The sequence below is a fragment of the Suncus etruscus genome, chromosome 14, assembly GCF_024139225.1.
Source record: "Suncus etruscus isolate mSunEtr1 chromosome 14, mSunEtr1.pri.cur, whole genome shotgun sequence".
In the NCBI taxonomy this organism is placed as follows: Eukaryota; Metazoa; Chordata; class Mammalia; order Eulipotyphla; family Soricidae; genus Suncus; species Suncus etruscus.
The window spans coordinates 32,751,140-32,895,318 of NC_064861.1; the positions used below are offsets into that span (position 1 = coordinate 32,751,140).

The 144,179-nt window shown below is 41.1% G+C and overlaps 3 protein-coding genes, 1 non-coding gene and 2 pseudogenes across 4 annotated transcripts; 1 reads left to right on the forward strand and 5 right to left on the reverse strand.

Annotated features, from left to right (window-relative positions):
- Positions 1-231: 231 nt before the first annotated feature.
- On the forward strand, positions 232-66,342 carry KIF3A (kinesin family member 3A). The gene is given in 21 exon segments (XM_049787372.1): positions 232-445; positions 534-621; positions 2,096-2,385; positions 18,480-18,496; positions 18,498-18,625; positions 19,571-19,616; positions 19,619-19,657; positions 28,125-28,230; positions 38,712-38,851; positions 39,553-39,750; positions 41,004-41,178; positions 44,408-44,506; positions 46,557-46,628; positions 53,500-53,656; positions 55,072-55,252; positions 55,719-55,829; positions 58,211-58,336; positions 60,822-60,875; positions 61,164-61,232; positions 62,298-62,422; positions 66,028-66,342. Coding segments are annotated over 21 exon segments (2,484 nt in total). The 3' UTR covers positions 66,077-66,342.
- A 4,921-nt stretch (positions 66,343-71,263) lies between these two features.
- Positions 71,264-72,718, reverse strand: LOC126028367 (intraflagellar transport protein 81 homolog; annotated as a pseudogene).
- Positions 71,584-71,690, reverse strand: LOC126029025 (U6 spliceosomal RNA). The gene has a single exon (XR_007502686.1). It is a non-coding gene; the product is annotated as a U6 spliceosomal RNA (small nuclear RNA).
- Positions 72,719-87,267: 14,549 nt separating the features above from the next.
- IL4 (interleukin 4) lies at positions 87,268-95,041 on the reverse strand. Its single transcript, XM_049787373.1, has 4 exons — positions 94,904-95,041; positions 94,611-94,658; positions 89,654-89,770; positions 87,268-87,363 (listed from the first exon to the last, which is right to left on the reverse strand). The coding sequence occupies exons 1-4, from the start codon at positions 95,039-95,041 to the stop codon at positions 87,268-87,270; spliced, it is 399 nt and encodes a 132-aa protein (XP_049643330.1).
- A 9,661-nt stretch (positions 95,042-104,702) lies between these two features.
- On the reverse strand, positions 104,703-105,677 carry LOC126027770 (ribosome biogenesis protein NSA2 homolog; annotated as a pseudogene).
- Positions 105,678-115,403: 9,726 nt separating this feature from the next.
- IL13 (interleukin 13) lies at positions 115,404-117,255 on the reverse strand. The gene is made up of 4 exons (XM_049787374.1): positions 117,109-117,255; positions 116,015-116,083; positions 115,731-115,835; positions 115,404-115,502 (listed from the first exon to the last, which is right to left on the reverse strand). The coding sequence occupies exons 1-4, from the start codon at positions 117,253-117,255 to the stop codon at positions 115,404-115,406; spliced, it is 420 nt and encodes a 139-aa protein (XP_049643331.1).
- Positions 117,256-144,179: the final 26,924 nt, after the last annotated feature.

Sequence of the window (144,179 nt, forward strand, 5' to 3'; positions counted from 1 at the left end):
TGCGCATTGCGCGCTCTCGCCGAAGGACCCGCAGTCCCGGGAGCGTCTCGGCGGAGTGTGCGTTGCTGCCGGCCAACCTCTCCCGCGAACCCGGCGTCGTCGTTGGACTGCGCGCAGATCGGGGACGTGCGCCGGGCCCGGGAGGGAGCGAAGATGCCGGTGAGAAGAGGCGCTCAGCTTCAGGCGTGGCCTCCTCATCCCAGCGGCCTGGCTGGGGGCGCGGCCGTTGCCATGGAGGCGCGGGGCGGCATGGGGCCGGCGGGTGGTTCCCGGGCCCGGCCGCCTGGGTCCTTGCTGCATGCAGCCCGCCGGGCCTGCACCGCCTGCAAAAAGGCGCCGTGCGGGGAGGATGCGCTCGCTCTCTCTCCCTTGCAGCCCTGCCCACCGGTGGGAGGGACGTCGGGCGTGCACGCGAGGGGCCCCTGCGGATGTCCCGCACCCCGGGGTGGGCTGGGCTGGGTTGGGGTGTCCGCGCCTTCTGGCCTAGTTTAGCCCCAAGGGCGGCCGAATTGGGGGTCTGCTTGTGCCTCCAGTGCCCGGGCTCGAGCTGTCATTCCTCTCGTGGCCTCCCGAGCAGTCACCCCCGGAGGTGTCTTTGTGTGCCAACGCCCTGGGGAGTGGGTGGGTGCATGCGGGCAGGATGTGGCTGGCAGGTTTGCGCCTCAGGGGCACCCCAAGTTCGATCTGGGCTCCTGCAAAGCCCCTCCGAGCTGCAGCCAGTTCTTCTTTGCTGCTTGGGAGGCCTCTGGCAAACTAATCTGTCTGGGATATGTCCATTTAAGCTTCCACCATCTCTCCCTTACCCCCCTCGCCCCCATCCATGGGGCGGTTATTGGGATGAAGATAGATAATGTACGGGAGATTAGAGGGACAGTGCTTGAAATGGAGCAGTAGATTGTCACCATTTGTTCCTTGTTGCCTTTGGAGTGTTTATCAGTTCACTCACCCAGCAGTGGACGTCAGCAACACGTTAGGCCCTGGAGACATGTTTTGAGTCGAAGAGGCCAGGCACATTGCCTGGCTGGGAAAGGAGAACTTTGCCTTTTGAGGAAGGCAACCGCAGAGGAACACCCCCCCCCCCCCCATTTAGAGACAAGATAGGATGACAATGAAGGAGGTGCATGGATGGCATGTAACTGATAGATGTAGACAGTAGTGAATCGAAAAGCTTTGCTGGAAAAGAATGCCAGCCTCTGGATGTCACACCGTCTAAAGGATCTAGAAATGTGTGTAAATTTTCTCAGTCAAGAACTTTAGCAGGGGGCTGGAGAGATAGCATGGAGGTCAGGCGTTTGCCTCTCATGCAGAAGGTCAGTGGTTCAAATCCCGGCATCCCATATGGTCCCCTGAGCCTGCCAGGAGCGATTTCTGAGCATAAAGCCAGGAGTAACTCCTGAGCGCTGCTAGGTGTGACCCAAAAACCAAAACCAAAACAAAACAAAACAAGAACGTTAGCAAATAAGGGCAGGAGAGATATTACATGAGTAAGTCAACTTGCCTTGCATGCAGTCAACCTATGCGCCGAACCACATGTGGTCCCCCGAACGCCTCTAGGATCATCCTTTAGCACCCAGTCAGGAGTAAGCCTTGAGCATCTCTTGGTGTAGTCAAAAAAAAAAAAAATGGGGCCAAAAGGCAAGTCCCCTCCCTACTGTGCTATTGCTTTGGCCTCCTCTACTATTCTTGTTTTTTTTTTTTTTTTTTTTTTGTTTTGGGTTTTGGGTTACACCCGGCAGTGCTCAGGGGTTACCCCTGGCTCTATGCTCAGAAATCACTCCTGGCAGACTCAGGGGATCATATGGGATGCGGGATTTGAACCACCAACCTTCTGCATGAAAGGCAAATGCCTTACCTCCATGCTATCTCTCCAGCCCCAATCCTCTACTATTCTTTATCAAAGTTCTTTTTGTTTGTTTTTGGACCACACCAGGCAGTGTACAGGGCTTACTCCTGTCTCTGTACTCAGAGATCATTCTTGGTGGGGCAGTGGGGAACCATATGGGGTATCAATGACTGAACCTTGGTCAGCTGTTTTGCAAGCTAAGCATCTTACCTTATGTTGGAAGTAGAAAGAAATAATTTTTATGTATTAAAAATATTTTCTCCACCAGATCAACAAATCAGAGAAACCAGAAAGCTGTGATAATGTGAAGGTGGTTGTTAGATGTCGGCCCCTCAATGAGAGAGAGAAATCAATGTGCTATAGACAGGCTGTCAGTGTGGATGAAATGAGGGGAACTATCACTGTTCATAAGACTGACTCTTCCAACGAACCTCCAAAGACATTTACCTTTGATACTGTGTTTGGACCAGAGAGTAATCAACTTGATGTTTATAACTTAACTGCAAGACCCATAATTGATTCTGTCCTTGAAGGCTACAATGGTGAGTATTTTACATAATTTACTTGCGAAATATATCAAGATGTTATTAAACCCATTTGCCCATTGTACTTCTTTAGTTTGTTTGATGAGCTGTGGGAATAACCCAGTTTTATCATGCGTACGATTCTTTACACATTTACAGTCCTGTCACCAGGTTACTTACCGTCCATTCATCTGCTTTCTGTCTATAGTTTTACTTTCCTCAAAATTTCTTTTTTTTTTTTTTGGGGCCACACCGGCGGTGCTCAGGGGTTACTCCTGGCTGTCTGCTCAGAAATAGCTTCTGGCAGGCATGGGGGACCATATGGGACACCGGGATTCGAACCAACCACCTTTGGTCCTGGATCAGCTGCTTGCAAGACAAACGCCGCTGTGCTATCTCTCCGGGCCCTCCTCAAAATTTCTTATAAATCCTATTATATGCTATCTTGTCTTTCTTGTCTGTTTTGCCATGTTTTTAATTTCTTAGCCTAGTCCTTTATATCATACATATCTTTTATATATCTTGTATATCAGCAGTTTTTACTTTTTGATATTTTATATATGTGAATATACCTTTTTTGTGATACTTGATGAAAAAAGTTTCTTTGCTATTATACATTCTGCTTTTAACACTTGTATAAACATGTTTTAAAGTTTCTCTTGGAAAGATACCAACAGTAAAATTACTAGGTCATACATTGAATAAAATTACATCTTATAGAGGAACTATCAAATTGTTTTCCAAAGCGGTGTATAGTATTACTTTTTCCCTCTATCTGCATGGCATGAGAAATTCAGTTTCTTTATATTCTTGCACAGTTTAGATGATCAGTCTTTTTAGTTATAGACATTCTAGAGAATCTTATTGCATTGTCATTTGTTTGTTTTTTTTTCCCTAATTACCAAGAGTATTATCTATGGATGTATTAAACATTTGTGTCTTGGGGCCAGAGAGATAAATACAGCTGGTAGGGCATTTTCCTTGCATGTGGCTGATCAAGGTTCTATCCCTGGCATCCCGTATGGTCCCCCAGCTTGCCGGGGACAATTTCTGAGTGCAGAGCCAGGAGGACCCTTGAGTTCCGCTGGGTGTGGCCCAGAAACCAATCAATGAATCTCAGTCATTAAATAAAATTAAAAAAAAATCAATCCAACAACAACAAAAAATCACTTCTTTTTTTGGGGGGGGCACACCCAGTGACACTCAGGAGTTATTCCTGGCTATGCACTCAAAAATCGCTCCTGGCTTGGGCTACCATATGGGACAACCAGGATCGAACTCAGGTCTGTCCTGGGTCAGCTGCGTGCAAGGCAAACACCCTACCACTGCGCTGTTGCTCTAGCTCTATCTTATTTTTGATTGGATATCTCTTTTTTTTTTTTTTTTTTGGTTTTTGGGCCACACCCGTTTGACGCTCAGGGGTTACTCCTGGCTATGCACTCAGAAATCACCCCTGACTTGGGGGGACCATATGGGACGCCGGGGGATCGAACCGCGGTCCTACGCTAGCGCTTGCAAGGTAGACACCTTACCTCTAGCGCCACCTTCCCAGCCCCTGGATATCTCTTAAATATTTTATGCATTTTAAAATCTGCTGTCTTCATAATGTTCTATTCAAGTTACTGATCAGTTAATTAATTTTAAAACATTTTCTCCTAGTTTGTGTCTTGTTTTTTTCTTTTTCTTTGAGCGCCGAGGTTCCAGGGTTTGTTCATAATACTGTTCTTTTTTCACAGATAAAGTTTTCATGATTGAGTTACAGTCATACAATATACAACAACCTTCACCTCTGCACATTTTCTGCCACCACTGTCCCCAGTTTTTCTCTCACCCTCCCTGTGCCCTCTCCACTTCCTCTCTCCGCGGCATACATTTGTCCCTTCTCTCTCTCTCTCTCTCTCTCTCTCTCTCTCTCTCTCTCTCTCTCTCTCTCTCTCTCCCTCTCCCTCTCTCCCTCTCTCCCTCCCTCCCTCCCTCTCTTTTTTGGACAAAAGTGCAGCACAGTGCACTTTTCCTGCCACTATTGTCCTCACCCCCACCCTCCACCACCTACTTCTGGTTTAAGTATTTTGCTTCTCTTTTATGACACTGGTTTGCCCTATTGTTAATTGAAGAAGTGTCATGCATGTCACTTTATTCCCTTTCAGCGTCCATTCTTGTCTTTATTTTCTTAATAGTGTATTTTGAAAAGAAAAATTTATGGTTAAATTCTGTTTATCAAATTTTCTTTTTTTTTTTTTTTTAAAAAAAATAAGAACTATTAGGGGCTGGAGATATAGCACGAAGTAGGGCATTTGCCTTGCATGCAGAAGGACGGTGGTTTGATTCCTGGTATCTCATATGATCCCCTGAGCCTGCCAGGAGCGATTTCTGAGTGTAGAGCCAGGAGGAACCCCTGAGCACAGCCAGGTGTGACCCAAAGACCAAAAAAAAAAAAAAAAAAAATTATTAGGTAGTTGAACCAGTATTAAGGTTTATGCTATCAATATACAAAATTACTATATACCGTTAAAATTAAAATTTTTTTATCATCATACTATCTGCGACAAAGCTAAAATATTTTTGCTAAGAGTAAAGATCACAAAGATTCCTCTTCATAGAAATAAGAGAACTTATAAGTGTTGTAAATATTTTATGTCAACTTTAGATCTGTGATAATTTTGAGTTAATTTTTTGTGTGGTATAAGGTTAGAATTAATATCTTTTTTTGGTGGTGTTGTTTTGGGTCATTAGCCACCAGTGTTCATACCTACCAATTACTCCTGACTGCATTCAGGAATTACTCCTGGTGGTGCTTTGGGGACCATATGGGATGCTGTGAATTGAACCTGGTTAACTGCATGTAAGGCAATCACCCTACCTGCTGTATTATTGATCTGGCCTCAACGCAAGTTATTTAATTTTGGTTTTTGGGTCACACCCGGTGACGCTCAGGAGTTTCTCCTATCTATGCACTCAGAAATCACTTCTGGCTTAGGGTACCATATGGAACACCAGGGGTTGAACTCAGGTCCATCCTAGGTCAGCCATGTGCAAGGCAAATGCCCTACCGCTTTACTATCCTTCTGGCCCAGAGCAAGTTTTTTGTTTTGTTTTGTTTTAAGCCTTAAAATTTAAGGTCTCACCTGGCAGTGCTCAGACTTCCCAGGAAGACTCTGCTCAGGGATAACTTCTGGTGGGGATTGAGGACCAAATGGGCTTCTGTGAATTAAACCCAGGCTGACTACAAAAGCAAGGCATGGGTCATGCTAGCTATACTCTCTCTGACCCCCTTGCAAGTTGTTTTTTTTTTTTTGTTGTTTTTTTTGTTTTTTGTTTTTTGGGCCACACCCTGTGACGCTCAGGGGTTACTCCTGGCTATGCGCTCAGAAGTTGCTCCTGGCTTCTTGGGGGACCATATGGGACGCCGGGGGATCGAACCGCGGTCCGTCCTAGGCTAGCGCAGGCAAGGCAGGCACCTTACCTCCAGCGCCACTGCCCGGCCCCGCAAGTTGTTTTTAATATGTTCATACTGTTGTGCAATTATCACCATTTTCCATTTGCAGAACATTCCATCACCCAAAAAGAAATTTAGTGCCTATAAACTTTATTTCCAATGCTTCTACTTCTTACCGTGGCAATTTATTTTCTTGTGTATGGATTTGCCTGTTTGAGACTTTTATCAAAACACAAAATTATAGAATGGAAAAGTTACTGAGTAATTATACAGACTTAGAAGGTGTAGCTCACCATACTTAGGGGTCTATTGGGACTACCATAGATAGTCTCTACTATTAAGCACATGATCACCATATTTTGTTTATCCATTCATCAGTTGATGAACATATGAACTACTCTGCATCACTTTTTTTCCCCTTTGTTTTATGGGCCACACCAAATGATGATACTCTTGGCTCTTCACTTAGCAATTATGCCTGGTGGTGCTTGAGGACCATATGGGATCCCAAGCTTACCTGGGTTGGCTGCGTGCAAGGCAGGTGCCTTATCTGCTGGTCTATCTCTCCAGTCTTATCTGTTCACTTTTATAAATAATGTTGTGGTAAACATTCTTGTAAAAGACTTTGTGTGGATGTATGTCTTTAGTTCACTTGAGTGATTTTTTGTATACATATGTAATTGATTTAAAATATTAACTGCCTGAACATAAACAGTAATAAATCTTTTCAAATGACAAAAAAAAAAAAGAAATCTATTTTGCTGAGTGAAATAAGTCAGAGAGAGAGAGAGAGAAAGAGAGAGGAAGATGCAGAATGGTCTCACTCATCTATGGGTTTTAAGAAAACTGAAAGACATTCTTGCAGTAATAACTTTCAGACACAAAAGAGAAAAGAGCTGGAAGTTACAGCTCAGCTCATGAAGCTCACCACAAATAGCAATGAGTTTAGTTAGAGAAATAACCACGTTTTGAACTATCCTAATAATGAGAATGTACGAGGGATATAGAAAGCCTGTCTAGAGTACAGGCGGGGATTGTTTGGGGAGGAGGGAGATTTGAGACATTGGTGATGGGAATGTTGCACTGGTGATGGGTGGTGTTCTTTACATGACTGAAACCCAAACACAATCATGTATGTAATAAAGTTTTTAAAAAAAAAATATTAACTGCCAAACTTTTCAACATTGACTGCATACTTTTTACAATGGTAGTGCTGGGGGGACCATTTTGGATGCTAGGGATAGAACCTGGGATGGCAACATGCAAAGCAAGCACCCTATCCAGTGTACTACCTCTCCCACCTTTATCTACTTTTTTGAGTATGGCCTTCTTTGTAGTGTCTCATTGTGTTTTGCAGATAGACCTTGAATCATACTACACTGCAGCATATTATTCTCAGTAGACTTTTGGGTTTTGTTAATTTCCTAAAATTTTCTACATTCCAGAGGATGATGGTGTTAAGAAGAAGTAGTACGCTGCCATTTCTTTATTTTTGGTCTTTTTGTTACCTTAATTGTACTGTGATATTTTTAATTTTTTTTTTTGGGGGGGGAATCTTTTCTTTTATTGCACTTTGCAGGTGCCCCAAGCACCCCTGGTTTCTCAGAATGTCAAACCCGAAGAATTTCACTAGAATTGGGGTTCTAGATCTTCTTGTTTTATTCTTTTCTTCCCTCCCCAAGGCCCCAGGACCCCCACCCCACTTTCCAAGTGCACCATTTGTACGTAAATCAGGAGCTGGAAGGAAACGAGAGAAACTTCGGATCTAGAAAGACTAACGGGTATCTAGAGAATACTTCGGGAGACTAGAGCCTGGCGTCACCCCCAAAACCTCAGATCCTTGCGATCGGGTTGTGTGCAGTTGCCAGGGACACTTACGTGACATTGACAGGCTACGGACAACCCCGGGGTCGATATTTTTAATTTTTTTTTTTTTTGATTTTTGGGCCACACCCAGTAATGCTCAGGGGTTACTCCTGGCTATGTGCTCAGAAGTTGCTCCTGGCTTGGGGGACCATATGGGACACCGGGGGATCGAACCGCGGTCCGTCCAAGGCTAGCGCAGGCAAGGCAGGCACCTTACCTTTAGCGCCACCGCCCGGCCCCAATATTTTTAATTTTTTATTTATTAACTTTAATTTTTTTTTTTTTTTGGCTTTTTGGGTCATACCTGTCAGTGCTTAGACTTTGCTACTGGTTCTGCACTGAGAGATCACTCTTGGCAGACCATATGGGGTGTTGGAAATAGAACTCAAGTCAACTACATATAAAGTGTTCTGTTTTAATTTTGGTTTACTTTATTTTTTGACCACTCCCAGTGTTGCTTGAGGCACCATAGCAGTGCTGGGGATAAAACCTGGGTATGCTGTGTTCAAACCAGGTGCCTTACCCATTGTACTGTCTTTTGATCCTGTATTCTAATTTATTAATTTCTTTTCTGAATTTTGGGGGCTAGAATTCTAGTACATTGTTTGCTAAAAGGGCGAGTGATCATTTTTTTTGGTCTTGTTTCTAATCTTAGGAAGAAAGCATTTATTCTTTCACGAGTAAGTATGATATCTGTTGATTTTTCATAGATGTCATTTACAGAATGAGGACATTCCCATGTATGTTTATTTACTGAAAAGTTGTTTTTTTTTTATTTGGGAGCCACACCTGGTTGTGTCCAGAGGATCATATAGAGTGCCCAGGATTGAACCCAGTCTGCTAGATGCAGGGCAAATACCCTACCTGCTGTATTACCATTCCACCAAGCATCTCCCTATTTAGATTTTGGGGCACACTCAGTGGTACTCAGAGCTTATCTTGACTTTGTACTCAGGGATCACTCCTGGTGGGACTCTGGTGACTGGCCACATGGGGTGTCCTAGAGATTGAAAACAGGTTGGCCACATGCAAGATAAATGCGTTCCTTGCTACCCTATCTCTTGGGACCTTGTTTGCTGAAAACATTGCATTTTTGAACTATATATTCGATTTTGTCAAGTGCAGTTTTTTTGTTTTTTGTTTTTTTTTGGTTTTTGGGCCACACCCCGGCGGTGCTCAGGGGTTCCTCCTGGCTGTCTGCTTCAGAAATAGCTCCTGGCAGGCACGGGGGGACCATATGGGACACCGGGATTCGAACCAACCACCTTAGGTCCTGGGTCGGCTGCTTGCAAGGCAAACACCGCTGTGCTATCTCTCCGGGCCCCGTCAAGTGCAGTTTTAATGATCCCCTTCCCTAATTTATTTAATTTTGTGGTGGTGGTAACTGGGGATTAGTTCAGCTGTTTTCAGTGTGTCAGAGATACCATAGTTCCTCGTCTACTGGGGGTCACAGACAGTATGTGTGGTGGTGGGGATCAAACTTTCAGTCTCAGTCAGGCATTTTATACTGAGCTACATTCTTGAAATTCTTAAAGCTAAATTCTTAAAGTTTTATTAGTATGATCACTTACATTGTTGGGTTTTTAAATGTGAAACCAATCTTATACACCATTGTGGTATATTGATAAGCAACTAATATTTTGTTTAAATTACTTGCATCTATCTTTGAGAAAAATAAGTATGTGGTTTTCTTATAATATCTATCAGGTTTTATTTTTGGTTATAGCATAAAGGATAACACAAGTTTCATAGAATGAGTTTTTTATTAGATGTTTTGCATATACATGAAAAGGATGTATATTTTACTATTGTTAGAGATAGTGTTCTAGATATATCCATTAGGGCAATTTGTTTCATTAATGGTTTTCCAATCACCTATATACTTACTTTGTACTTGTTCCATTTTTTATTGGAGAGGATTACTGAATCCCCACCCACCCACCACCCAACCAGAAGTGCTCAGGACTTATTTGTGACTCTGCGTTTAGTGTTCACTCCTGGAAGTGCTTGGGGACCATGTTAATGCTGGGGATAAAACCCAGATAATCTGCAAGGCAAATGCATTACCCACTGTACTATTACTTTGTTCCCTCAATTCTTTTTTTTTTTTAAGGTAATGTTGATTTACAATTTTGTGTGCTTTAGTCTAGTTTCACACCTTTTCAAATGTTTGTTACCATACAAAAACCACCAGAGTACAACTATTCATTTCTATAGTCCATCTTTTCATCCTCCTCCGCCCTCACCCTCTAGCAAATTAGTTTTATGGTCAGAATCCAAGGGTTTAATGTGGTTCAGCCCTGTTTATTCCCTTTCTTTGTCTTTGTAATCCCATATATGAGGGAGATAATCCATTATTTTTCTTTCTCCTTTTTCCTTCTGACATGACACCTTTCAGCTCCATTCATAGAGTTAGAAAAGTCAAGATTTAATCCTTTCTCAAGCTGAATATTCTTTCTTTATGTATATATCAGGCAATTGGATTATTTTCATATCTTGTCTATTATAAACAGCTACATGAACACAGGAGCGCATGTATTCCTTTTGATTAGAGTTTTCCAAATAACTACCTAGTGGTGAAATTGCCAGGTCATCTGTAGTAGGCCTTTTTGTTGGCTTCTGGGCCATACCTGCTGTACTCAGGGCTTATTACCAATTTGTGCTCATAGATCAGTCTTGGTTGTGCTCCAGAAACCATATGTATTGTAGGGGACTGACCAGAGTAGAATATTGAACATGTATTTAACATGTTGAGAGGTCTTCATATTCTCTTTTAGACAGGTTAGATCAGTTTGTGTTTCTACCAACATATGAGGGTCCCTTTTTTCTTCATACCCTCAGGAACATTTGTTTCTGGTTTCATTTGTTTATTTATTTATTTATTTTTTTTTGTTACGAACCACTGATACTCTGGGGTTATTCCTGGGTTTGCAACTCAGAAATCACTCCTGATAATATTCAGGGTACAGTATGGGATGCTGGGGATTGAACCTGGGTCTGCCTCATTCAAGGTCAGTGCCCTACCCACACTGTACCATTTCTCTGGCCCCTGTTTCTGGTCTTAAATTTTTTTTTCTGCTTCCTCTGAACACCAAACATAGATATATGTGGTGTTGGGGGTCAGAGCAATGTGCCAGAGCATGGCCTTTTTAACTAGGGCCACCACCGCCTTGCTAGAATACAGAAACAGAAGTAGCAGGGTAAACATACTAATAATAATCTTATAGGCACCATATCTAGCAGTTTAATGCTTATTCTTATTGGTATTTGGGAACCACCAGGGCAACATGTGGCAGTGTTTGGCATGTTATGCTGTGCTGGGGTTTACATCAGTGTCTTGCATATGCTGGACATGTGTGCTGCCATTTGAGCTCTCTTCCTGTTGGCCTCTCTGGTCTTTTTTAACAAAGCCATGCTCTCAGATGTGATGTGGCAGCTCATTGTTTTTGAATTTGCATCTCACATAGTATTATTGGTAATAATTTTCTTCTTTTGACCTCATCACATTTTCTTTGGAGAAGTACTGTCCAGATCTTCTGCTTATTTTTGTGTGTATGCTTTTGAATTTTGGATTACACAACCATCTGTGCTTCTTTTTTCTTTTCTTTGTTTTTGGGGCACACCTAGTGACGCTCAGGGGTTCTGGCTATGCAGTCAGAAATGCTCCTGGTTTGGGGAACCACATGGGACTCGGGAGGCGGAACCACAATCCGTCCTAGGCTAGTGCACGCAAGGCAAACACCTCATGACTTGTGCCACTGCTCTGGCCCCAGGGCTTACTTCTAGTTCTGTTCTAAGGCTCTGTACTCCTAGTAGGCTCAGAGGACCATATGGGATGTCTGGTATTGAACCCAGTAGGTCATGTGCAAGGCAGGCATCCTTCATCTGTACTATTGCTCTGACCCTCTTATCTGTATATATCTTATTTTAATTTTTTTTTGTTTTGGGCCTCCTACTGGCAGGCTTTAGGGGATCATATGGAATGCTGGGAATCAAACCCAGGTCCCTCCTGGGTTAGCCGTGTACAAGGCAAATGCCTTACCTCAGTGCTATCTCTACAGCCCTCTTATTTTAATTTTTTTTTTTTTTTTTTGCTTTTTACTGCTTGCACCACCTCTCTGGCTCCTCTTACTTTAATCATTAATACAAATTTTGTTTGTTTTTGGACCACATATGGCTGTGTTCAGGGTTAACTCCTGGCTCAGTGCTTAGGGATCACTCCAGGGAACCCTTAAGGGGAGCTGGAGATTCAATCCAGATCAACTGTGTGCAAGTCAAGTGTCCTTTCCACTATGCTATCTCTTCAGGCCTCCTGTCCATTTTTAAAAGATTTTTCCGTGAGTTCTTTATATATTTTAGATATTAACCTGTTGTCATATGTAACATGAATTTTTTTTCTCCCATCAGCAATTTATCTGTTCTTTCTTTTTTTTTGGTTTTTGGGTCACACCCAGCAGCGCTCAGGGATTACTCCTGGCTCTATGCTCAGAAATCACTCCTGGCAGGCTCGGGGGGACCATATGGGATGCCAGATTCGAAACCGATGACCTTCTGCATGAAAGGCAAACGCCTTACCTCCATGCTATCTCTCCGGCCCACCTATCTTTTCATTTTAATGATAGTTTTCTTGCTATGCAGAAGCTTTCTAATTTTATATTTTTATATATTATTTTTTTCATTATTTTTGCTTTTATTTCCCTTGCCATTAGAGTTGAATCCCTGATGGCAACAATAAATGAAAATGGGGAGGGATGACCTACCAAATATTAAATGATCAGTAAATGATATAGTTATTGTATATTTCTACCCTCTAGGGCTCAGGATCATGTGCTCTACTTCTGAAGTAGAGAGCATATGCTTTTCATGTGTGATGTCCTGGATTCAGTTCCCAAAACCCCCACACCAAATTTAGTGCAGTGTAAAAATTCCTGATATTTCCCACTCCCTTGTGTAATAAATTGCATTTATAATATTGTTGACAATGTTATTTCACCTTACAAATAAAAAAATTCCTCTTCCTTTTTGTTGTTAATGCAATGGCCAGGGGTCATACACCTGACTTATGATATAACCTGAGATACTCTGTGGTACCAGGAGTCCAGAGAGCAGAGCTGCTGTACAGCACTTGGTACATTTGGATAGAACTGAAGGATTCACTTGTAAGGAAAGTGCCTTTTTGTCACTGAGCCATCCTTAGGTTCCTTAATAAATTATATTCTCAGTGACAGAGATTAAAATAATGAGTTTTTAAAAGCTTGAATTTTTTTTATCTCCACATATAAAAATTATTTTCCATTGTAATTAATCTATTTTCACAAAAATTCTGAAAATGATATGCCACTTGAAATTCATTGAATTAGGCTTTTAGGAGTTAAAGCTCAATATGCTCCTAAAATTGAGGCTAGAGTGGTAGCAGAGTGGTAGGGCATTTGCCTTGCACGCAGTTGACGCAGGTTGGACCTGGGTTTGATCCCTGGCATCCCATATGGTCCCCAAGCCTTCCAAGAATGATTTCTGAGTGCAGAATCAGGAATAATCCCTGAATGCCACCGGGTGTGGCCCCAAAAAATAATAATAAGGCTCAATATGCTCCTAAAATAGTGATCTTATCTTTTAAACTCTTTGTATTTCACCATCTCAACACATGGCATAACAATATGCTTCTTGTTGAAATAAATCATTTGAAATCCTTTGATTCTTCCTTTTTCTTCTCCCCTTACTGCATATTATTGCACAGATATTATTGATTACATCATCTTAATATCTCTGGAATTCCACCTTTCTCACTTTTATTATTGTCAACATCATCTTTCACTCAGGCCTTTGGATTCTTCACATCTCCTGTTTTTTTGGACACTTGATATAATCTAACTCCTTTGAATGATTGGCTTTTAGGGTAAGCTTTAAAAGCCTTAGCTGGATCTTCAGTGTCAATGTAATCAGAGCCTCTGCTGTATTCTCTATCTCTGTATGCATTTGCTTGCCTTTTCTATCTCTGATTTCTCCCATTCTGGTCTCATTGTTTGTTCCAGTCTCTCTTTTCTTGCTTCTTGTCCATTCAGTTTCTAATTCTAACTAGTATTTCAGATCATGCCTTCACCCTTAGCCTTTTCTGATGATTTTCCTCTATTCTCTTTCTTCCAACAACTTCAGTTCTGTTTAGATGATACCCTTTATTTCTATCTAGAACCTTATTTCCCATTCCTAGCTTTCACCCTACTTATAATTATTTGATGAATATCTCTTCCTTAAGATGACACATTCCATGGGGCCGGAGAGATAGCATGGAGGTAAGGCGTTTGCCTTTCATGCAGAAGGTCATCGGTTCAAATCCCGGCATCCCATATGGTCCCCCGTGCCTGCCAGGAGCAATTTCTGAGCATGGAGCCAGGAGTAACCCCTGAGCACTGCCGGGTGTGACCCAAAAACCAAAAAAAAAAAAAAAAAAAAAAAAAAAAAGATGACACATTCCATAAAGTTAAGATTCTATTTGTTTAATTTATCATTATTCCTGGTACCTAGAGCAATCCCAAATTAGCACTTGCTACTTAACACTTGGGTGTTATGCTTTTGTTGAATGAGTGACTTTATTAAAAAGTTTATATTTTGGGCCAGAGATATAGCATGGGGGTAAGGTGTTTGCCTTTCATGCAGAAGATCAGTGGTTTGAATCCCGGCATCCCATATGGTCCCCCGAGCCTGCCAGGAGCGATTTCTGAGCATAGAACCAGGAGTAACCCTGAGTGCTGCCAGGTGTGACCCCCCAAAAGAAAGTTTATATTTTTGTTTTGGGGTTATGTCTAACGTTGCTCAGAGGTTACTCCTGGCTCTGTGTTCAGGAATTATTCCTAGCAGTGTTTGGGGACCAAACGGGATGGTGGATATCGAATTCAGGTCATCTGCATGCAAGGCAAATGTCCTACTCACTGTACTATTGTTCTTGCTCCTCAAAAGTTTAAATTATATGTTTAATACTCATTTTGTTGTAACAAGAAATATAAAATAAGTTATTATTTTTTTTTTTTTGCCTGATAAGGGGACAGAATTTGGGGTGGGAGGGTGAGAAACTGGTGACAGTGGTGTAGGGAAGGTCACCGAGATGGTAGGATTGGTGTTAGAATAGGCAATGCCCAGAATGACTGTATTATTAACAACTTTGTAAATCATGTTTAAAGAAAATTAGAAAAAATATATGTATAATTACCTGTAATAATTATCACATCAAAAAATAAACTTCCCCTCCCCGGGTACCCCAGGTTGTGTGGCAGTCAAGATCACTTAGGTGCATTGGAGGCACTGGTGATTAGATCCCAAACTCACATTTATGGTTGACACTTTCTGAGTCACTAAGCCATCTATAAACGCTTTCTCCTAAGGGATTCCTAACAGAAGTTTTGTGCTTGCCAGGTAAGGGCCTTAAACCAATTAAGTTTTTTTTTTTTTTTTTTTTTTTTATCTTTCCTTTGGGTGTTTGGACCACACCCAGTGGCACTCAGGGGTTGCTCCTGGCTCTGCACTCAGAAATCACTCCTGTGAGGCTTGGGGGACCAAATGGGATGCAAACCAACTAAATTTTCCTTGAGGTCCTTCTCTTCAGGGATCATAAAAATCAGGGTTGTCATGACCACTTCAATGCAAGGGATAGCACTGGGATTTGAATTTATTACCATTTTGTGCTTGCCAGCAAGTGCATTTAGCCTTTTTGTTTTGTTTTTGGGCCACACCTGGCAGTGCTCAGGGGTTACTCCTGGCTCTAGGCTCAGAAATTGTTCCTGGCAGGCTCGGGACCATATGGGATGCCAGGGATCGAACCTGAATCTGTCCTGGTTGGCCGCATGCAAGGCTAACACTCTACCACTGTGCTCTCATTCTGGCCCCAGAATTTAGCCATTTTGACATCTTCTGGATGCCTTTCCTTTTTGAGTTAGCTCCCTGTAACTTGAGAGACGGAGGGAAGGGAGAAAGAGGGAGGAAAAGAGAGGAGAGAGATAAGAACTAGCGGGCATATCTAGCATCATGAGACTCTTAAATTCCATCCTCTGTATACCAGATGGCCCTCTGAAGTCCCCTATGTAAACCATTAGGCTCAGATGTCAGGTCAGGTTTTGCTAGTAGCATTTCTCAGGCTCTCCTTTAGCACCACCAGTGGTGAAGCCTCTTTCACCACCACCATCTCCCATGCCTGGAAGCAAAACAAAGTAAGATCAAGGATATGGCATAGAGCACATGCTGACGTAAATGATCTCTGGGTTTAATCCCCTGCACCTTATGTTTTCCTAACCATGACCTTGGTAGCTCCTGAGCACTGGACCGTTGTGCCTGCATAAGGAGACTGGTGGTACATTGCTGGTAAATGTTCTCAGACACTCCAAGTACTGTTATGGGTAGTCCCTATATTTTTAAAAATAACACATTGTAGGGTCCCATAGCAATAGCACAGTGGGTAGGGTACTGCTTTGCACACAGCTGACCTAGATTTGATCTCTGCATCCCTGAGCTTGCCAGGAGTGATTTCTGAGCACAGAGCCAGAAATAACTTTTGAGTGCTGCTGGTTGTGCCCCTCCCCAAATAAAATCACATTGTAGGATTAGGGAAAAAAAAAATTAACATTTAGGGTGATTTCTTGAAGTAAATTGTTTCCCTTGGTTCTTATCATGTAGAGTGTTTTTTTTTGTGGGGGGGGAGGTTGGGTTTTTGGGTCACACCTGGTAGCACTCAGGGGTTACTCCTGGCTCTATGCTCAGAAATTGCTCCTGGCAGGCTCAGGGGACCATATGGGATGCTGGGATTCGAACCACCATCCTTCATGCAAGGCAAACACCCTACCTCCATGCTGTCTCTCCAGCCCCTTTTTTATTTTTTATTTTTTTGGTTTTTGAGAGTGGTTATTTCTATCCCCCGTCAGGGTCTGGGTAGATCTTACCATACATTAAATGACTAAAAGTGGCAGATAAGAACATTCACATGGATATTTTCACACAGGACCTGTGTGTATATCTGTGTATTTGCTGTAACCATACTATCTTTTTCAATTTAATACATATACTTAGATATTAAGTAGCTTTTGAGGGGGCCATATCTAGCAGTGCTTGGGAGCTCTACATGTATTAGTGTCTTAATGTCTAGGGGGATTAAGCAATGCTAGTAATTGAACTTGAGACTTCTTTTTGGTAAGCATAGACTCCAGCCCTTTGAGCTGTCTCTTTGGCTCCAATAAGAAGTAATTAGCATATGAAACTCTTATAGTTAGAAATGAATTATAATGTAATGTTTTTTATTTATTTAAAGAAAATATATCACATAGTTGAAACATTTGTTTCAGGAAGAACAAAGGCAAAGTTATTAAAAAATAGAAAGAAAAACTAAAGAGATGAAAGAGAAAAGAAAGAAAAGCTCAGTAGCAAGTATATTTTTGAAGATTATTGAATCATCAATGAACTCATTAAAGCCCTATTTGAAGGTTTAGTAAGCTCTTTTTTTTTTTTTAAGGATAACAATGAAAGAAATACAGTAAAAATGATGTTAGAGTGGTAATTGTTTGCATAGGCCCAGCAATATATGGGGGAAATGGAAAGGAAAAGCCTTGGTCTAAATACAAGGAGAAGTTTCCCCTGAAGTTTTCTGGCATAAGACCAGCTGTGGGCTCCAGGCACATACTAGGTTGTCCAAGACGAGTCATTCTCTGTGGTTCCATTAAAAAAAAAATTTTTTTTTTGCACAATCGCTGTTGTTGGCGTCATGTTTCTGTAGTTAAAGATCCTGGATTCTGTGCATATTCTACATTGAAGTCAGGATGATGTGGAGTGTCCTCTAGTTTCACCTCACAATTAGAAGTGAACCCTGAAAGCAGGTTCTTGTTGCTGTTAAGTCTTCTGGGTGTTAAGGGAACCCTCTTCAGAGTAAGTTGATGCCAGGGGAGCGGTACAGTCTTCCCTGGTAAAGGATTGCTTGCAGGTGATGTTATAGACAGCTGTGGTTGTTTCGTAGATGGTATGCAGGGGTGAATGGACAATGCCCGTTCTTCTGAGGCCTGAGCCAGGTTAATAATGTAATATTTTTAATTTATGATTTGGGGTATATTTTCTTACTAGGAGATGTGAGTCACTTTTTTGGGGGGGAGGGGGACTTGGGCCACACCCGGCATTGCTCAGGGTTTACCTGGCTTTGTACTCAGAAGTTGCTCCTGGCAGGCTTGGGAGACCATATGGGATACTGGGGTTCAACCAGGTTCCGTCCTGTGTTGGCCATGTGCAAGGCAAACGCCTTACTGCTGGTCTATCGCTCCAGCCTCAATGTGAGTCACTTTTATTTTATGGGTTACTTCCAGTAGTGGTTAGGAGATTGGATTGAACTTGCATGCAAAGCAGACAGCAGGCCTTTCAGCCATTCACTTGACTAGGGATACTTTTATTAACATGAATATTTATTGACTAGTTATTTTGGTTTTGGGCCACACCCATTGATGCTCAGGGATTACTCCTGGCTATGTGCTCAGAAATCGCTCCTGGCCTAGGGGAGGGACCATATGGGACGCTGAGGGATCGAACCTCGGTCTGTTCTAGGCTCACGCCTTACCTGTAGCGCCACCTATTGACTAGTTATTTAAAATCGGTAAAATGTGGTGAATTAGTAAAATGTGGTGCAGAATTATAATATTGTAATTGCTGATGTTAAAGGTGAAATTTGTGCTAGAATTCTTGTCAGTCCAGAAAATCAGTTGTATCATAGGGTCCAAATAATTAAATTTTCAGAGCTGTTTATTTATAGTATTAGATCTAAAAGGTTACTCTTTTTTTTAATCTTTTTCAGGGACTATTTTTGCATATGGGACAAACTGGAACAGGCAAAACTTTCACAATGGAAGGTGTTCGAGCTGTTCCTGAACTTAGAGGAATCATTCCAAATTCGTTTGCTCACATATTTGGTCACATTGCAAAAGCAGAGGGTGATACAAGGTAAAGTAATTTTGATATTATTAATATTGAGAAGGACAAAATTAGGAAAACCATATAGGTAAAAATTTATATACATAGTTAGAATTGATTGTAGAAATATTTCACTGTTGCCCAAGAACAGACAACTAGATAAACTATGAGACATATATGTAGTGGAATACTACACAGCTAAGGTGAAGTTGGGGCCGGAGCGTGGTGCAGCGGTAGGGTATTTGCTTTGTATGCGGCTGACCCAGGATTTAGCTGGGTATGTTCCCCGGCATCCCATATGGTTTCCCCCCCAAGCCAGAGCCATAGCCAGGAGTGGCTCCTGAGCGTCACTGGGTGTGGCCCAAAAAACAAACAAAAAAAACAAAAAAGAAAAGAGAAAGTCAGGAAATACGCTGACACATAGATGGATCTGGAGAATATCATGCTTAGAGAAATAGTTAGTGGGAAGAGGGATAGACACAAAATGATCACTCACATTTGTGGATATAAAGAAACATAGAAGAATAACCCAAAGACCATAGAAACAAAGGTCAGGAGAATTTTCCTTCTCTTACTATGGTAGGAAGCTTGGCAGAATGGAGGTAGGATAGACTGTGACAGTGATAGGGGGAAGTGATCATCCTGGGATGAGAACTGGGAGCTGAAAGAAGGTAAAGTGATACGAATGAGGCACTATAGGTAACAGACTGCAAACTACAGTGCCTAAAAGGAAAAAAGAAAGAGGAAAAGTGTCTGCCATAAGGCAGTCTGTAGGATGGGAGGGAAACTGGGACCACTAATGAAAGGGAGGTAGACACTGGGTGAATGGAGGGGATTAGTGTTTAAATATTGTATTCCTGAAACTCAATTATAATCACGTTGTAATTTCACAATTCACAGTGAATCAATAATAAAAAGAATAACAGTAAAGAAATATTTCACTCTTACATTTTATAAATGAAATTTTATTTATAGATTTTTGGTTCGTGTGTCTTATTTGGAAATATATAATGAAGAAGTTTTCGTGATCTTTTGGGCAAGGATCAAACACAGAGATTAGAGGTAAGATTAATTAAAAGTGATGCTTTTAATCACTTTTTAAAATTTTAAAATGCTTAAAAATAGTGAAATGCTTTGCAAAGTAATATAGTGTTTACAATACTAAGGTTCTTTTAATAAAATTTTTAAAATGTTTGACAGTGTAATTAATATCTTTTTTTGTAACCAGGAATATGACCAAACAGACAGCTCAGAAAAAAAAAAAACATGAACATTTTTGGGTTGATGTCTTTTTCCTTCCCCATTTGCCCCACCCTACTTTACATCCTTTTAGTGTTCTTTTATGTAAACACAAATATGTCTTAAAAAATAAAAACTGCCATCTATATTAAAAAATTTTTTTTGTGAGTTAATTATAAATTCATTTGCAGTTTCAAGAAATAATATAGAGAAATCACCTTTTACACATGTATATCCTACCCTAGTTTCCCCAATGACAGCATTTTATAAGTTTCTTGTAGTAGAGTATTACAGCCAGGGTATTCATTGTTGATTCATCCACAGATCTTGTTCAGCTTTGATTTTTTGTTTGTTTGTTTGTTTGGTTTTGGGCCATACCAGTGGCATTTAGAGGTTACTCCTGGCTCTGTGCTCAAATATTGCCCCTGGCAGACTCGGGGGACCATATGGGATGTCAGGAATTGAACCTGGGTCAGGGTTGGCTGTGTGCAAGGGCAAATGTCCTAAATGCTATGCTATCACTCTGGCCCCAGTTTTTTGGTTTTTGTTTTTGGGTCACACCATGGCAGTGCTCTGGGGTTACTCCTGGCTTTACACTCAGAAATCGCCCCTTGCAGGCACAGGGACGATATGGAATGCCGGGATTAGAATCGCCATCTTTTAGCATGAAAGGCAAACGCCTTACCTCATGCTATCCTCTCCGGCCCCTCTGGCCCCAGTTTTTACATTTTTTTTATATTCATTTTTTTTCTGTAGCTTTTTTCTTGGGATGGGGACTGAGATTTGGGTCACATCTGCTGGTGCTCAGGTCTTACTCAGAGCTCAGCAGTACTGAATGGTGTTGTAAACTGTATGGTGGTATATGTCAAATATGGTAGATTAGCACTTACCTACTAAAGGCTATTGTGGACTGTTTTATAATTTTGAGCTGTTACAAATAAGCAACTATGAACATTCATTTGCTGATTTTGTTAAGTTTCATTCTATGTTATAAATGCTTTAAACTCTAGATTTTTTTTGGTGGGGGGGTGTTTGGGCCACACCCAGTGTCGCTCCAGGGTTTACTCCTGGCTATGTGCTCAGAAATCTGCCCTGGCTTGGGGGACCGTATGGGACTTCTGGGATTGAACCAAGGTCCGTCCTGGATCATCTGCGTGAAAGCAAACTCCCTATCGCTGCACTATAGCTCCGGCGGCCCCTCTAGAATTTATTTTAAACCAAAAATTTACTTTAATTTTTGTATTTTTGGGCCATAAGTGGCAGTGCTCAGGGGATCCCTCCTGGTTGTCTTGGAGGATCATATAGGGTGCTAGGTATTGAACCCTAATCTATGTTCCGTGTGCAAGGCAAGTACCCTACTTGCCTGTACTATGTATCGCTTTAGCCTTCATGAAATTATGCTTTATAAAATGTGAAAGCCAACTATACTTGTCAGATGAAAAGCCTCATGTACCAATTTATAAATTTTATTTATTTATTTATTTGCTGAATCTGAGCCTGTTTATTCAAAGTTTCCCTTCCTGTTTTTGGGTCATACCCAGTGGCACTCGGGTTATTACTGGCTCTGCACTCAGAGAATCGCTCCTGGCATGCTTGGGAACCATATGGGGTGTTGGGGACTGAACTTGGGTCTGTCTCAGATCAGCAGCATGCAGCATGCATGCAAAGCAAATGCCCTACTGCCCTCTCACTCTGCCCCCATGGTACAAATTTTTGAATAAGTCTGGTTTTAAAAAATATGTAATTGGGGCCGGAGAGATAGCACGGAGGTAAGGTGTTTGCCTTTCACGTAGAAGGTCATTGGTTTGAATCCTGGTAGGAGTGATTTCTTTTTTTTTTTTTTTTGTTTTTGGGCCACACCCGTTTGACGCTCAGGGGTTACTCCTGGCTATGCGCTCAGAAATTGCCCCTGGCTTGGGGGGACCATATGGGACGCCGGGGGATCGAACCGCGGTCCTTCCTTGGCTAGCGCTTGCAAGGCAGACACCTTACCTCCAGCGCCACCTACCCGGCCCCAGGAGTGATTTCTGAGTGTGGAGCCAGGAGTAACCCCTGAGCGCTGCCAGGTATGACCCTCCCCCCAAAATGTAATTGTTTTCTGTGTTTTCTGCCTTTTGATACTCTGAGTATTGGAGCTCATACAGAGGTATGATTGTGGTGCTCACACCTGTAGTTGTGATGATTCTTGGAGCTCATGCTTTGCTGCAGTGCTTACCAGAGGTCACATTCCCTGGAGGTCACACTTCTTTTGATATTTGTCTGTCAAAGGTACTTATTTGTTTGATTAGGAAGGTGTGTACTCTACATATGAGTCACTGCCCAGATAATATTTTGTAAAAGCTTTCTCCCACCTGTAGATAGTTGGGTTATTTTTCCTGATGATATCTCTGAAGTACATGTTTGATTTATCTATATTTATCTTTATTTCTTGTGGGTTTTTTTGGGTTACGTCAAAAACTATTTTCTTTTCTTTTTTTTTTTTTGTGTGATTTTTTTGGGGTCACACCCACGGCAGTGCTCAGGGGTTATTTCTGGCTCCAGGCTCAGAAATTGCTCCTGGAAGGCACAGGGGGACCATATTGGGGCGCCGGGATTCGAACCAATGACTCCTGCATGAAAGGCAAACGACTTACCTCCATGCTATCTCTCCGGCCCCCCAAAAACTATTTTCTTTAAGGTTATGAAAATACAACTTTTATTTTACCATGATTTTTTTTTTTTTTTTTGATTTTGGGCCACACTCAGCTGTGCTCAGGGTTACTCCTGGCTGTCTGCTCATAAATAGCTCCTGGCAGGCACGGGGACCATATGGGACACCGGGATTTGAAACCAACCACCTTTGGTCCTGGATCGGCTGCTTGCAAGGCAAACGCCACTGTGCTATCTCTCCGGGCCCTTTACCATGATTTTTAATAGTTCTTGGGTTTTTGTTTTGCTTTTTGGTGGGGCCACACCCAGTGGTACTCTTGACTCTGCACTCACTACTTACTCCTGGCTTTGTGCTTTCGGATCATATCTTATGAGGCACAGAGGACTATGTACAGTCCTGGGAATCAAACCCTGGGTTGGCTCTGTGCAAGGCAAGCATTTTATCTGTTGCTCTTTTTCTCCAGCTTCTTTTTTTTTTTTTTTTTTTTGTGGTTTTTGGGTCACACCCGGCAGTGCTCAGGGGTTATTCCTGGCTCCAGGCTCAGAAATTGCTCCTGGCAGGCACGGGGGACCATATGGGCGCCAGGATTCGAACCGATGACCTCCTGCATGAAAGGCAAATGCCTTACCTCCATGCTATCTCTCCGGCCCCCTTCTCTAGCTTCTTGGTTTCACTTTTTTAGTTACTGGTAATTTTCACATACAGTGTGAGGCAAACCTAGAACTTTATTCTTTTGCATATGAAAATCCTATCATCTATTGATCTGTTGAAAATTGTTTTGGAATTACTTTTCAGCCCTCATTACACTTTATTTTCCTTATTGAGCAACATATTGTTCATATTTCCATATTAGTGCAAAAATAAATTACTCTTGGGGGGTAGGTTGCACCATACCAATTGGTGCTTAGGGGCTATTCCTGGCAGTACTTAGGAACTGTAGAGTGCCAGGACTGAATCAGGGCTGGCCACATGTAAGACAAGCACCTTACTCTTTATTTTGTTTTGTTTTTGTTATTTATTTAAGCTAGATTTCTGTTGTTGAATACTTAGGTTTTATTTATTTATTTTTGCTGTTAAAAATGATTCTGCAATAGTCTTGTACTTGTATCAGGTTACATATGCAGTTATGTTCAGGCATATCTGATGGTTAATTTCCCAAAACAACTATGGAGCCAGATGCTAAGTGTTTACTAAACTTGGTACAGAAAACTTATTGTAATCAATTTGTACTTTAACTGAGAGTGCCACTTCGATGGTGAAATACGTTCATATTTCATTTATACATTTAGAGGACAATTATAAACTGTGCAGGTTTGATCAAAATACAAAAGTTGTATCTCTCTGAAGTGATTAGTATGTACAGAAATGCAGGCATGTTTTTGGAAGGATCTCAAGACTTGGAAGAGAAAAAGGTAAAGGGGAACATTCTGTTTCAGTTTCTGTCCTGAGGGCTGAACAGATTTCGTCACAGAGAGTGGTTAAAACTTGAGATGAAAACTTTTGAGTGTATTGTTTTGTTTTGGGGCCATGACTGCCTATGCTAAAGGCTTCTTCCTGTTCTGTGCTCAGTGATCACTCCTGGCAGGTCTTGGGGCAATGTGGGGGATTGAACTTGAGTTGGCTGTGTTTAAGGCAAGTGCCCTACTTGCTGTACCATTTCTCCAACCAGGTGGTGACAGAGTACAATGTCCAGAGCTGGCAGAGGAGCACAAAGAGGTACTGGAACCTCATTGCTAACTGGCAATGTGTTGGAAGGTCTCCAAGTACTCTCTCTTCTCTTTAGGGGTATGATTTGCTTGCTAGTGGTTTGATGTGGACTGGTTGGGTTTCAGGTCCAGTGGTAATCAGAAACAATCTTTTTTTTTTTTTTTTTTTTTTTTTGGTTTTTGGGCCACACCCGGTGACGCTCAGGGGTTACTCCTGGCTATGCGCTCAGAAGTCGCTCCTGGCTTGGGGGGACCATATGGGACGCCGGGGGATCGAACTGCGGTCCTTCTCCTAGGCTAGCGCAGGTAAGGCAGGCACCTTACCTCGAGCGCCACCGCCCGGCCCCAGAAACAATCTTTTTAAATGATTCTGAATTCCCAGGTAGCACAGCTCTTTGCTAGGGGTGAGTAGAGTTTGCCTCAAGAATTTGCCTGTAGGGTCTGTTACTATGACGAGTGAGGTCTAATATGGTGTCTGTCCACCAGGAAGGTTATAAGCATTTGCCGAGATAGTGCTTTCAAGTTTCTCTGAACCTTGTTTATACTTTATATTTTCTTTTTCTTTGGTGATGTTTTTGGGGACATACCCAGTGGTGTTCAAGGTTTACTCCTAGCCCTGTGTTCAGGGATTACTCCTGATAGCTTGAGGGACCATTTGGGGTGACAGCGATTGAATCTGCGTCAGTCATGTACAAGGCAAGAACCCTACCCACTGTACAAGTGCCCCCAACCCTATATCCTGTATTTTATTACCTCTTGTTATAGATTTGTAAGTGTAGGATTGTATTCTTGTATCTGGCACAACCTCATCTTCTTGTCAGGGAATAAATATAGTTACAAATCTTGAAATGCCTTCATGATTGCATGTTATCTTACAGAGGGTTGTTTGGCTTGGGCCTTTCTTTTTTTTTTTTTTTTTTCAGTTTTGGGGCCACACCCGGCATTGCTCAGGGATCACTCCTGGCTGTCTGCTCAGAAATAGCTCCTGGCAGGCACGGGGGACCATATGGGACACCGGGATTTGAACCAACCACCTTTGGTCCTGGATCGGCTGCTTGCAAGGCAAATGCCTCTGTGCTATCTCTCCGGGCCCGGCTTGGGCATTTCTTTACCTCCAGTATGGGTATTCATCCCATGCCCACCCACCACTTTTGTTGAAAGCTTTGTTCATCAGAGTTTCAGTCAGTTTTTGAATGGATTAATTCAGGGTGAAAGGAAGAAGTAAAATTCTTGCCCTGTTCTGTGTAGAGACAAAACTAAATTTCCTCCTTTCCCCTTTCCCTCTCCCCCTCTCTTTTCTTTCCACTTCCTTCCACATCTGGAAGACTTTAGAAGGTACTCCTGGCTCAGGGATTGAGAATTGCTCAGGCAGTCATGCAGGATTAGCATGGAAATCAGGCTTTCTGCTATGAAAAGCATGTGCTTTATCCAGAGAATGCCATCTCTGGCCCCTAAGTTTTTGTTTGTTCATTTGTTTACTCATCATTCTCTTTAGTTTTTATGGATACTTTGTTAATTCTGTTTTTATTTTTTTGGTTGTTGGACCACACCTGGGGACACTCAGGGGTTACTCCTGGCTCTGCACTCAGAAATTGTTCCTGGCAGGCATGGGGGACATACGGGATGCTAGGGCTTGAACCCGGGCCTGTCCCAGGTCAGCTGTGTGCAAGTCAAATGCCCTACCTCTGTGCTGTTATTCCGGCTCCTAATTCTGTATTTTTCTCTTTTAAAATTTAGTTGTCTTATTGTACATAAAAATATCTTAGAGGGAATATAATCATTTTTGTACAATTACGAATCAGATTTATTTTCAAATATATAAGATCCATTGTCCCTATATGGAATCACATATCTTATTTTGTCTCTTGGACTATCCTTCAATAAGATTTATAAATGATAAATCTGTCTAATACATTTTTTATTTATTTGATTTTGGGGCCATACCCAGTAATACTCAAGGGTAATGGCTGGCTCTGCACTCAGGAATTACTCCTGGCAGTGCTTGGGGGACCATCTGGGGTGATGGAATAAAACCCTGTTTGTGTGCAAGACAAGTGATCTACCTACCCTCTGTACTATCTTTCTGGCCCCATATGTCTTTTTCTTTTCTTGAATCACCGTTATATACAGAGTTAAGAAGTTATTGATTGTTGAGATTAATACATTGTTCTAACACCCACCCTTCATCAGTGTTGAATTTTCTACCACCAGTGTTCCCAATTTCCCTCCACACTTTCAGCCAACCTCTGTGGCAGACATTTTTCTTTACTTGCTCTCTCTCTCTCTCTCTTTCTCTCTCTCTTTCTCTCATCCCCTTTTTTCCTTTTAGACTCCATTGTTTGCTGAGATACCCTTTCAGAAAACTATTACTAAGACTGTATCATGCATATCATTTTACCTCCTTTCAGCATCCAGTTCCTGTTTAGAGTCCTTGCCACAAGGACTAGTCCTCCTGGCCTTTATTTCTGTTGTCTTTGTGTATTAGTCTCATTATGGTGAATTTTTACAAAAATAATCCTGCAAATGAGTATGATTATTCTATGTATGTCTCTCACCCTTTGACTCATTTTACTCAGCTTATTTCTCTCCATTTCTGTGCATGTTTGTCTTTCCTATTCGATATGTTATCTGCTTTTAATAAATCTTAAATTTATATCATGTTGTGTTTTGAAATGGTCTTAGACTTTGCCAAGTAATGCCAGATTGAAGACCTCTTTGTTTTTAAGATAAACATAGAAAGTGAGAGTAGGGACTGGAGAGATAGTAAATCAGGTAACTCACTTGCCTTGCATGTTACCAAGTAGGGTTCAATCCCTGGCATCTCATATGGTATTGCCAGGAGTGATTCCTGAATGCAGAGCTGGGATTAATCTCGGAACATTTCTGGATGTGACAAAAAAGGAAAAAAAAAAAGTGAGAGTAGATGTTTAAAATGAGGCAGAGTTGGAGTGACAGTATAGTAGTTAGGGACTTGCCTTGTGCACGACTGACCCAGACTTGATCCTTAGCACCCTCGTAGGATCCCTTGAGCCTGCCAAGAGGGATTCCCTAAGTACAGAGCGAAGAGTAAGCTCTGAGCACTGTCTAAATATATAAAAGTATTAGAATCTAGAGGGATAGTACAACAGGTAAGGTGTTTACTTTGCACACAGCTGACCTGGGTTTGATCCCCAGCACTACATGTGGTTCTCCAAGCACCCCTGGAAATAACCTTTAGCGCTGAGCCAGGTGTAAGCCCTGATGTAGCTCATAAATCAAATAATAAAATAGAATGTTAGAGAAATTGATATAGCCCTGGCACCCAACATGATTTTTCTGTTTTTGTTTTTGTTTTTGGGTCACACCCAGCAGCACTCAGGGGTTACTCCTGGCTCCACACACAGAAATCGCTCCTGGCAGGCTCGGGGGACCATATAGGATGCTGGGATTCGAACCAATGACCTTCTGCATGAAAGGCAAACGCCTTACCTCCATGCTATCTCTTCGGCCCCATTACCATATTATCTTAAAACCAGTAAATTTTAAATCATTTTAAAAATTAAAAAAAAAATTTTGAACCACACCTGGCAGTTCTCAGGACTTCTCTGGTTTTATGCTCAGGGATCACTCCTAGAAAAGGTTTGGGGACCACATAGGGTAGTGGGGATTGAACCTGGGGCAGCCACATGCAAGGCAAGCACTATGCCCACTGTACTATCTGGTCCTGCTAACTCTCCTATATTCTTAGATTATTTTCTTTTTTATTTTTAGGTCATTTCACAATCAAAATAATTTTTCATCTGTATGTTCTTCCTGTCAGTTTTGACTTTAGGATCTTAGGGATTCTATCTAATTCATCACCATATTCTTAGCAGTAAGGATACATAATATAAGTGAAAATTGGAATAATTATGTATATGTATATAAGACAATTTCTTGGTTTTTTCTTTTTTAGGTTAAAGAAAGACCTGATGTAGGAGTTTATATCAAAGATTTATCAGCTTATGTGGTAAACAACGCTGACGATATGGATAGAATTATGACACTAGGCCACAAAAATCGTAAGTGTGGTAATTGGGATTAAATATCTATGTTAAATAGACTTAGAAGTAACTGATATGACACTTTACCTCATACAAATCTTCACTTTTATTTATTGTTTTTAGGCCTCACCCAGTGGGGCCTGGGCTTACTACTGGCTATGCATTCAGGAAATCACTCCTGGTGGTGCTTGGGGGACCATTTGGGATGCCAGGAATTGAATCCAGGTTGGCTGTTTGCAAGATAAGAAACCTACTTACTATACTATTTCTTGAGCCCTGGATCTTCATTTTTGATTTCTTGAAAACTTTTTGAAAAAAAAAATTTTTTTTGTTTTTGTTTTTTGGGCCACACCTGGTGACACTCAGGGGTTACCCCTGGCTATGCACTCAGAAATCGCTGCTGGCTTGGGGGATCATATGGGAAGCCGGGAATCGAACTGAGGTCTGTCAACCTTGTGCAAGGCACACACCCTTTTGCTGTGCTATTGGTCCGACCCCTCTTTGAAAATTTTTATGTGGAGAAAGTATTATGAATGAAAGATATCAGAGAGTCTGTTTGATGCTGACCAAATTTTGTTTCTTAGTAATAGTAAGATCTTTGTAACCTTATAATTGTCTCGATTAGCTATAATAATATTGGTATCAGAGTAGTAGCACAGTGGGTAGGATGTTTGCTTTGCATGCGACCGACCCAGGTCCTGTCCCTGGCATTCCATATGATCCCCGAGCCTGCCAGGAGTAATTTCTGAGTGCAGAGCTAGGAGTTAACCACTGAGCACAGATGAGTGTGGACCCCTCCACCAAATATATATAGGTGACATTTATTGGGTTATTATTCTCTGGTAAGTCCTTTGTAACTTTATCTCTGTTTTGGGTGGTTGGGTCTACCCCAACCAATTCTCAGGAGTTACTCCTGGCTTCACACTCAGGAATCATTCTTGGAGGGGTTGTGAGGACCATATGGGTTGCTGGGTATTCAACACCAGGTTGCAAGTCAAGTGTCCTCCTTATTTGCTATACTACTGCTCAGACCATTGTAATCTCTTTTGATCTTCACAATGAACTAGGATGTTATTAAATTTTTATTTTATGTGTGAGAAAACTAAGCTTAGTTTTACTTTTCCAATGTTATATACACTCCTCAATAAGGAGCTGAGAGTGTTTGAATTAGTAAGCATTAATGAAGAGTGTGTTTTTAAGTGTCTATTGACCATCTATATGTCTCCTTTGAGAAAGTGGTCAGCTTTTCTCTTCACTGCTTGATGAGGTTGTTTTTGTGTTAGTTTGTTTGAGTGTTGAAAAGACCATACCTTGACAGGAAAATGAGCAAACAGTATATATGAATAATTATTCACAGAAGAACTATACACAGCAGCAAGCAGATAAAAGGATGTTCAAATACACCAAGTAATCAGGAAGAATACTTTTATGGCTTGGGGTCCACATCCAGCAGTGCTCAGGGGTTATACCTGGCTCTGCTCAGGAATCACTACTGGCAGACTTGGGGACCATATGGGATGCAGGGGATTGAACCTGGGTCTATCACATGCAAGGCAAATACCCCACCCTCTGTGCTATCAGACTGACTCCACAGAATGTATTTTAAAACGATTATAGATAATTTTACTCATTTTGGGAGGTAAAAAGAAGAAGTGGACACTATGATGGGAATGTTTAGTGCTACATTGTTTTTTGGTGAAACAAGAAATTTTTGTTTGTTTGTTTGTTTTTTGTTTTTGGGCCACACCCGGTGGTGCTCAGGGGTTACTCCTGGCTGTCTGCTCAGAAATAGCTCCTGGCAGGCACGGGGGACCATATGGGACACTGGGATTCGAACCAACCACCTTTGGTCCTGGATCGGCTGCTTGCAAGGCAAACGCCGCTGTGCTATCTCTCCGGGCCCGAAACAAGAACTTTTTAATGGAAACTTACTTAGAAAATTGTAGAAGAGAAAGAAGTATGTGTTTAAGAGAGAATACTGAGGAATTAGAGAGGTAGTACAGAGGGTTTATTGTTTGCCTTGCATATGACCTACTTGTGGATTCAATCCCCAGCATCTCATATGGTTTCTGAGCCTTGTTGGGAGTTATTCCTGAGCTCAGAGCCAGAAGTAACTTCTGAGCATTTCTGGTGTGGTCTCCTAGCGCCCCCCCCCCCCAATAAAACAAGAAAAGGGAAAGAAAAAAAGAGAAGACACTGGGAGGTGGGTGGTCAGAGATAATAAGGCAGGGAGGGCACTTGCCTTGCCAGTGACCCAGGTTCAATCCCTGGTACCCTATATAGGTCCCCTGAACCTGCCAGGAATCATTCCCTGAGTGTAAAACCATGAGTAAGCCCTAAACACTCCTGGCTGTGGTTCCACCACTCCCCAAAATAGAACACAGTTTTCTCTAGAGTTGAAGAAAGGTAAACAAAGAAATAAACAAGTAAGCATGATGCCTATTCAAGGAAGCATGTAGGTTTGAAGAGCAAGCCACTGCAACCTTTTGAAGAGACATGTAATAATATTTGTTGAAAATGTTTTTAAAATGCATTCTTTTTGATTCAGTCATTCTAATTCTGCATATAGATTCTAGAATGAAGTTTTACATATAAACAAAAAAGGACTCAACGTTGACATTATTTGTAATAGCAAATATGTGGTAAAATTTAATTATTATGACACTGGTTATATAATTATGGTATAAAAATACCATGCATTGTAACAAAGCTGTTGAAAACAGTTAATTTTATATGTAGAGACATTTAAAGACTTTCAAGATAAATGATTAAATTACTACATAAGCAAATTGCTAAACAGTATGCGCTGTATTATCCTAATTATATATGTTAAAAGCTACAGGTTAAACAAGGTATTTTGATATTTGTATTAAACAGTATATTTTTGGTATTTTTGTGTATATTTGTCTAGGTGAAGTGCAGAATGAGAGAACTTTTGATTTGCTTATCTTTGGGGAAATGTAGGAAGTATTTACTTTCTATATTTCTATTTTTAAAATTTTATATAAACATGTTTATATATTGCTTAATTAAGCAATTTACTACTTTCAGTTGATTTAAGACTGGTTTATAGTATTTAGTAAGTTTTATGAGTGCAGTCTCTTTTTCTGTGTATGTTCTTCACTACCACTAAAGCTCTAAAGCTGTTACTGTTACAAGATTCATTATTTCCTGCTCTTCCTTCCCATTCCCCTTGCAACTCTTGTTTTCCACAAAGCCTAGTTATTTTTGTTACTACTATTTTTTTTTTTTTTTTTTTTTGGTTTTTGGGCCACACCCGTTTGACGCTCAGGGGTTACTTCTGGCTATGCGCTCAGAAATTGCCCCTGGCTTGGGGGAACCATATGGGACACCGGGGGATCGAACCGCGGTCCGTCCTAGGCTAGCGCTTGCAAGGCAGACACCTTACCTCTAGCGCCACCTTCCCGGCCCCACTACTATTTTTTAAGTTAGACATTTGCATAGTGGAGGATGTTGGTCTGCACCTGACAGTATAAGAGAAATAAAATTCTCTTAATAGAGTTAAGAATATTTCCTCAATTGGGGCCGGAGAGATAGCATGGAGGTAAGGCATTTGCCTTGCATGCAGGTGGTCAGTGGTTTGAATCCCAGCATCCCATATGGTCCCCCGAGTCTGCCAGGAGTGATTTCTGAGCATAGTGCCAGGAGTAACCCCTGAGCGCTGCTGGTGTGAGCCCCCCAAAAAACAAAACAGAACAAAACAAAACAAAAAAGGAATATTTCCACAATAGGGGATGGAACAATAGTACAGTAGTAGGGCATTTGCTTTGCACGTAGCTGATCCAGGACAGACCCAGGTTCAATCCCTATCATCCCATCTAGTTCCCGAGCCTGCCAAGAGTGATTTCTCAATGCAGAGCAGGAGTAACCCTTGAGTGGTGTTGGGTATGGCACCCCCACATAAAAGAATATTTCCATAATAGAAGGGCTTCAATATAGAGCTAAAATGTTATCATGTTCAAATTTAGTAAATTTCAAGAACAAAACAGTACAGCATTGGTGGGGGAACAGAAGGATGGCACAGCAGGCTACGGTAATACTTTGTAGAAGCCCAGTAGCAGCCTTCGTTTGATCCCTGTCATGACATGATCCTGAGCATCCCCCATTTCCACCCTCTCAGCATCACCAGGCTTGGGAGGAGGATAAATCACTAAGAGCTACTGCTTTAAATGAAAACATGGGACTAGAAATGTAGCTAGTGATAATGCACATGCTTTACTTGTATGAGACCCTGACTTTGATCCGCAGCAACACAACAACAGGTTTTTGTTGTTGTTGTTTGAACTACAACTGGCTGTTGAGGGTTTACTCCTGGTTTTGCACTCAGGAATTACTTCTGGTGGTGCACAGGGGACAATGTGGCATGTTGGGATCAAACCCAGGCTGGTTGTGTGCAGGGCAAGTGCCCTATTACCAACTGTGCTATCACTTCAGCCCACTTGTCTTTTTTTAAACTTTATTTATTAATTGATTGATTGATTTTGGGCTACATCCGGCAGCGCCCAGGGGCCACTCAGAAATCACCCTGACAGACTGTGGGGGACCACATGGGATGCCAGGAATCGAACCAGGTTCCTCCCGGGTCAGCCGCATGCAAGGCAAAAGCCCAACCGCTGTACTATCTCTCTACCCCATCAAGAGTGTATTTTTGGGGCCGGAGAGATAGCACAGCAGTAGGGCATTTGCCTTGCAAGCAGCCGATTCAGGACAGATTGTAGTTTGAATCCTAGCATCCCATATGGTCCCCCTTGCCTGCCAGGGCTGGTTTCTGAGCGCATAGCCAGGAGTAACTCCTGAGCATTGCCAGGTGTGACCCAAAAATAAAAAATAAAAATAAAAAGACTATTTTTGTTTTGTTTTGTTTATGGGCCACACCCATGATGCTCAGTGGTTACTCCTGGCTATGCGCTCAGAAACTTCTCTGGCTTGGAGGACCATATGGGACGCCAGGGGATATAACCCAAGGTCCATTCTGGGTCAGCTGTATGCAAGGCAAATGCCATATCGTTGTGCCATACCGTTGTGCTATTGCTCTGGCCCCAAGACTGTATTTTTAAGGCAAAAAAATTTTATAGAAATAGGGGCCTGAATCAGTGGGTAGGAATCAATCCAGAAAACTACATATATACACACACACATATATATATATATATATACACACACACATATATATAATTGATACACAGTTTGTAAGTTTTTTCATAATTTAGAAATGATTAACATTTTGTTTTTGTTTTGGGGTCTAATCTGGTGATGCTCAATGGTAAGCTCCTGAGTCTGTACACAAAAATTATTTCTGCTGGTGCTCAGGGGACCATATGGGGTTTTAAGGATCCAACCTGACCTCATGCAAAGCAAGCTTTTTACTAGGGGTACTATCTGATTTGTTTGTTTGTTTGTTTGTTTTGTTTTGTTTTGTTTTGGGGCAATAACAGACAATGCTCTGGGGTTACACCTGGCTCTGTGTTCAGAAATTGCTCAGGGACCATATGGGATGCTGGGGATCGAACCTGGGTTCTTTCCGGGTTGGCCACATGCAAGGCAAACACCCTACTGCTGTGCTATCTACCACTCTGGCCCTTGGAAAAGTATATTTGAGGGAAATTATGTTAAAAAGAGAAAATAGGGGCCAGAGAGATAGCATGGAGGTAAAGCGTTTGCCTTTCATGCAGAAGGTCATTGATTCAAATCCCGGCATCCCATATGGTCTCCTGTGCCTGCCAGGAGCAATTTCTGAGCATGGAGCCAGGAATAACCCCTGAGCACTGCTGGGTGTGACCCAAAAACCACACACACCAAAAAGAGAGAAATCTCAAATTATTCTCAGTAAAGGTATAGTAAAATCAATTTCCGTAAAAAATTTTTAAGTGTTTTGTCTGGGGCCATACCATGTAATGTACAGGAGTTATCTTCTGGCTTTACTTTAAGGAATTACTCTTGGTGGTAGTCAGGGACCATATAGGGATGTCAGGGATCAAACCTGGGTTGGCTGTATGCAAGACAAATACATGCCCTATCCTCTGTACTATTATTACTTCAGCCTTTTAAGTTTGTTTTTTTTTTTTTTTAAGTTGTTGGGCTACAACCAGTGATGCTCCTGATTCTGCAGTCAGGAATCACTCCTAGCAGTGCTTGGGACCATATGGGATGCTGTGGATTGAGCATGGGTCAGCCCAGTGCAGGCAAGCAGTGCCTTACTTACTGTCCATCACTCCAACCCCAAACACTTCTTTTTTGGGGGAGTAGGCATAGCACCTGGTAATGATTAGGGTTTACTCCTGGCTCAGGAATTACTTCTGATGGGGCTTGTTGGACCTTATGGACTACTGAAAATTGAATTTTGGTTGGCAAGGCAAATACCCTACCTGGTGTACCTGGCCCCCCAATTTATTTTTACATGGAAAAATATGTATAGAAAAGAATGTTAAGTGGAAAAACATGTAAATATGGATCACATATCACTACTAATACTGGAAATATAGTATTGCTATATTTTGCTATATTAATTGATTACTGCCAAGTTTAGTGGCTTTTTAATATTTCTGGAAGCATTCATATAACCATAATTTGATTTTAAGGAGAATAGGGCCAGGAATATAGTTTAATAATAGAGTACTTACTTGCCTTGCATGTATGAGATCCTAGGTTTACTTTACAGAAATGTGAAAATTTATATATACATTTATCATATATACATATATACAAGAATAGGAAAGTAAAGTATGGACTCAATCATTTAAAAAAAAATTTTTTTTTTTTTTGGTTTTTGGGCCACACTCGGCGGTGCTCAGGGGTTACTCCTGGCTGTCTGCTCAGAAATAGCTCCTGGCAGGCACAGGGGACCATATGGGACACCGGGATTCGAACCAACCACCTTTGGCCCTGGATCGGCTGCTTGCAAGGCAAACGCCGCTGTGCTATCTCTCCGGGCCCCATTTTAAAATTTTTTCAGTAAATTTTTATTTACCTCCTTTTAATGGCTTCTAGTGAAGCCGTATGCCAAGAAAAGATATTTTGTTATTAAATTATGAAAGCATGCTTACTGGAAAAGTGGCTTTCTTGTTTATTTTGGTTTGGTTTTTGGGTCACACCCAAAAACCAGCACTCAGGAGTTACTCCTGGCTCTATGCTCAGAAATCATTGCTCCTGGCAGGTTTGGGGGACCAAATGGGATGCAGGGATTGAACCACCATTCTGCATGCAAGGCAAACGCCCTACCTCTATGCTATCTCTCTGGCCCCTAGAAAAGTGGCTTTATGAAAAATAGTAGGAATATAATTATTCCATTGGTAAAATAATGTTTTTAAAATACTTGGGCTTGAAGGGCCAGAGAGATAGCATAACAGGTTTGGGGTGCTTGCTTTGCATGCATCTGACTGGTTCAATCCTGGTATCCTAAGCCAGCCAGAAATGATCCTGGAGCACAGAGTCAGGAGTAGGCCCTGAGGCCTACTCAAGTTATTCAAGGCCTTGAATAACCCCCAAATAAAATTTTTTTTATATTTAAAAAGATCAAAGTTGTGTCTTTTATATTAAAAAGAAACACACCCTTTTTAAATTTTTTTCTGTTTTGTTTTGGTTTTTCGGCCACACCCGTTTGATACTCAGGGGTTACTCCTGGCTATGCGCTCAGAAGTCGCTCCTGGCTTGGGGGGACCATATGGGATGCCAGGGGATCGAACCACGGTCCGTCCTACGCTAGCGCTTGCAAGGCAGACACCCTACCTCTAGCGCCACCTTCCCGGCCCCCCCCTTTTTAAATTTTTTAAAAATCTTTAAGCACCATGATTACAAACATGATTATAATTGGGTTTCAGTCATAAAAAGAACCTTCCCTTCACCAGTGCAACATTCCCACTACCAATGTCCCCAATCCCCCTCACCCTCCGCCTGTGTTCAAGACAGGCATTCTACTTCTCTCACTCATTAATACTGTCATGATAGTTGTCACTGTAATTATTTCTTTACCTGCACTTACCACATTTGTGGTGAACTTTATATAGTGAACCAGTCCTTTCAGCCTTCATCTCTATGGTTTCTGGGCATTATTACAATAATTTTTTTTTTTTTGGATCACACCTGGCAGTGTTCAGGTGTTACTCCTGGCTCCATGTTCAGAAATCTCTCCTGGCAGACTCAGGGATCATATGGGATGCCAGGATTTGAACTACTGACCTTACCTTCTGCATGCAAGGCAAATGCACTACCTCCATGCTGTCTCTCCGGCCCCATACAATAATATATATATATTTTTTGTTTTGTTTTGGTTTTTGGGCCACACCCGGCGGTGCTCAGGGGTTACTCCTGGCTGTCTGCTCAGAAATAGCTCCCGGCAGGCACGGGGGACCATATGTGACACTGGGATTCGAACCAACCACCTTTGGTCCTGGATCAGCTGCTTGCAAGGCAAACGCCGTTGTGCTATCTCTCCGGGCCCACAATAATATTTTTTATTTTTCTTAAAACCCATAGATGAGTGAGACTATTCTGCATCTATCTCTCTCCCTCTGACTTATTTTACTCAGCATAATAGTTTCTATGTCCATTCATGTATAGGGAAATTTCATGACTTCATCTCTCCTGATGGCTGTATAATATTCCACTGTGTATATGTACCAGTTTCTGTAGCCATTCATCTGTTGAAGGGCATCTTGGTTTCCAGATTCTGACTATTGTAAATAGTGCTGCAATGAATATAGGTGTGAGGAAGGCATTTTTGTATTTTTATGTATGTTTTTTATATATGTTTTTGTGTTCTTAGAGTATATCTCTAGGAGTGGTAGAGCTGGATCATATGGGAGCTCAATTTCCAGTCTTTTAAGGAATCTCCATTTGTTTTCCATAAAGGCTGAACAAGACTACATTCCCACCAGCAGTGAGAGTTTCTTTCTCTCCACATCCCTGCCAGCACTGATTGTTCTTGTACTTTGTGATGTGTGCCAGTCTCTGTGGTATGAAATAGTACCTCATTGTTGTTTTTATTTGCATAATGCTTTAATTTGCATAATTAGTGATGTGGAGCATTTTTTTTTATGTACCTTTTGGCCATTTGTAAAAGAACACACTGTGTGTGTGTGTGTGAGCATTTTTTTTATGTACCTTTTGGCCATTTGTAAAAGAACACACTCTGTGTGTGTGTGTGCGCGTGCGCGCACGCACACGTGCCACACTGGTGATGCTCAGAGTTTACTCCTGGCTCTGCATTCAGGGATCACTTCTCGTGGCAGTTGATAGACCATATGGGATGCCTGGGATTGAACCTGAGTAGGTCATGTGCAAAGCAAAATGCTCTATCTGCTGCACTATGTATCACTTTGGCCTTTGTGGCCCTGAAACACACTTTATACAGTATATTCATAGTAAATACTGCATATCTGACATATTTGAATGGATGCCTTTGTTTTTATAAAAACAGGATCTTACTATATTTATCTTCTGTTTTCAGTTCCTGTTATGAGCAGAGCATCTTTCTAAGTTATAAACATGTGTCTTATTTTGTTTAATTTTATGACTATTCTAATAGATAAATCACTGTCCTCTTGTTTCTGATCTCTTTGGTCTCTGTTGTGAACAGCGTTGCCTTGAATATCTTTGTGAAAATACTTTTGTAGTTTATTCTTAGGTTATAATACCTTTGGGAGACACTTGAATATACAAAGTCTGTTTGTTATGTGAGTGGTGTGGGTGGCAGTGGGAGTTCTGGGATTAAACCCAGGGCCTCATACATGTAAAAGATGTGCTCTACTTGGGTCCCAACACACCTTTCAAATTATTTATTGTATTGTAATATAAACTAGTTATTTGATTTTAACCTAAAATACCTGGAATTTTTTTTTGTTTTTTGTTTGTTTGTTTGTTTGTTTGTTTTTGGGCCACACCCAGCGGTGCTCAGGGGTTACTCCTGGCTATCTGCTCAGAAAAGAAATCGCTCCTGGCAGGCACAGGGGACCATATGGGACGCCAGGATTCGAACCAACCATCTTAGGTCCTGGGTCGGCTGCTTGCAAGGCAAACGCCGCTGTGCTCTCTCTCCGGCCCCAATACCTGGAATTGAATCATTTTAAAACTGTCTCTTTAGGAGGCTAGAGCATAGTACAGTAAGAAGGGCATTTGCTTTGCACAGGACCAACCCAGGTTTGATCTCTGCCACTCCATATGGTCTGTCAAGTCCAACAGGAGTGATCTTTGAGCACAGAGCCAGTACCTCTGAGTGTGCTCCCCCCCAAAAAAAATAGCCCCCAAAATTGCTTTCTTAATGTGAAAAACCTAGGTGTTTTTGCTGTCATTGTAACTGTAAGATAAATACTAATATTGCCTAAATATACAAACATTTATAATTTAGTTATGCTTTTTACTGTAATGAAATGAAATACTTTGTATTGTTACTTATATGCAGATATATTAAATATTTCTGGATAGTTTATTTTTTAAAGATATTCAGTGATACTATACTTAACATTTTTTCCCATTTATTTAAGGTTCTGTTGGTGCAACTAATATGAATGAACACAGTTCTCGCTCTCATGCTATCTTTACAATTACTATTGAATGCAGTGAGAAAGGTGTTGATGGCAACATGCATGTCAGGATGGGGAAGCTCCATCTTGTAGATCTTGCTGTAAGTAACAATACTACTTAATAGCATGTGACTTTTTGGGGGGCCCACAACTGGCGATGCTCAGTGGTACTCCTGGCTCTGCACTCAGGAATTAATCCCGTCAGTGCGTAGGGAACCTTATGATGCCAGGGATTGAACTCAGGTCTGTCTAATTCAAGACAAGCACCCTACCTCCTGTGCTATCCCTTAGCCCAACATGTAACTTGTTTTTTATTTTATGTGTGAGCAAAAATCACATGAAGTTATGATTTCTGTGTGTTTTTTAAGATTTTCTTTGTGGTTGTGTTTAACTTGCACTTATTATAGAATTTTTCTATATAAAAAGCAGATGGCACTGTATAATGATCTTCCACGTACCCATCCACCCAACATAAACAAAATTTGTAGGAGTCCTGTTTTATCTCTACACTTAGTCCCTTCTTTTTATCTATTATTTTGATTTTTGTTGTTGTTGTTGTTGTTGTTTGGCCACACTGGTGATGCTCAGGGAATACTCCTGGCTATACACTCAGAAATTGCTCCTGGCTTGGGGGACCATCTGGGACACTGGGGATCAAACTCTCTGCCCCGGATCAGCTGCATGCAAGGCAAACTCCCTACTACTGTGCTATTGCTCTGACCCCTGAATTTTTTTTTTTAACTTTGAGAAGAGTATGCTATATGTATGTAAATTTAAATTTCATTTCTTTCTCTATTGCTAGGGTTCAGAAAGACAAGCAAAAACTGGAGCTACTGGACAGCGCCTAAAAGAAGCTACTAAAATCAATCTTTCACTTTCTACCCTTGGTAATGTAATCTCTGCCTTGGTTGACGGAAAAAGCACTCATGTGCCTTATCGTAACTCTAAATTGACACGTCTTCTTCAGGATTCCTTGGGAGGAAACTCAAAAACCATGATGGTAAGATTTAATTAGTATAGCTATCAGGGAAATAGAACATTAATCTGTATGCTGATAATTGATATGTCTTTTGGTTGGGGCACCTCGTAGGAGGTGTTAAGGAGGCCCAGGGATTCCCCTTTCTGATGCAAGGCTAGCTGGGTGGCAGATTAATGGAAGGCCAGAGAATTCTGTGCTTTTTAGGGACTGGGAATCATTTATTAGACCATCACCAGGTATACTGCTGTACACAAAGAATATGCCTTAACCTCTGATTCCCCAACCCGTTATTGTAGTACATTTTATTAAAAACAATTAAGATTTTTATTATAACACAGTTATTTACCAAATTATTCATAGTATAGTCATTTCAGGTATTAAATGTTCAAACATCAATCCCACCACCAGTGTGACTAGTGTCCCCAATTTCCTACTCACCACCTTAGCCCTTATAGGCACCAATCAGTTACAACACGGGCAACTGGAATTATCAAAATTTAGATCCACAAGGGTCGATTTGAAATGATGTTATATCTCTCATGATATTACTGAAGTCAGAGTCTAAGGATTTACTAGATTCTGGTTGGTGCTAGTTGATCCTTCTGTTACTGTTTGAGCTCACTGAGTTTGGTAGATTTCTGTGTAACTTTCCCATCAGATTTTCTGTGCTATTATGGGGCTGACGAAATTTTGAGGTGTTCAGGATCTCTAAGTGTGTAATACATTTGGTGGCTTGGCAATTTGATAAGGTTCAGTTGTGGAGCTGGGCTGTTTCTGTTGGAGGGATGTCAGATGTGGTATAGGTCGGCTGTGGCTTCAGGCCGAAAGGGGAACCTGCCCCTAGCCATTCTTGAATGCTCTAGAACTATCAGCTTGTAGTAGATAGCTTGCCTTGCACGCACAATCCAGGTTCAACCCCTGGCATTCTATATGGTCCCCTGCACCACCAGAAGTGATGTGTGAGTGCAGAGCCAGGAGTCTCTGAACATTGCTGAGAGTGCCCCAAACATAAACAATTTGTTTTATGGGTACTTGGAAGATAGATAAAAGGGCTGGCATGCATGCTATCCTAAGAACTCCCTGAGCATATCCAGGTGTGACCTTGGTGGCTATCAACACTGCTAGGCCCAGGTAGTACTGCGTCAGTGACTAGAATATTGAACTATTAGGCCTGCTCTTACAGGCCATGTATTGCTTGAGGAGGTCCTCCAGCAAAAAGATTCTTTTAGTTATTTTACTGGTGTCAAGCAATGCTTTGTTTTCTAATTTAACAGTGTGCAAATATTGGACCAGCGGACTATAATTATGATGAAACTATCAGTACATTACGATATGCCAACCGTGCTAAGAATATTAAAAATAAAGCTAGAATTAATGAAGATCCAAAGGATGCTTTGCTTCGTCAATTTCAGAAAGAAATAGAAGAACTGAAAAAAAAACTTGAAGAAGGTAATTTGTTCTAAAATTATTAATCTCTAAGTTGCTTAAACTAGTAAATGTTCTAATAAAAACCACCTATTGGGCCCTTGCTTTGCACACAACCAATCATTTGATTCCTCCTTTCCTTCATATGATTTCCTACTAGCTCCTAAACCAAAACAAACCTATGAAAAAAATAGGATTAAAAACTCTTTGAGAGGGGCTGGAGCGATAGCGCAGCAGTAGGGCATTTGCCTTTCATGCGGTTGATCCTGGATGGACCTGTTTGATCCCCAGTGTCCCATATGGTCCCCCAAGCCGGGAGTGATTTCTGAGCACATAGCCAGGAGTAACCTCTGAGCGTGACTGGGTGTGGCCCAAAACCAAATCCAAAAAACAAAAAAAACAAATCCAACCAAACAACAAAAACCTCTTTGAGAGGTTGGAGAAGATAGTCCAGCAGGTAATCTGCTTCTCTGCACATGGCTGACCTGGGTTTGAGCTCCAGCACCAGATTTGATTCCTGAACACCATTCTCAAGCATAGAGCTAGTGGTCAACCCTGATCATAGCCAGGTATGGCCTCAAACAAAACAAATTGATATTTCAAGAAATATTTCTGCAAGGAACAAAATTTATAATTTTTGTTTTAAGCTCAAGTAAAAGACTATAATATTTGCTATATGACTTAGAATGATTTAATTTAAGTATTCATATCAATCTCCATGATTTTTTACGGGGAGGAGCCCATCTTGTGGTGGTCTGGGTTTATTCCCAGTTAGTAATTGCTCCAGGTAGGCTCAGGGACCATATGGGATGCTGAGGATTAAACCCAGGTTGACTGCCTGCAGGTCAAGCATTCTATCCACTGTACTATTGCTCTAGCCCCAGTTTTTTATGATTTTTAGGACTATTAAATGATGATTATTTGTGTAAAAATAAGTTCTGATATTATGTATTTAGGTGAAAATGACCAGTTCTCTTTTGTACATAATAGATGAACAGAGACCTTAAAATGGCCTCTTTATTTGTCTAAGGGAAAACTGGTTAGATAATGTAAAATCCAAATATGACATTATTTCAGACATTAGGAGAAGTTGCTGGTTCAATAGACTTGAATAGATTATTGAAGAAAAGCATTGATTGAGCTACCTGATAGATAATGTCGTTTGATATTTTAAATGTGACCACTAGGTGGTACTTACTTAAAATTTCTTAGGTAAGTTCATGTTGAGTTTGTACTTTTATTTTGCTGACTTTATTTTAAAAAAAAATTGACAGCAATACATAAAACTACCACTGAGACCATTTTGAATCACAGTAATTAAATACATACCTATTTTCTGCAAGCATCATCACCAGCCATTTCTAGAACTTATTTGGCAGGGGAGAGTTGGGGCCACACTAGTACTTAGGAATTGTTCGTAGCAGTGTTCAGGATCAAACGCGCTGGATGCAATGTAATTTTCTTAGCCCTTGTATTAGCCAGCTCTCCTCTCCATAGAAAAAAATTAGAATGATGGTCATCAGGTGCTGAGGAAGAAAGCAGTTTCTTACCTCCTGGCAATCGTTATTCTACCTTTTATTGCTGTACATATAGAGATGTACACAGGTACTATGTACATGTGAATACATGTACACACACAAAATGAAATTGCTAAATGATCATGCTGATGCAGGCTAACACATTAATGCTCTTAGAACATTTGTTTAATTAGTTAACAAAAGCCTAGTTAATGGTGTTAATTGTGTAAACAATTTAGGATAATTTTAAATATCTTAATTTTGTTTATTTGTTTAATGGGACTTTCCAAGCGCTGCTGAAGGGATCTCTGGGTCACTCATAGTGTTTCTTGGTCTGGCTGTGCCAGTATGACAGTTCATGCTCACTGTGGAGAGGCAGTATTGGGATTGCACCTGGTAATGCTCATTTGGTTACAGCAGGTGCAGCAGGTACCAACTTAGGTTGGCTATTGTAAATAGTTCTGCAGTGAACATATATGAATACTGTTTATATTTTGAATTTGTTCCTTTCCTGTTTCTCTCTTTCTTTTTCTCTCTCACCCCTCTCCCTTTCCCACCCCTCCCTCTCCACACCTTATCCCTTTCCCTCCTCCTCCTCTCTCTCCCTCCTATTCTTTTTGGGCTACCTGAGTTAGATCTCCAGGTGTTGTCCCCTTGCTCCCGGAAGACCATAAAGATCCAGGGACTCAAACCTAGGGCTTCAGCATGCAGAGCATTTGCTATGGCCCTTTGTGTTACCTCCGATGCCCTTCAGCAACGGATATATACCTGTAGTGTAGCAAGCAGATGGCAGGGGTGTGTGAAGGGCAAGATACACATGCTGTGGATTGAATTTAAGGCCTTGTATGTGCTAGAGATGTGCTTTGCTACCCGAATTTTATTTCTGCCCCCCACCCTCGATTTTTCTTCTATTTATTAACCAGAAGTGAATTACTGGATCATAAGGTTAATCCTTACTTAATTTTTTGTGTGGTTCTGAGGATTAAATTCAGTGCCTCACATATGCAAAGCAACCTATAGCACTGAGCTACATCTCTGTCCCTTGATAATTCTGTTTTTAGTCAGTATTATTTTAAATTGCTCAAATTAAGATTCTTTAGAAAAAAGCAGCAAGGTAAAATATACATGTTAAATGAAAATATTTTTTGTTTTGTTTTTGGACCACATGTGGCAATACTCAGGGTTACTCCTGGCTCTATGCTCAGGGATCACTCCTGGCAGACCATGTGGGATGCTGGGGATTGAATTCGGGTCAACCACATGCAAGGCAAGCACCCTACCTGCTGTACTATCATTCCAACCCTTCATATGTTCTTAGAATTATACTTTTAACTTCTTAATGGATCAGAATTTGACTTTTGATTAAAAACTAGAGATAAAGTTTCTGGAGCATGGGGGATGTGATGCAAAGTGGTAGAGCATATTTCTTGCCTACGAGACCCTGGGATGCTGCCCTCCCTCCACAGGACTACCTGAAACAACCATCTTGTAGTTCCCTGAGCATCGCTTGGTATGACTTGGCCCCTAAGCACAACCAAATATGGTGCCGGAAGCAACTTACAAAAAATGGTTTCTGTGTACATCATTTCTCTTCTGAATTTGGCATACCTAATGTACTATATAGGAATATCAAAGTTTATTTCCTGCAACAGCAACTTAAAATATGGAGACTAATATAGGCATTTCCTAAATACCAATGATTTGGTTCAGAATATTGTATCAAATTTCTATTCAAGGGGAAGAAATATCAGGCTCTGATATCAGTGGTTCAGAAGAAGATGATGAAGAAGAAGGTGAGATTGGAGAAGATGGAGAGAAAAGGAAAAAAAGACGGGGTAAGTTTTTACTCTAGAAATTAATGGGCATTTCTACCTAGTAATGTTTAAAACATTCTTTAGGCAGTTTAATGCATATTTTTTATTTTTTAGTTGTGAAAACAATTTGAATAGAAATAAAAGCTATATATAATTAACTTTGCACTATATTTTTCTCCTTTACTGATCTCCTACTTATTTGTAATTGAATAGAATGCCATGTTTTTCAAATTTTAGAATTATAAAAAGCTATGTTAGTTAACACACTATTTAAAAAATGTCAAGTAATGATTTTATTTTCTATAAAAATTTTATCTGTGGTTTAAACCAAAATATTTTTAGGAAATTGGTAATGCAAGTTTCCCTAAGTATACTTAGGCTTTAAAAGTCATTGATTTGGAACCAGAGAGCTGGCCCTCAGGATCCCCCCATACCCCAAGCAAAACCATGAATAATCCCTTAGCATTGCTGCTGGGTATGACCTAAAAATCAAACAAGTCAATGGCTTTTTAATAGGTTGTGTGAGTTTTTCTTTAACTTTTCCTTGTTCTCAGTATTTGGGGGCAGTTGTTGCCAAATATGAATTATAACTGTATTTATCATTATAAATATACAGATCACATGCAAAAGAGAAACCTAATGGCTTATATTTCAGACCTCTTTTATTGATATCAGAACTCTCTTCCATTAACTTAGATCATTCTTTCAAATTCATAGTTTGTGTAACCTGTTAAAATGATCTTGCAGAAAATAAGTTTATCACTGATCAGATGTCCCAAATATAAAAACTATAAATTATAGGTTCTGTAACATCAGGAAAATCAAGATTGAATCAAGATTAGACAAATGCAGTATGCTGATCAAATTCAGTCCATCACCTGGTTTTGTAAATCCCATTTTCTTTAGTAACCATGCCTGCTTCTTCACAAAGTCTATGGCTTTCACATGATTCTGCATAACTAAAGCACTGATTTTCTAATTTCTTACAGAAAATGTTTGCTGATCCTATACTGGTTTTATGTCCATATCTTTTTATATACTATTTTTATGCTGAACTAAAAAAAATAACATTTAGGAGACTGAAAGAATTGTGTGTATACTGCATGGGGCACTTGCTCTGCGTATAGCCAACTGTCTTCATTCTCTGTCCCCAGAGCCCCAACAGAAGTGGTTCATGAGCCCAGAGCCAGGAATAAGCACTGAGCACTTCAGGGTGTGGCCCCAAACGAAACAAGTTTAAATTAAAAAATGCCTTGGTATTTGAAATATTAAATACCAAAATACTTCCAGACTTAGAACTTAAAATAATTTTCATTGAGTCTTTCAAAGTTTTGCCATGAAACTTTACCTGTTGAATTATGTTTGATTGATGTTTTGGAGGAAAAAGAATGGAATTGGAAACAAGCCAATCTGTTTAATGAAGGACAATTATTCATTCCTATAGTTTTAATTGTGCATGATTTAAATTTTAAAATTCAGTTCCTTTAACCTGTCAACTTACATAGTTTAAATATATCAGGGCCAGAGTGATAGCACTGCGGTAGAGCATTTGCCTTGCAAACGGCTGACCTGGGTTCGATTCCAGGTGTCTCATATGGTCCTCCAAGCCAGGAGTGATTTTGGAGTGCAGAGCCAGGAGTAACCCCTGAGCGTCATCGGGTGTGGCCCAAAAACCAAACATATATATTTATATATCACATCCCGGAGTTCAGGGGCCACTCCTGGTTTTGCACTCAGAAGTCGCTCCTGGCAGGCTCAGGGGACCATATGGGATGCCGGATTCGAACCATTGTCAGTCCTGGATTGGCTGCATGCAAGGCAAATGCCTTGCAAATGCTGTGCTGTCTCTCTGGCCCTAAAGAAATAATTTCTAATTCCTCTCTATGGCTTTATAAAGTTGAATGTTGTATAGATTACCAAGGCTGGCTTTTAGGGAAAGCAAGCTTTTGGTTTTTAATACAAAATTTATCCTTTAAAATTTCTCTGGAATTGAATTTTTCTCTGTGTATGTGTTCATTTTCTTGTCTCCTCTTTCTTTGGTTCCTGTTGGGCTCATTTCTTTGTCTTCCAGGCAGTAGCAGCAGCAGTAGTTCAGAATCTACATGTTCTGTCATAGAGAAACCTCTGGATAAGTTCTTGCCTAGTGAGTGGTAGCTCTTAAATTCTCTAACAGAGCTTTGGCTTTTCCATAATCCATGAGCTTCATTTAAGAATTGCTGCACCACTCCCTGTCATTATTTAAAGAATACATGTTGAACTTTTAAGTAGAATGCAGCATGTGATAATTTCTTCTACCTCCTTCATTGCTTTCAGTTAACCATAATTATTAAAACATGTGCTAGGCTTTTGTTTGAGACAATGGAAGAGAGATTCATGCTTTTGCAATAGAGGTAACAAAGAGAGCAAATATAAACAAACGAATATTATTTTTTTTATTTCCTGATAAATTTCTAATCATTGTGAGCATTAGGAACATGTAATAATCCTGAATTTATAAAAAAAAATATATTATAATTTTTAAGTACACCACTGCCCATTATAACATGTCTTTAAATGTAAAAATTTAAATTTGGTGGCTGGCCCATGGCAGTGGTTTATCAGAACTTATTAACGTTAGTTAGTATCACAAAAGTTAGTATATAACCCCCCACTGCTCAATTTGACTGACTTTAGGAAAAAAAAAATTTACATTTGGTTTCTTATTCTTTTTGTTTTTTTTTTTGGTTTCTTATTTGTAAGGGTAATTTAGAATTAAAGGCTCCCAAATAAAAACAGGAGAAAAATTTGAAGCCAGTAAAGATAAGTTATTTAATAATCAAGTTGTTCTTTATCACTAGCTTTAAACTACCTAATTGATTTTAGCAAAGTTGTACGGTTATATTAAAGAATTCAGATTTATAAGAAGTTTATATGCGAATTGATCTAATAATTACATTGTAAGTATTAGTAATTTTTGTTTTGAAGCCAACTTGGTGGTGTGAAGGACTACTTGTGGCTTGGTACTCAGGGCTCACTCTTGGCAGTGCTGGGGGGGCGACCACTGTGGGTGCTGGGATTGAACCCAGGGCTCCACATACAAAGCATGAGCTCCAGACCTTTGATTTCTTTTCCTACCACAAAGTATTGTATTTTAAGAAGAAAGAAATTGAAATTCTCTTGTATTAACTTGCATCTTACTAATTGTTAAACATTGTCTATAGACATAACTTTTTTTTTTTTGTTTTTTTTGTTTTGTTTTTTTTTTGTTTGTTTGTTTTTGGGTCACACCTGGCAGTGCTCAGGGGTTACTCCTGGCTGTCTGCTCAGAAATAGCTCCTGGCAGGCACAGGGGACCATATAGGACACCGGGATTTGAACCAACCACCTTTGGTCCTGGATCGGCTGCTTGCAAGGCAAACGCCGCTGTGCTATCTCTCCGGGACATAACTTTTTTTAAAACTAATGACAAACATAAACTGCTGGAGAAGAGAACTCAGTGGACTGAGTATGCATTTCATGCAGATGGCGCCTTACACTTTCATGATCTCCTCAACACCAAACCAAGAATAACCTGTTCCAAGTACAACAGGATATAGGCCCCAAACAAAACCAAACCCCAAAGCTCCTAAAGCTGTTGGCTATTATTTTTAAGCTTTTAGCTTTTTCAAGGAAGAATTCAAAGAAATTATTTTCTCTATTACCATTTATTAACTGTTGTCAAAACATTGATTTCAGAGAATAACTTAAAACTTGTGAAATGATTTTAGAAGCCATATAGAGGTATTATTTTGTATTACAAACTGAATATGAAGAAATATTTATATGCAGGGAGCAATAAAATTTAGTTTTCTGTCTTAAAACTTTTTTTAAATCTTAGAATAATTATATGGAAGTATATTGTGGAATTACTTATAATTTGTTCAAGTCAAGCAGTTTTAGTTATTATTTCCCTATCTGACAGAGATATTAAGTTCTTTTGTTGTGATGAGTGTGTTAGTGAAGTGGAGAGATGTCCCTCAGCACGTGGTTGTTATGTGTAACATATATCTTTTCTATTAAAATATGAACTGTATTTTTACTAAAACATTTTTTGCTTATATCAGCAATTGATCATTTACTTCAATAAAATCATAAATATTCTTAATAGTCTACCAATAGATTGAATGCAATGCTTTCTTATACAGGTGTACTTCACTTTATGCAACACATATCTTTTCCTGAAAAATTGCTTAAATAAATCTTTCAATGTAAAATATAATGGGAGAGATTTATACTTAAAATTATTGATTAAGGGATGGAGCAGTAGCACAGCCAATTTGAGACAGACCCGGGTTCGATTCCCTACATCCCATATGGTCTCCCAAGCCTGCCAGAAGCAATTTTTGAGCACAGAGCCAGGCGTAAACCCTGATCTGCCTGCTGTGGTCCCAAAACAAAAACAAAACAAAAATTATTAACTATTTTGTTACTCAAATAATGATTGCAAATTACTATAATTTGGTGACTGAGGATTTTGTTGGATTTTCTTAAAGAGGAGCACAACTGTAATGGATCCTTAGAGCATTAAATTGGGAAATTTTGAAAATGGGACTGTTTAAATGTTGCTATTTTTAACATATTAAGATTTAAAAATTGTATTAATTTAGTTTTGTTTTACTTTTTAGATTCTTTATTTCTTAGCAGGTTCCCAATTCTATATCGCTTGATATGATAAACATGTGCTATTGAACTGTTGTTAATAATTGTAGTGGTTTGGAAATTAGAGATTATTTTGAATTATAATCTTAGACTAAATTAACCTTATTTTTCTTGCTTAACTTATATTTCTGATTGTGTTAAATGTTTTATAAATATAAAATTGCTCTATTTTAATTTTGATGATTCCTTACTTGAAATAAATGCTTTTATACATTTTTCTTCGTTTTACAAAGGAAATAATGGTTTTTTTTCTCCTCCTCATCTCTGTGCATATGCTTCCTGTCTGCGATTTGCTTACTACTTCTTATTGAAAGATCAAGCAGGTTGGTGTGATTGATTTGCACTCCACGTGGTTCAGTTACTTAAGCTATTAACAACTTTGTTATTGAACTACATTACATTTTTCATTTTAAACATAGTTTTATAAGGTAAGTATCTGTCTTTTTTATTAAGCAGATATTTCAGCTTTCACTAAAATAACAACAACAAAAACATTCTCCCATTTTTCCTCTTAAAGTTCCATTAGACCAAATAATGGAAATACTATTCTGGTTTAACATTTAAACATTTTTCTCCCTTTAAAAATTCTTACTTAGGCTTTTGAGTGATTATTTAATAAAAATAAAATTTATTCAGCTAGCACTTCCCAGAGATTCTTTGTTTCCCTGGCCAAAATTAATCTTCACAGTTTTGGTTAGAACACATGGCAAAAGGCAGTTTAAAATATTTCTCTTATGTATCCTAATTAAATACTTATGCCATTCACATTTTTAGATTTATTAACTTTAAATTTTTTACTGAGTTCTTTTGTGCATATTAGAATTGTTGTTTATTTGATTTAATTAAGATTTAAATAATATAAAAATTCATGTAAAAGCGACTTAGTTCTGTCACATTTTTAAATGCCTCATTAAAAAGAGTTTGTACATTTTGATTAAAAATTTTAAAATAATACAATTTATCAGAATAATTCTGGCTGTAATAATGTGACTAAAATATTAGACTTTTAAACTCACCTTGGCTGTATTATGTGGTCATCTTTATGCTATAGAGCTCAGGATTTAAAAAAAATACTTTTTTAAGAATTAAAGAATAAGGGCCAGGAAAGTGGTGCTAATGGTAAGGTGTCTGCCTTGCAAGCGCTGGCGTATGACGGACCATGGTTTGATCCCCCGGCATCCCATATGGTCCCCACAAGCCAGGAACGATTTCTGAGTGCATAGCCATGAGTAACCCCTGAGCATCATGGGGTGTGGCCCAAAAACCAAAAAAAAAAAAAAAAAAAGATAAATTCTTTTATACTATTCATGTCTTAGTACACTTAATAATTTTTGGTTTTGTTTTATGTGCCATTTTTTCCCCTAAATATTTCTACTTCTAAGATGGAAAGGAATTACATATATTTTTTGCAATGCCAGGAATTGAACCCAGGACCTCACATATATGATACATTTTACTACTGAGTCATATCACTGCCTGAATAAAATAAAAATATTTTTATTTCATTAGCCTAAATTTAAAGCTGAACTTACATCCTCCTCTTCAGATTTCTACAAAAACTACCAATAGCAAATTTACTGGAATTAGACTTAATATCAAATACAGATGATTATTATGCCAGAGAAGCTGATAGAATCAGTTCAAAATTCTTAACTTTTGGAATGCAATGAATCACACCACACCAAAGCATGTATTTGGATCAGTGCTTTAATTTACTCTTTTATTTAGCTTTTTTGTTTTATGGCTTCAGTTTGCTTTGGACTTTTATTTCTTTTTTTTTTTTTAATTAGACTTTTATTTCTATAGAAATCAAGGGTAATACATTTTAAACCCTAAGTTTTTGATGTAATTTTATAATAAGAAAATAAAAGGTTATGAATGATTCTTTTGACACATAGACCTGAAAGAATATGTTTTGGTATGTCTCTCATAATTTTTCAGTTTTCTTTTCTTATTATCAGGAGAAATTAACTTTTGGGTGGAATAATTAGTAGTTTATGGTTTATATACTTCTGTATTCTTTAGGAAGGAAGTTAATTTTTTATTAAGTATTTTTTTAAATTAAGGGCCAGAACAATAGCACAGCGGATAGAGCATTTGCCTTGCACACAGCCGACCTAGGTTCAATCTGACCCAGGTTCAGTCTGACCCATGTTCAATCCCCGGCATACCATATGGTTCCCCAAGCCTGGCAGAAATAAGCCCTGAGTGCTGCTGGCTGTGTCCCAGCCCTTCCCCCAATTATTTTTTTAATTAAAGAAGGGAAGGAAGTTAAATATGACAGAAAAGAGACCAGAGAGATGGTATAGCAGGTAGAGCCCTTGTCTTGCATGTGGTTGACGTGGGTTTAGATCCTGCCATTCCATATAGTTCCCAGAGGACTCCCAGAAGTAATTCCTGTACGAGAGCCAGGCATATAACCCCTGCGCATTTTGGGGCGTAGCCCTAGAACAAAACAAAAAGAATGATAGAAGAAATTCAAGAGAGTATTGGAACAATTCTACCAAGAATTTGATTATTTTTCTGAAGAAAAGTATATTTCATGGGGCACAGTGGTAGGTAGGACATTTGCCTTGCATGTGCCCAACCCAGGTTCGATCTTCAGCGTCCCATATGGGTCCCCTAGCCTGCCAAAGTGATTTCTGAGTGCAGAGTCACACACTAGAGCCACCGGATGTGGCCCTAAAACACACACACACATATGCACATGTATTTCAAAGAAGTTGCATTACCAAAAATGAAATTATATTTTTTTTGGGGGGGGGTCACACCTGGCAGCGCTCAGGTGTTACTCCTGGCTCTATGCTCAGAAATCAGTCCTGGCAGGCTCAGGAGACCACATGGGATGCTGGGATTCGAACCACCATCCTTCTGCATGCAAGGCAAATACCCTACCTCCATGCCATCTCTCCGGACCCAAAAATGAAATTATCTCTGACTCCATTTTTTAATAAGCTATTTTAAAAATTTTAGTGGGCTTACACCTAGCTGTGCTAAGGGATTACTCCTGGTTCTTCACTCCTGATGGGACCATATGGAATGCTAGAGATCAAATCTGGGTCAATTACATGCAGGGCAAGCACCTTATTTGCTGTGCTCACTCTCCAGCCCCTATTTAAAGTATTTTTATTTTAAATTTTTTCTAATCTTGAAATTCAGTCAACTTTTTTGAAAATCTATTATATGTATATAAAACACTGTGGTCAAAATTAATTTGAAATTATATTTACAGCTTTATTGTTTGGTATAATATTCATTTTTGGCCACATCTGGTTGTGTTCAGGGATTACTCCTGGCTCTGCATTGAGGAATTTTTCCTGGAAGGTTTGGGGGAACACATAGGATTTGAGCCAGAGTCGGCCTTCTACAGGCAAACTACACATTATACTATCATCCCAGTCTTCAATTATTTTTTTTCCAGTCCTCAATTATTTGATATAATTTCTACTTATATTTGATGTTGACACGTTTCTTTTGACTTGGAATGCTGAGTTTTATAACTATTTCAGTTTATTCAAGGTATGTTATTACCATGACGGATCAGCAAATGCAAAATGCCTAAGCACTGTGTAAATATTATATGATGAGTATGAAATCTTTCATTTAGAAATATACTCTTAAATATCTTCAATAAAAAATTTTTGTTAAAATGAATTTAAAAATTTAGTAAAACCCTAAAAATATGTATTAAAGCCTATAAACTATTTAATAATTGTACCTGCTTTTACTCCACATTGCAGTTCAGAAATTAACCCATAGGCTAGGCATGTTCTCTTCCACCAAGCTCTATCCCTCACCCATTCTGCACTTTATAACTAGATGTGTCTTGTATTTATTTATTTTAATAAATCTGGAGGTAAAATTTTAATAAGCCACTTGATGTTATACCTAAGTATTAGGGGAAAAATTAAAAATCCTGATGCTTTTTTGACCATATGTATTATTTGTGAACATTCATATCTTTAGATTACTTTTTAATAACTATATTTATTACTAGGAATCAAACCTAGGACCTTACATAAGAGCTGATCTGCATCCCCAATCCCTTTGCTTTTTTGTTTGGCATTCCAGTTACTTTATGTACTGCTCATCTATTCTGCTTCTCTATTGCTTATTTTTGTTTTTTGTTATCATTGATAACTGAATAATAGTTTGAATTTGCTGTTTGTTAAAAATTTGCTTAGGAACAATCATTAGAAATATAATATGTAACTTCTTTCAGTCTTGATACTTGAGTTTGTACTAAGAAGTATGCCTTATGTATTAAAGATAATTTATACAAGTATAAAACATGAACTCCAGAGTGATTGTTGTAATTAATTGAATGGCTCTAATAGGTAAAAAGAAAGTTTCCCCAGATAAGATGGTTGAAATGCAAGCAAAAATTGATGAGGAAAGAAAAGCACTTGAAACAAAGCTTGATATGGAAGAAGAAGAAAGGAATAAGGCTAGAGCTGAATTAGAGAAACGAGAAAAAGATCTTCTTAAGGCTCAGTGAGTATTAATAATTAGAAATGGATTTATGTGCAATACAATACAAAAATCCCTTCCTCACACCTATACTCATCGCAGCACTATTTACTATAGCCGGACTCCAGAAACAACCAAGATGCCCTTCAACTAATGAATGGCTAAAAAAAAACTGTGGTACATATACACAGTGGAATATTATGCATCCATCAGGAGAGATGAAGTCATGAAATTTTCCTATACGTGGACGGACATGAAAACTATTATGCTGAGTGAAATAAGTCAGAGGAAGAGAAAGAGATACAGAATAGTCTCACCTATCTAATGGGTTTTAAGAAAAAAAAAAAAGACATTATTGTAATAATGCTCAGAGATGAGGGCCAAAGGACCAGCTCACAATATGAAGCTCACCTCAAAGAAGGGCGAGTGCAGTTAGAGAAATAATACATAACAATAATAATATGACAAAGTTAATGAGTGAGAGAAGTAGAATGCCTGTCTTGAATACAGGCAGTGGGTGTGGGAGGAGGGAGATGGGGGGCATTGGTTGGTGGTGGGAAGGTTGCACTGGTGAAAGGGGATGTTCTTTTTGTGACTGAAACCCAAGTACAGTCATGTTTGTAATCACGGTGTTTAAATAAAGACATTATTTTAAAAATAATATAAAAAGAAAGAAAGAAAGAAAGAAATGAATTTGTAGGGGCCCAAGCAATAGCACAGTGGTATGGTGTTTGCCTTGCGTGTAGCCAACCCCGGAAAGACCCTGGTTTGATTCTCAGCATCCCATATGGTCCCCCCGAGCCTGCCAGGAGCAACTTCTGAGGAGCACCACCAAAACAAAAAAGAATTTGTAACTGAAATATTTAGTATACTTTTGGTCTCTGCTCTGAGGTTCATCACTCGCACTGACCCTGATGCCACTCGGGCACCAGTAATAAATCATTTTTTAAAAAAAGTTTAGCATATTTTATAGCATGCATAAGTAAAAAAAATATTGAGCAATAAGTAAAAGCCTTTTTTTTCTCTAGGGAAGCTAATTTGGGATAGAAGGTAGATTTCTATATTGGTTTATTTCTGAAAATCATGTTTTGATTATTTCCTTTCTGAGAAGAAAAAATTATTAGTGAATTAGACTAATGGAATAAATCATTAATACTACACAGTAGCATTATTTGGTAGAAAACTTACATAATTCCTATTTAGAAATTTTACTTCCAGATTATTAAATTTGGGGAATATCAGAGTACTGGATGATCACTGGTTTTTATTTGTTTCAGTTTTGGGCCATACCTGGTGGTGCTTAGGTTTTATTCCTGGCTCAGTACTCAAGAGATTGCTCCTGGGGTACTGTGGATCAAGCCTGGGTTGACTTGAAGGCAATTGCCTTACCCACTGTACTGTCTCTCCAGCCCTTAGAGCGTTTTCATTTTAATTAACAGACAAGAGCATCAGACTTTGCTAGAGAAATTATCTGCACTGGAGAAGAAGGTAATTGTTGGTGGTGTAGATTTACTGGCAAAAGCTGAGGAACAAGAAAAACTTCTTGAGGAATCTAATATGGAACTGGAAGAAAGGAGGAAAAGGGCAGAGCAGCTTCGCAGAGAACTTGAGGAAAAAGAGGTGACGTGAATTTTTAGTTCTAGTTGACATTTCACTAAAGACATTTTAATTTTTTCTAGAGGGAAACAAAATATCGATAATCTTAATGAAACCTTAGAAAATATTTATGGATTGGTATTACCTAAGCTACATTAAATATATATAAAACTTAACTGCTAGTGGCCTGCTCTTCATCAGAAGGCTTACTAATAACATAAACAATAGATTCATATATGTGTTTTCATGTTACATGTAGCATTACATTATTTACTTTGTTCTTAAGCCAGAGGGATAAAACATTATTTAGAAAATATTAATAATCTTCATGCTGAGTAAGATGAAAAGGACGAAGAATGGGGAAATCAGCCTATACATTGATATGGCCTGTATGTTCAAGAGTCAATTGTAAGGAGTAGTTGATACACATTTATAATAATTAAAAATGTATAATAAAAATTATTCTGAAGTTTATGTATTTTTGATCTAGCAAGAACGCTTGGATATTGAAGAAAAATATACCAGTTTACAAGAAGAAGCACAAGGAAAGACGAAGAAATTAAAGAAAGTTTGGACTATGCTGATGGCTGCAAAATCAGAGGTTGGTCTCTTAGAAATTACTTGTTAATACATTTTTGATATTTTGGGGTGGAGGCACTACCAGCAGTTTTGGGGGGCAGAAGTTAGGATATAGTGTTGGATATACAATTCAGGTCCTTAGGCAAGACAAGTGCTTGTGCTCTACCATTCAAGCCATTCTTTGTTTTGTTTTGTTTTGGGGGGGCACACCCGTTTGATGCTCAGGGGTTACTTCTGGCTAAGCGCTCAGAAATTGCCCCTGGCTTGGGGGGACCATATGGGATACTGGGGGATTGAACTGTGGTTCTTCCTTGGTTAGTGCTTGCAAGGCAGACACCTTACTTCTAGCGCCACCTCACTGGCCCCCATTCAAGCCATTCTAACTTGTTTTTAAAAATAATTTGTCTACATGGGGCCGGAGAGATAGCATGGAGGTAAGGTGTTTGCCTTGAATGCAGAAGGTCGGTGGTTTGAATCCCGGCATCCCATATGGTCCCTTGAGCCTGCTAGGAGCGATTTCTGAGTGTAGAGCCAGGAGGAACCCCTGAGCGCTGCCGGGTGTGACACAAAAACAACAACAACAAAAAATAATAATTTGTCTACATATCATTTAAGAGTCTTAGAGTAATCTTAATATGTGTTTATAATTTTATTTTGTTTTTTGGGGGCCATACCCTGCAATGCTTATGGCTTAATTCTGGCTCTGCACTTAGGGATCACTCCTTTGGGGCTTGGGAAGCTCTGTGGGGCTCTGGGAGTGAACCTATATTAGCTGCATGCTACAAGCGTCCTACATGCTATAGTATTATTCTAACCCACCGTGTTTATAATTTTAAAGGAATAAAATGTTTCTCCTTATTATGTAATTAGACATTAGTTGTTGAGACATGAAAAATAACTGAATGAACTGGAGTACACAGGAGACCTGAGTTTGATCCCTGATACAGTGTATGGTTCTCCAGTACTGCCAGGAATGACCACTGAGCCAAGGATAACCCTGAGCACCACTGGGTATAACCTCAAAGCCAAAAAAAGAAAGAAAAAAATTTTAGCAATTAAGGCAAATAAATTATTTCAGCCTAGTTTACATGAAATAATATTAATAGAGAATGTCACTTTCTTCATTTTTGTTTTGTTTTGTTTTGGATTTTGGGTCACACCCAGCAGCACTCAGGGGTTATTCCTGGCTCTACACTCAGAAATCGCTCCAAGCAGGCTCGGGGGACCATATGGGATGCCGGGATTCGAACCAATGTCCTTCTGCATACAAGACAAACGCCCTACCTCCATGCTATCTCTCCAGCTTCTGTTGTTTTGTTTTTGGCCATACTGGTTCTGCTTTACATATGGGCCACTCCATGTGCTCAGAGACAACACCTGGGGACCATGTGTAGTGCCAAAATTCAAACCTGTTGCAGTCTGTACATGGCAAATACCTTAACCTCTATACTAGCTCTCTGGCCTACTTATTTATTTATTATTTAAGTTTTGGGGGCTATATCCAGCAGCATTCAGGGATTACTTCTGGTTCTGTACTCAGAAATCACTCTTGGGGGCTGGAGAGAGAGCACAGCAGTAGGGCTTGTTTGCCTTGCATGTGACTGACCTGGTATTGACCTGAGTTTGATACCTGGCATCTCATATGGCCCCGCTAGCCTGCCAGGAGCAATTTCTGAGTGCAGAGCCAGGAGTAACTCCTGAGTACCACCAGGAGTGGCCCAAAAACCTTAAAAAAACAAACAAACAAACAAACAAAAAACAAGAAGTCACTTCCGACAACAATATGGGAAGCCAGGGATCAAACCTGTGTTGGCTGCATGCAGGGCAAACACCCTACCTGTTGAATAAAAGCCCTTGAATTGGGCTTGAATGGTGGTGAATGGTGATGAAGGGATGAGAGGTCTTTCTCCTCCAGCCCGGGCCACGTGTCTGCAACCCCCTTTAGCTGTGGGATCTGCAGGTTCAGGATAGCGGCGAGGAAATCATCCACAGACAGGTTCCAAGAGATATCAGCTTTATTCATGCCCTAGCCACCACATGTGTGGCCTACAATCTTAAACCTATTTAAGCATGCTGTCTTCAGCTTACCCTGCTTCTTCCTCCATCTCTCTTGCTGAATCCTCTCCAATCCCCTCAGGCCAAACTTTTTGTTACCTACCAAGACCCCTCCCAGAAATGGGCAGGTCTTATTAGCAGGTAAGCTTACTGGAAGAATGGGGGATGGGCCAACACCTACCTACTGTGTTATTGCTCTGGTGCCATTCTTTTTACCTTTTTGGTGTTAAGTCTGAGATAAGCTTTCAAGCCATTATTTAGACCATTTCCTTGTGGCATGTAGAACTGTTTGTATTCCTAAATGTTTTTTCTTGCTAAAAACAAAAAATTCCCATGTCTTTCTGGTAGATGGCTGATCTTCAACAAGAACATCAGAGAGAAATTGAAGGGCTACTGGAAAATATCCGGCAGCTTAGTCGGGAACTTCGACTTCAGATGCTTATTATTGATAACTTCATACCCCAAGATTATCAGGTAAGAAGTTGGCATTAGTGACTTAAAGGTGAGGTCAACTAACAGGAACTAAGGAGTAGGGAAATATGATTTCAGGTGTTTGGCCTATACCTAGTGGTACTCGGAGACCCTATTCAGTGCTTGTATACTTCATTACTGGTATGTAAGGAACTGAACTGTTGTACTATCTCCAAATCAGGAAATATAATTTGTAATTGAATTCATGTTTAATATTTGCCTTTTATGACGATAACATTTTCTTGAACTAACATTACATTTCAGTTTAGTTATTAATTGTTCTCCTTTCTTCCTCTTTATTAGGCTAGGTTGGTGGGAGTGAGGTTAGGGCTACACTGGTGGTACCCAGGACTTAATCCGAACTCAGTGCTTTGAGCCATATTTGATAGTGGGCTTTCAAACTAGGGTAAGAAAAGCCACCTTACCTCTTATACTATCTTTCTCTGAGTTCCATTTTTAATTTTTCTTAACACATAATTTTTGAGTATATAAATAAGAGATCAGCCCTTTACAGAATCCCAAAAACGTAATTACAGTAATAAAATTTAGATTCTGTTCATTAACAGTTTTATCCCATTATCTTTTTTTGGGGGGGGGTTGGGTCACACCCGGCAGCACTTAGGGGTTACTCCTGGCTCTACACTCAGAAATCACTCCTGGCAGGCTTGGGGGACCATATGGGATGCTGGGATTCGAACCACCGTCCTTCTGCGTCTAAGGCAAATGCCCTACCACTGTGCTATCTCTCCGCCCCCAATTATCTCATTATCTTAACAGAACAGAAATCTTGTGTTTTTTCTTTCTACCTCTTGGATGCTAATTCTTTGTTAAAGTAATACAATATAAAATTAACTATTTAATTTAAATCAAGTTATTAATATTTGAATAGCATATCCATACCACAATTTTTTGATGGATGGTAATTCTTAGTACCAGTATAGTTTAAAATTTCAACCTCTTTATTGTTTGTTTGTTTGTTTATTTAGGGGCCATTCCAGCAGTGCTGGGTGGTTCTTGGCTCTATACTCAGGAATTACTCCTGGCATTGCTCAGGGCACCTTATGGTACACGGGGATTGATTGAATCTGAATTGTCCATGTGCAAAATAAGTGTCCTACCCATTGTATTATCTCTCCAGACCCCTTAGACTCTACATTACAAAATGTCCATCTTTCCACTACATTTTAGTAAATTTTAATATATTTGGTTTATTTTGATTGTCTATAAAGATTTAAGAGATTTACCTGAAATAAACCTTACTATTGTATTTTTTTTTTCTCTTTAAATCTTTTTATCTTTTTTTGTGTGTGTGGTTTTTGGGTCACACCCAGCAGCACTCAGGGATTACTCTGGCTCTATGCTCAGAAATCACTCCTGGCAGGCTCGGGGACCATACGGGATACCGGGATTCGAACCACCATCCTCCTGCATCTAAAGCAAATGCCTTACTGCTGTGCTATCTCTCTGGCCCCTTCTCTTTAAATCTTATATTTGATAATTACTCTTTAGTTCTCAAATACTAGAATTAATGTTTGGTTCTTGATACATTTTCTCATTGTTCTTTGGATAGCTTGCTTTTACTGATTTGTAGTGAATGCATTATCCTAATCAGAGGCTAATTCTATGATTGTAATATATTATAATTAAATTACTTCCTGCTTTTGACTCTTCATCCCTTTGCCTTTTTATTTTACTTTTTTTTTGGCTTTGGAACAAACGTGACAATGTTAGGGCTTACTCCTGCCTCTGCACTCAGGGATCGCTCCTGGGTAAGCTCAGAAGACCATATGGGGTGCCAAAGATGAAACCCAGTTTGCATGAGTAAAGCAAGCTGGGTACCTGCTGTTCTATCCCTCTGGCCCACTGTTTGCCTTTCCTGTCTTACCTAAGGTTCCTTTATGTTCTTCATTTCCTGACTTTTATTTTATTATTTTTATTTGTTTTGTTTTTTTGGGGGGACCACACCTGGTGGCACCCATGCTCAGAAATTGCACTTGGCACAGTCGGGGGACCATATGGGATGCTGAGCCTGGGTCAGTCCTGGGTCAACCACATGCAAGGCAAATGCCCTACCCACTCCAGCCCTCTGTTTTTATTTTATGTATAGTTTAGTTGCATCTACATATATTTCTTACAATGATATATTTTCAAGTTTATATAAAGGATATGTAATGAAGTATAATTTTGGGGGTGGTGGTTTGGGGAGGTCCACATCCAGCAATGCTCGGGGTTTACTCCTGGCTCTGTGCTCAGAAATTGCCCCTGGCAGGCTCGGGGGAACCATATGGGATGCCAGGATTCAAACCGGGGTCGGTCCTGTGTTGACCGCATGCAAGGCAACACCTTCTCGCTGTGCTATTGCTCCGGCCCCTGAAGTATAAAGGTTTCTCAACATTTTTCATTAATATTACTAGGATTTAAGATCCATGGATAGTATTTTAAAAGTTAATACATACTAAAAGTAGACTCCATTTGACTCTTTTAAAAGGAAATGATTGAAAACTATGTCCACTGGAATGAAGACATAGGAGAATGGCAACTAGTGAGTATTGCCTTCATTCTTTTATTAAATACTTGGGTAATATTTCCTATGGTTTTACAACTATGCTTGATATCATAGAAAGGTGGTATAGACAGTAAGGTGCATGTTTTTCTAATTAGCTATCGCACAAAAAGTTATTTGGTGTAAATGATTTAGGTTGTGGCTTCATAGGGCTGGATCTGAGTACCTTTCTACTGAGCATGTTTTATGAATGTAACATCATTATATCTTATTCATACTAAGTATTACTAATTAAGACAAATACCCTCCTTTTATTTTTTTTTTTAGAAATGCGTTGCCTATACAGGAAATAACATGAGGAAGCAAACTCCAGTTTCTGATAAAAAAGAGAAAGATGTAAGAATACTTTAATAAAATCAGTTTCTTTTTTTTAAGTAAATATATTTTTTATTTAAGTAACATGATCATATTTGGGTTACAGTCATAACCAGAACACCCCCTTTCACCAGTGCAATGTTACCCCCTTCCCCCTTCCCATCTCCTGCCTGTATTCAAGACAGGCATTCTACTACAGTAATTTGTTTTTAAGTTCAGTAAGTTGTATTTTTTTCCTTAAAGGATAAGAGTAAAAAAATATAGTAAAGGTGTGATAGTGGCAATCGCCAATGCTTGCATAGGTCCAGAAAAATGGAGAAAATGGAAAAAAAAATCCTTGACCTGATTACAAAATGGCCTCACCCCAGAAGTTTATTGGCATAAGACAGACTCTGGGTTCCAGGCATACCAGTCTATCCAACTCCAGTCATTCTCAATCAAGGTCCCGGTGAAACTTTTTCACACTTTAGCTATAGTTGGTATCAGACTTTTATATTTAAAGACTCTGGATTCTGTGCATTTCCTTCGTCAATGTCAGGCTGATGTGGAGCATCCTCTAGTTTCAGCATATCATTAAATGCAGAGCGATCTGCCCTACATGCAGACTGTTGCTGAGTCGCCAAAATCAGTTTCTTTATAGGAAAATGGGTTGCTAAATTTTATCATATTTATATCACTGAAAAGTGGACTAATCTATGAATAGAGACTCTTGAATGGGGTGTTGATAAGGACAGTACTGCTCACCTTCTTTCATGAAAGTAAGTTTTTCATTTATTCCACAAGAGTGCCACAGAGGCAATGCTTGGAATACTCTTCTCACCACTTCCTGAGTCATGGGATATGGTTAAAGATTAGAATGTGTGTGTGCTTTGCAATGCTAGTCCTCTTATAAACAAGAAAAAGTAGTTTGCAGTCTTTAGGGAAAATAGCAGCAGTTTTCCTCCTAGAAAATTTTAAGGCATGGGACTTATTCATCAATCCTCCTTTGGCCTTTAACTTTTCTGTAGAATTTATTGAGTATTTCAGATCACATCCAAATTTGATTTAACTTCTTATAAGAGTATTCGGTTTGGTTCCTTTACTTAGCCCTTTGAAGTGGATCTTTCTCATGTGTATCTTGCCTACACTGAGGAGAGCCTGCGACAGTCTTTGATGAAATTAGAAAGGCCACGGACTTCAAAGGGAAAAACCAGGCCGAAGACAGGGAGAAGGTAAGGACTGTCTTAGAACCCCATAAAATAAAGAATTTAATATGTTTTAATTAGATATAATTTAATTAGCTTCGTGAGCATTTTGGCATGAACTTAAGATAAATCTTTTTATAGTTTTAATATAAGGAATTAAACTGTAGCTAAAAAAAAAAAATCAATGTTTTTGAAGCCAGAGTGATAGTATAGCAGGTTAGATGCTTACCTTGCAGGCAGCTTAACCTGGGTTCAGTCCTCGGTATCTCATAAGTATTGCCAGAAATAATTCCTGAGTGCAGAACTAGTAGTAAGCCCTTAGCAACACTGATGTTATAAAAAGCAAACAACCCAAAAAGCCATAAAAAATTTAATATCCTCTAGTCTTCAAAGTTCTCTTAAATAATGGAATTTTTTTGAATTTCTTTCTTTTTTTTTTTTTTTGGTTTTTGGGCCACACCCGGCATTGTTCAAGGCTTACTCCTGGCTGTCTGCTCAGAAATAGCTCCTGGCAGGCACGGGGGACCATATGGGACACCGGGATTCGAACCAACCACCTTTGGTCCTGGATGGGCTGCTTGCAAAGCAAACGCCGCTGTGCTATCTCTCCGAAATTTTTAATTTCTGAGCACAGATCCAGGAGTAACCCCTGAGCGCTACCGGTGTGACCCAAAAACCAAAAAAAAAAAAAGAAAAAAGAAAAAAAGAAATTACTCCTGACTTGGGGAACCATATGGGATGCCTGGGGATTGAACTGCAGTCCATCCTAGGCTAGCCCGGGCAAGGCAGACAGCTTACCGCTTGGGCCACCACTCTGGCCCCAAGTCAATATTATCTTAATTCCTTAATTCTTTTTTTTGTTTGTTTTATTTTTTGTTTTTCAGGCCACACCCGTTTGATGCTCAGGGGTTACTCCTGACTAAGCACTCAGAAATTGCCCCTGGCTTGGGGGACCATATGGGACGCCGTGGTCCTTCCTTGGCTAGCGCTTGCAAAGCCCCAAAATTCCTCAATTCTTAATGTAATTTTTATAGTGAGATTCCAATTATTTTGCCTGGCTAGATTCCAAAGCATTTTATTCAGTTGGCTTATTTTCCTTTTGTAAGCATTGCTCCTTGAGCTTTGATTCCTTTTCCTTTTTTTTTGGTTTTTGGGCCACACCTGGCATTGCTCAGGGCTTACTCCTGGCTGTCTGCTCAGAAATAGCTCCTGGCAGGCACGGGGGACCATATGGGACACCGGGATTTGAACCAACCACCTTTGGTCCTGGATCGGCTGCTTGCAAGGCAAACGCCGCTGTGCTATCTCTCCGGGCCCTCCTTTTCCATTTTCTTATCTTCTTTTATGTATTTTGGGCTACATCTGATGATGCTCAGGCTTATTTCTATCTTTACACTCAGTAATTACTCCTAATGATGCTCTGCTCAGGGACTGTATGTGGGATACCAGGGATTGAACTTGGATTGGCTGTGTGCAAGTCAAGTGCCAACTTGCTGTACTTTGCTCTGGCCCCAAAACCTTTGGGGGGGGTGGATTTTGGGCCATACCCACTATTGTTCAGGGAGTTATTCCTGGCAGTGCTTGGGGAATCACATAGAATGCTAGGGATCAAAATATGGGTCATTCATATTCAAAGCAAGCACCTACTTGCTGTACTATTGCTCTGGCCTTTCTCTGACCTTTTTTTGTATCTTGGATACTATTGGAGCTTTGGGGGTTATTTTTGTTTGTTTTGGTTTTTTGAGCCACTCCTGGGGCTCAGAGTTACTCCTGCTCTGCACTCAGGAATTTTTCCTGATGGTACTTAGCAGATCATATGGGATGCTGGGGATCGAGCTGAGTCAGCTGTATGCAAGGCAAGCTCCCTACCTGCTATATTTTTGCAATAGCTCCTGGATATTAATTTTGAATTTTTATAGTTTTGAGTACTTGAACTTTTGAGTTTCACTTTTTTTTTGAGTTCACTTTTGAGTTGTATAGTTTTAATATATTTGTTTCTAAATACCATTAATAAAAACTTAGCATGTATTTATTTGGAGTAATTGAACTCGGAGGATACATTATTAGCATATTAGCATAGTTTTTACATTCTTTAGCATTCAAGTGTTAAGGATAGAATTTGTCTCTCATATCAAAAGAAGTCATTCACGTAATGTTAATTAATTAATGAAGCAAGTACGTTGAAAGAAACCATCCCTATGAATTTTTCACATTTTACTTTTTTTTTTTTTTTTTTGGGCCACATCTGACCATGCTCAGGGCTTCTTCCAGGAATCACTCCTGATGGGGTTCTGGGGACCATATAGGATGCCAGGAGTCAAACCAGGGTCAGTCCACCTACAAGGCAAATGCTTTGCTTTCCTTCGTGTTTATACACTGTAATAGAGAGACTTTTCTCTTAACTCTGCAGTTGGCAAGAAAAATAGTAATGCACATGGGATGATAGGAGGTAAGACAGTAGGTTGTTTTCTAAGAAAAAAATAGATGATAGTGGGCCGAAGCAATAGCACAGCAGGTAGGGCATTTGCCTTGTACACAGCTGACCCAGATTCGATCTCTGGCATCCTGTATGGTCCCCTGATCTTGTCAAGAGTGATTTCTGAGCACAGAGCTAGGAATTATTCCTGAGCACTGCTGGGTTTGGCCCAAAATCCATGAAAAAAAAAAATTAGTTAGTGATAGGGTCTTCTGTAAACTAGATGATATATGTGGTTGCTTCTACTGCTACTAATTTATATAATAGTTTGGATATTGTTTATGGATCTTCCTATTTCTAAAAGTATGCAAGTAATCTGGGTTATTTACATAAGAAAGCTAAGATTTTAGTAGCTTTATTTTTTAAACCATATGACCTAAAATATGACCATATTTTTAAATCATATGACCCAGCAAATAATCTGATAAGGTATGTGGATATACTTCAGAATGTTAATTTTTAAAAAAAAAGTACTTTTCTAACTTAGCATGCTGATACCAGTGCTGCAGTTTGTTCATAAACCCATATTCAAGTGTGAGCCACCAATGGTATGCATTGGCATCAGTTTGTTATCTTAAAAAATAAAAAATACATGTGAACAAACATATCAACCAGAACCATAATCTCTGTGTGCATAGACAAATAGACACAAATGATTTATTGTTATTATAGTACATGATTATGCTTGTAATGTTCCTAATTAGAAATGAATAGCTCATTGTGCCAAGAAAAGTTGTTATGCCTTCATATAGTGTTTCTATTCCTCCTTACATATCCCTTGTGAGATGTGCCTCAGATTAAACTGTGTCTCTGACTTTCATCGAATAAGCCTGCAACTTTAGCACCTCTATTATTCAGGGAAAGAAATAATCAAGTGGTTCAGGTCTGGCAAGCATGAACCCACATTGTTCCATGCAGTTTGGGAAATGTTTCCATTCGGTGCTCACCACTCTAGATGGAGTACCATGTGCTAAGATCTACTCAGGATGGCTTCCCCTTAGGCTGAAAGCATTTTAACTGATCTTAGCATGGTCAAACATGTTTAAACTTTGTTCTACTTCCAGAATCTATAACTTCCCTATATTATCTATTAATATGTTTATATTACAGTCTTTTAATAAAGTATTTATCATTTCTTTTTCTCTTCTCTAAACAGAAAGCGTTCTGCAAAGCCTGAAACTGTAATTGACTCTTTACTTCAGTAATTGTTTCTGACTCACAGTCACAATAAAAATAAGTGATATCCTCATGCCTGGACAAAATCTTTAATGAAAACGCTGATGACTTTTGTGTAATTTCAAGTAATGGGAACTGTAAATCATGGAGTAAGACTGGAATTGATCATTTGCCTAATAACTTTTAGTCTATATAAAGTTAACTTATTTAACATACTAAACTGGTACAACTGATAGTTGTTCAAATTATTATATTACTCTTCTTCTTATACTGTGCAGAAAAGTTGTGAGAGTAGCTCATATCCTAAAGTTGCAATTGAAATGTATACATAAATCTGTTAGTAATTTACCCAGCTACTGTACATTTAGATAACTGGAATTTCAAAATAGAAAAAGGTGTTCTTTGCACGCAAAGTAGCGTATCTCTTTGTCCTTTGTTGTACTGTTAAATATGAATTTATGACCTGCATATTTAAGAATGGTTCAATCTAATACCCACCTGATCTGTTGAAATAAGTTCTTATTTTTATATTAATATTCATTGCAATTTAAGTATAAGATGTCTGATCTTACTGATCTACTGTAGGAAATTTTATAATTTGATGGTCAATTTTTAGATGTATTCATGTTAGAGAAACAATTTGAAACTGTTTTTATCTGGACTTCTCAACCTTTTATCCACTTTGAGTCTAAATCAAGTATTATATTTTTTGTTTTGGTTTCATCATCTTTTGAGACATTGAATTGTACCTAAATATAAAGGCGTTATAGTTACAGAAAATGTTTGGCAATATTTGCATGTATGTGTATCTCTTTTAAGGCTCACTTTGAGATGTGACAAGTTGATGCTTTCTTGTATCTGAATTCTAAATTTTGATGGAAATTTCCTTCTGTCCAATTGGGAGGGATCTCCATTTTGCAGAAAGTGAAACTAAGCAAGAAAATGTATTTTAATAACTTGCTTTTGGGCTGGAGCGATAGCACAGTGGTAGGGCTTTTGCCTTGCAAGCAGCTGATTCAGGACGAACTGTAGTTCAATTCCCGGCATCCCATATAGTCCCTTGAGTCTGCCAGGAGCAATTTCTGAGTGCAGAGCCAGGAATAACCCCTGAGCACCGCCGGATATAGCCCCCGCAAAAAATAATAACATGCTTTTAAGAGACTGTTTTCTTTTATTTATAAAAATTTCTTCTATTAACAAATTGTTAGGTTCGGACCGGAATTATAGTACAGCAAGTAAGGCATTTATTTGCCTTGCACATGCCTGAACCAGCTTCAATCCTTGGTAAACCATGTGGTCCCTCGAGCACTAGCAGGAGTAACCCCTGAACATTGTTGCATGTGGTCCCAAAACAAAACGAAACAAAAATTATGAGGCCATACTACTCAAAAAATAAAAACTAGTACCAGAGAGATTAGTACAGCAGGTAGGGTGCTTGCCTTGCAAGCAGCCAATCTTGGTTCAATTTCTTTCTTGTTTTTTGTTTTTGGGCCACACCTGGTGACACTCAGGGGTTACTCCTGGCTATGCACTCAGAAAGTGCTCCTATCTTGGGGGACCATATGGGACACCAGGGAATCTAACCGTGGTCCGTCCTTGGCTAGCGCAGGCAAGGCAGACGCCTTACCACTTGCACCACCGCTCCAGCCCCTTGGTTCAGTTTCTGGCACCACATCCTGATCCTTGCCAGGAATGATCTCTGACTAGAGTCAGGAGTAAGTTCTGAGCACTGCTGAGTGTGACTCAAAATCAAACAAAAAAATTATTTTATAGTATATTAGTTGTAACAGATAACATTTTTATGTTGACTGCTTACAAAAATATTTTTTGAAAGTTAGGTATGTCCTGTACTTTTAAAATGTTTCCATGAGTTTTAAAATTACTTAATCAGCTCTGTACACATTGGTTTCCAACTTTATAAATTGGTATTTATTAAGGTACATTATTAAAGGACATTATTTTCAATATATGTCTACTGGTTTATAGATATAAAGCTGTGTATAGAGTGAGGGTGAGTAAAGATGGTATATTTGTGGAATAGTGGTTTAAATGTGTCCATAAAGTTAAAGTACATTCCAAGTTTGTGTACTAAGTATCCTGTGTATGGTGACTATTTTTAGGTAATAAGAATTTATTCAGTTGGCATCATTTCCTTTGTAGTATATAAGAGAGTTAGAAGTTTATTACTTTACTCTGTGGGGCATTATTTAGGTACTGTGAATACTTGAATCTGTCTTATAAAAGCTTTGTATGAGCAGAATATCTTGTTGATTAAAGAAGCACACTTAACTGTTATTAATTAGTATAGAGAAAATTTAATTTTACTAGTAGAAAAGATGAATACTTTTTTAAAAGTTTGTGTTCAAACCTTCAACAGTCCAGTTACTAGGAAATGAATAATTTTTTTTGCATTACCTTTGAAACAAATTTTAAACCTAACTAGATTTTCCCCCTAATAATTTCCCCTATTAATTTTCCCCTATTAAGCATAACAGAAAGAAATCTATAACAAGTCAAAAATTGAGACATTTTTGGGTCTGGAGAGGTAGTACAGTAGGTAGAGCACTTGCCTTGCATGCAGCCAACCCAGATTCAATACCCAGATCCCAGATGGTCTCCTGATCACTTTAAGGAGTAGTTCCTGAGTACAGAGCCATGAGTAACCCCTGAGCATTGCCTCCCCCTCAGAAAAAAATATTGAGACATTTTAAAAACAATCTTCTTTCCTAAAAAACTCTTTTGTTTATAATTAATTGTATACCAGATCAACAAGAAATATGCGTTATATTAAATACCAAAATTAAATATTTGAGCCAGGCCTAAAAATCCATGTGAACACTGACTTTACCACTATTCGCTTAGCTTCAATCATTACAGTGCTGTGTGTGGTTTTTACACATATGTTATGTCTTCATCTTCAAATGAAATAATTTGTAATTTCAGTGTTAATTTGGAAGGAGATAGGTGAAAAATTGTTCATTGTTAGAAACAAATAGGTAGATTGAAAATGAGTGTTGTGTACATACATATGGTTATTAATGGATATTTACTAAATGGATATTTCCTTTTTTTACAGTATACTAAAAGGAATATTTATTTGAAAAATAACAAATTGACAAGCTATAATTTTAAAATAAAAATGTCATTATACATGTACTAAGATTTATTTTATATTAAACTTACAAAGAAAACATGTCATTCAAAATACTAAAACTTTGTAATATTACAGAGGAAAGAGAAACTTAAGTGAAACTAGGAACTGTTGAACTTCAGATAAATATTTCTTCAAAACAAGAGATATTAGTTGTTAAAAGAGTCTTCTAAAGTTAAAAAAAAAGATTAGGAAAAACAGTAAGCCCATTGGGTTATTTATACTTAAATAACCAAACCAGGAGCGATTTCTGAGCACATAGCCTGGAGTAACCCCTGACCATCACCGGGTATGGCCCAAAAACAAACAAACAAAAACTTAAAAGCCTAAGCATACTCAACATTGTTTTCCAAGAAAATTAATAGGAAATGGTTATTCTGAAAGCAAAGTGTTGTGCAAATTACTTTTAAGAATATCATCACAAGATGGTTCTTATCAGTTAATAGTATTGACTTGCACCCCAAATGATGACACAACACGGGGTTCAGAGAATCAGGTGGTCCTCTCTCTTTTGGATTTCCTGACCAATGGAAGCCTGGCTTTGCTGTTTCAGAAAGCACTGCTTCTTACATTCCATCAACTGTTCAAATCACGACACATTTTCACTTGTTTCGTTTTTGAACCATGACTTTCTCATACAGCTTTTAGTTTTTCTTGGAGTTTCTTCCCAAGATTTTCTTGTTCAGCAATATTTCTGGTATACTATTCCCTGATAGCCTTTCTCTTTTTCTGTTGATCAGAGGAGACTTATGCCTTCATCTCCTTAGTAGCATGACAAAGCTGCATTTCTAGGTTCTTAATCATACAATCTGTGTAATGATATCTACTTTCTTCCTGAAGACATTCTTCATGGAGTCATTTGACTTCCTGTTCTAATTTTGACCAATTGCTTTCGAGGCCTGCTGCATAACTATCATATTGAGATTTATTTCTTTCACGCTCCTGGGTTAGTTCTTAGCTTTTTTTTTTTTTTTTTTTTCTGTTTTCGTTTTGAGGCTACATCCAGTGATGCTCAGGGATTACTCCTGGCTCTGCACTCAGAAATCACTCCTGGCTAGGGGGACCATATGAGACACTGGGGGATTGAACTGCAGTCCGTCCTCGGTCAGCCATGCAAGGCAAATGCCATACCACTGCGCCACCACTCAGGGCCCCAGTTCTTGACATTTCTGATGCATAATTCTTTAATAACTGGGGCTAGAGCTGACTTTTTTTCAGAGACCAGTAAATTAAGCTTTTTCACCATTTCAGACATGTCCATCTTCCATCTCATCAATTTCATTCCAGGGCAGCTCTTCTTGAGTATAACTGTCTTCAGATATACCCCTTTTCTCCTCAATAGTTTGCAGCTGACATTGATGTTGTTTAAAAAGGTCTTCAGGGGCCGGCGATGTGGCGCTAGAGGTAAGGTGTCTGCCTTGCAAGCGCTAGCCAAGGATCAGGACCACGGTTTGATCCCCCGGTGTCCCATATGGTCTCCCCAAGCCAGGGGCAATTTCTGAGCACTTAGCCAGGAATAACCCCTGAGCACCAAATGAGTGTGGCCCAAAAACAAAACAAAACATAAAAAGGTCTTCAGTCCTTTGAGAAAGACCAAGCTTTAAAGTCAGCTATTATTATCTGATGCTTCTTTTTGAAAACTGTATTCTTGGGGCCGGGAAGGTGGCGCTAGAGATAAGGTGTCTGCCTTGTAAGTGCTAGCCAAGGAACGGTCCGATCCCCCGGCGTCCCATATGGTCCCCCCAAGCCAGGGGCAATTTCTGAGCACTTAGCCAGGAGTAACCCCTGAGCATCAAACGGGTGTGGCCCAAAAACCAAAAAAAAAAAAAAAAAGAAAACTGTATTCTTTTTTTCTTTTTCTTTTCTTTTTTTTTTTTTTTTTTTTTTCAGAATTCCAGAAACAAATATCACCCTCAGATAGTAATTCTCCGTGTTGAAGTTCACTGACATATCGTTTGAACTCATCTTCCTTCAGAATTTCAGTGCCATGCAGTTCACGCGTCTGACTGGTCTTTACAGATACCTCCCTCTCTAAAGTGCTTAACTTTTTTATCTCTTGAAGTTCTTATGCTTTGGCTTCTTTTTTATGAGCCTGTTGCTTATTAAGTGAGAATATGCCTTCAATTAGCTCATTTTTCATCATTTTCTTTTCAATCAATTGGTTGATCTGTGTGTTTACTTTTTTTTTTTTTTTCTGGTTTTTGGGTCACACCTGGCAGCGCTCAGGGGTTACTCCTGCCTCCATGCTTAGAAAGTCGCCCCCGGCAGGCACGGGGGACCATATGGGATGCTGGGACTTGAACCACCATCCTTCTGCATGTAAGGCAAACGCCTTACCTCCGTACTATCTCTCCGGCCCCTACTTTTTAATTCTTTTTTTTTTTTTTAAATATGGAACGCTTCACGAATTTGCATGTCATCCTTGCGCAGGGGTCATGCTAATCTTCTCTGTATCGTTCCAATTTTAGTATATGTGCTGCCGAAGCGAGCACTACTTTTTAATTCTTTAGGAAATTTTTCTGTTACCATATATGAATTAAACCTTATTTTCTCTTCCAGTCTCTTCATTAAGTTTTTGGGCTTTGCATCTGTTGCTGCATGGTGCATACTTTTCAGTTGATTTTGTACTCTTTGCAGTTGCTGTACTGCATGAAATAGTTTATTCTCTTTTTTGGGGGGGGCCACACCCGGCGCTGCTCAGGGGTTACTCCTGGCTGTCTGCTCAGAAATAGCTCCTGGCAGGCACGGGGGACCATATGGGACACCGGGATTCGAACCAACCACCTTTGGTCCTGAATTGGCTGCTTGCAAGGCAAACACCGCTGTGCTATCTCTCCGGGCCCAAAATAGTTTATTCTTTTGTACCTGGTTCTGTTGTGCCAGAAATTCTCTCTCTTTTTCGACTCAAAGTTGGCTTGCTATTTTAAGCATTTGTTGATGATTCTAACGGTCTCCACTCTTTTCTTCAGACGCTCAACTCTCTTAATGAGCTGATCCTTTTCTTCCTCCATTGCACTGATATCCCTTCTTATTTCTGCTGTAGAAAATTCAGATGTTTTAAGCTGTTCACATTCTTTATGCAAAGTTTTAAAAGCTTCCATCAACTCTTCATACTGCTTATTATCAGCTACAGTTTTGTCCTGAAGAAAAATTCACTTGGCACTTCAAGTTTTATTTAAAAATGAGCTATGTATGCTCTTTTTTTCTCAGTTTATTGGCCCTCTGAAGAAGCCAGTGTAGCACTGGGTAAATGACAGGCTTACTTTCAGTCACTCATGTCCGTTGCATTTCCTGGTTTGTATTTAAGGATACCAAGAAGGTTCAACATCCTTTTGGCTGTCTGCTCTGGCATCTCCTCTCTGATATCAACAACTTGCTTTGGGTCAATCTCAGCCAGAACGTCATGGAGAACTTGTTATAGTTGCATAGGCTCCAAGGAATCAAAAGTGATTAAGTTGTAATTCTTCTTAAAAGGCTCCTTATTAAGATTGTCCACAATGTATTTGATTTGGTCACTCATAAATAGGTTCAGTAACTCAAATTCTCCTCATGAAATCACTTTCCTGCACTCCCCCACCAAGATATTTTCTTTTTTAACTTAAAATTTTATTTATTAAAAGAACCTTGAGAGGTTATTTGTGGTATATTCCTTTAATACCCTGTAACTATATATGCTAATAATTAGGATCTTAAAAATATAATGGTAGTCACTATTTTATTTACTCTTTTAAAGTATAAGGTTAATCTGTGGGGAGGTCTGTATCCATCTGTTTATAAGTAAAATTCATTCAACAAAACTGTCTTCTACTTTCTGAGAAATGGGAACTTTTTTTGGTAGTAAATTTAAGAAAGTTAACTTGGGGTAGAGGGTTGTTCTACTTCTGTAACATCTGTAACATACTTTAAAAAATGATAAATATGGTCTTTGGGTTGTTTTCTGTTGTTGTTGCTGTTTCATTTAAAATTTTAAAAAATGTATTTTCCATAATTCTTAAGGAAGGTTACTACTCTCTTTCACAGGTCTGTAAATTAAGGAATGGGTAGAGTTTACATTTAATTATGCCATTGTCTGCCCAATTTCTTAATGTGTACGTTTGTTTTCCTTTTAAGTTACACATTGTTCTTAAACTGCTAGAAGAAAGCATAGATGTTCTTAGTGCCTTTGAACTCATACTGTTGTCTAATTTAAATCATTAATAACTTCAGTAGCATTACTACAATATTGTATACTAGCCAAAAAGACAAATTGTAAAATGAGTTTTTGTTGCAGTAATTTCAAAAGCCACACTTTCACTGTATTTTATGTATAAATTGTATTTGCTCAAGTTGTATATATGGACATTATATGTATACATTCAGCATGTTTAAATAAGAAATAAAAATATTTACTAATGCCTTTAGTAGTGGCTTCCTTTTTTATTGAAATTTTTTGGTTTACCTCCATCCTAATTTTTTTTTTTTTTTTTTTTTTTTGGTTTTTGGGCCACACCCGGCAGTGCTCAGGGGTTACTCCTGGCTGTCTGCTCAGAAATAGCTCCTGGCAGGCATGGGGGACCATATGGGACACCGGGATTTGAACCAACCACCTTTGGTCCTGGATCGGCTGCTTGCAAGGCAAACGCCGCTGTGCTATCTCTCCGGGCCCTCCATCCTAATATTAATCAGTAGATTTTTGTATTTGTGTGTGTATTGGCATCTTCATAATGTTAAGAGAAAGATTATTTTTTCTAGTAGGTGTTTCTTTTATTGAAAGAATAATTTCAACTATTTCAAACAGTACACATTTTTTTTGTTTTTAAGTTCAGTAAGTTGTATTTTTTTCCTTAAAGGATAAGAATAAAAACAGGGGCCGGGAAGGTGGCGCTAGAGGTAAGGTGTCTGCCTTACAAGCGCTAGCCAAGGAACAGACCGCGGTTCGATCCCCCAGCGTCCCATATGGTCCCCCCAAGCCAGGGGCGATTTCTGAGCACATTGCCAGGAGTAACCCCTGAGCATCAAACGGGTGTGGCCCAAAAACCAAAAAAAAAAAAAAAAAAAAAAAAGAATAAAAACAAATATAGTAAAGGTGTGATAGTGGCAATAGCCAATGTTTGCATAGGTCCAGAAAAATGGAGAAAATGGAAAAAAAGTCCTTGACTTGATTACAAAAAGGCCTCACCCCAGAAATTTATTGGCATAAGACAGACTCTGGGTTCCAGGCATACCATTCTATCCAACTCCAGTCAATCTCAAGGTCCTGGTGAAACTTTTGCACACTTTAGTTATAGTTGGTATCAGACTTTTATATTTAAAGACTCTGGATTCTGTGCATTTCTTTCGTTGATGTCAGGCTGATGTGGAGCATCCTCTAGTTTCAGCATATCATTTAAATGCAGAGCGATCTGCCCTGCATGCAGACTGTTGCTGAGTCGCCTGGGTGTTGGGAGTACTCTTTGGAGTAAGTCAATGCCAAAGCAGTGGTAGGTCTTCTCTGGTAGAGGCTTGGATCCTAGGAGTGTTAAAGTCAATTGTGGTTGTTTCCATAGTTCAGGTGTGTGTGGGCGATGCCCATTCTTCTGAGGCCTGAGCCAAATCATTATGCCATTGTTCAGGGTAAAAGGCCTAATTTCATTACCAAATTTGTGTTTCCATCTCTATTAGATAAAAACTTGTTTGCATATGTATTATTTTCCCATTTTAATGTGCCTATGCAAAAGAGAAGCAATGCCACAAGATATTGTTGGTGCATCTGGGGGCCAACGAATAAAGTCTAACATTTCCCGTAACTTGGTATAAACGTGAAATCTATACAGAGTTACTCTTCTACCAGTATTGCTTATAAAACAGATCTCATAGGGGGGAAATCAAACAATCAACTAATCTAGTGGACAAAATTGTCACTATATGAGTTTTTGGTTTTTGGCCCACACCCGGTGGTACTCAGGGGTTAGGGTTACTCCTGGCTGTCTGCTCAGAAATAGCTCCTGGCAGGCACGGGGGACCATATGGGACACCGGGATTCGAACCAACCACCTTAGGTCCTGGGTCGGCTGCTTGCAAGGCAAACACTGCTGTGCTATCTCTCCGGGCCCCAAGAGAAAGATTCTTAATGTATGAGTCTTTATATACAAATCATCTTGAAATAAAGAGCTAGGAGAAATGTTTTGTTTGTTTTTGATTTTTAGTTTCAGGGCCACACCTGACTGCTCAGGGTTTATTCCTGTCTCTGCACCCAGGGGTTACTCCTGGCAGTGCTCTGGGGATCATCTGAGATGATGGGAAATCAAATCTGGCTCAACCACATACAGGGCACTTGCTGTCCTATCTTTCCAGCACCCAGAGATATATTTTGTTTGTTTGTTTTTATTTGGAGAGGGCTATACCATTGTTGTTCAGAGGTTACTTCTGTCTCTACATATGGTCCCCTGAGTATTTATGGAATACCAGGACTGGAATGAAACTGGGTGTGCCACTTGTAAAGCAAGCACCCTATCCACTGCACTATCACTACCCCCCCCCCAAGAGATGCTTTGAAAGAAACTTCTTCAAAAAGGAACTTCCATCAAAAAAACTTTTGATTCCTATTTTGTTATGGGAATAGAAACTAAAGGTATATATTGTGAGTGCATCTCACTGAAAGGTAAAAGGAGACAGTAGAAACAGTATCATGATTTTTTTTTTTAAACTTTAAATTGGGAGCCGGAGAGATAGCACAGCAGTGGGGGATTTGCCTTGCATGTGGCCGACCGGGCGGGACCCAGCTTGATGTGGTCCCCAGCCTGCCAGAGTGATTTCTGAGTGCAGTGCCAGGAATGACCTCTGAGCACTGACTGCCAAGCATGACCCCAAAACCAATCAATCAATCAAGTTTAAAAAAAAAAACTTTCAATTGCTTAAACTGTCTCAAAAAATAATTTTACCATTGGTATTATTTGTAGTTCCTATTCTTTTGATGGCATTTACTGATTACTATGTCCCGTACTAGACTGCTTAAGAGGCTCCAGCAGACACAGAAGTTTTGACTTGTCAACAAGTTTCAGAGAACTTTCATGTACTCTTTGCCCTGCTGAGAGGAAACCTTGCTGGACATCAGAACTGTTTTTCTGGGCCGGGCGGTGGCGCTAAAGGTAAGGTGCCTGCCTTGACTGCGCTAGCCTCGGATGGACCGCGGTTTGATCCCCCGGCATCCCATATGGTCCCCCAAGCCAGGAGCGACTTCTGAGCGCATAGCCAGGAGTAACCCCTGAGCGTCACCGGGTGTGGCCCAAAAACCAAAAAAAAAAAAAAACAAAAAAAAAAAGAACTGTTTTTCTTCTTCATCCCAACTGCTAGTTTGTGTAAAGTTGTTTTGTGTTTGTAGAATATTAGGTCAGGGTGCAACACAGGACACTGTCCATTCCACTTCTGATGAAGACCCTCAAGAAATCGCTTCCAAAACGAGTGTACTGTGGGCCAGAGAGATAGCATGGAGATAAGGCGTTTGCCTTGCATGCAGAAGGACAGTAGTTCGAATCCCGGCATCCCATATGGTCCCCTGTGCCTGCCAGGGTCGATTTCTGAGCATAGAGCCAGGAGTAACCCCTGAGCTGTGCCGGGTGTGACCCAAAAACCAAAAAAAAAAAAAAAAACAGAACCAAAATGAGTGCACTAAAAAACATGCCCAAAATGTAAGGAACACACAGCATGAGCCTACAACAGTTAACAGATACCTGAAGCCATAGCCTAAACTTAAAACAAGTATGTATGAAAAACATATTCGTTTTACATATGTAAAAAACATTCATTTAAAATATTTAAATGTTTAAAAATATTCGTTTAAAAACATAATTCGTTTAAAATAAAAACATTTGTTTTACATATGTAAAAAACACATTTGTTTTTACATTATCTGTATGTCTCATAAGCTGTTTCCTTTGCAAAAACAAATCAAGTGTTCAGTCCTCCTTTTGAAGGTGAACAAATGCGTGGGAAAATGATTATGAAGAGGCTACTTTAAAAAGAACCTGTTTCCTCTCAGCATTTATCTTGGGCTTCCTGTGACCCAATGTTCAAGTTACTTTTATCAACGTTATCAGAACATCGCATTGTCTTACCCTAACACATTTATGGCTTTGACTAAAGAATTCAACACATCAGATATTCTTCCACACCTGTGCCCCTCCCCCATCCCTTTTTTTAAGAGTTGGGGAAATTTTAGTTTTTAATCAAAGGCTTTATTTCTCCAGTGGTACAAAGGAATTTAACCGGGACTTTACAACTGAATGAGATTCTTCTCAGAGTTGATACCAATCTTAGCAAGAGGATATTGCCTAACCCAACCTACAAGTTACCAGAATCATTTCAGAAATACTTTGTTGGTCTTGTTTTATACCGTGCCACAAGTTGGTCCAGTCTCCAGGTGTCTTGTTTTCATTGTAGCTCTTTTGCTGTAGCCTATTATGCTCTTCGTGTCCATCTTTCTCCTATTTACTATGTATTAACACAGTGCTGAGTAGAAGGTCCTTGAAAAACTCAAGGCCTGGCTCAGTGGGGAGAGGGGCCTGTATAAATGATGACAGTAAGTAGTATGTTGAGAACTGTTGGAAAGGAAAAATATGGTAAGCTGTCAGACAGCCTCCTTATCTGTACCTAACACTTTTCTATATCACCAAGTGGTCAGAGAAGGCTTTTGCTCAATGGAGTGCTGACTGAGGTGGAAAAGGGCATTCCAAGCAGACAGAGTACTGTGATTCTAGATACTCTGTGCATAGGCTCTGTGTTTGAAGTAGAGTAAAAGAGCAGACTATAGACAGGAGTCTGGAAAGTGAAGAGATAGGCCAGGATACTATTCTCAAAGAGTTGTCTCAGTCTACTCGTGATGCTCAGGAATCAAACTTGGGACTTCTTGAAAAACATGCCTTTGAGCCATCTCCATGACCCAACCTAGAGAGGATTTTAAGTGTGTTCTCCAGGTTCGTATTCCTGAGAAACAACTGCAGCTGGAAAGTTTACAAAAGAATTCGATAAAGAGTTTGTGGAGAGGACCTTTTCATACCTGTGTCCTAAAGTCTGAAATGATCCTGATCTCTTTCAGCTGGTGCTTGTCATTGGTGAACACATCATCACAGGGAACAAATTTATCTTTTCTTCATTCTTCATTCACATTGTCTAGCAGATACCAAGGTATGCAGACAGCATCAGAACATCAGAGTATGCTTGTGTTTTACTCTGGCCAGCTGCAAACAAATGAACAGACTATTGAGAGTCTGATAGCTGAATTAGAAGAAAATTTACAGGAAGAAAGGTTTGAAAGAGAAACACTCTACAGTGGTCCTCAAACTATGGCCCGAAGGCCACATATTGTATTTGTATCTGTTTTGTTTCTTCATTGCAAAATAAGATATATGCAGTGTGCATAAGAATTCGTTCATAAGTTTTGTTTTTACTATAGTCAGACCCTCCAATGGTCTGAGGGACAGTGAACTGGCCCCCTGTTTAAAAAGTTTGAGGACCCCTGCCTAGAACAACATTTTTCAGCCAGGAGCTCATATGGCTTTTTGTTTGTCCCAAGATACTCAAAGGGGGTTACAGGTAAATATTGTGTAAATGGAGGTGAAGGGAGACATGCCAGTTGACAAGGATGCCAACTTTTAGGGACATTGGGAAGGAAGCAAGGTCTAAGGTGACTACAGATGAAAAGAGTTGAGAAATAGTGTTCTAGAGAGTCAAGGAGATCATGTCTGTGTTCAGGCAATACTCAACCTGACAACTACATGTGGACGGTTCAGTGTGGCTCCCACTGGAGCAGCTGAAGAACTCAAACTAGAGAAGGGGCCAACTTTTCTCTCAGTGGATGCCAAGATGAGCTAAGAAACCAGGCTGCATGTTGATATGCAATTTTGTGATTGGCTCCATGGGAAAGCCAACCACTGCATTCACTGAGAGGCTCTGTTCTGAGAGGATTTTGAAAACCTCAGAGGCTGATCAAAATGCCTAGAAGAAGGTAAAGCAGAATGGGGAAGGGCACTTTCCTGGACAGGCAAGTGTATTTTTTTGAGGCCAGTTTTATTTGTTTTTGTTTGCTTTTGGGCCACACACACATACTTGGGTTACTCCTGGCTCTATTCTCAGAAATCCACTCCTTGCAGGCTTGGAGATATGGGATGCAGGGATCACATACAAGGCAAACATCCTACCTACAAAGAAGCCAGTTTTTTTTTTGGGGGGGGGGGCACACACCTGATATCGCTCAGGTTACTTCTGGCTCTGCGCTCAGAAATTACTCCTGGCTTGGGTGGGATTGAATCCAAGTCGGCTGCATGCAAGGCAAACACCCTCCCTTCTGTGCTATGGCTCCAGCCCCAGAGGCCAATATTTTTATTTTTATTTTATTTTTTTTGGTTTTTGGGCCACACCCAGTAACGCTCAGGGGTTACTCCTGGCTATGTGCTCAGAAGTCGCTCCTGGCTTGGGGGGACCATATGGGACGCTGGGGGATCGAACCGCGGTCCGTCCGAGGCTAGCGTAGGCAAGGCAGGCACCTTACCTTTAGCGCCACCGCCCGGCCCCAAGGCCAATATTTTTAACTAGGCCAAGAATGTTTTGATAAAAAAACATTAAACCAGGGCTGGAGAGATAGTACAGCAGGAAAGACACTTGCTTTATGTGCAGCTGACCCTGGTTTATCCCTGACAACATATGATCTCCTGAGCACTGCTAGGGTCTATCAGTCATGAGCACAGAGCCAGGAACAACTCTGTAACACTGCCAAGTATGACCCAAATTAAAACAACATCAACAAGTTGAACCATACATTTGTGCAAAACACTTTTTCTTTTAAAAAAAAATGTCAAGCATTAAGGTCAGCTAGAGGGTATTAGGCTTAGTGAAAGAGTGTGTGAAAGTTGTTGATAGTAGGGAGGGAGTAATCAGTCTCTACTGTCAGTATCATGTGGTTCATGTACCAAAGGCAAATCCCATGAAGCAACATGGGATAGGACTAAATTTCTTTTATCTTTTTTTGGGGGGGGGTCACACCCGGCAGCATTCAGGGGTTACCCTTGGCTCTATGCTCAGAAATCGCTCCTGGCAGGCTCGGGGGACCATATGGGATGCCGGGATTCGAACCACTGACCTTATGATTACAAAGCAAACACCCTTCCACTATGCTATCTCTCTGGCCCATGTGATAGGGCTAAATTTTTTTCTTTTTTTGGGGGGTGGGGGTGGGCACACCTGGCAGCACTCAGGAGTTACTCCTGGCTCTGAGCTCAGAAATAACTCCTTGGCAGGCTGGGGGGGGGTGCATATGGGATGCCAGGGATTGAACCTGATACAGCTTTGTGCAAGGCAAATGCCTTAGCAGCTGTGCTATCACTCTGGCTCCTAGGGCTAAATTTCTTAAATGGAAAAGCTTAAATGACCAGAAACTCCTATTTAATTATGATGTTGCCTTTTATTTTGTATATTGTCCTTAAGTCATGTTCTTGCATTACTTTGGTAAATTCAGAAGTTTATGATTGGGTGTTTTTATCCAAAGTCTGGGACAACCTGTTAATTCGAATTTAATGGAAATGTTGGTTGCTTTCTAACTATTGAAGCTTTATGACATGGCTGCCTCAGTCCGTCTATTGTCCTTTTTTTTTTTTTTTTCCTTTTTGGTTTTCGGGCTGTACCCTGTGGTGCAGGAGGCACAATACAGTGCCAGGAATTGATCCTGGGGCTCCCACACATCAGTACATGGGCCCCAGCCCTTTGAGCCATCTCCCCCGCCCTGTATTACCCTTTCCATGGCATGTTTTAGATCTTCTTGATAGCTTTTCCTCTACCATCCTAGCTTCATACACAAACTATAACCCACAGCTCATATCCTGTGGCAGACTACAACTCACATTAGCCACTGAATGCAAATGAGTCTCAATCAAAGAAGAAAGGAGCTTAAAAATTTCGCTGTGGCCTTAGAAGGCTCCATGACTGTCTTCTTGCCCTTGGCATGCTGGTATTTTATGTGGGCAGGGTGAAACTGACTGTGGTCAGGGTGAGACTTTAGGCTTTTGATTTGCTTCCTTATTTGGAAAGGGTTAAAAAAGATGTTTTACTCTAATTTAGTGCTAGTATTAATTTTTAGTAGTGTTAGCGAGAATAAAGAGTGCTTATTCATCGTTACTAGATCCATATTCTTACAGAGACCATGTCTTGAAAAGGCAAGTTTCAATGACTTGACACTTGTATTTTTCATCTTTAATTTTTATAATGTAGCAGTTATATTTTGATATAATGGATATAGTATAAACTACCTTTTTGTATGTGTGAAGCAAGATAATTTTTTTTGTTTTTTGGATTTTGGGCCACACTTGGTAATGCTCAGGGGCTACTCCTGGCTTTGCACTCAGAAATCGCTCCTGGCTTGGGGGACCTTATGGGACACCAAGGATCAAACCTCGGTCCATCCTAGGTTAGTGCATAGCAAGACAAATGCCCTACTGATTGTGCCACTGCTCTGCCCCGAAGCAAGATAATTTTTATTGAAACTTATTTAAAAAGATGTGAGGGGAGAGGAATATGCATTCAAGAGAGAATAGCTTCTCCAGATTGCAGATTAACAAAGATAAGTGTGATACATGTTTAAGGGAGAGCACAGGCTTGAAGAGTAAACCTAAACTGTATCCTTTAAAAATGTTCAGGTGAGTGGTTTTAATATGTTCACTAAGCTGTGCAATTATTCCCATATGAAACCCAGATCCGGGCCAGAGAGATAGCACAGTGGCATTTGCCTTGCAAGCAGCCGACCCAGGACCGAAGATGGTTGGTTTGAATCCCAGCATCCCATATGGTCCAACATGCCTGCCATGAGCTATTTCTGAGCAGATAGCCGGGAATAACCCCTGAGTACCGCCGGGTGTGCCTCCCCCAAAAAAAAAGAAACCCATATCCACAGAGAGCCGCTCTGTTCTCTTATTTCCCAGCCTCTCTCTAGTCCACAATATTCTACTTATTGCATCTGGATTTTCCTCATGTAATGTTCCATATAAACAGAATCTTACCATGTTAAGCCTTTGTATTTGGCTTCTTCACTTAGCTGAATGTTTCCAAAATTAATTAATATTGTACTATGGATCAATATATTATCACCATAAAATATTTCACTATGGTCATATTATGTTTTGTTTATCCATTATCAGTTGATTGACATTTATGCATGTTTTTAGTGTGGACGTATAGACACCTAGGATTAGAATCGCAGGGCTCTATGGAAACTATATTTAACCTTCTGGGGGCCCGGAGAGATAGCACAGTGGCGTTTGCCTTGCAAGCAGCCAATCCAGGACCAAAGGTGGTTGATTCAAGTCCCGGTGTCCCATATGGTCCCCTGTGCCTGCCAGGAGCTATTTCTGAGCAGACAGCCAGGAGTAACCCCTGAGCTCCACTGGGTGTGGCCCAAAAACCAAAAAACAAACAAACAAACAAAAAGCCTTCTGGCAAACTGTCACATTGTTTTCCAAAACAAGTGTCCCACTTATGAGAGTCTTATGTATTTTTATGGAATCACTGAGAATCACAATATTTCAAAGCTATTCATGGCTTAAGTTTCGGGTGTACAATGTTCCAATATCAATGCCTTCACCAGTGTTCCCAGTTTCCCTTCCATCCCTCAACTGCTTCTATGGCAGGTGATTTTTCCTCTCTGCCATTATCTTATTGTTCACTGACCTATCCCTTCACTCCAGCCAGTGGCAAGCTTTCTGCTGAAGAGTAGTCCTCATGCTGGTCATTTCTATTGCCTTGGAGCAGTAGTCAGCAAGTCGCGGCTCGAGAGCCACATGTGGCTCGTTATACTTTTTTTTTTTTTTTGGTTTTTAATGCAGCTCTTCTGTGTGCCGGGCGGCTGCTCCAGGAGTCAGGACTCTGCTCCTAGCCTCTGTCAATGTGCGCCCTGTGTGCAGCCCCGGAGTCCGGCTCCACACAGCTCCAGTCAGGTCATGTGGAATGGGGCAGTGGTGGACAACATTTTTTTTCAACTGAGCCAAACCATGTATTTTTTATTTTAAAAATGTGGCTCTCAAATAAATTTCAATTGTGGTTTTGGCGAGATTTGACTCAGTTGAAAAGAAAAGGTTGCCCACCACTGCCTTGGAGCATTTGTTATTCTCCTACTTTGTTTCTTCTTATTCTCATATATGAGAGATCATTTTGTGTCTGTCCCTCTTTCTCTGACTAACTTCACTCAGCATATTTTCCAGATCCATCCACATAGCAAATTGCATGACTTCATCATTTCTTATGGCTGAGTAATATTCCATTGTATACATGTCCCATTGTTTCTTTATCCAGTCATCTGCTCTTGGGTACTTGGGTTCTTTCTAGATTTTGGCAATTATGAATAATGCTGCAATATGAAAGCTTTAAATTTCCCCTTCTTCAGCATTTGTTATTGTCTCCTAGTCATTTATGTGCATGATCATGACTAAGTACACACACAAACACACAGGCTTCAGAGGAAAGCCAATGCTCTCCTGCCCTGTTTTTTTCTTTTTTTTTGTTCGTTTGCTTTTTAGTATTTTTACTTTTATTTTTTAACTGAAACCCAACTACAAACATGTTTATAGACACACTATTATAAGAAAAGAAATTAAAAATCTTTAGTCCATTTTATTTTTTCTTCTCTTTTCTCTTCTTTCTCTTTCTCTTATTCTTCTTCCTCTTCCTCCTCTTCTTTTTCTTCTTCCTCCTCGTCTACTTTTCCTCTTCTTCCTCTTCTTTTCTTTATTCTTCCCCTTCCTCTTTTCTTGTCTTCCTGTCTTTTTCCTCTTATTCTTCTGCTTCCTCTTCCTCCTCTTCTACTACTTCCTCTTCTTTCTTTTTCTTTTTCTTCTTCCTCTTCTTTTTTTTTTTTGGTTTTTCAGGCCACACCCTTTTGATGCTCAGGGGTTACTCCTGGCTACCCGCTCAGAAATTGCCCCTGGGTTGGGGGGCCCATATGGGATGCTGGGGGATCGAACCGCGGTCCTTCCTTGCTAGCGCTTGCAAGGCAGACACCTTATCTCTAGTGCCACCTTGCCAGCCCCTCTTTCTAATTTCTTGTATTCTTTTTTCTTTTCCTTCTTTCTCTTTCTCCTCGTTTCCTTCCTCTTCTTCCTCCTCCTCCTCCTTTTTTATTCCTCTACTTTCTCCCCTCCTTTTTCTTCTTACTTTTTCTTTCTTCTTCCTCTTATTCTTCTTCCTCTTCCTCTTCTCACACTTCCTCCAACTCTTCTTCTTATTCTCTTCCTGGGTCTCTGGGACTCCAATGATTCCGATGTTGTTTCTGCTGAGTTTATCAAAAAAGTTTTTCAACGATTTCTATTTTCATCTGTCCACATTTTTTGAGTAGATTATTCATTGTCTGATCATTTGCTTTAAGGTTCTTTTCCAATCTCTTCTGCTGTATGGAGTTGTTCTGTATCTCATCCTCCAGCTCACTGACCCTGTCCTCAGCTGCTGTTATTCTGTTGGAGAGGCTTTTCATTGAGGTTTTCATTTCATCTACTGAGTTTTTCAGACCTATTTCAATTTGGAGTTTTCTGAGTTCTATCTTTGTGGTCTGTTCTGCTTTCTTTGAGCATAAATCTGAGCATCCACCATATTTCTACTCTAAACTCCTTATCTGAGAGACTAACTAGGTGGTTGGTACTTTTCAGGTCATCTTCATTCTCTATGCATGGTGTTGTCCTGCATTGTTTTCCTGTTGCCACACTTTTGTATAGTGATTTTGTATAGTGCAGTTTGAGCCTGGGAGAGATTATGTTTGCTGGCGTCATCTTGGCTGCCTCATGCAGAGAGAAAGGTAGGGAGCAAGGCAGCAGTCCTTTATAGAGGCTCTCTTGTGCCCAAACACATGGCAGGAATCAGCACCCACCTTATTGGGTGAGGAGAGTTTACCAGTTTGGTTCCTGGAGAGATTATGTTTGCTGGCATCTTCTTGACTGCCTCATCAGAGAGAAAGCAGCTGTTTTTCTTAATCTTTATTCCAACTCCCATTCTTAAACTTTTTGTTTTCAGTTCTTCAGTTGATACTATCATAATCTAAAGATTTACTTAAAATACTCCCTTTTGGCCGCAAGGACCGGCTCATGATATGAAGCTCGCCACAAAGTGTGCTGAGTGCAGTGAGAGAAATAACTACACTAACAACTACCATGACAATGTTAATGAGTTAGAGAAGTAGAATGCCTGCCTCAAATACAGGCAGGAGGTAAAGGAGGAGAGATGGGGGCATTGGTGGTGGGAATGTTGCACTGGTGATGGGGGAGTGTTCTTTTTATGACTGAAACCCAGCTACAGTCATGTCTGTAATCATGATGCTTAAATAAAGATACTATAAAATTAAAAAAAATACAGACTAAAAAAAACCTCCCCCTTTTTCCCCCTTCCAGTTTTTATTGAAGCACCATGCATCCAGTATTATACCCATCACCAGAATATCTGCTTTCCTTCACCACTGTCCTATTGTTTCCCCAACCCCTCTCCTACTAACCCTATCTTTGGTACAGTGTTCTGTAGACCAGCTCTCAGGTTCTGTTGCTTTTGACCATTTGTTACTCTCTCCCTATGTGACTATGAAAACCTTGAACATATCAAAGCAGAGGTATACTCTTCCCGCCTTGTCATCACTGTCTCCTGCCATAACAGTAACATCTTGTCACTTCTTTTGCCAACTGTTTTTTTTTTTGTTTCTTTGTTTGTTTTTGGTTTTTGGGTCACACCCGGCGGTGCTCAGGGGTTACTCCTGGCTGTCTGCTCAGAAATAGGTCCTGGCAGGCATGGGGGACCATATGGGACACCGGGATTCGAACCAACACCTTTGGTCCTGGATCGGCTGCTTGCAAGGCAAACGCCGCTGTGCTATCTCTCCGGGCCCATTGCCAACTGTTTTTGTTTCTGACAAATCAACTATAGTTATGTGTTATTTACTTATTGAAAAGTGGAGGGGTTTTTTTTTCCCTAATTTTCTAATGGAAATTATGTTTGTCTCTATTGCCTCTTTAATTTTGAATAACTACTTAAATTTCTTATTCTTCTCTGTCAACTTTAGACACTGTTCCTTTAGCTGACCACTTCCCAAAGTGAGCGCGGGCTACTAGTTTCACCCCTGTTCTCTCCTTCAGCATTACCTCTTAGCTGCATTCAACTTTCAATACCTTTTATATTATTGGTAGCATTTACAGTCCTTTTCTGTAACCATAGCTAAGGTTTCTGTGCTTTTTATATTGATTGATTCTAAGACTTGAGAATCAGGAAATTAATATTATTCTCAAAAGACTGTTCATTGTAAAATCATGTCATATATTTGAAAGATATGTTTGAAATATGTTTTCTCCTGTCTGTAAGCTCAACTGTAGTGGCCTGTGTGACAATGAGAGAATGTTATTAGCATCAAGTTCACACCTTTTCAATTTAGAATTATTTGGCACTATGATTGACTCTTGGTCTATCTGTTAATTGCTTATCATTTACATCTTATGGTTCTTTTGTGGGGTATATTGTTTGGGACCACATTAGCAATTAAGAGTTTGCTTAGGGCTTACTTTTGACTATATGTTAAGGGATCACTCCCAGCAGTGTTGGGGATTGAACTAGGATTAGCAGGGCAGGCACTTTATTCCCTTATTCCTCTTTCCCCATTTAGTCATTTCATATATTATGGCCCCTACTCACAGAGCATAATTCTTAGGAGGTGGCTATTCAGTTTTTTGTTTGTTTGTTTGTTTTGTTTTGGGGCCATACCCAGTGATGCTCAGGGGTTATTCCTGGTGTTGCACTCAGAAATTGCTCCTGGCAGGCTCGGGAGACCATATGGGATACCAGGGATGCATGCAAGGCAAATGCCCTACAGCTATGCTATTACTCTGGCTCCTGATTATTCAGTTTTTCATTCTTATGCCAGTCTAGTCTCTCAGTAAGGAAATTTGTTTCCAGAGTTGCAAGTTATAACTTTCATGTTTCAAAAAAACATAGTCAGTTCTATAAAATGACATCAGAGGGGCAGTTTCCACATATACTTTATTTTAAGGTGATTTATAAATATATAAATATTAAAAAAATAAAAACTATTAGAAACATAAATTATTCAGCTTAAGAATTGGCAAATTTCTCTCTCATGATGGACTTCAGATTTTCCAAAAGATCTCTGAGTGTGCTCTTCCTGGCTTCTTCCACAGGACAGCTGGTCTGTTACAGAAGAAACATTTCATTAGCTCCTACTGCTGAGCACAGCAGTGAGAAACAACCTCACCTTTAAGCCTGTCTGTGAGTCTTGCTCACTCTAGCACTTGGTACCTGAACAATGAGCCAACATATACCTCCAATCTAGTTTGATTGGGGGATATACATCTGCCAGTATTCTGCAGGATTTTCCCATTGTTCAGTGTTCAGGGAACCATAGGGGAGGCTGAAGATCAAACCCAGATAGTCCGCATTCAAGGCAAGCACCCTACCCTTTGTATTATCTTTCTAGTACCAATTCAAGCACTGCCTCAGAAAAAAAAAAAAGAGAATAAGCACTTTGTCAGCTGCCTCATATATATAAGGCACCCCTAACACCTCTACTTGGCATTAGTAACATCTACTTTTACCTCCTGCATGTTTACTTTTCTCTATGGGATTATTCTTACTGAAATATTGTCCTACTGATATATACTCTACTTTTAAGAGAAGAAAAAAGAAAAGCTTGGAGATGTGGCTTTATTGATAAAGCACATTCCTTGCATGTTCAAGGCCCTAGGTTGGATCTTTGGCACGGTTTCCCACACTCCTAGTTTCAGCACTGCTGGATGTGAGCCTCAAGTACTCTTAGGAGTGGCTCCATCCAGAAAAAAAAAAAAAACTTTGTTCACTCATACCTGCCCTTATTGTTCATATCTCTGTAATTGGAGTTACTCCAAAGAGTTTTCTATAGTCACTGCCCCTTCTTCCTCTTCTTCACTCTTTCATTCTCTGGGGCACCCCCTCTCCTCAGGCTTTCAGTTCTGTTTCTCCCTTTTGTCAGCATTGCCAATGATGAATCATGACAGAATAATCTATGTCAGTCTTCATCAGAGTTGTCCTTTCAGAATGTGTAACACAGTCACTCCCATCTTTCCTCCATTTGCCTTCTAGGGCACTTTATTCTGGTGTCTTCCTCCTTCACTGACTACTTCAGAGTCTCATTTGCCTGACCCTTCTCCTCCTGCCCTTGATAAGATAGAGCATTGCTGACTTGGCCCTTGGCTCTCTTCCTTTCTGTATCATTCAGGTCTATAACTTAAACATCTCTGAGAACTCTTCATCTTATAACAAAGGTTTCATTCCCTAAGTGTCATCCTTTCCAGCAATATTCTCAACATCTCCATTTAGCTGTCCAGTAGGCATCTCACAGTTTACAAAACTGACTTATAAAACAGTTGTTTTGTTCATTTTGAGCTGTTCCACCTTCAGTCTTGCTTTATCCTCCCTCACCTTCCATCTTCCAGATTTGTAACAGTAACATCCTGTCTTCCAAGGGACTCGGGTCAGGGACTAAGAAGTCACCTTTTGCTTTCTCTTCATTCTCACAGCCTTTATTTTATTTTATTTTATGTTATTTTTGGTTTTTGGGCCACAGCCTGTGACACTCAGGGGCTGCTCCTGGCTATGCGCTCAGAAATCGCGCCTGGCTTGGGGGACCATATGGGATGCCAGGGAATCGAACTGTGGTCTGTCCTAGGTCAGACGCGTGCAAGGCAAACGCCTTACCGCTGTGCTACTGCTTCAGCCCCTCACAGCCTTAATATTTTAGAGATAAACATTAAGTCATCTTCTGTGCTTATCCTTGTTGATCTATGGCTTACTACTAGGCAGAGTGAGTCTTGAAAATCATTTATGTCAGATTGTCATCTCAGCCTACTCAAAATCTTACGGTGTTTCCCACCTTACTGGGGAAGAATCCAAAGGACCTGGACCAGAGCTAGGACTTAGTGGTAACATATATACCTCACCTATATATAGCCCTCAGTTCATTCCTTGATTCAAGAGGCGGGAGGTGGGAAAGTATCCAAATGGCTGTATGACCTGGTCACATTGCTTTATCCTTATCCAGCTATATTGGTTTTCTTGCCAACTTACAAAGCTCATCTTTACACTATCTTTTCTTTCTTTTCCCTCTTCTCTAGTAACTTACATGCTTCCTTCTTCACTTAGTTCAAATACTCCTAAGTCAACCCCCTCAGTCAATGGCACCTGTGTTCTTTCTTACAGTCATCATTGCCATTCCCGACATCATTTTACATGTTTGCCCTCCACCAAAATTTTCTGCCAGATCTTTAACTTTGCTTCTTTCATGTTACAGCTCAGGACAGTATTACTGCTCAAAAGACCTCAACAAATATTTGTTTTGGGAGTTAATGGACATTATGACTTATATGAAGAACATTTAGAAGTTAGACTGCTTCTAGTCACCACAAACCAAGTGGTGTCAGTTTAATGTCAGCTTAATGTAGCTCACCATGTTGGTCAGGCATCTCAGGTTCCGTGTGATCCCATTCAAGTATTTGGGTAAACATGCATGGACCTGCTGGAGCACAACTGCAGTCCTGCAGAAGGTTTCTTTCTCAGTTGTGTTCTGGAAAGAGAAATGACACAAATGTGTTAGCTTTCTTTTGAACATAAAAGAGAGAGTTCTGATTTTTCTCTTTTCAGTGAAGAAGCCTGTCTCAAGCAGAGAAATATGCAAATAATGATATCCATCAGCTCTGGACTAGGTACTCAAGTATTCCAGATGTATGATAGGTAGCTCAACATCACTCCAAGCCCATAAAAACAACTCCTTTTGAAGGCCCTTCTGTTGTAGCAACCTCCTCTGAACTTCCAGGGCTCCCTTTCCTTGGAGGGTGCTGTTTCTTAACAGAGCCAAGTAGATGGTAGCGTGGGATTCTGCATGGAGAGCCCCATCAGCCCTGCAATTCATGTGTATTTTTTTTATAACATTAGCCAAGTAGTTGTTTTGGGTGGAAGGTATCCATGTGATATCATCTATTCTTTTCCCTCTTATTCCTATAAGGTTTTAGAACCCAGGTTTCCCCAGAAATTCTTCCTTCTCTTTGAATAAATGAATAGCTGTCATCTTGAATCTGATAGAGCTACCATGTATTTAGTCCTCCCTCCCCCGTGGGAGAGCTCAGTGTGTTCGTTCAGGTAAAGGAAGGGATTCCCAAACCCAAAGGAGGTGAGTGTCCAATTCAGGGCATGGTGCCCAGGATTAACACCAGCGGGGTTGGGCTTTGGAGGTACAGGGGTCAGGAAGTGCAAATTAAGGGAAGCTTCCGAGTGTGGATGCCTGAGAATGAGATCTCAGAGTTTCTGGGACACTCCAGCATGAATGTGTGAGTTCAGAGTGGCCTTGGAATCGCAGAGATTCTAATCTGGGTCTGGCCACATGAATCTGGAAATGGTTGAGCATTAGAAGCAGCACCATACAAGTAGGGAAACCATTTCTACCAGGAACCTGGGAGCACGACTGTGTCTCTGTCTGACTCAGGCTCAGTGTCTTCTTTTGTTTTCTTCTGAAGAACAGAGATGCAGACCCGGAGAGTAATCACAGCCTGAGCCAGGTCAATCCCTGATCTTCAAAAGCCAGCTTTGCCCTGGAGCCTGACGAGTGACCTGCAAATTAGGTTGTTTTGGGTTGTGACTAGTTTTGAGTGTAGTGCCATGTAATGGAGAAAAACATCCTCTAAAGATAAGTTTTCAAAGGATTTTCTAAGGATAATTTGGACAAAACTGGAATTGAAAAAAGTTTGGAGCAAACAGAAGGAATCCTAAAGGCAGTTTCTGTAAGAGGCTTAGGCTTCATTCTGGTGACACCAGCCAACACTGACCCTCAGGCCAACATCTGAGCATGTCCTACTGAGCCTGGAAGCAGGGGAGACACTCTTTAGCAGTCTTGTACTTAAAAACTGCTGGGCCGGGAGAGATAGCACAGTGGCGTTTGCCTTGCAAGCAGCCGATCCAAGACCAAAGGTGGTTGGTTCGAATCCTGGTGTCCCATATGGTCCCCCCGTGCCTGCCAGGAGCTATTTCTGAGCAGACAGCCAGGAGTAACCCCTGAGCACCGAGGGGTGTGACCCAAAAAACAAAACAAAACAAACAAACAAAAAAAACTGCTGAGGGAGGACCCGAGCAGTGGTGTGGAGTGGTAAGGCATCTGCCTTGCCGGTGCTAGCCTAGGATGAACTGTGGTTCAATTTCCCAGCGTCCCATGTGGTCCCCCAAGGCAGGAGCGATTTCTGAACGCATAGCCAGGAGTAACACTTGAGCATCACCAGGTGTGGCCCCCAAAAAGCAAAAAACAACCCCCCCAAAATACACACACACACACACACACACACACACACACACACACACACACACACACACACACACACACACTCAAAACTGCTGAGGGAATAGAAGACTCAAAAGCGGTCCCATGCTTAAAGGAAGCCAGTCCTCAGCAGGCCCAGTGGGCGTCAGCATAGTGCCAGGGGCTCTTCCATGGCAGCGACTGTGTCAGATTCTAAGGTGATTCTTAACTGGATTAATTTAGGATGACTGAAACAGGGCAAAAGTGATAGTATATCGGGTAGGGCATTTGACTTGCATGTGGTTGACCTTAGTTTGGTTCTTGGCATCCCATATAGTCCCCTGAACCCAACTGGAGTGATCCAATCCTGGAGGCCAGAGAGATAGCACAGCAGGTAGGGCATTTGCCTTGCATGCAGCCAACCCTGGTTTGTGATCCCCCATATCTGCCAGGAGTGATTTCTGTGTGTAGAAATCAGGAGTAATGTCTGAGCACCAACAAGTTTGGCCCAATAATAAAACAAACCCAGAAAACAAAAACCCAATCCTGTTGGTGTTGCATTTATTATCCCTACTTCTGCTACATTTGTTCAAGAAGTGCTAGAGAATTAGAAATTTTTTCACTTAGTTACTTGATAATTCTTTACTTTTAATTAAAATTAAAAAAAAAAGATTTAAGGGTTAACAAAGAGCTTCCTGAAAAAATTAGGTACTCTAGCTCAGTGCGTCACAATCTTTGTCTGACCCTGTTTCCTTGCTGACACTCCTCCAAACACCTACCAACTGACCTTCTAGTTTTGTATTGTGTATCCTCATTTATGAGAACTTTAGCTCTGGACCCCTTAGGATCCTGAGAGCTCACCGGTCCTTGTTGAGAAATGCTTTTCTTGTTTTCTTTGGTAAATCGGAATGAACTCCCCCCTCCAACTAATGGTTCACCAGGAAAGGCCTGCCTGCCTGATTTCCACTTAGTTCTTCCTCAGACCCCAAGCTCCCTGAGGAGGGAGTATGGCTTGTGATATCTAATGTGCTCAGAACAGCACATTATCTCCAGAAATTACCAGGATGCTCCCCACTTTTAGAACACTGGAATTCTTATCCCCATTTGCCCCAAGATATAAAGTTAGTAGCCTGGACTTTGGGTAAGAAAGGTTACTTTACTGATAACACAATTAAGTACTCCTCCCACCTACTACTTGTGTGGGTTTTGAAAAATAACAATTTTTTGTTATTTTGAAGTATCAACAGATAAGTAAAAGGTTCTGGGTCTTTGAAAAAGGGAAACAGTGATGGCAAATCTGGGAGGGAGTAGAAACAGTGGAAGGAAATGCAAGTGACATGGGTAAGGGTGGGGTCACAGCCTAGGCTTGGAGTCACAGAGGATTTAATTATCTCTAACCACTGGCTCCTTTTTCTTAGAATTATTCTGCAATCAGCTTTTTCCCTCTCTTAATCAAGAGTTGCATCATTTTACCATAATACTTTCCGCTAAGAGTTGGATTTCTGCCAACTTTTAAAATCACTTCCATATCTTCAAATGTGGAAACTGAGGCACAAAGAGGAGTGCTTGATGAAGGCCACACAGCTAATGTCATAACTGGGCCAGTATCACAGGCCATCTCCCTTCCAGATCTTCAGCATTCCTTCAGGCATCCTCAGAGGATGTAACCGCCTCTACAGAATACACAAGATACCCAGTGGCCCCTGGACTGGTATTTATAGGAACAAAATGCCAATATACTATATAGTGTTACATAAATCTTCTCCAATCTACCCATCTGATAGATTTGTATAGAATGAGACTTTGAAGGACAGAATTCTAAAATATTATATAAATTATAATTGATAACAGTTATATATGGTAGAATTATACTGTCATAAATAATATTGCAAATATTTCTAAACCTTTGACTTCTAAAATAATATTTTTGTGGTACTGGAAATTTAATTCTCCTATGCAAAGCATTTGTTTTATCATTGAGTTATATCCCCAGTCCTGAAATAATTAAATGAAATCATATAGACCAGATAAATGCCTGAAGAGAAACTTTCTCACAAAGTGGAATTGGCTACTTATACTCACTGCATTTAATCCTGGCCCAAATATCCCCTCTAGTAAATATGGAAAGCAGGTAGTTAGGAGACCACTGGTTTAATTGAAGCTTTGTGTTTTTCATTCTTAGTTGTGCATTTCCATGAAAACAGGAACTGATATACACAAAGCTATTGATATGGCTGTAGTCATGTGTTTGTCAGAGAAAATGCAGTATCAGCTGTCAAATCTATCTCCTCCCACTACAGATGGGGGTGGAAAGTGAGCCAGCACCAAGAGGCAGAAACCAAGATGGCTGAGCCAGAAGCAGGGATATGTGGAAGCTCTTTCCGCTGGACAGCTCCAGACAAGGTTGGAGGGGAGTTGACAGGGCAGAGCAAACTGTTCTTGGACAGCCACTTTGGAGCCCGGTGCTGGTGGGTAACCAGGTGGTAGAAGGGGGCTCTAGTAATAATCTTTTCTGTTGCTGTAGGAAGTCTCTTAGACAAAATGAAAGCTTCTCAACCTGTAATCTCAATATCTGGGTCTGTGAGAATATTGTTTTTTTTTTTCAGAAATGTATGGACCAGATAAACTTTCTTTTTTGACAACTTTTTTGAGTGCCTCCTGTATTCCAGGTACTACATCAAGACTGGGTAAATGCAAAAGAGCTTTTTTTTTTGGCAAGAATCTTAACAAGTTAGGAGCTAAAATCCAGCTTCATATATCTTCTCTATCAGATGCAACCAGAAACACCAAAACATGTTTAGACTAAAGACCAGAATCTTAAGTGTTTGGAAACATTTAGCACCTTCTAGTTAATTTGGGCCTGCTTGCTTTCCATTACAAACATTTATTTTCTTAATTTTTTGCAGGGGTGGGTTGGGGGTATAACCCATACCCAGAAGAGCCGGAGAGGGGAGTTCCTCTGGCTATGCAGTGGGACCATATGATGCACAGGATGGAACTTGGGGCTCCTATATACAATGCATGTGTTTCAGGCATTGCAAAATAGTTCATACATATCCTTGTAGGTAACGATTCTCTCCTAAACCACCCATATGCCAAAGCAAACCCAGTAGAATCTTACCTTTGGGACAGCAAAGACATCTGCTACAGTCATGTCCAGACAGGCATCCTTGGCCCAGGCAGGAAGGAGAAAGCAAAAGAGAATTATCACCAACCATGCAAAGTGATTCTTGCCAAGTAGCAGCTCTTACTCCCTGCTGTTCCTCACTTTGCTCCCCCGAGCTGTCTATCAGCCACCGACAAGAAACTTAGCAACTTCTCTAGAAGCCATTATGGTCTTCTCATCATCTAAGAACTACAGTGGCCAGTCATAGCACCATCATTTGGAGATATAGTGCCAGATAGCTTACTCACCTTTTTCTCTGTGAGACTTTTCAGTATATAGATGATCTCTTTCAGTACGATGTTATGTGTGCATCGTGCGAGTGCCAGGTTGCTGGTACATGCGAGTAAGCAGACCAGAGCGGGAATCAGTGGGGAGGTGAGACCCATCAATACAGCTCTCTATTTGCACTGACAATGCGAGACAATTAGTTTACCCGGGGGAGCCAATACACTCTGACAAAGATATCTCTATATATAGATTTTAAAATTGCTGAAACGAGGGAAAATCGTTAACATTGGAAATTTTCGGTCTTTGGGGGCCAATCACAGCATCTTCCAGGAGAAAAAAAACAACAACTGCCCCATTAGAAAACAGGTAAGAAGTTCCTTTGAAATCAGACCAATAGAAAAATGAAACCATCTTTTAAAATCAACTACAAAGTAGCAGGATAGGAAGTTACACCATAATTTGTTCTTTAGATTAATCTTATCAGCTCAAAGGTGCTGTTGGTGTTTTGCTTTGCAGAGAAGAGGCCACAGAAGTCCAACTTTGTTTGAGTGCAGTCCTCTTGGGGAAAGACAGAGCAGTATCAAGAAGTTTGCCTGGAATAGCATTTCAGCTGGACTTTGCCGACGATTCCAACTTCTTTCCATCGTGGAAGCACCTTTTATGGAAAAGCTGGTTGTAGATTCTTTTTCTAGATGAAAGGAAAATAGTGGGCCCAATTCCATCTTGTACTCACCTTCAGGCTTACTATACTTTCAGGGGTTTAACTTAGGGAATTGACAGGTAAATGGAATTTACATTGGATTATTGTGATTGAACAAGAAGAAGGAGGTCTCTAGCAAAACTTGTCTGTGGGTTTCAGAAATGACCATTCTTTATTTTTTTTATAATATCTTTATTTTTATTTTTATTTTATTTATTTATTTATTTATTTTTGGTTTTTGGGCCACACCCGGCATTGCTCAGGGGTTACTCCTGGCTGTCTGCTCAGAAATAGCTCCTGGCAGGCACGGGGGACCATATGGGACACCGGGATTCGAACCAACCACCTTTGGTCCTGGATCGGCTGCTTGCAAGGCAAACAACACTGTGCTATCTCTCCGGGCCCTATAATATCTTTATTTAAGTACCATGGTTACAAACATATTCATAGTTGGGTTTAAGTCATAAAAAGTACACCTCCCCTACACCAATGCAACTTTCCCACCACCAGTGCCCCTCATCTACCTCCTTCCCCACCTGTATTTGAGATAGGCATTCTATTTCTTTTTTTTTTTTTTTTTTTTTTTTGGTTTTTGGGCCACACCCGTTTGACGCTCAGGGGTTACTCCTGGCTATGTGCTCAGAAATCGCCCCTGGCTTGGGTGGACCATATGGGACGCCGGGGGATCGAACCGAGGTCCTTCCTTGGCTAGCGCTTGCAAGGCAGACACCTTACCTCCAGCGCCACCTACCCGGCCCCAGGCATTCTATTTCTCTTACTACCATTGTCATGATATTTGTTGGTATAGTTAATTCTCTGACTGCACTCACCACTGTTTGTGATAAGCTTTATATTGTGGACTTGTCCTTCAAGCCCTCATCTCTATTGTCTCTGGGTATTATAATAATATAATATCATAGAATCATAATTATATCATTATATAATTATAGCTATATCATATTATATTATTATATAATATATTTCATAATTACCATACTGTCTTATTTTTCTCAAATCACACAGATGAATGAAACTATTCTGCATCTATCTCTCCCTCTGAAATATTTCACTCAGCATAATAGTTTTTATGTCCATCTAAATTTCATGAATTCATTTTTTCTGATGGCTGCATAATATTCCATTGTGTATACGTACCACAGTTTCTTTAACCGCTCATCTGTAGTCGAGCATCTGTGTTGTTTCCAGATTCTGGCTATTGTAAATAATGCTGTAATGAAAATAGGCATACAGAGGGCATTTTTGTATGGTTTTTGTATTCCTATGGTATATTTCTAGGAGAGGTATTGCTGGATCATATGGGAGCTCAATTTTCAGTTTTTTTGAGGAATCTTTATATTGTTTTCCAGAAAGGCCAGCAGTGAATGAGAATACCTTTCTTCCCAAATCCTCACCAGCATAGATTGTTTTTGTTCTTTGTGATGTGTGCCAGTCTCTGTGGCATGAGATGGTACCTCATTGTTGTTTTGATTTGCATTTCCCTGATGATTAGTGATGTGGAGCATTTTTTCATGTGCCTTTTGGACCTCTGTATTTCTTCTTTAAAGAAGTGTCTGTTCATTTCTTCTCTCCATTTTTTTGATGGGGTTAGATTATTTTTTCTTGTTAAGTTCTGTCAGTACCTTGTATATCTTAAATATTAACCCGTTATCTGATGGATATTGGGTGAATAGTTTCTCCCATTCTGTGGGTGGACTTTGTATCCTAGTCACTGTTTCCTTTGCGGTTCAGAAGCTTCTTGGTTTAATATAGTCCCATTTTTTTTTTTATCTCTGCTTCCACTTGCATGGACAGTGGTTTTTGATACAAGTGGTACTTTAAGATGTCTTTAGTTTCAATGTCATGGAATGTTTTATCTATGTGTTCTTCTATATACATATGGTTCTGGGTCTGATATCAAGATCTTAATCTATTTGGATTTGACCTTTGTGTATGAAGTTAAATGGAGGTCCAAGTTCACTTTATTGCATATGGCTGACCAGTTGTCCCAGCACCACTTGTTGATGAGGCTTTCCTTGCTCCAATTTGAATTTGCCCCTTTATCAAAGATTAATGGATTGTATGTCTGGGGGACATTCTCTGAATACTCAAGTCTATTCTATTGATCTGAAGATCTGTCTTTATTCTAATACCATGCTGTTTTGACAACTATTGCTTTGTAATAAATTTAAAGTTAAGAAAGTGATGCCTCTCACCTTCTTTTTTCTAAATATTGCTTTAGCTATTTGTGGACATTTATTGTTCTTAATTAATTTTAGGAGTCTTTGATCCACTTCTTTGAAAAATATCATAGGTATCCTTAGAGATATTGCATTAAATCTATACAATGCTTTGGGGAGCATTACCATTTTAATGGTATTGATTTTTCCAATCTATGTACAGGGTATGTGTCTCTATTTCCTTGTGTCCTATTTCATTTCTTGAAGCAGTGCTTTGTAGTTTTCTTTGTATAGGTCCTTCACCTCTTTAGTTAAGTTGAATCCAAGGTATTTGAGTTTCTGTGGCACTACTATGAATGGGATTGTGTGGTTTTTTTTTTTATTCCATTTCTTCTCTATCATTATTTGTGTATAAGAAGGCCATTGATTTTTGCATGTTAATTTTTAGCCTGCCACTTTGCTATATGAATCTATTGTTTCTAGAGGCTTTTTTATAGTCTTTAGGGCTTTCTAAATATAGTAGCATGTCATCTGCAAACAGTTATAACTTGACTTCTTCCTTTCCTATCTGGATGTCCATGATATATATTTCTTGTAAATTGCTATGGCAAGTACTTCTAGTACTATGTAAAATAGAAATGGCAAGAGGGGGCAGTCTTGTCTTGTATCAGATTTTAGAAGAATGGCCTTTAGTTTATCTCCGTTGAATATAATATTTCCCATGGGCTTGTGGTAAATGGCCTTGATTATATTGAGAAAAGTTCTTTTTATATCTATCTTGTTGAGAGTTTTATATCATGGATGAGTGTTGGACCTTATTAAATGCTTTCTCTGCATCTGTTGACCTTATCAGATAATTTTTCTTTTGTTGATATGGTATATTATGTTGATTATGTATTTATGTTGATTGCATCTCTGGAATGAAACCTACTTGGTCATAGCGTATGACCTTTCTTGATGAGGCATTGGATTCCATTTATTAGGATTTTGTTGAGGATCTTTGCATCTGTGTTCATCAAGGATATTGGTCTGTAGTTTCCTTTTCTTTCTTTCTTTTTGTTTTCATTTTTGGTTGCTGTTTTTGTTTGTTTTTTTGTTTTTTGGGGGGAACCACACCCAGTGACTCTCAGGGGTTACTCCTGGCTATGCGCTCAGAAATCATTCCTGGCTTGGGGGACCATATGGGATGCTGGGGATCTAAACGAAGTTCATCCTGGGTCAGCCACATGCAAGGCCCTACTGCTGTGCTATCGCTCCGGCCCCTAGTTTTCTTTTCTTTGTAGCATCTCTGCTTTTGGTATCAGGGTGATGTTAGCTTCGTAAAAACTATTTCAGAGTGTTCTGTGTTTTCAATTTTCTAGAAGAGCTTGAAAAAGATTGGTAGTAGGTCCTTTTGAAAGATTTGGAAGAATTCATTAGTGAATCCATCTGGGCTTGGACTTTTGTTTTGGGGAAGGCTTTTGGTTACCATTTTAACTTCCTCAATAGTTTTTAGATATGCTAGATCATCCTGGTTCAACTGTGGAAGAGTCCAAGAATTTATCCTTTTCTTCAGGTCTCTTGCTTTGTGGCAAAGAGTTTCTCAAAGTAGTCTTTGATTACTCTTTGAATTTCTGTAGTAGTTGTAGTGGTTTCCCCTTTTCATTTCTAATCCAGTTTATTAAGTTTCTCTCCTTTTTTTTTTTTTTTTTGGTTTTTGGGCTACACCAGGTGATGTTCAAGGATTACTCCTGGCTATGTGCTTAGAAATTGCGCCTGGCTTGGGGGACCATATGGGATACCGGCGGATTGAACCACGATTCATCCTAGTTTAGCACATGCAAGGCAGATGCCCTACTGCTTGTGCCACAGTTTCAGCCCCAGTTTCTCTCTCTTTCTTTGTGAATTTTGCTAGTGGTTTATTGATCTTGTTGATTTTTTTTCAAAGAACCAACTTTTGCTTTCATTGATCTTTAGGATTGTTTTTTGGATTTCTTCTTCATTAATTTCTGCTCTAAGCTTTGTTAGTTCCTTATTCCTACATATTTTTGGTTCATTTTGTTGATAGTTTTCTAATTTTATAAGCTGCGTTATTAAGCTATTTATATAGGCCCCTTCTTCTTTCCCGATGTGTGCTTGTAACGCTATAAATTTCCCTCTTAGAACCACTTTTGCTGTGTCCCACAAATTTTGATAAATTGTGTCATTGACATTTGTTTCCATGAATATTTTGATTTACACTGATTTCTTCTTGACCCCTGGTTGTTCAGTAGTGAGCTGTTTAATTTCCAGGTGTAAAGTTTTTTCTCTGTGTCTCTTTGTAGTTTACTTCTAATTTCAATGCATTGTGATCTGAGAAGGTAGTTTGTACAATTTCTATCCTCTTGATTTTATGGAAGTATGTTTTATGGGCCACTGTGTGGTCTATCCTGGAGAATGGCCCATGTGTACTGGAGAAGAATGTGTATCCAGTTTTCTACTGGTGGAGATGTGCATAGCCACAGAGTGGAGCAGCTGGACTTATCTGCCAGTATGAGCATTCTTTAAATGAAACTTAAACACATACTCAGGACTAAGGGGATAGCTAACCTCTCAAGGGTGAGGACCCACCTTCCACCCTGGGTCATAAACACAGATACACACAAACACACTAAGAGGGAAGAGCCCTGGTGTTACCAATTGGTCAATGATTGACCAATCATTTGTCTATGTCATTTTCACACCACTGCTCTGTCATCTGAGTCTCATTCCCATGGTTCTATGAGGCACTCACTCAGATACAACAGAATCTCATGTCACCCAACATGCTGTAGCCTCTTTCTCCTAGAGCTCTTTGCTCCCTGCTTCTTTTTTCTTGGTTTCTGGCCTTCTTGCCCCTGCTAGGTTCTCTAGCAGATCAAGGAGAAAAGGGAATAGCCAAGACTATTGTTTTGTTTTGGATCATTGTCACCGTGTTTTGCATGCCATGGAGTAGGGGATTTCATACTTGTACCCGGAGGTCTTTAGATTGTTGTATCCTTTCATTGGCACCAGGTCACATATTTGCCAACCTCAACGTTAATGGATTCTGAAAAGAACTCCATGGCAGGGGACCAAATCTCATAGGTTATAGGCATAGCTTCCTTTAGACTGCCCTTCCTCAAGTACCATTTGCTATCTGAGGGATTCTAGGGCCATACTCACTTCTGATCAACAGGCTACAAATTTGAGAGCTCCTGATGTCTGCCCCCTCAGGTTTAGTGGCACAATGAACGGACTCTCAGAAGGAAGGGACACACTGTACAAAAAGAAGCAGCTCTAGTACAGCAGAGGATACTAATCATAGTAAGCCTCCCAACAGAGACCCAGCCAGTGAGGTCGGAGGGTTCTTGTGTGGAATCCCACCACCACTCATTGTAATTTCATTAGATGAACGGGCCAATTGACTTGCTCTGAATAGCAAAGATAATTCTGTTCCTTGGGGAAAAAAGGATTTAGGGTCTGCCTCCCAGAACTAGCAACAAAGACCAGAGAAATCCTCTCTTGAGATTTTAGAAGTCACCTTCCAAGTTGGGATAAAGGGGCCAGAGAGATAGCACAGCGGTGTTTGCCTTGCAAGCAGTCAATCTAGGACCTGAGGTGGTTGGTTCGAATCCCAGCATCCCACATGGTCCCCCATGCCTGCCAGGAGCATTTCTAAACAGACAGCTGGGAGTAACCCCTGAGCATAGCCGAGTGTGGCCCAAAAACAAAACAAAACAAACAAACAAACAAAACAAGTTGGGATAAAGATAATTTCTCTTTGGGTAAGTTTTTTTTTTAATCTACCACAGTTATTTCTCTTTACACCCGAGTTTAATTTAGCCATGATAGGCCTACACTATATAATTGTAAGGTACACATAACAATGAGCTGACTTTCATGAATTAAAGTTGACACACAAGAAAAGGAAAAGCTGATTTTCCTCATCCCCTTGTAATCAGAAATAAGTGAAATTTATTTATTTTTGTTTGTTTGTTTTTGGGCCACACCTAGCAGTGCTCAGGGGTTATTCCTGGCTCTACACTCAGTAATTACTCCTGTTTGGTTTGAAGACCATATAAGATGCCAGTGATCAAATACAGGTTGACTACATGCGAGGCAAATATCCTACCCACAATAATATTGCTCTGGCCCTCTTAATTATGAAAAACTCCACAAAACTGGGTTACTCATGTTGCATATGGCTAGTGCCTATATGCCATATAACTAGATACCTATACCTTTACCCACCATCTCCTGCATAAATATTATCTACTTTTCTATCCTATTAGTTCTTTTTTGTTGGATTCTACATGTAAGAGAGATTACACACAATTTGTCTTTCTCCACATGACATCTTTAACCTAGCATAACCCCCCCCCAACACCCCTATGTCACAAATGACAGGATTTCCTTTTTTGTGGCTCAACAGTCATCAGTGATATATGTGGCCATTTCTTTATCCATGCATCTATTAGGGGACATTTCGGTTGTTTCCATATATTGCCCTTTGTAATCTTACTTATCTGAGGTAGGGTGGGGGAGGTCTTATTTCAGGAATAGAACTGCTGGATCATATGATTTTTCTGCTTCTATATTTTTTAAATGAAAAAAAAATAGTGCTAAACCAGCATATAGTCCCACCAGCAAGGTACAGCCTTGCCAGCCTATGTTATCTCTGATTCTTTGATAACAGCCACTCTAACACGTGAGCTATTGTGTCTTGTAGTGATTTTGATTTGAATTTCCCTGATGATTAATGATACCAGGCGTGTCTGATTCTTTGTCTCTTCTTTACCAAAGTTATTGTGTAGGTCCTTGACTCATTTCTCTCATTGGGTTTTTTTGCTGTGACTATGGAAGATAGTTTATTAGGTAGACCAGTTCCTTCCAGAATGGGAGATTTGTAACATCCAGATGTGGGCAGATTTGGAGTGAGATGGTGCCAGCTCACTGTCAAGCTGCAGCATTGGCAGACCTTAAGGAGCATCTGTGCAGCAGCGTCTTGGCTTCAGGTTTTGAGGGAGCACTATAGATGTGGGTGGTCATCAGGGTCCTGAGAGTGTGAGCCCCAGAAAAAAAAGCATTTCTGCAGGCTGGATGATTTCTTGTAAGGCTGCTCTGAGGGGATACTCTCTGGTTCTAGAGCTCTGGGGACAAAGATGTGAGTCAGAAAACCCCAGCCCCCCCCCACCACAAAAGCAGAATGCCACTTCTTTGTTATTTTGCTTCAATGTGACTGGATGAGGCCAGAGGAAAGAAGATGAACTTTCCAGAATGTCAGGGAGTGACCAGAGGCCCTTCAAAGAGCTGAGGAGTAGAAGGGGCTGCTCTCTGCAGCATGACCACAGTAGACATATGTGTGGAGTAGGGGAAAACTTACACCTACACACACACACACACACACACACACACACACACACACACACACACACACCTAGCCCAAGTTAATATTGGGGGAGGGGAGGGTTTGGGCCACAGTGCTCAAGACATCAACTTCTGGTAGTTCTCATGCACCACAGATAGTGTGGGGATTGAATCAGGTTGGCTGCTTGCAATCACCTTTGTTTTATTTTAAACCTAGACCACTTTCTTTTTTAATTAAATAATACATTTATTTAAGTGCCATGATTACAAACATATTTGTAGTTGGGTTTCAATTATAAAAGAGAGTATCTCTATCACCAGTGCAACATTCCCACCACCCATGCTCCTCATCTCCCTCCTCCCCCACCCCCTGCCTGTATTCGAGACAGACATTCTGTCTCACTCACTACCATTGACACGATAGTTGTTAGTGTAGTTATTTCTATAACTGCACTCACTACTCTGGTGAGCTTCATATCGTGGGCCAGTCCTTCCAGCCCTCCTCTCTTTTGTCTCTGGGTGTTATTACAATAATGTCTTTTATTTTTCTTAAATCCCACAGATGAGTGAGACTATTCTGTGTCTATCTTTCCCCCAATGACTTATTTCACTCAGCATAATAGTTTCCATGTCCATCCATGTATAGGAACATTTCATGACTTCATTTTCCCTGACCACTACATAGTATTCCATTGTCTATCTGTACTACAGTTTCTTTAGCCACTCATCTGTTGTTGGGCATCTGGGTTGTTTCCAGATTCTGGCTATTATAAATCAACACTACCATAAAAATAGGCACACAGAAGGCATTCTGTATTGTTTTTGTGTTTCTAGGATATATCCCTCAGAATGACATTGCTGGATCATGTGGGAGCTCAATTTTCAGTTTTTTGAGGTATCTCTGTATAGTTTTTCATAAAGGCTGGACTAGATGGCATTCCCACCAGCAGAGAATGAGAGTTCCTTTCTCTCCACATTCCCGCAAGCACTGATTGTTCTTGTTTTTTTTTTTTTTTGTGATGTGTGCCAGTCTCTGTGGCATGAGATGGTACCTCATTGTGGTTTTGATTTGCATCTCCCTGATGATTAGTGATGTGGAGCACTTTTTATGTGCCTTTTGGCCATTTGTATTTCTTCTTTAAGGAAGTATCTTTTCATTTCATCTCCCCATTTTTGATGGGGTTAGTTTCTTTTTCTTGTTAAGTTCTGTCAGTACCTTGTATATCTTAGATATTATCCCCTTATCTGATGAGTATTGGGTGAAAAACCCAGACTACTTAAATGTTTTGTGCAATATAATGTTTGTTGGTTGGTTTGTTTGTTTTGGGGCCATACCCATTGATGCTCAGGGGTTACTTCTGGCTACGTGCTCAGAAATCGCTCCTTGCTTGGGGGACCATATGGGATGCCAGGGGATTGAACTGCAGCCCGTCCTAGGCTAGTGCTTGCAAGGCAGACGCCTTACCTCTAGCACCATCACTCTGGCCCCAATATAATGGTTTTTTTTTTTTTATGGCTGCAGATGTTAGGCATTTTGGTTGTTAATCAAAACTACTGAGTGTGTGTAATCTCCTGTAATCAGTTACTTGCGTGCTGTCAAACCAATAAGACTGCACTAATACATCCATTATTTTCAGGATTGTTGATAACCTGGGCAAATTTTTCTCAAATAATCTTGCCTTCCTATATGACAAGATCCAACTCACTCACTTTTACCTTAATGGCAATACCTTTGGTGATGATATACTAAAGTAGTAGTATATAGTGGAGATGAGGGATTAATTACACCAAGTATTGACAGGCAAAAAGTGTCTTTCAGTTCAAGATGTGTTACATGTGCTTTTCTTAAAATGTAAACTCATTGGCCTAATGAATCTTTCATATTTATGGGGGTTTTGCATAAACCATTCTCCAACAAAGCGGACTTTAATAACCAACCTCTTCCATGCTATTTTTCCCTCTTTACTGTTCAAATAAATTTTAGTTTTTCTATTTCTCCAGGCACAAGCTTTTGGCAGAGGAATTTCACATTTCCCACTCTCCATTTTGGCTTTTGTTGAATCCTACTGGAAAGTACTATAGTTCAGGATTGTCCCTCTCTATCCAAGAGATATGCAGGTACTGCTCCTTGTGGAGTCTTCTCATCATTCCTTTGTCTGGTGTTTCTCTTTTCATGCCTCTTAATAGTCCTTTTCATTTGTATTTTCTCAGCATGGTGCTGTTTATGGTAGAGCTTACCCTTCAAATCAGTCATCTTTTTTGCTTTCTTTTTTTTTTTTTTTTTTTGGTTTTTGGGCCACACCCGGCATTGTTCAGGGGTTACTCCTGGCTGTCTGCTCAGAAATAGCTCCTGGCAGGCACGGGGGACCATATGGGACACCGGGATTCAAACCAATCACCTTTGGTCCTGGATCGGCTGCTTGCAAGGCAAACACCGCTGTGCTATCTCTCCAGGCCCCCTTTTTTGCTTTCTTTGAACATTCATGGGCTTCTAAACCTTCTTACTTTCTCTTTTTCTCCTAGTAATTTCAACAATATTCATAGTAGTTCAATATATTCTTATTGTGACATGGTGATGGCTTCAGGATTACCTAGTGCAGCTATCCTGGATTCTAGAAGTTCTAGATTTTCGGCTTTTAGAAACACTCAAGCAACATCTACTTAAGTTAATATTTTCGGAATAGTCATACAATACCTAGGAACCAGTATGTACTCTGAAGCATTATAGCAGAATCCAGACTGACCCCAAAACTCTAAAGACGTGATCAACAAGAGGCCACTTCTTTGAGTGGCCACTGCAGAATTGAGGCTTGGGAATATCTCAATACCTCTCCTCCTTGCCCAAGCTCTGGTCAGGGAATCCTTTGCTCCAGAGAATCCCTCCCCTCTGTGCTCTGTCTCCCACAACCTCCTGGTGAACTTGTCACCCACCCTCCACTCTTCTGGAGGTTCAGGGAGAAATCAGGGATCAAACAGAATGTTCAGTTTTCTGAGGTCTCTAGCTGACCTGGGGAGGGAGCTGAGGGGTCCCCAGCCCTGCCTCTCTTTTTCTCACCTCTTCTGTCCCCAACCATTCTCAGCAGCTGTGAGAACAGCAGGACAGTCATTTCATGCCAAGGAGGTAAAGTTTATGCAGAGACTGGGGTAAGTGGCCTAATATAGGAGAAGGGTAGGGAGGGTGGGAGCAAGGTGACCCTGGGACCCTGGAAGACCTGGAGGAAACCAGACAGTACCAGTGGTTGGTGAATGCAACAGAGAGACTTGAGGCGTGGGGAGGAGGATGGAAAAGCAGAAGCCAGGTGATGCGTCTGATATCTTGGCAGCATTCCTATCTTGGCACCCTGGAGTCCAGCCAGATCTTCATCCCACTTCTGCCCACTGTCTCTAAAAGGTTTACAGGAAGGCCCCTAACCCAGTGTTTTTTATCAAGCCTAGACAGTGGGATGAGTGTTAAGTGTTTATCTTGGTGCCTCCCATGTGGGAAACTCTCCATGTGGCTACCACTTTCTCCATCATCATTGGTAGCAATGAGAATTAGTTCAGTGTAAGATCAGGAAGATTGAAAAGTCACAGAAGACCCCAGGTTTGGGGCTTGGGTTGGAGTCACTCAGACATGGAAGTTTAGAGAGAAGGAGGTACAGTCAGAGATCTGAACAGAGATCATGAACAGAGATGTCTGGGGCCAGGTTCCCAGTTCTGAGTGCAGAGGAAGCTAACACTGACTAAAGCCAAAGGGCAGAAGGATGCTTCCAGGGAGTGGGAAGAGAGGGGGGTGATGTGAAATGCCTGCAAGCACATCAGTGACATGCCCTATTCCCCATCCACTTCCCTTCCAGGCAGGACTGAAGATTTCAGCAGTGACACATGTTCCCTAGAATGATCTGAGCAAATTAGGGCAGGCCTGTGGGCTGAATGGAAGGAGCAGAGCTAGTAAGGTGGCTGTGATGGCCAGAGGGGCTGAGACTGGGGTAGCAGTTTCCAGAACAAAAAAGAAGCAGTGATGTGTTTGAGAAACTTAGCACTGTGGGAACTCAGAGGCATTGGGATGGGGCATTACACTGACCTGGAGTAATTGTGTGGCCCAAACAGTCCAGGAGGTGTTCGCTCCTTCCAGGAGCTCTCGCACACATCCAGGGCTTCCTGTACTTCATGGCCTACTGCATACCAAAGCCCTCATGCAGGATGGAATGAACAGGAAGTGGTCCAAGGTAGCCGTGGGTACAGCAAATATGGTGACCTTGAGTGTCTAATCATTATTGTCTTTTAAGGTAGTGCCTTGTAAATCAAGACTCACGAGTTTGTGAGATCAGCCCCACACATCGTGTCTTTAACCCCTCGCCAGTCAGGAAAGAGTACTGGAGTCAGTGGCTTCTTGTGGCTTCTTCCTCATGGTGCCTGCCAGAGCCAAAAGCCAAAACTCCTCTTTTTTTGGGGGGGAGGTGGGAGGCTCACACCAGGCAATTTTAAGGGGTTATTCCTGGCTCTGTGCTCAGAAATCACTCCTAGCAGACTCAGGGGACCATATGTGATGCTAGGGATCAAACCTGGGCCTGTCATAGGTCAGCAGTATGCAAGATAAATGCCCTACCACTGTGCTATCACTCTGGCCCATCCTCTTTCTTTATTCAACCAATTCCCAATACCAGGAGGAAGGTTGAGTAATCCAGGTGGGCTTTTGCATATCAAAAGAGAGATTTATAGGAAATAGGAAGATGGGGAAACACCTTTGTTTTGGGTTAATAGCTTGGTGTCATCTTACAGTGCTTCATACCTATTTTTATTTTATTTTATTTTATTTTATTTTATGACTTTTTGGGTAACAGTTGACTCAAATTACTATTTCAAGCATACGGTAATGGTAGAACTCTCCCATCACCAGAGAGCCTGGATCCTTCCACCTTTATCCTAGACTCCCTTCTGCCATCCCTACGACACATGTACTCCTACACTCCAATTCTACAGGCCATGTCTCAAGATTATTGTACAGGGGAACATTTAATTCCCGTTTTGTTTCCTTATACTCTACAATAAGGGAGCATAGATGGGGTTTTCTTTTTCTCAAGTGGCTCCTTATTGAAAATTGTTTAATGGATTCCTGAGAATTACTTTTGCTACATATTTGAATTTTAAAGCCTAAGTGAATAGATAGGGCTAATGTTGTCTATTTAAATTATTAGAATTCATGTTATATGTAATTTGTACACACACAATGTTTACAGGAATGATATACAAATGTGTCTGTCATGTAACTCACCTACACTCTCTGGCACCTGCTTTCCATACTATTATATCTCCTCTGGGGGTTCCCTAGAGACCTCATGACTCGACTCCCCACTCACACCCATTCTCCACAGTTTGCTCTTTTTTGCATACCTGGCTGTTCTCAGGACTTCCTCCTGGCTCTGCACTCAGAAATCACACCTCGTGGGGGTTCAGAGTACCATAAACAGCACCAGGGATCAAACCTGAGATGGCCATGGGCACTATACTATCTCGTTGTTTGCCTCAGTAGCCAGGACCTGCCTGTCAACTTTATCCCAGATGTTGGTGCTCTGTGCCCTGAAATCTGTGGGGGACCAGATGTGGTGCCAGGGATAGAACCAGGGTAGCCATATGTGAAACCTTACCACCTGCACTTACTCCAGGCCTTTCCTGGCTCTTTGTCCCTGACAGAAAAGGCTGTTGTCTTCCCTCATTCCTTCAGGACTCTTCCTTTCTTTCTTTCTTTTCTTTTTTTTTTTAATTTTTTTTGGGGGGTCATACCAGCAGCACTTAGAGATTACTCCCTGGCTCTGTGCTCAGAATCACTCCTGCAGGGGCTCAGGGACCAATGGGGTGCTGGAAATTGAACCCAGGTCCTGTCCCGGGTTGACCACCTATGCAAGGCAAAATGCCCTAGTCACAATGCTATCTCTCTGCCCTCGAGGACTTCCTCTGTTGCTTTTCTCACCTCCCTTCAAAACTGCAGCAGCCCCCCTCCCCCTTGCCCCTTCCCCCCCCCCAGCCTGCCCTTGCAGCCTCCCTGCACTCACCACCAAGACATTCTGTTCTTCATTTTAGGAAGACCTTGTTTTTGATCACTGGGGTAACCAACACCTAGAGCTGCATCTGGGCCTCTGCCATGGGGTATGTAGGCTCTGTAACTGGGGCACTGCTGCATATAGGAGGCCCCTTGTGACAGGAAAGTCAGAGCTGTATGTTCCCTGCATTCTAGAACCCCTGGGAAGTTTGAAAACAGGCTTCTGAGTACAGAGGCTAAGGGGCCTGTACGGGGAAGCAGGGAGGAGGGAGCAAGATCGAAGAGCTGTGGAGAGGAGGGGGTGGCTTTTGTGTTCTCTCTGAGGAGAGGACCCAAGCTCTGTCTGTTCCTCTGTTTCAGGGTCCTGGTGACACTTCCTCCTTAGATCTGGGCTTGGGCCTTTCCTTTCCCTTTCATGCCCTCACTGACCCCAGTCTGGTAGTCAGAGCTGAAGGGAGGTACCCAAGAATGGAGGGGCCCCTTTCTCCTTTTTGCCTGGAATCTGATTGGTCCAGAGATATCAGCCAGGGGAGGGGTAGCTGGTTCCTGCTCTCCTACAAACTCCACTAGTGTCAACAGAAACTTCATATTCTTCTCCAGCTCACGACGTATATGGGCTTGGAGTGCTTGGACCCTTGTTGTGTGGTACTGCTTAGACCTAAAAGTAACGGGAGGTCTCCAGGGTCTATACACCTAACCATGCTTAGGAACAACAAGGGACTGTATCTGGTAGTGTTTAGGGGACTATGAGGTTCTGGGGATTGACTCACAACTTCCTCAGTTAAATCAGTGTACTCCATTTTTTGAGCCATCTCTCAGCTCTGTGCTCAAAGATCTCTTCCTGTGTTTGGAGGACAATAGCAGGTGCCAGGGATCGAACCCTGGTTGGCCTCATGCAAGGTCTTACCTGCTGGATTATGCACCTTATACCTGTTGTATATGACTCCAGCTTCATGATTAGTATTAAATGAGTAGTACTAATATCTCATTAATATTAAATAAGCATTATTAAGTAATAAATATTATGAAATAAGTATTATTAAATATTTTTTAATTAAATTTGCCTTTGTCAGCAAATGGGAATGAAAAGGTCTGGTGCATAAAAAATGTGAAAGAAGAGGGGCTAGAGAGAGAGAGATCTGTGGATTGAAACTTGCCTTTGAACATGGCCAACCTGGGCCCACGCTGGTCCTTTGAGCCTCACCAGAAGTGATCTCTGAGTATAGAGACAGAGTAATATTTGAGCACTTCTGGGTGTGGCAAAGAAAAGGAAGAGCTGGAGAGATAATTTATAAGTTGACCCCCTATTCAAGTCTCCCCAGCCTTGAGGCGTTTGGCCGCCACCCCACTAAGGGTGGGAAGAGAGTTGAGAAGATAGAAGAGGTGATAGTGGAGATAAAACTTTTTTCTGACAGTCTCCTAGAGGCACCTGAACTTAGGGCTCTTGGGTTTGGCAGGGGTGGAGCGCTCTGGCCATGGGGTCCTCAGGTCCCTGGGGCTGAAAGGGTAGTGTCCCAGTCCCCTCAGACTTTCAGGTAGACAATCCAACTCATGCTAAGGCTGACTAGAGGGGTTACCAGCTTAACTTTGATGCCAACTTCATGGTGACACACAACAGTCTCCGCCTAGGCCAGCCCCAGTCAAGGCACTTCTGCATGGCATTTTTAATAGTTGTCTTGTTTTGGGGCTATCCCAGCAATGCTCAGGCTTACTTCTGGCTCAGTGTTCACGGATCAGTCCCTGGTGGACTAGGGATCATATAGGGTTCAGGGATCAAACTCAGGTCACCCACTTGCACCGCAACACACCTACCTGAACGGTGCTTTCTGAGAGACTCATTTTCCATTCCGAGAGGGCCACGGTAGAGAGGAAGGGGAGAGAGAACAACAGAAAGTGAGGTCATACGTAGAAATACGCTTCTGGTATTTCGAATGGCTTGTGTTGTGGGGGGCCTTCCCTGGCTGCTGGGAAATCAGTTGACCTAGAAAATTTGTTGCACAAACATTGTTTTGTTGTTTCAGGTGGCACCAGAGACATAAATGAAGTGAGGAGGCTTCAGGGCTTTTCTTTTCTTTTGTATTTTGCATTACTAAGAGGTTAATCTGGCAGGCTCAGGGGACCATACAGTGATGCCCAGTTTAAACCTGGGTTGGCCATGTGCATGCCCTACCCATTGTATTATCACTCCACCGCCCAGCACTTTTCTTCTGAGGAGGAGTGGGGTGGCCCGTGTGTGGCAGGGACCAGCCTCACACACACCCTGTAGGAAGACGGGCCATCTGGTTTCAGACAAGCCTTTAACACTGTTAGCTGGCCAGTCCTTTTTGTGAGGGGACAGATATTTTTCTGAGTTTTGTTTCAGATCAGCCAGCTAGTGGGCCAATAGCAGAAGAGCCCTTGTAGATCATAATGGAAAACCAAGAAGTCATTGGGACTTGTTCTAGCCCATCTTCAGGCTAACTTGGCCTCAATAAAACAGCGGTGGCCCTTGTCTTGCCAGGATCCTTGCCTTGGTTGGTTTCTTAGCCATTGTGACTTTGGGCTCCAAGGGATCCCTTCAAGTAGTTTGGAGTCACTTTCTGACACCTTCTCAGAGCAGTAAAACAGGGGTGTTTTGGTGCCGAGTTCACCGGAAACTCACTTGTGTATCTCACTTCTCACTGAGCCCCCGTCCCTTTCTCCAGTGAAATGTCATGGGTGTGGGGTTCCCAGGATGTCAGGGGGGGTCCCCACCCTCAGAGAGCAGCATCTTACTCCCACTCACTGGAGTCCTTCTCTCCCTTACGATCTGCTTTCTTTCTAGGCCTCCTTCTCACTTTGTCCTGGGCCTGAAGGAAGTGAAGTCTCAAGATTAGAGAAAATCAGCAGACAGGCAGGCTCAGGGGGTGTCTTTTGGCAGTGGGGGTGTGGGGAGCAGCAGATACAATAAATGGGTAGAACATGCTCCCCTCAAACAACTTTTTTCCTTTTAGGGCCGTAGCCAGTCATGGATTATTTTCTAATGGTATGCACCCATGAATTATTTCTAGTGGTGCGTAGGGACTTTATGGATGCCTTCAGTTAGGGACCATATGGGATGCCTCCCTGCAAGGCAAGTGCCTTTCCCCTTGAAGTAGTATTGCACCTGCCCTCTCCTCCTTCTTTCCTCTTCCTTTCTCCAGTAATTTCTAGCTGGGTCACCCTCTCTGCTTCCACCAACAAGGGTTCATTCAGGGTTCATCATCCCTGGAAGTTTCCAGGAGCTCTTTGCACCTGCTCATGGCCTGGCCTGGACTCCAGTCAGACCTTGTCTGAACTGTCATTTTTCTCCCAACACCAGTCTCCTCCCAACCTCGAAGAGGCTGGTGATTGGAGCTCAGAGGCCCCCTAGTGGTGTCACTGGACGGTGCAGCCAGGATCCTTCGTAGTGCCTGCCACAGTTGTAGTAGGCTGTTCTCAGGAAATCCACATGGAATTTCATCTGAAGACTTTTCGTCTTCCATATAGATAGACAAGTCAGTACCTTAGCTAGGCAGAGGGAGTGAAGAAGGGTCACCGTTCTCTCCATCCCCCATACGTGTTCAGCTGGGGACTGCCTCTAACTCCTGATCCCCTTGAAGCTGGAATTAGGACATGCCTCCTGAGTATTCCAGAAACTGAACAGGTATGAATGAGTTATTATTAATCATTCATACCAGTGTTTTTTTAAAATAACTATTTATTGCAATATCACTTTATATTTTTTTGGGAGGGGTTTGGGTCACACCCGACAGCGCGTCAGGGGTTACTCCTGGCTTTAAGCTCAGAAATCGCTCCTGTGCAGGCTCGGGGACCATATGGGATGCTGGGATTCGAACCACCATCCTTCTGCATGAAAAGGCAAACGCCTTACCTTCCATGCTATCTCTCTGACCCTTATACAGTGTGTGTGTTTTTTTTTAATAACATCTTTATTTAAGCACTATGATTAAGAACATGTTTGTGGGGCCGGGGAGATAGCATGGAGGTAAGGCGTTTGCCTTGCATTCAGAAGGACGGTGGTTCAAATCCCCGGCATCCCATATGGTCCGCCCCAGCCTACCAGGAGCGATTTCTGAGCGTGGAGCCAGGAGTAACCCCTGAGCGCTGCCGGGTGTGACCCAAAAAAGCCAAAACAAACAAACAAACAAACAAAAAAGTGATTCCTGGCACAGCTTCCCACCACTCTGTTCCCTGGACAAGCCCTGCCAGACTCAGTTTCTTACATTCATGCTTGTGGAAGCTCTTACCAATCCTAGGACTCAAAGCCTCCTCATGGCGGTTCCCATAGGGCTCCTAAGGAGGCATTCCTGCTATTCCCACTTGTGAGGGGCTCCTCCTTCCCATCAGGGCTGCCCTCTGCTCAGCACCACCCCAGAGTACACAGTGAAGCAACACAGAGTAGCTTGTGTTCACTCAGGCCTGCAGATCCCACAGCTTCCAGCACACGTAGAGAGGCTCACTCAGAGGAGCTGTCTGTGATGCCCTATGCCCAGGTCCCCACTCTAGTCTTTCTGTGGCTCCCACAAGGTAGCTGATGTACCTTCTGTAATGAATGGGCTAATTCTGCAATGGCCAGAGTTTTGGGAAATTGAATGCTGGTGAAGGGACAGAGATAATATAAGCTAGTTTGGATAAGATTGCTGGCACAATCTTCAGAACCACATGATTCCTCAAGCATCATTGGGTGTGGCCTTGGAGGCTCCTGAGTTCTGCCAAGATGTCCATGTTGGTCCTTGGCACTGAAGGCCCTGAGCAGAATTGTACCTCAGGCCTTCACATTTAAATGTAACCCCTGGAAGGAGTTCCAGATCTCCTGGGGCTCCCTTTGATACCCCTGCCAATCCTCTCCAGAACTAAGCTTCCTGCCTGAAAAGGTACCATTAAAGTTGATGAAAGTATTATAAAGATTAGGCCTTCTTTGTCCTGAGGGGGTGAATTTTGTTGTTTGCTTTTATTTTTTGTTTGAGCCACACATGCTGATATTGTGCCAGGGACCGAACCCCAGGATCCCTTCATTGCAAAGCTTCTAAATCCACTTAGCCATGTCTCCAGCTCTAGATGTAGTTTTGACAGAGGGGAGCAGGGTATGAGAGTTTTGGAGTGAGAATGTGAGCTTAGGATTCAGACCATTGGCTTGGTTCCTTATCAGCTGTGTAAGCTCAGACTGGACATGGAACCTCTTGAGTTCACAGAGGTTCTGAGGGAGCCGGCAGCTGACACATGGCAAACCAGACACAGAGGCGTTGAGCAAGGCCTTCTATGTGATACCCTCCATGAACCCTGCCATCCTAGCCTACTTCTTCCCCTCTCTGTGGGCGTGTGATGGGGGGAACTTCCAGCTCTGATTTATGTTGTTTCACCCAGATCTTGCCCCTCACTGCCCTTTCATTCCTTTCTGGCCCTGCATCCCACTCCCCTACTGGCCTGTCACCCCCCAAGAGTTCCTGACTCTAGTGAGAACACAGCCCCCTCCCAACAGCCCCAAAAATGCAAAGGCCACAAGTCTCTTGTCACCATCTTTATTTCTGACTAACCAGTTTGACAAAATCAACAACTTATTCAGTAACATCCCAGCTCCCACCCCAATCCACACACATCTGAGGCAGTGTTCTGGGCTGCCTCTCTAGATATTACTACTTATTTAACAATATATTTTAATACTTTAAATATAGGGGAAAATAAATTACTCTTTGACTGAGGATGGACGGCTGGTTGGCAGACAGGGGAAACTCCCAAGCACTTGCTTTGTTCCAGGTATGGATGAGGCCCCAGTGAGGTAGCAGAAATCTGTGCACAGTACTTATCCAGAGGTCCCCCCTAATGCCCTTTGCTCTATATCTGGAGCTCTGGAACCTTTAGGCTCTTTAGCTCCAAATTTTGGCAGTCCTACCTTGTCCCCAGTGCAGACAAACACTTGTTTAAATAACACATAATAATAAATAAGGCCAAGAAGAGTGCCCAAATTGCAGCATGCTTCAGTATCTGCCCTGCATGTGCCCCGCTCAGTAATGCCCTTTGTTAGGGGGAAGGAGAGCTGTGTTCTCATCTTCCAGCACCCCCTGTATCTCTGCAAGGCAGGGGGAGATCAACAGGCCCAATATACCTGCACCAAGGCAATTGTGTAGATAGGGTAAGGGAAGATGAGGTCAAAGCTAAAAAATATTAAGAAAATCTCCCCCTTTCTAGCCCACTTCCCCCTCCCCGGTGATAAATGAAAGGGGAGGGGTGAAGTGTTCAGATTTGCTTCTGTGAAGACAGGGTAGACTCTCAGGTTCTCTTCAGCGGCTGGTTCTAAACATATGCCGTATGTAGTTGAGCAGGACTTTCAAAAACGGTTTCAATTCAATTTTAGTATGTCGAACGAGTGGAGGGGGAACCTGCAGCAGGACAAAAGGGCCCAATGTTTGGGGGACGCCTTCCCAGGGTGCCCAGCCCTTGCCAGGGACTTTCCAGGGACAGCCTTGATTAGTCCTCACAAAAGCCCCTGGGAAGTGTGCCCCGTCTTCACACTGGCCTACAGAACCTCCAGCTCTGGCCAGAGTCTGAAGACCTCGGGCTCAGAGCTTGGACATCCCAAAGGCCCCTCCTTCAGGGCAGTGTCTTACCCCAGCTTGGCGTGCCAGAATGCAGAAATCCTTGAGCAACTTCCGGGTCTTTTGGAGGACACTGCAGTTGGATACATTGCGCAGGGACTCCAGGGCTGCACAGTACTGCGGCTGGGGAGAGAATGGGGTATCAGGCATGCCTCTGCCACCCAGCCATGTGGCTCAGAGCACATCAGTGATTAAACAGAAGTAGGGGCCAAGAGGCCTGGCAGTGGGGGCTTGGGGGTGTTGGAGAGACTGTGGTTGTAAGGGATGAGGGAGTTGTTAAAACACCTCCCAGCAACAAGGAACTCCTTACCTTCATTGCCTGTCAGGTTGACACTCCATACCATGCTGCCATTGCAGACAGTGTCCTGCAAAAGCAAAGCAGACAGTGAGCCAGGAGCTGGCCAGGTCTGAGCTCCACTCTCACTTAGCCGAACGCAGGACAAGTCTAGGACTCTTGTTCTAATCCCTGAGTTTTCCTTTCCTTCTCCATTACAGTGCAGAAAATCTGCTGCACAGACATGTTTCTGTATTTATTTATTTATTGGGTTATACCCAGCAAGCACTCAGGGGGTTACTCCTGGCTTCACGCTCAGAAATCGCCCCTTGCAGGCTCAGGGGACCATATGGGATGCAGGGATTAGAACCGATGACCTTCTGCATTAAAGGCAAAACGCCCTTACCTCCATGCTATCTCTCCCGGCCCCCTGTATTTATTTTGTATATGGTCTTGGAATAGAGAGGCAAACTGAGTCTGCTTGACTGCCTAGGCAGACAGGTAGAGAAAAGCTATAGGGACTGGTACATTTTCCTCTGAGCTGTGGGAATCAGGGATAAACCCTCTGGAGATGCCCAGGACTGAATGAAATGCGGCCTGTCCCTGCCTTGAGGGGGCTGGCAGTGATGAGAGGGGATGTCACCTACCCAGCGCCAGGCCTGTGGACGCTGTGAGCTGGTTCTATTAAGGAATCCTCTAGGAGAGAGGGCTGACTATGTTCTCTAAAGAAAGGGCCTGTGATTGCCTATAAGTCTAATGAGCAAATGCCAAATAATTCTGGGAGGTTGCTAGTCTCTGCTTGCCCCTGTTCCGGATGGATGCAGAGGAGATGTCATAGCACATGGATCATGGAGGAATTTGCCAGCATTCTTTAGGGGTCCATCCATATTGAATGTTCTTCTCTCTCTATCTCTCTCTGTCTCTGTCTCTCTCTGTCTCTGTCTCTGTCTCTCTCTCCTCTCCTCTCCTCTCCTCTCTCTCCTTCCTTCCCTCCCACATAGTCTATTAGGGCTTCTCAACTAGATGTTGAGAATGGCCACCTTTTGTGGCCCATTTCATAGCAACTACCCATACTAAGAACCCCAGTAGTCCCAGAGTCCAGACCTGAGCACTGACCTTCTGGTTGTTGGTGATGTTCATCAGTTCTGTAATGAGCTCCATAAAGTTAGTCTCACGGGTTTTGTAGGGCATAGACGTAGGGCTCGGAGAGGTCAAGCCACTCAGGTAGGTGAGCGCAATGACCACCATCAGCCAGTGAGCCATGGAGTCAGGAGCCAAGAGGAGGAGCCAGGAGCAGACACAGAGGCTAGACTAGGTCGAGTGGCTTGTGGCCTTTGCCTCTTGGTGGCAGCTTTTATAGGTCTCAGTGTGGCGCTCTTTGCTTTTTTGGGGGGGCACTATCTAAAAACCACATCTTTACTCATCTTGATTTTACTTTGTGGAAAATCCAGCATCTCATGGGACAGCTTGATTGATTGAGTGTGTGTGTGAGTGTGTGTGTGTGTGTGTGTGTGTGTGTGTGTGTGTGTGTGTTTCACACATCTAAGTGGGCTTGCACCAGGGGAATCCTGGGTCAGTCTGGCCCAGTTGGAGCTGCAGAGGTTCCGCTTTAGTGTCTACCTGGCTCCAGTCCTCTGGCCCTTTGGAGTCACCAGAAGTGTGGAGAGGACCACCAGCTGATGGAATTGGGGCTTTTCATTTTTCAGTCAGCTGTTTCTTATGCTACCAGAGTTATCTGGGCTGTGGGTACATGGTTCAGACAAGGAGGAAAGAAGGTGATACTGTGTCCTAGTGCTACCCCTGAGCTGATCTTCTTTCTCCCCAACTCTTTCCCTCACAGTTTGTTGTTGTTACAACACTAACGTGTTGTGATCACAAGCCAAAGGTTTGTTATTGTTGGGGAAAAGGTGTTGCTGAGCTTCAAGCCTCACCTCTACCCATCCCCACCTCATCCTGGGGAAGCACCCCTGAGGGAACTCAGTAAAAGTCCCATTTCCCCAGTTTTATAGAAAGATCCTGTCAGCTTCAGGATCCTCCTGGGACCCAGCCTTCTCAAAGGGGCTTCCCTGGTCTTCACCAGGACAGGTGGTCTGGTCCCTGAACCACAAATTCCGCTTCCCACAGCCCAACGCAGCCCAAGTGGCAGAGAGAACAGGCTCCCACTGTGGCTGAGGCCTGGGCTGCCACCCTTGTCTCTGGTTTCTGCAGGGGCAGCTCTTGCTGTTTTGGCTGCATGTTTTCCTTCTGCAGAACAATAAGTATTGGGGCAGCGTCCCAGGCCCCCCACCTCCTGTCCCCACTGATGTGCTTCTGTTGCGTTCCCTTCATTTCTCTTCAAGTGTTTCCGAAAAATCTTGGATTGCCTGAGTACTGGTACAAGCTCAGGTCTCTCACTCTCACACAGTGTTGGCCCATCTTTGTATGTCCGGGCTCCCACAATACCCCACAAAAGGATGCTGAAATTGTGGCTCCTTAGAAGCCCCCAATCCCCGGTCTGGCCCACTGTCTCCTCCCAGTGATTCTCATCTTCTCTGCCCAAGTTTTGCTTTCAGTTGGGGTTGCCCCTTGAGCCTCCCCGCCCTCACTTTACAGTTGATCCTAGTCTAGACCTAGTTTCCTTGTCTCTAGCAGGGAGCCAATGGCAGCCTCCCAGTGGGGTGTCCGTTTTCCGGGGGCAGGAGTGGGGAAGCACCACTGTGGGCTGTGTTGAGTCCTAGAGCCCTGCACCAAGATGAGTCAGAGTTCTCCCAGTGGCCCTGGAGCAGCAAAATCAATGTGGGAGGCCGCGGACAGGCGCACCCCCCGGGCGTGGGAGAAGGCTCTGTGGCAGCAGCGATGCAGCAGCGATGCCTGGTGGAGATAGGGCGCAGCCTTATGTAATGGGAGATGGGTTGATAAGCAGGACCCCACCAGGCCGGCCTCTGGTGTGGCCGGAGGAAGGGAGAGGGCAAAACCGCCTTTCCATGAAAGGCAGAAATCGTCTTTCCATGAAGTTGCAGGGCGCAGACCCCTCCCGCCACCGCCCCCCAGAATAGAGCAGAGCTGTGGGGGTGGAGGCTGAGCTCCAGCGTGCCACAAGGATTGCACAGAGCCTTAGCCTGGGGTTGACAGGTCGTAGGCATGTGTGTGTGCGTGCCTGCCTGCCTGCCTCTCTATCTGTCTGCCTCTCTGTCTTGCCTGCCTGCCTGCCTGCCTGCCTGTCTGCCTGCTTGTCTGTCTGTCTGTCTGTCTGTCTGCCTGCCTGCCTGCCTGCCTGCCTGTCTGTCTGTCTGTCTGTGGAGTTGAATTATCCCATTGGCTACACCATCTGTTAACTGCTGCTGGTTTATTGCTTTACAGCTCACACCATTCATACCCCTTACTTCAGAAAGATGATTCAGGCACAACAAATTCAACTAGGCACTAAGCGTGTTCAACCCCTTCCCAGGGAGATCACTGGACTGAAAGCTGAGGGGCCAGGACCCCTACTCTCCTTACCCAGTGCAGGGGTTGGGGCCTCCCTTCCTCCACCCAGCATATTCAGGGAGGAATTTCATAAAATCTCTTCGGGTTTTCTCCAGCCTTGACTCTCCGGTAGGTGCTGAACCTTAGAAAAGATGTCACTCTTTTCTTGTAACCCCTCAATCAGTAGGGATAATGTTTGGGCAAGCTGTTTTCATTAATTTTAAGTAACTCACTAGCTTTTTATTTGCATGGCAGTTGCCTATGAACTGTAACTTTTTAAAAAAAATATTTGTTTAAACTATATTTATTTAAAATATATTTGGTTTTTTTGGGGGCACACCCAGTGTTGCTCTGCTCTCAGAAATCACGCCTGGTAGGGGGACTATATGGGATGTTGGGGATCGAACCCACATCCGATCTGGGTCAGCCGTGTACAAAGCAAACCCCCTACCACTGTGCTACCACTCTGCCCCCCCCCCACCTTAAATGTTTTTAAGCACCATGATTACAAACATGTTTGTAGTTGGGTTTTAGTTATTAAAAAGAACATTCCCCCTTCACTAGTGCAACATTCCCACCACCAATGCCCTCCAACTCCCTACTCCCCTTGCCTGTATTTGAGACAGGCATTCTATTTCTCTCACTCACTACCACTGTTGTGATAGTTGTCAGTGTAGTTATTTCTCTCACTGCATTCACCACTTTTTTTGTGGTAAAATCGTGGGCCGGTCCTTCCAGTTTCATCTCTATTATCTCTGGGTATTATTACCATACTGTAATTTTTTTGTTTGTTTTTTTGGGTCACACCTGGCTGCGCTCAGGGGTTACTCCTTGCTCTATGCTCAGGCTCGGGGGACCATATGGGATGCCGGGATTGAACCACCAATCTTCTGCATGCAAGGCGAATGTCTTACCTCCATGCTATCTCTCCGGCCCCTACCATATTGTCTTTTACTTTTCTTAAATCCCATAGATGAGTGAGACTATTCTGTATCTTTCTCCCTCTGACTTCTTTTTCTTTTTTCTTTTTTTTAATAATTTTTATTTTAACCAAAGTGGATTACAAATCTGTCACAGTAGTATTTTAGGTACATAGTGACATTGAACCAGGGGCATTTCCACCACCAATGTTGTCCTCCCTCCACCCCTGTTCTCAGCATGCATCCCAAATCTCCCTCCTTTGCCTCCAGGCTGCTAGTATAACTGGTCCCCTCTGTGTCTAGCTTGTTGTAGATTGGGTATCGATTCTGTTGTCGTTGGCTTTGGATTTGGTATTTAAGTCTGATCATTTTTTATTTCTACTCAATGTTCATATGACTGTTTGATCTTGGTACCATCCATTATTTCCCCCTCAATTTACAATTTATGAGACAGAACAAGATGATTCAAGTTATGTGGTTCTGTTTGAAGAAAAAAAGAAAAAAGTGGGGGGGGGGCAAAAATCAAACAAGAAAAAAATGGGAGGATTCCTTCTAGAGGCTATAAATATCAATTTAAGAGAAGAAAGGGAAAAAGGAAGAAAAGCATAGCAACAATACAAAAAAAAACACAAAACAACAACAACTACAAAGACAAAAAAAAATCAAACAAAGATACCCAAAAAGCACCACAGCAATAACGACTATATCCAAACAATAACGATGATCCCAAAATAAAAACAAATCAAAGCAAAAAATATGAAACCAACAATAACAAAAAAAATTTTGTGCTTTTTTTTTTTTTTTTTGGATAGGCACAGTGAATATTGGGAAGATTAGAAAGGGGGGGGGAGTGACATTTCTATCTTCACCTGCCCCAAACAGGATTTCTGTTCTAAACAGGATATTCACGCTCTAAAACAAAGAGCAGGTAGGCTTCCTATCCATTATTAACATTTTAGGTTCTTAGGGCCACAGGATCAAGGGTGTATGATTTGCATGCCTGGGACTCCTAGTTCAATTCACTGTGCCATCATCCAACTCACTCTCCAGCAGCCCTAAGTGTGGCCCTGGTGGTTCCTGTAGCCTTCAGTACAGGGTCCTCAGGCCAGTGCCGAATTCTTTGGTGGGCTCTGCGGGTACTTCTAGGCCCCATGAGCACTGCTTGAGAAGCTCCTACCAACAGAACACAGGTTCGCTAAGCTCATGTTCCTCTCCTGCACAATCCTCTTTGTTTATAGGTGCTATCATCAATTACTCATTTTTGTAATTTCAGTAAAACAATTGCTTTAAAGGGAAAAAAAGTATTTATTTATTTATTTTGATTTTTGGGGTCACACCTGGCAGCACTCAGGAGTTTCTCCTGGCTCTGCATTCAGAAGTCGCTCCTGGCAGACTCGGGGGACCATATGGGATGTCGGGATTCGAACCGGGGTCCGTCCTGTGTTTGCCGCGTGCAAGGCAAATGCCTTACCGCTGTGCTATAGCTCTGGCTCGAAGGAAAAAAATTTTTTTGAAAAGCAGGTTTGGATTCACAATTATACTCAGTAAGGCCAGAGCAATTGTACAGCTTACAGTTCCTTATGCATCACCAGAAAGGATTCCTGGGTGCAGAACCAGGAGCAAGTCCCTAACACACCATTTGTGGCTCCAAAACAAAACAAAATTACAAAACTCCTCGACAATATAAAGCATTAGGTCCATAGTTTCCATATACTTAGTGTTGTGCACTAGCCCCACCATGCACAGCCTCCCCCATTTTTAACATACTGTCCCCCCAGAGGTGCATAAGTTGAGAGAGAGAAAAGGGTTAAACAGTATCCTACATGGTCCCACAAACCACAGAAAACAAATGGATTAGGCTGCGAGAGGTTCGTGTAGCCCAGTTTCAAAATATATATGCCACGTGGTCCTCCCTCATTCCTGTTCATGCAGAAACCATGGCCTTTTTCAGACTCTGATAAGTTGGAACCATATTTGGAATCCTTAGTCATATGTGTTTTAGGCTCCCTCATCTCTTCTCATGTCCTGATAGATCATTTTCTTTAGAACAAATTTTTTTCTTTTTTTCTTTTTTTTGGTTTTGTTTTTTGGGTCACACACGGCAGTGCTCAGGGGTTACTCCTGGCTCTGTACTCAGAAGTCACTTCTGGCAGGCACGGGGAACCAAATAGGATGCTGGGATTCAAACCACTGTCCCTCTGCATGCAAGGCAAATGCCCTACCTCTGTGCTATCTCTCCAGCCCTCTAGAACAAATCCTTTTCTATTGCCACATGGAACAGCTTATGTTTTCACCTACTGCAGGACCTCTCAGTTGCTTCCACATTTTGGCATTTAAGAGAAAACAACTGTAATCATCATTTGCGTGCAGGTTTTTCTACTAAAACCAAAAGTTTAAATTCATTTGCATAAAGATCAAGAACAATTTCTGGATCAAGTGATAAGTCTGTAGTTTTATAAGAAGTGGTTGAACTGTCTTTCCAGGTTGAAGCATCATCTGGCATTTTTACAGACAATGAGTGAGAGTCTTGTTGCTCCATTTGGTGTTGTCTGTGTTCTGGATTCTGGTCATTCTGATTTCACCTTACTGTTGTCTTCACTGAAATTGAATTTCCCTGATGACAGATGGTGTGGAGAATCTTTCCATATGCTTACTCGCCATCTTTATGTTTTCTTGGGTGTCTGTTTTTGATTTTGGCTTCAAAAATATGCCCAGGAGCTACTCCTAGATCTTTTCTCAGGGTCAGTTACTCTCCAGGCCTATTTGATGTCTCTTACAACTTGGGGCTCCTTTGTTTATTAATTCCTCAAAGAAATTTTTCTCTCTCCTCCTCTGCCTTTCTTTCATTGTTGCTAATATTGTGGTGATCAGGGGTTACATGGTTACATACGTCATGCCTTTTTGACTATGATATTCATTAGTGGTCAGTCCAGTCCTTCAGTTAACAGTACTTGCCCATGTATTTATTAGAGGTCACACTCTTAGTTGAGGCACACAAGTTATGGCTATGGGGCTCACCAGGGGTATTTGTGGTGTTTACATTCGTGCTCAACTGGGGTCAAACCTTTTTTTGTGGAGTTGACACACTTCCGTGTATGGTACAGCTAGAAACCATTCTCAGAGCAGGGATCACAGGGAGCAGAGTTGCCAGGATCATGATTTGCACACGGGACAATGGGAGTTTGAGCTCATGACCATTGGCTTGCAAGGTAGGTGCTTGGAGACTCTGCACTGTTATTCCTCTACGTTATAGCTCTATTTCATTTCTTTTTGTTTGTTTGTTTGTTTGTTTTGGGACCACACCAGGCAGTACGCAGTGGTTACTTTTGTCTCTGCTCTCAGAAATTACTCCTGACAAATGGATGCTGGGAATCATACCCATGTCAGTTGCGTGCAAGGCAAAGACCTATCCAGCTGTGATATCCAGCCCCATGGTTCCATTTCTTAAGTTGGATTATTTTGTTGTTGAAATTTGTATGCATCAGAATTACTGTCTTTAATCTGATGTCTTTTTTTGTTTGTTTTAGTTTTTGTTTTTGAGCCACACAGGGCTGTGTTCAGACTTCACTCTTGGTCTGTACTCGGGGATGATCACTCTTACAGGGCTTGAGAGACCATCTGGGATACTGGAGATGAAACTTAATTGCCAAATGCAAAGTACCCACAGTACTATCACTCTGGTCCCTAGATTTATTTTTTGTATAATTGTCTTCTTGTCAGATGACGATTTGTTGAAAATATTATATTTGTTCCATTATGTTGTCTTTGCTCCTCTCTTAAAGCTCAGTTGACTACATGAATCTGTTTCTGACTCTATTTCATTCATCTATTTTTCTACTCTTTCACTAATACCCATATCTTGGTTATTAAATCTTTTTTTTTTGTTGTTGTTGTTTTGAGTCACACCCAGCAGTGCTCAGGGGTTACTCCTGGCTCTATGCTCAGAAATCGCTCCTGGCAGGCTCGGGGAACCATATGGGATGCCGGGATTCGAACCACAGTCCTTCTGCATGCAAGACAAACGCCCTTGCCTCCATGCTATCTCTTCGGCCCCAGTTACTAAATCTTGAAATAGGTCAAGTTAGTCTTCCAACTTCTGTTCTTCCTTCAATATTTTGCTCTTCAGATTTTTTTTTCCCCGATCCATTTGAACAGAATCATTTCTTGGTATCCACAAAACAACTTACTGGAATTTTGGTTGGGATTGTATTGAATCTATAGATCAATCTGAAGAAAACTGACATTTTGACAGTATTTGAGGTTCCTTTTCTTTTTTTCTTTTTGGTTTTTGGGCCACACCCAGTAATGCTCAGGGGTTACTCTTGCCTGAGAGACAACATGGGCCAGAGATCGAGTCTGGGTTGACTGCATGCAAAGCAAGTGCCCTACCTGCTATACTATTGCTCTGGTGCCTACAGAAAAAATTAAAATGGGGGGCCAGAGAGATAGCATGGAGATAAGGCATTTGCCCTACATGCAGAAGGATGGTGGTTCGAATCCCAATCGAAACCCAATCCCAGCATCCCATATGGTCCCCGTGCCCGCCAGGGGCGATTTCTAAGCGTGGAGCTAGGAGTAACCCCCGAGTACTGCGTGTGTGACCCAAAAAACAAACCAAAAAAATGGGAAGAGATTACACCTGGAAGTGCCCAAGAGTTATTCCTGGCTCTGTGCTCAGGAATCATTTCCAGTGTTCCTCAGGGAACCAACCATATATGATAATATAGATTGAACCTGATTTGGCTGTGTGCAAGGAAAACTGGGTACCATGCTGATAGGAAATGTGTCTGGTGAAGGGTGCTATGCATTGTAAGACTCTATCTCAATCATGAACAACTTTGTAATTGTATCTTACAGTGATTCAACTAAATAATTTATTTTAAAAATCATTTAAAGAGTTAGTTTTTCTCTATTGAGTTCCCATTTTCATTTTATTGATTTCTGCTCTTCAGCTTAACTTAGATTTAACTAGTTCTTGTTTTTGGTATCTTAAGGTAGAAACTTAGGTCTTAGATCTTTCTTTTTAATGTATGAATTTAATGTTAGAACATTTTCTCTGATACTACTTCCATCATATACCATACATTTAGTAAGTTATATTTTTATTTATCTCATATATTGTTAATGCCACTTTTGATTAATTTGTTATTTAGTAGTGGATTGTTTGTTGTTTGTTTTTGGGCCACACCTGGTGACACTCAGGGGTTACTCCTGGCTATGTGCTCAGAAATCACTCCTGGCTTGGGGAACCATATGGGATGCTGGGGAATTGAATCGTGGTTTGTCTTAGGCTAGCGCATGCAAGGCAAACGCCTTACGCCCTGCACCACCACTTCAGCCCCAGTTATTTAGTAGTGTTTTGTTTCATCTTCATATTTTGAGATTTTTCCAGCTATTCCTGCTATTACTGGTTTAGTTCCTTTGGTAGTTTGAGAACAGATATTATATATTATTACAATCCCTCTAAAATTATCATTGATGTTCTGTGGGCCAAATGGTGGCTTATGTTGGTACCTTTGATATTGAAGATACTGTATTTTTCATTGTCTGGTATAGTCTGTAGCTGTCCTTTATCCAGTTGATGGAATTTAACTTGTCTATATTGATTTTCTTACTACTGGATCTATCCACTTAGGGATTTTGTTTGTTCATTTATTAGGATAAATCACCTCTTCAGTGGTGATAGGGCCCACTAGGCTAACCTGGAGGTGCTTGAGGGCCATATGGTGCTCATAATTTAACCTGAGCCTCTGTGCATGCCAGGCATATGCTCCAGAACCTTTGAACCATCTCCCTGGATCTAGTTCTGAAAGAGGTGTTGAGGTCTCCATCTACAGAACTGCACTCAAGTCTTTCTCTTTGCACTTCTACCAACCTTTCCCTCCCATCTTGACACTGTGTTATAAGAGACATGTACATTAAGGATTGCTATGTTTTCTTGGGAAATTGATTCTTTTATTATTGTGTAATGTGTGTGTATTTGGGCCACATATGACAATGCTCAAGGGTTACTCCTGGCTCTGCCCTCAGGAATTATTTCTAGCAGCTTGGGCCATATGAGATGCCTGAAATTGAATCTGACTTGACTGCATGCAAGACAAACACCCTATCCACTGTGCTCTTGCTTCAAACCCACGATGCTTCTTTTTATCTAATAACTTTCCTTGGTTCAGAGTCTATTTTGTGTTTTGTATGAACTCAAACTATTATTACTTATTAATTACTATTAATTGGCATTATTAATAGACTATTAATATAGCTATTCTTGTGGGTTTTTTTTTGTTTTGGGGCCACACCTGCTGGCACTCTGGGATTACTCCTAGCTCTGTGTTCAGAAACCACTCCTGGCAGGCTCGGGGGACTATATGGGATACCAGGGATTGAACCTGGGTCTGTCCCAGGTCGGCCACATGCAAGGCATGCGTTTTATTTTTAACCACACCTGGTGGTACTCCAGCTCAGCGCAGGGTTCACTCCTGTCAGTGATTAAGGGATCTTGTAGTACCAGAGATCAAACCAAAGCCTCTGTTGAGCTAGCTTTGTTTTAACTGTTGAGTTAATACATATTTTAAAATATGTATTATTTGAGACCAGAATGATAGTACAGTGGGTAAGTTATTTGCCTTGCACGTGACTGACCTGGGTTTGATTCCTGGCATCCTGTTTGTTCCCTGAGCCCACCAGAAGTGATTCTTGAGTGCAGAACCAGGAGTAAGCCCTGAGCATCATCAGGTGTGCCCCCCAATGGATTATTTGATTACAATATTGGTAAGTTTTTGATCAGTAAATAGGCTATCAGTAATTATATATTGAGGGATTACACTGAGTATGGGCTGGAGCCCATACTCAGGTATTTCTAGAACTCAATAGAATTAGATTTGATCCAGAGCACCTCATAAGGTCCCTGGGCTCACCAGAAGTATCACAGAGTATGACCCCTCCCCCAAAGTAAGAACAAAACCATTGGGAGAATATATTGCTTGCAGATGTCACCGGAAGAAGTACATTGGTGATGGGAACGTTGCACTGGTGATGGGTGGTATTCTTTACATGACTGAAACCCAAACACAACCATGTATGTAATCAAGGTTCTTAATATATATATATATATGTATATATATATATTATATATTATATATATATAGGCCTTTGCTGAGCCTGCCTACACTCCAAGGACTATAACCTCTTCAGGACCCACACCCCAAATGCGGCCGCTCCGCTTCGAGGCTGCGCTTATCTTGCAACCCCTGAATTCCACTCCTGCACATTTTAAGAAGCAATCTACAGCCTTGCCAATGGAGTAATTTTGCAGTACACCCCCATATTTACAGAAATTAAGATGGCTCCTCTAATAATCTAAAAAGTAGGAAACAAATAGGTATCCTCTCAAATAAGAAGTTTAGAGTAGAATTATGGAAAATGATCAGGGAGCTCAAAAAAAAAAGCATCGATAGACTTGACTGGAGCAAAATTAAGCATCAAAAAGATTTGTCAACTTAAATTAGAAATTTTCACACTGAACTAACAGATCAGAAAAACTGAGCTTATCGGGGCCCTTATTCCTAGTCTGAGGAGTGCTGGGAGGCTTGGCAGGCCCCCAGCCGTCCTTGTCTTTTTCCCCTGACTCCAGGCCTTCCCTGGGTGCCAGCTCAGATGGCCAGAGTGGGTTCAGGTGGACTCTTAGTGGTCCTCAGGTTCCCCCCCTCCCTCCGTACTCCAGGGGGGAGGTGCATGGGGAGGAGGACAGGCAGACATTTGGCTTCCGACTTCCTCCTTGATTCTGGAGACCAGCTCTTGCCAGGTATAGGGTTTTTCTCCCCTGGACTTCAGTCTTTCCCTGGGCACCGGTCTATGTGGACTCTATAGGGGTCAATAGGCTTTCCCCCTATCTCTCCCTACACTAATGGGAATGTGCTCTGGGAGGAGGGCAGGCTGTTCTAGCACTGGTTTATGTTGGGACAGTCAGTGGAAATTTTTTCTCTTTGTTTTTATATTGATAGTATTGTGTGCATATATTCTATATATCCATAATATCCATCTTGTATTGGGACCTTGATACTGCCCTACAAAGCTCATTTCTAATATTTTACTGCCTCAGTTTCAACCCTTACTTCCCCCCATCCTCCCATGTAGGTGCAGCTAATGACATGAAGCTCACCACATAGAGTGATAAGTGCAGTTAGAGAAATAACTACACTGAAAACTATCATAACAATGTGAATGAATGAGGGAAAAAGAAAGCTTGTCTCGAGTACAGGTGTAGGTGGGATGGGGAGTAGGTAGATCTGGGCAATTGGTGGTGGGAATCCTGCACTGGTGAAGGGGGGTGTTCTTTACATGACTGTAATCATACAAGTACAATTATATTCGTAATCACGGTGTTTAAATAAAGATAATTTTTTAAAAAAGTGACAGAAATTCGGATGAAATTAAAAAAGAAAAAAGAAAAAAAAGAAATTTCTTTTGCTCTTTCCTTCCTGGGAGCCGAGCCGGGAGGTCCTGCCAGCATGGTGTTTGGCAGCCCTCCGCCATGCCAAAGGCTGCTTTAACCAGGCCTAGGAAGGGGGTGCGGGACATGGGTCACAATAGGTTCTAGGTATTTATCAGGGAACCTAGCGCCCCCGCGCGGAATATTATAAGAAATATATGGATACTATTGTGCTTCATCTGCTAGTCATTTTCTGAACATTGTCCATGTGCTCCTTTTATTCCTTTACTCTCTCACTCCCATCTCTTGTTACCACACATTTAACCATTTTCTGTACTAATGATTTTTGTTTTGGCCAAGGTGGATTACATATCTTTCACATTAATTTTTGGGTGGAGTCTGAAGCTTCAGCAGGCAATGCGTCACGGCAAGGTTTCATGCTGTAGGCTTTTTGGCCAAGATAAGGTGAAGATGCAGCCTCAGTTGCCCCCCACAGCCTTCTCTCTCCTTCCTCCCCGTCCCAGGGTTATTCCTGGACACCTGCTCAGGGTCCCAGCAAGTGGGTTCCAGTGAGGTGCAATTTAAAAGAGACCCCAGGTTTCCTTGTTCATGCAAGGGGCTGGGAGGGCACTGCTGAACTCTCAACTTCCAGCAATTAGGAAGCAAAAGCCTCTCGGGGAGTCGGAAGCTTCAGCAGGCAACAAGTGGAGGACATGGCTCCATGCTCTCTTCGTTTGTCCAATCACAGACCAAAGTGGTGTCTCGGAAACACTCCCCCTCCCTCTTGACTATTTCCAAAACATAAAAGGATCATGTGTATCTCCTTTGTATAACTCAGATGTATTCCCTTAACATCTATAACTCTTTTCGAATATCCTCATATAGTGACAATTTTGCCCACTGGATTTGTTATTTGATTGTTTGATTTTCCCCTTTTGAGATCTGTTTTATAAGCAATACTGGTAGGAGAATATCTCTGTATAGATTTCATGTTTATACCAAGTTACGGGGAATGTTGGACTTTATTCGTCAGCCCCCAGATGCATCAACATCTTGTGGCATTGCTTCTCTTTTGCATAGGCACATTAAAATGGGGAAATAATACATATGCAAACAAGTTCTTATCTAATAGAGATGGGGACACAAATTTAGTAATGTAATTAGGCCTTTTACCCTGAACATTGGCATAATGATTTGGCTCAGGCCTCAGAAGAATGGGCATCGCCCATATACACCTGAACAATGGATACCATCTATGGAAACAACCACAATTGTCTTTAACATTACCAGGATCCAAGCCTCTACCAGGGAAGACCTACCACTGCTTTGGCAGTGACTTACTCCAAAAAGTGCTCCCAACACCCAGACGACTCAGCAACAGTCTGCATGCAGGGCAGATCGCTCCGCATTTAATGGTATGCTGAAACCAGAGGATGCTCCACATCAGCCTGACATCGATGAAAGAAATGTACAGAATCCAGAGTCTTTAAATATAAGAATCTGATACCGGGGCCTGGATAGATGGCACAGCGGCGTTTGCCTTGCAAGCAGCCGATCCAGGACCAAAGGTGGTTGGTTCGAATCCCGGTGTCCCATGTGGTCCCCCGTGCCTGCCAGGAGCTATTTATGAGCAGACAGCCAGGAGTATCCCCTGAGCTCTGCCGGGTGTGGCCCAAAAACCAAAAAAAAAAAAAAAAAAAAAGAACAGCTAAAGTGTGAAAAAGTTTCACCGGGACCTTGAGAATGACTGGAGTTGGACGGACTGGTTTGCCTGGAACCCAGAGTCCGTCTTATGCCAATAAACTGAGGTGAGGCCTTTTTAGTAATCAGGTCAAGGATTTTTTTCCATTTCTCCCATTTTTCTGGACCTATGCAAACAACGGCGATTGCTACTATCACACCTTTACTTTTTTTTTTACTTTTATCCTTTAAGAAAAAAAATACAACTTACTGAACTTAAAAACAATTGTAGTAGAATGCTTGTCTCGAATACAGGCAAGGGATGGGGAGAGGGAAGGGGGTAATGCTACACTGGTGAAGGGGGGTGTTCTGGTTATGACTGTAACCTAAATATGATCATGTTACTTAAAACATATATTTAATAAAAAAGGAATGAATGAGGGAACTGGAAAACCTGTCTAGAGTACAGGTTGGGGGGGATGGAGGGAGATTTAAGACATTGGTGGTGGGAATGTTGCACTGGAGATGGGGGGGTGTTCTTTACATGACTGAAACCTAATCACAATCATATTTGTAATAAAGATGTTTAAATAAATAAAAATATTAAAAAAAAAGAAATTTGGGCACAGCGGCGTTTGCCTTGCAAGCAGCCAATCCAGGACCAAAGGTGGTTGGTTCGAATCCCGGTGTCCCATATGGTCCCCCGTGCCTGCCAGGAGCTATTTCTGAGCAGACCGCCGGGTGTGGCCCAAATACCAAAAAAAAAAAAAAAGAAAGAAATTTGTTTTGGATCACAGCTGGTCATGCTCAGGGCTTACTCCTGGTACTTGAGCTTAGGAATCACTCCTGGTGGTCTTAGGGGACCATCTGGGATGCCGAGGATTGAACCCAGGCTGGTTCTATGCAAGGCAAATACTCTTTATGCTCTGGCCAGGTTGCTCTGGCCCTTGCTTTATGGTACTGGGGCTGAAGCCCAGGTCCTCACACATGCAGGACAGTTGCTCTATCACTGAGCTACATTCTCAGTTCTCCCTCAATTTTTTTTTTTACTCATAAACTTTTATTTTTCCTTTAACCTTGAAGGATAATTTCTGAGGGTACAGAATCTTAGGTTATTTTTTCCAGTCTCAATGTTTAAAATATTTCACTCCATTCTTTTCCATTTATTTATTTATTTATTTATTTATTTATTTATTTATTTGTTTGTTTGTTTATTTATTTATTTATTTATTTATGTTTTTAGGTCACACCCGGCAGTGCTCAGGGGTTACTCTTGGCTCTACGCCCAGAAATCGCTCCTGGCAGACTCGGGGGATGCCAGGATTCAAACGTACGGGATGCCGGGATTCAAGCCACTGTCCTTCTGCATGCAAGGCAAATGCCATGCCTCCATGCTATCTCTCCGGCCCCAATTTCACTCCATTCTTTCCTTGCTCCCCTGGCTTCTGAGAAAAAAAATAAGCATAATTCTTATTTTTGCTCTTCTGTTGGGAAACTATTTTCCCCTCACTTGGCTACATTTACTTTACCTTCAAAGTATTTATTGGATCCCTTTTATCTTTTTCCTTTTTCTAGAATTTCAATTTCTGCAGTTGTATGAAAGTTCTTAGACATTATTCCTTATTTTTCAGCTCCTCTCACCTTTTTTTTTTCCTCTTGACTTTTTCAGTTTTGGTGATTTTCTTTTTTTCTTTTTTTCTTTTTTTTTGGGGCCACACCCAGCGGTGCTCAGGGGTTACTCCTGGCTGTCTGCTCAGAAATAGCTCCTGGCAGGCTCAGGGGACCATATGGGACACCGGGATTTGAACCAACCACCTTTGGTCCTGGATCGGCTGCTTGCAAGGCAAACGCCACTGTACTATCTCTCCGGGCCCTCTTTTTTTCTTTTTTTCGGTGGTTTTCTTTGAGACATTCTCCAACTCAGGGATTCTTTCCTCAGCTCTGGTCAGCCCACCAAGAACACACTTCATTTATTTATTAAATAAATAAATAAATAAATAAATAAATAAATAAATAAATAAATAAATAAATAAGTGTCCCACCAGGACACACTTCATTTCTCTTGTGGTGGTTTTGGTATGAGACTTTCTTTTTAGTTCTTTGTTAGATTTTTTTCATTTCTCTGATTATATTGTTCATACATGTTCACAAGGTGTCTCCTTTATCCTTTAGAGCCCTTGGTATCTTTAATGACAGTTTTGCCATGTTCCAATCTGGTTCTCAACTTGCTCTGCCTCTTTCATCTGTTAATTTTTTCTTCCCCTTTTAGGATTATTGCAATTCTTTCTTGATAAACTGTCCTGGTAAAAGGACCTGATGTCAACAGGCTTTTAGTAATCTGGAGGTAAAGTGTAGGGAGGAGAAGCGCTCTAGTTCTCTGAGTCAGCCTGAGACTGTTAGCTTGTTCCTAAATCGCACTGATTTCTCAGTTCCCATTGCTGTTCAATGGAACAGAATTGCTAAAGGGAACAGCAAAAGTTGGACATTTCCTTTCTTCCTTGTCAAAAAGTAGAGAAAACTGGAGTTTGAGTTGAATATTTTCCTTCAATCTCTTGGAAGAAAGGAATTTTGTTTGTTTGTTTAAACCTCTGATATTCACTGTATGAACCTGAGAAGATCCCAGAGGCAAAACTCTAAATTATGGTGGACTCCTCAATGACTCTCCTTGAGTTTTTTGTTTTGTTTTGTTATTTGGGGGGCCACACCTGGCAGTGCTCAAGCAGTGCTCAGTGTTACTCCTATCAGGAATTATGTCCTGCAGGACTCAGTGAACCATATAAGATGCTGGGGATGGAACCCTGGTTGGCTATGTGCAAGGGAAGTGTACTACTTGCTGGTATACTATGACTGTACACACTTGTCCCTCATAAGCCCCTGCTGATGGAGAAGAATGCTCCATAGGAGTTGGAGTGATAGTACAATGTGTAAGGCACTTGCCTTTGCACAAGGCTGACCCAGGTTCCATCCCCACCACCTCATCATAGGGTCCTCTGATCCTGCCCGGAGTGATTCCTGAAGCAGAGCCAGGAGTAATCCCTGAGCACAGACCATTGGAGTTCAAATACATGAAAACAAACAAAATGATTACTCCAAGTATAAGGAGCAATTCATCGACTGTAGTTCAGTTTTCCCTATCTCTGCACTGGTTTCTGGAGAACAATTTTGTTTTCACCTTTATTTTGAATATACATCTCATTTACATGACTCAAAACTATTTCGCTAGCCAGAGAGATGATACAAGAGAATAAGGTATGTTGTATGTTGTTGGTCCCAGAATGAGTCCCAATATTATACACATATCTCCAAAGCACTGCTGGGGGCTTTCCTGAGCACAGAGACAGGAATAAGTCCTGAGGTCTGCCGTGTGTGGCCTAAATTCCCCCTCCAAAAATTAAAATTGTATTTTGGAGAACCACACCTAGAGATGTTTAGAGGTTATTTCTGGCTGTACTTAGGAACCATATGGGATGCCAGGTATTGAACCCAGGTCAGCCGTGCAAGCTAAGTGCACTACCTGCTGTAGTACTGCTCTGACCCAAAATTAAAACAATTTCTTTTTCTCTCTCTCTCTCTCTTTATTTTTTATTTTATTTTATTTTTTTTGGGGTCATACCTGGCAGCGCACAGGGGTTACTCCACACTTTATGCTCAGAAATTGCTCCTGGCAGGCTTGGGGGACCATATGGGATGCCGGGATTTGAACCACCATCCTTATGCATGCAAGGTAAATGCCTACCTCCATACTATCTCTCCGGCCCCAAAATTAAAACTATTTCTTTTTCTTTTTCTTTTTTTTATTTTGGTTTTTGGGCCACACCCGGCATTGCTCAGGGGTTACTCCTGGCTATCTGCTCAGAAATAGCTCCTGGGGGACCATATGGGACACCGAGATTCGAACCAACCACCTTTGGTCCTGGATCGGCTGCTTGCAAGGCAAACGCCACTGTGCTATCTCTCCGGGCCCAATTAAAACTATTTCTAACAAAAAAAATATTCAGCAGAGTGCTTAAAACTCTTCCCAATATAACTGTTGTTATTAGTTTTCTAGTATATCCTATCCAAGTTTATATGAATAGAAGCAATTGTTTATAGTTTTGTTTTTTTCTTTTGTTCTTATATATCGAATATACTATATAGGAACATATATATTGGTATATAAGCATACTATATACCTTTTCACTTTTCATTTTGATAATTTTTCTCCATATTTCTATACCTATACTTAGTTTCTTGAATTATTTTGTGACTTTTCTCTTTATTTTCTCTTCCTTCTTATTGTAATTATCTTTTGGGGGGCTGAGTGTACAGTAGCTAATGCACTTGCTTTGCATGTAGCTGGCCTTGTATGATTCCTTAGTACCCCTTAGGGCAGTGGTTCTCAAATAGTGTGGCGCACCCCCCAGGGGGGCGTGAAGCTCCATAAAGGGGGGTACGTTTGACCTTGGCAAACACTGTCATAACAAGCTAAGCCCTGTGTTTATATCTCTGTATGTCTCTGGAGCTGAGTTGCTGTGTCCTGCTTCAAACCCCGCTTCGAAAAGCTATGCACTGCAAAACGTGCTCATTGTAGCCATTCATCCAGACATCACCTCTGATTAAAATATGAGCTCAAATTATTTTTATATATTTTTGTTTTTCAGGTTAAAGTTTTTTTTTAAATAAAGATACTATTTACAGTTGCGCGGGGGGGGGTGCGAAAAATGTTTTCTTCTTCCTAGGGGGCATGACAGAAAATAATTGAGAAGTACTGCTTTTGGGTCTCCTGATCCAACAGGAATGATCCCTGCACACAGAGCCAGGAATAAGCCCTGAGTACCACCAAATGTGACTTAAACCCACCCCTCAAAACAAGCTGGGTTTGCAGCTTATCTGCCTGCTCTGGTCAGCTTCCTGCCTTTCAGTACTCTTGATGTCTGGAACCTCTTAGAAAACCCAGCTAGTCATTTCAGTGAATTATCAGGCAGCAGTTTTTGTGTGTTCCATTGTTTCTACTTGGGATGTGTGTGGTTTTCTTTTCTACTGTGAACCACACCCAGCAGTACAGTAGAGGAGAGGCTAGTCCTTGTGGTGTTTGGGGGGCCATGCAGGGCTGGTAATTGAGCCCAGGGCCTCGTGTGCTCTGCCACTGAAGCCACATCCTTAGCCAGTAAATATATTTTTAATGCAGGGAATTTATGAAAAAGACATGCTAATTTAACAGACTGGACCTATAACAACAAGAACTTACTAAATCATTGTAGGAATGACTTCATTGATGTTACAATCATTTCCACAAATGAACTTGCTACTATACTTTTTCTTTTTTCTTTCTTTCTTTTTTCTCTTCTCTCCCATTTTTCCCCCAACAACTTTGCTTTAATTTATCTGGAAACAAATGTATTAGGGTCAAGTCTGCCAACTATGCAATGTATTTCTTTAAATAAGTCAAATTAAAAAAAAATAAAAGGAATTGGTGGGGCTAGAGCGGTGGCACAAGTGGTAGGACATTTGCCTTGCACGTGCTAACCTAGGACGGATCACGGTTTGATCTCTTGGCATCCCATATGGTCCCCTAAGCAAGGAGTTATTTCTGAAACCTAGGCCGGAGTAGCCCCTGAGCATCACCAAGTGTGGCCCAAGATCATTAAAAAAAAAAAAAAGAACTAATTATCTAATCCAAAGTCAATAATAATGGGATCAAAAGATCCAAACTCCAGGCTTGGGGGCAAAAGATGATAGTTGGGATATACCCTAGAAACATGGTGGAGGGAAATTGACAGTAGTGGTAGGATTGGTCCTAATTTACTGTGTGCCTGAAACCCAATTATATTTGTTATAAATAACAAAATAAAGACAAAATAATTATAATTTGTTAGCAGCTTCCTGACAGGCCATGCAAAATGGGGGGAAGAACAAAACTTTTCAAATAATCAGAACTGGAACTCTAGCTTATCAAGACCCATCTCACTTTTTAAGTCTCAAACTAACCAGAACTATACTGGAATCAAATTTAGTGAACCACTATCACTAACTGTTCTTCCTAAACCACCAGCCCACTGAGCTGTTTCCTTTAATCCTCCTGATAAGGAAATACTGACATTTCAACTTAAACCTTGCTTAAAATACAGGTGTAATAGTACTAATGTTCAATGTCAGTTATATTTAAGGGTTAGTCAATCAGAAACATTCACTATGGAATCAACTTGCAAAACTGATTAATGTAGAAAATAACTTACTTGTGTACTGATACAATGAGTTATAACAGTGTGAATTAAAATGTTATTATATTTTGTAGTATTTACTTATTTATTTGGTTTTTGGGTCACACCCGGCAGCCCTCAGGGGTTACTCCTGGCTCTCCGCTCAGAAATCGCTCCTGGCAGGCTCGGGGGATCATATGGAACGCCGGGATTAGAACCACTGTCCTTCTGCATGCGAGGCAAATGCCCTACCTTCGTGCTATCTCACCAGCCCATTTTATAGTATTTTCAATCTTAAGCCTTTAAATTTATGTTCTAGAAATAGAATAAATTATTTCTATTGTTTTCATATGAGGGAAATATTGAATACTATCATTTATTCACCAGAACATTTGCTTATTACAGCTAAGACTTAAAGGCCTAAAATTAGTGTTATCTCAAAGCTTAATGGGTCCTATAACAATAATAAGCTGATGAGAATAGTTGTATTTTAGAAAACTATAGTAGCAAGTATGGAAAGATTACATTAGCCACTATTTAGAAAGAGATAGTTTGTATTCCAATAAGCATGTTTCACTTGGAGTGGGTGGATGCTTACAAACAGCACCGAAATCATTTTTTTTTATAGAAACAGTATTTGGTGGTCATTGATTAGCTTTTAAATATGTTTTTGGGGCCCGGAGAGATAGCACAGCGGTGTTTGCCTTGCAAGCAGCCGATCCAGGACCTAAGGTGGTTAGTTCGAATCCCGGTGTCCCATATGGTCCCCTGTGCCTGTCAGGAGCTATTTCTGAGCAGACAGCCAGGAGTAACCCCTGAGCACCACCGGGTGTGGCCCAAAAACCAAAAAAATATATATATATGTTTTTGTATTCTAGCACTTGTATAGCTATTCTGACACTGATCTGACTTTAAATCATTTCTGTAAAAGCTTGCTTACCTGTGTAATGTGAAAATTTTAAATATGTAAGGAAAGACATATAAATACATGTAATAAATTTGTAGCATTTAGTAAGTGGTTTTTGAGGACATTTAATCTACAAAAATAAAATATTTTAGTATGAATTTGCTGAATATAAAGTGACTATGAATTCTTAAATTATGACCTAATTTTGAAGGTCAATTGTTTGTAAAGTTTGCTCTGTGCTAAAAGTGTATGTAATAATCTGGGATGAAACTGTGCTCTGGATTTTATCCCACTCACAAACTATCTCAAATGACTTAAAGGAGATCTCTATTTCTCCTTTGTATGTTTCTGTAAGCACATTTCCTTAATAGTTACAATTCTTAGTGTTTATTTCCATATTTAGAGGTAGCTTCCCCCATCATTTTTTTTGAAGATGCTTAGTAGGAAATTCTAGTAGAAAAGTCTTGCTTGGGATCTGAGTTCAGGTTAGAACCAGGTTATAAGGGATTGTTTAGCTTGTTATTTTACCCCCATGTGCACCAGTAGTATCATATGGCATTGTTCCTTTACGCATAGGCACACTAAAATAGGGAAACCTTATGTATGGAAAGAAGCTCTTATCTAATAGGGATAAGAATCTATACATCTTATAGGTTTTTTATAAGGGGCACCTTTTACTGTGAACATTTGTCATAGCGACTTAACTTAGGCCTCAATTGATCAGACATCAACCACCCAACCCCAAAGCTTGGATCCCATCCTTGGAACCAGCATGATTTTCTGCACCAGCACCATCAAACTCCCCCCAGGGAAGGCCCTAATGCTGTCCTGTAATCATCTTGCTCCAGGATAGGTTCATATGACACCCTGATGATGAGAAAACAGTAAAAACTTGCTATAATGCACAGGTTTCCCTGCCTTGCCATCTAATGGTGAGATAAAATCAGAAGACGCTCCATGACACCCCAGCTTGCTTTGACATAGGATCTATGCAAAAACCAAAATCTCTAATTACAGAAGAATGACTACAACAACCACAACTGAGCAGAACTTTTCCTGGGACCATACTGAAAGACCTTGGGGTTAGACAATTAAAGTGCCTGGAGCCTGTAGTCAGTCTAATGACAATATACTTCATGGATAGAGACACCTTGTTTTTTTAGGCCAAGGGTTTTTCCTTTCTAATTTCCCCAATGTTTAATGCACAAATGCAAAAAAGACAACCCCCCCAAAAAAACCCAAAAAACCTTGCCACATTTGCCCCCCTTTTTTAAATTTTATTTATATCTTCTAGATAAGGACTACTGGCTTTTTCAATGAATCTTGGAACATGAATCACTTTGTTCTACCTTATATTTCTATGTCGTTCTAAAAATTGAGAGGGAAAAAAAAGAAATGAATAGGGCACAGGGGCCAAGTGGTCTCAGGTGCATTGGGTGGAAAAAATAATGGTCAGAACTATATATACAAGCCAAAGTCAACGACAATAGAAGCAAGAGACCCAAACTATAACAAGCTAAACACAAAATGGACCTGTTACACTGGTAGACTAGGGGACTAAGGATGGAGGTCTGGGATGCATGCTGGGAACTCTGTTGGAGAAAGGTCAACACTGGTAGTGGGAATGGCCCTAATTCACCATCACTATATGCCTGAAATAAACTATGAAGGACTTGTAATTCACAATGGTCTCAATAAAAAATTAAAAAAATCCCAGGACCAGTTCCACTGTACCAGTGCTACCCTCCCTCCACCTATGTTCCTAGAGTGCATCCAATGTTACTACCACCCAGTCCAGCCTGCCAGCATAACAGGCCCATTTTAAATTTTTATTGTTCACGTTTGGCTCTCATGTTTTTTTTGTTGTTGTTTTTGGGTCATGCCTGGCAGCGCTCAGGAGCTACTCCTGGCTCTACGCTCAGAAATCACTCCTGGCAGGCTCAGGGGACCATATGGGATGCCAGGATTTGAACTGGGTCCATCCTGTGTTAGCTGCATATAAGATAAATGCCTTACCACTGTCCTATCACTTTGGTCCTTGGGTTTCATGTTTTTATTGTTGAGTCTGGCTTGGGTATTTAGTTCTAACCTTTCTTAACACCACCAAAGTACCTGAGACCACTTGGACCCTGTCCCTCATCTTTTCATATTTGTTTTTTTCCTCCTCCATTCAGTTTCTCTCCTTCTGCTCACTATACTCGCCTAGAGTGTTTTCGACAACCCTCATTTAAATTATTGCATTTCTTTATGCAGTTATTTTAAATATTGCATATAAGTGATATTCTATATTTATCCTCTTTCTTCTGGCTTACTTGATTTAACATAATACCTTCCACTTCCATCCGTGTTGCAGCAAATTGCATGAGTGCATCATTCCTTATAACTTTGTAGTATTCCATTGTATATTTGTACCACATCTTCATGATCTACTCATCTGTTGTTGAACATATAGGTTGATTCCAAGTCTTAGCTAGCAAAGAGTCCAGATGTGTTTCTTGAAGACAGCAGACTATTGGATTCAGTATTCTGCCAGTCTGTGCTTCTTAATTGGGGAAGTTATCCCACTGACATTGAGAAATATTATTGTCAGATTTTGTGCAAAATTTCTACAGAAGTCTGGCACATTTGTGATATTTGTTTTGTCTTAAAGTAGCCCTTTTAGTTCTTCTTGTAAAGATGGTTTTTTTAGTTTATGAAGTTCCTGAATTCTTGTTTATCTCTTTATACAGTTTTTCTCCTGTTCCTGAACTTACATAAAATAATCACTTTAAAGTCTTTATCTGGGCATCTTTCTCAGAAACAGTTTTCTATTAGTTAATCCCCACCCCCTCCAACCTCTGTGTGGACCTATATTCCTGGAGTTTGTTCAGTCATGCTTTCAATATTCAAAGGGGAATTTGCAACTGTGTCTTACTTAACCTTTACTTAACTATCTTAACATTTAACTATATTTAACCTTTACTTTATTATGGAGGGGGCAGTTGGGTGACAGTGATGCTTAGAGGCTACACTGGCTCTGCACTCAGGATTACTCCTGGTGGTGCTTGGGGGACTATATGAGATACGGGGAGGGTCAAATTCAAGATTAAAGTATTATAGTATTTCTTAGGGAGCTTGGGGACTCCCCCAGTGTGATTACCTTGCCCTTGTTGTCTAGTGTAGGGGCTCACTGGTGCTAGAAGAACATGCAGGTGCTGAATATCGACTCTGGGGCCTACTGCATGCGATGCCTCAAGACCAACCCTTTAATCCATCTCCTCTACCCTTCACTTAGACTTTTAAAAAATGTTTTGTCTTTAGGTTTGTCCTGAATATATACACACCATGGACATTGCAGATAAGCTTTTAGATACCCAGAAATGTGTTCCAGTTTGTCAAAACCTCCATAGATATCTTCCACAATTTTTCTTTTCTACTTTTTTGGTTACTAGCTCCAAATAATACTGTCTCAGGCAGCTGTGTGTTGTCAGCCAGTTATCACTGGCCTCACACAGGGGAGGGCTGTTTTTATAATGAACCAGAGTTGAGTTTAATAAAGACAGAGATTTTTCTCTCTCTCTCCTTTTTTTTTTGGGGGGGGGGGGTCACACCCACCATCGCTCAGAGGTTACTTCTGGCTCTATGCTCAAAAATTGCTCCTGGCAGGCTCAGGGGACCATATGAGATGCCAGGATTTGAACCACCATCTTTGTGTATGCAAGGCAAATGCCCCACCTACATGCTATATCTCCAGCCCCAAGACAGATTTTCTGAGCCATTCAGGCAATTCTAAGAATTTTTTTTTTTTTTTTTTGTCGCTGAGACTATGGGGCATTTCAAGTCCATTCTGCTCCCTCCACTGGCTGTCAGTTACCACACATACCACTGTCATGGCTCTGTCAGTTTTCAAGACTTAAGTTAGGGCTTTTCTTATCGACGTCCATCTGTTTGAATAAATGCTTATTGGATTGTTGCAATCCTTTATTTAATAGCCAATGTTCTGAAAAAGTTGATTTTGAGGTGTCCTTTTTTTTTTTTTTTTTTTTTTTTTTAGGGTGGGCCAGTGCTTTTATTGTTTTGTTTGTTTGTTTTTGGGTCACATCCAGCATTGCTCAGAGGTTACTCCTGGCTCGGAAATTGCTCCTGGCAGGCTCGGGGGACCATATGGGACACCGGTATTCGAACCAATGACCTTCTGCATGAAAGGCAAACACCTTGCCCCCATGCTATCTCTCTGGCCCCGGCTTTTATTGTTTTAAAGTAGGACCTGTTTTTGTATTCCTTACTGGAACAAGGATGTGGAAATAGGATCCTTCACATTATAAGATTGTCATTTATAGTTTTCCCTTCCTTGTTATGCCAACGTCTTTATTTTCGCAACAGTGAGATATTCAATTTCTATCACTTATTACATGTCTGTGTATGTGTGTGTTAAATAATCCATATCCCTCTGATAAATGCATTTGCTTGATTTACTTTTTAAAACATGATGGATTGCTATGTTGGGAATAAACTTTTTAGGGACAGGAACACATAAGTGAGAATAGTTGGGTGGTTTCTCAGGTTGAAGGTGATTTGGAACATCTGCTGTAATCCCTTCACTGCTGCCACATGGCATCTGTTCAGCCCACCACACCACCCAAGGACCAGCACTTAGAGCCAAGGTGGCAGATCAGTGACTTTCAACCTACATGCAAACCAACTCTGGCCCACAAACCATGAGCATGAGACCACAGGGTTAGCTGCTGAGCATGGTGAGATACTGGATGGATTGAATGTGGAATGTGGAGGGAAAATGATGATGCCAAGAGTTTTGTCTGGGTAATTAGAACAGTGGAATTGCAGGTGAGACCCTCCGAGGATGTACACAGGTTCTGGGGGGAAAAGATTGGGGTTTGGCCATTTTGTTATTGTGGTTTTGTTTGTGTGGAACCAAGAGTTGCTCGATGGCTATTTGTTTTTTGTTTTTGTTTTTGTTTTTAGGCCACACCTGGTGACGCTCAGGGTTTACTCCTGGCTATGCGCTCAGAAGTCACTCCTGGCTTGGGGGATCAGAAGTCGCTCCTGGCTTGGGGGACCATATGGGACGCCGGGGGATTGAACCGCAGTCCATCATAAGGCTAGCACTGGCAAGGCAGACACCTTACCTCTAGCGCCACCGAGCTGGCCCCATCTCGATGGCTATTTAGTAAACATTATTTGTGTGTGGACTGAAGCAATAGTACAGCAGTAGGGCATTTGCTTTGCACATGGTCAACCCTGGATGGACCCTGGTTCAATTCCTGTCATCCCATCTGGTCCCCCGAGCCTGCCAGGTGTGATTTCTGAGCACAGAGCCAGGAGTAACCCTTGAACATCGCTGGGTGTGACTCAAACACTAAAATAAAATAAAACAAACAAAAAAATTATTTGTGTGTGACTATACGGCTGTTTAGTAACATTATGTGTCTATAAATTTCTTTATTTCAATAGCTACATTTAAATTAAATTGTTTATTTTGGCTAGTACAAATAATGCTGCATGAACACACAGGGGCATGCCTCTTCATGAATGATTGTTTTTGGTTTAGCTTTCTTTGGGTAAATTTTCTTCACTTTTTGGGATTGCACCAAAATGCTCAGGAAACCTGAGGCTACTTTTTGTTTTGTTTTGTTTTTTTGGGCCACACCTTGTGATGCTCAGGGGTTACTCCTGGCTATGCGATCAGAAATCGCTCCTGGGGGACCATATGGGATGCCAGGGGATCAAACTTCGGTCTGTCCTAGGTTAGTGCATGCAAGGCAAACTCCCTACTGCTTGCACCACTGGTCCAGCCCCTGAGGTCAGTCTCCCAATAATACTCAGCCCAGCTGTGCAGTCTACACAGGAATTCAATGCTTAAGTCCAACCATGTTTGGTGTAATTAGGGCTGTACCCAGTGGTAATAAGAAATTGGTCCAGTGCTTGGGATCAAACCCAGGGATTTCAGATACAAAGCACATGTATTTTGAACTGTTTCCTTGGCTCTTTAAAATTGTTTGGCCTGTGAGCTAGTATAACAAATAGTGTGATTGCCTGGCATGCTGCTGACCTGAGTTCAATCCCTGACACCCCATATGGTCCCCTAAGTACTAACAGGAATGATAAACATTGAGCACTTAATGTTCTTAAACATCTCCCAAATAAAAATAAATAAATTTGTGAGCCACATCCAGCAGTGCTCAGGGATCACTTCTGTCAGTGTTCCCAGGACCAAAAGTGGTACCAGGGATTGAACTGGGGTTGATTGCAAGCAAAGCAAACCTTCAACCTCTGTACTATGCCTGTGACTGATTTTTTTTTTTTTTCAAATTGGGTTGCATGAGTTCTTAGTATAATGGAAGTTAAGCCTATATCATCTGTATGGTTTGGGAGTATTTTCTCCCATTCAGTGGGTTATATTTTTCTTTTCTTGATTGCTTTTTTTGCTGTGCAGAAATGTTTTAGTTGGGTATAATCCTATTTGTTCTTTGCCTTTGTTGTTTTTTGCCTCTGAGGCCCAATCAGAAAAACAATACTGACACTGAAGTCAAGAAGCTCACTCTTGAACTGCAGAGATATAATGAATAGATGCTTTCCTTGCACATAACAGGCACAGTTCTCTGGCATCACATATGGTCCCCCAAGAATGA

Coding starts and splice junctions, on each gene's coding strand:
- IL4 (XM_049787373.1), bottom strand. CDS start 95,041: ATGGGTCTCACCTCCCCACTGATTCCCGCTCTGGTCTGCTTACTCGCA. Junction 89,771..94,610: donor ATGTCTTTGCTGTCCCAAAG/GTAAGATTCTAC, acceptor TTCTCTTTCCAG/AACACAACTGAGAAAGAAAC. Junction 87,364..89,653: donor TGAGATGCCTGACCAACATG/GTGAGCTACATT, acceptor CTTCTGTAACAG/ACCAGCTGTCCTGTGGAAGA.
- IL13 (XM_049787374.1), bottom strand. CDS start 117,255: ATGGCTCACTGGCTGATGGTGGTCATTGCGCTCACCTACCTGAGTGGC. Junction 116,084..117,108: donor ACATCACCAACAACCAGAAG/GTCAGTGCTCAG, acceptor TTGCTTTTGCAG/GACACTGTCTGCAATGGCAG. Junction 115,836..116,014: donor ATGAAGGTAAGGAGTTCCTT/GTTGCTGGGAGG, acceptor CCCCAGCCGCAG/TACTGTGCAGCCCTGGAGTC.